At 45.1% G+C, this 115,872-nt stretch overlaps 4 protein-coding genes across 12 annotated transcripts; all 4 read left to right on the top strand.

The window, feature by feature from the left end:
* The first annotated feature begins 16,377 nt into the window (after positions 1-16,377).
* Positions 16,378-31,535, top strand: LOC110500747 (uncharacterized protein KIAA0232). Of its 2 annotated transcripts, none has more exons than XM_021578275.2 (8): positions 16,378-16,543; positions 19,830-20,400; positions 20,663-20,803; positions 23,783-23,852; positions 23,939-24,020; positions 24,196-27,553; positions 27,674-27,782; positions 28,504-31,535. In XM_021578275.2, the coding sequence occupies exons 2-8, from the start codon at positions 20,164-20,166 to the stop codon at positions 28,518-28,520; spliced, it is 4,014 nt and encodes a 1,337-aa protein (XP_021433950.2). In that variant the 5' UTR covers positions 16,378-16,543; positions 19,830-20,163; the 3' UTR covers positions 28,521-31,535. The 2 variants fall into 2 exon arrangements, with proteins under 2 accessions (XP_021433950.2, XP_021433951.2); XM_021578276.2 differs by lacking the exon at positions 16,378-16,543 and adding an exon at positions 16,802-16,952.
* A 680-nt stretch (positions 31,536-32,215) lies between these two features.
* LOC110500746 (TBC1 domain family member 14) lies at positions 32,216-92,006 on the top strand. Of its 8 annotated transcripts, XM_036958247.1 has the most exons (14): positions 32,216-32,373; positions 32,733-32,888; positions 36,767-37,502; positions 51,792-51,909; positions 69,016-69,143; positions 74,519-74,601; positions 75,378-75,602; positions 76,599-76,670; positions 76,911-77,005; positions 84,204-84,275; positions 87,217-87,345; positions 90,012-90,121; positions 90,878-91,136; positions 91,399-92,005. In XM_036958247.1, the coding sequence occupies exons 2-14, from the start codon at positions 32,840-32,842 to the stop codon at positions 91,453-91,455; spliced, it is 2,133 nt and encodes a 710-aa protein (XP_036814142.1). In that variant the 5' UTR covers positions 32,216-32,373; positions 32,733-32,839; the 3' UTR covers positions 91,456-92,005. The 8 variants fall into 8 exon arrangements, with proteins under 8 accessions (XP_036814142.1, XP_036814140.1, XP_036814143.1 ...); XM_036958245.1 differs by lacking the exon at positions 32,216-32,373 and having other exon boundaries at positions 32,393-32,888; XM_036958248.1 differs by lacking the exons at positions 32,216-32,373; positions 32,733-32,888 and adding an exon at positions 36,446-36,593 and having other exon boundaries at positions 91,399-92,006.
* Positions 92,007-95,163: 3,157 nt separating this feature from the next.
* ccl36.1 (chemokine (C-C motif) ligand 36, duplicate 1) lies at positions 95,164-98,745 on the top strand. Its single transcript, XM_036958243.1, has 3 exons — positions 95,164-95,311; positions 96,271-96,382; positions 96,462-98,745. The coding sequence occupies exons 1-3, from the start codon at positions 95,242-95,244 to the stop codon at positions 96,553-96,555; spliced, it is 276 nt and encodes a 91-aa protein (XP_036814138.1). The 5' UTR covers positions 95,164-95,241; the 3' UTR covers positions 96,556-98,745.
* Positions 98,746-101,876: 3,131 nt separating this feature from the next.
* On the top strand, positions 101,877-104,110 carry LOC110500745 (chemokine (C-C motif) ligand 36, duplicate 1). The gene is made up of 3 exons (XM_021578272.2): positions 101,877-102,025; positions 102,979-103,090; positions 103,194-104,110. The coding sequence occupies exons 1-3, from the start codon at positions 101,956-101,958 to the stop codon at positions 103,285-103,287; spliced, it is 276 nt and encodes a 91-aa protein (XP_021433947.2). The 5' UTR covers positions 101,877-101,955; the 3' UTR covers positions 103,288-104,110.
* The last annotated feature ends 11,762 nt before the right edge of the window (positions 104,111-115,872 follow it).

Here is a 115,872-nt window from a genome sequence, read left to right as displayed (position 1 = left end):
CTCTCTCTCTCTCAGACACACAAACACACAGACACACACTCAATCTCTCTCTCTCTCTCTCTCTCTGTCTAAATTAAATTAAATTGAAGGTCTTTATTGGCATGGGAAACACATGTGAACATTGCCAAAGCAAGTGAAATAGATAATAAACAAAAGTGAAATAAACAACAAAAATGAACAGTTAACATTACACTCACAGAAGTTTCAAACGAATAAAGACCTTTAAAATGTCATATTATGTCTATATACAGTGTTGTAACGATGTGCAAATAGTTTAAGTACAAAAAGGAAAATAAATATGGGTTGTATTTACAATGGTGTGTGTTCTTCACTGGTTGCCCTTTTCTTGTTGCAACAAGTCACAAATCTTGCTGCTGTGATGGCACACTGTGGAATTTCACCCAGTAGATATGGGAGTTTATCAAAATTGGATTTGTTTTCAAATTCTTTGTGGATCTGTGTAATCTGAGGGAAAAATGTGTTTCTAATATGGTCATACATTTGGCAGTAGGTTAGGTAGTTTGTGGGCAGTGTGCCAAGTCGGCATTTGGCAGCCTTTCTCAATAGCAAGGCTATGCTCACTGAGTCTGTACATAGTCAAAGCTTTCCTTTACTTTGGGTCAGTCACAGTGGTCAGGTATGCTGCCACTGTGTAGTCTCTGTTTAGGGCCAAATAGCATTCTAGTTTGCTCTGTTCTTTTGTTAATTCTTTCCAATGTGTCAAGTAATTATCTTTTTGTTTTCTCGTGATTTGGTTGGGTCTAATTATGTTGCTGTCCTGGGGCTCTGTGGGGTCTGTTTGTGAACAGAGCCCCGGGACCAGCTTGCTTAGGGGACTCTTCTCCTGGTTCATCTCTCTGTAGGTGATGGCTTTGTTATGGAAGGTTTGGGAATCACTTCCTTTTAGGTGGTTGTAGTCTCTTTCTCTTTCTCTCTCTCTCTCTCTCTCTCTCTCTCTCTCTCTCTCACACACACACACACACACACACACTCTCTCTCTCTCTCTCTCTCTCTTTCTCTCTCTCTGTCTCACTCTCTCTCCAGCAGGCATTAGGAGCTTATCTCTGGATTAGGGACCAGAGGGGAGGTGGTTTGGGAGTCAGGAGATACAGGTGATGGGGGAGGGAGCAGGGGTAGAGGCAAGGAGAGTAGAGGGGAGGAGGGGTAGAGGGAGGGAGAGACCAGACCAGAGGAGAGAAGGAGGAGACCAGATGAGAGGAGAGAGAGGGAGAGACCAGACCAGAGAGGGAGAGACCAGACCAGAGGAGAGAGGGAGAGACCAGACCAGAGAGGGAGAGACCAGACCAGAGAGGGAGAGACCAGACCAGAGGTGAGAGAGAGAGAGACCAGACCAGAGGAGAGAGGGAGAGACCAGACCAGAGGAGAGAGAGGGAGGGAGAGACCAGACCAGAGGAGAGAGGGAGAGACCAGACCAGAGGAGAGAGAGAGAGGGAGAGACCAGACCAGAGAGGGAGATACCAGACCAGAGAGGGAGAGACCAGACCAGAGGAGAGAGGGAGAGACCAGACCAGAGGATAGAGGGAGGGAGAGACCAGACCAGAGGAGAGAGGGAGAGACCAGACCAGAGGAGAGAGGGAGGAGACCAGACCAGAGGAGAGAGGGAGAGGCCAGACCAGAGGAGAGAGAGGGAGAGACCAGACCAGAGGAGAGAGGGAGAGACCAGACCAGAGGAGAGAGAGGGAGAGACCAGACCAGAGAGGGAGAGACCAGACCAGAGGTGAGAGAGAGAGACCAGACCAGAGGAGAGAGGGAGAGACCAGACCAGAGGAGAGAGAGGGAGAGACCAGACCAGAGAGGGAGAGACCAGACCAGAGGTGAGAGAGACAGACCAGACCAGAGGAGAGAGGGAGAGACCAGACCAGAGGACAGAGGGAGAGACCAGACCAGAGGATAGAGCGAGAGACCAGACCAGAGGATAGAGCGAGAGACCAGACCAGAGGATAGAGCGAGAGACCAGACCAGAGGAGAGAGGGAGAGACCAGACCAGACCAGAGGACAGAGGGAGAGACCAGACCAGAGGATAGAGCGAGAGACCAGACCAGAGGATAGAGGGAGGAGACCAGAGACACACTTCTCGCTCCCCTCAGCTGTCTGCCAGTGTGCACACACGTACCACACCCACACACACACACACACACACACACACACACACACCCACACACACACACACACACACACACACACACACACACACACACACACACACACACACACACACACACAACCCTCTTCTGTCTGTGTTCCCTTGTGTCTGCCTCAAAGTAGTCTTTATTTCAGGGTGACTGTCACGAGACGTCCTAATGCGTCTGCATAGTGAAACCTCTACGCACTACCCAGGCTAACGACGGTTTAAACATTCCAATGCTGCATGTCATAGCCTCATGCCATGTACGGTATCTCGTGGTTTATCATAAACCAGTTTGAGTGGACATAAAGCCTGCTGAGATGTGTCATTAAGTCAGATGTCACTTAGTCATCATTGCTAATGAAAAGCAGTGAGAGCAACCATTGATTTATAGCAGAATACATATACATGACTGTTAAAACAATAGGGGTGGTGAGTGATTGTATTATTTTCATATCTTATTAAAAGCTTAACCAGTGTTATTTCTATGTCTGCATTAGTCTGACATGCAAGCTCTGAACCTAATTTTTTATTTAGTTTTTAAATTTTTATTATGATGTTTTTAAATATTTTTTTTCCCACCTGGAATTATAGCAGCGAACGACCCCTGAACGCACAGCCGCTAATCTGCGGCCTGCTAGCTATCTAAAGGACATTGGACTGCTGGCTTATTTCTTCTGCCACTATACATATTTTGCCAATTGTCCTGGTTTACCACACAGAGCCCTGCTGATCCGTCCGCTGATGTAACTGCACGAGGGGGCCACAGCAGACTTCCCTCCGTCGCGTCATCCCTCTAAGGCCTATTTGTTAGCCTGCTAGCCCCGTGCCGCTAGCTACCTGAAGCCACGCACTGGACTTGTATGATCACCCGGCTACGCATGCCTTTCCCTAACGTCACCACGCCGTGTCGATTGCTGTTCTGGTTTGTAACTATTGTTTTATTTCACTGTAGAGCCTCTAGCACTGCTCAACACGCCTCGGCTAACAATTTAGTTCCACCCCCCACACACGCAGTGACATCACCTGGTTTAAATGCTATTTCTAGAGACAATATATCTTTCATTATCACTATATGCACAGGTTTACCCCCACTGTATTCACATCCTACTATACCTTTGTCTGTACATTATGCCTTGAATATATTCTACCGTGCCCAGAAATCTGCTCCTTTTACTCTCTGTTCTGAACGTACTAGGCGTCCAGTTCTGTTAGCCTTTAGCCGTACCCTTATCCTACTCCTCCTCTGTTCCTCTGGTGATGTAGAGGTTAATCCAGGCCCTGTAGAGTCTACCTCCACTCCCATCCCCCAGGCTCTCTCATTTGTTGACTTCTGCAACCGTAAAAGCCTTGGTTTCATGCATGTTAACATTAGAAGCCTCCTCCCTAAGTTTGTTTTATTCACTGCCCTAGCACACTCTGCCAACCCGGATGTCCTAGCCGTGTCTGAATCCTGGCTTAGGAAGACCACCAAAAATATTGACATTTCCATTCCTAACTATAACATTTTCCAACAAGATAGAACTGCCAAAGGGGGCGGTGTTGCAATTTCCTGCAAAGATAGCCTGCAAAGTTCTGTCTTACTATCCAATTTGAGCTTCTACTTCTAAAAATTAACCTTTCCAGAAACAAGTCTCTCACCCTCAACACCATATGTGATTTGATTGCCCCCCATCTATCTTCTGAGCTCGTGCTGCTAGGTGACCTAAACTGGGACATGCTTGACACCCCGGCCATCCTACAATCTAAGCTTGATGCCCTCAATCGCACACAACTTATCAATGAACCTACCAGATATAACCCCAAATCCGTAAACACGGGCACCCTCATAGATATCATCCTAACTAACTCACCCTCCAAATACACCTCTGCTGTTTTCAACCAAGATCTCAGCGATCACTACCTCATTGCCTGCATCCGTAATGGGTCAGCGAGCAAACGACTACCCCTCATCACTGTCAAACGCTCCCTAAAACACTTCTGCGAGCAGGCCTTACTAATCGACCTGGCCGGGGTATCCTGGAACGACATTGACCTCATCCTGACAGTTGAGGATGCCTGGTTATTCTTTAAAAGTGCCTTCCTCACCATCTTAAATAGGCATGCCCTATTCAGAAAATGTAGAACCAGGAATAGATATAGCCCTTGGTTCACTCCAGACCTGTCTGCCCTTGACTAGCACAAAAACATCCTGTGGCGTTCTGCATTAGCATTGAATAGCCCCCGTGATATGCAACTTTTCAGGGAAGTTAGGAACCAATATACACAGGCAGTTAGGAAAGCTAAGGCTAGCTTTTTTAAACAGAAATTTGCATCCTGCAATACAAACTCAAAAATGTTCTGGGACACTGTAAAGTCCATGGAGAATAAGAGCACCTCACCCCAGCTACCCACTGCTCTGAGGCTAGGAAACTGTTACAACTGACAAATCCACCATAATTGAGAATTTCAATAAGCATTTCTCTACGGCTGGCCATGCTTTCCACCTGGCTACCCCTACCCCGGTCAACAGCCCTACACTCCCCACAGCAACTCGCCCAAGCCTCCCCCAATTCTCCTTCACCCAAATCCAGATAGCTGACGTTCTGAAAGAGCTGCAAAATCTGGACCCCTACAAATCAGCCGGGCTAGACAATCTGGACCCTCTCTTTCTAAAATGATCTGCCAAAATTGTTGCAACCCCTATTACTAGCCTGTTCAACCTCTCCTTAGTATCGTCTGAGATTCCCAAAGATTGGAAAGCTGCCGCGGTCATCCCCCTCTTCAAAGGGGGTGACACTCTAGACCCAAACTGCTACAGACCTATATCTATCCTACCCTGCCTTTCTATGGTCTTCGAAAGCCAAGTCAACAAACAGATTACCGACCTTTTCGAATCACATCGTACCTTCTCCGCTATGCAATCTGGTTTCCGAGCTGGTCATGGGTGCACCTCAGCCACGCTCAAGGTTCTAAACGACATCATAACCGCCATCGATAAGACACATTACTGTACAGCCGCATTCATCGACCTGGCCAAGGCTTTCGACTCTGTCAATCACCACATTCTTATTGGCAGCCTCAACAGCCTTGGTTTCTCAAATGATTGCCTCGCCTGGTTCACCACCTACTTCTCTGATAGAGCTCAGTGTGTCAAATCGGAGGGCCTGTTGTCCGGACCTCTGACAGTCTCTATGGGGGTGCCACCTGCCCGCCCATCCAGCATCACTACTCTGGACGGCTCTGACTTAGAATACGTGGATAACTACAAATACCTAGGTGTCTGGCTAGACTATAAACTCTCCTTCCAGACTCACATTAAGCATCTCCAATCAAAAATTAAATCTAGAATCGGCTTCCTATTTCTCAACAAAGCTTCCTTCACTCATGCTGCTAAACTTACCCTCGTAAAACTGACCATCCTACCGATCCTTGACTTCGGCGATGTCATCTATAAAATAGCCTCCAACACTCTACTCAGCAAACTGGATGTAGTCTATCACAGTGCCATCCGTTTTGTCACCAAAACCCCATACACTATCCACCACTGCGACTTGTACTCTCTCGTTGGCTGGCCCTCGCTTCATACTCATCGCCAAACCCACTGGCTACAAGTTATCTACAAGACTCTGCTAGGTAAAGCCCCGCCCTATCTCAGCTCGCTGGTCACCATAGCAGCACCCACTCGTAGCACACGCTCCAGCAGGTATATCTCACTGGTCACCCCCAAAGCCAATTCCTCCTTTGGTCGCCTTTCCTTCCAGTTCTCTGCTGCCACTGACTGGAACAAACTGCAAAAATCACTGAAGCTGGAGACTCGTATCTCCCTCACTAGCTTTAAGCACCAGCTGTCAGAGCAGCTCACAGATCACTGCACCTGTCCATAGCCCATCTGTATACAGCCCATCTGTCTACCTCATTCCCATACTGTATTTATTTATTTTGCTCCTTTTGCACCCCAGTATCTCTATTTGCACATCCATCTTTTGCACATCTACCATTCCAGTGTTTAATTGCTATATTGTAATTACTTCGCCACCATGGCCTGTTTATTGCCTTAACTCCCTTATTTGACCTAATTTTCACTCACTGTATATAGACGTTGTTTTCTTTTGTTCTACTGTATTATTGACTGTATGTTTTGTTCATTCCATGTGTAACTCTGTGTCGTTGTATGTGTCTAACTGCTATGCTTTATCTTGGCCAGTTCGCAGTTGTAAATGAGAACTTGTTCTCAACTAGCTTACCTGGTTAAATAAAGGTGAAATAAAAATATAAAATAAAAAATATAAAAAAATAGGCTAGCCATTATTAGCTGACTATGTTAACAATCTTCTGCCCGTATACACAAGTGAAAGGGGCAGCATAAATCTACCTGTAAGGAGAGTTTTAGTATTACTGGCACTACACTCATAGAAAAAAAAAAGGTGCTATCTGGAACTTAAAACGGTTATTCGGCTGTCCATATAGGAGACCCCTTTGAAGAACCCCTTTAGATTCCAGGTAGAACCCTAATGGGTTCCATGTAGAACTCTTTCCCCATATAGAGTTCTGCACGGAACCCAAAAGCAGTGGTGTAAAGCAATTAAGTAAAAATAATTGAAAGTACTACTTGAGTAGTTTTTTTAGGGTATATGTAATTTACTTTACTATTTATATTTTTTTACAACTTTTACTTTTACTTCACTACATTCCTAAAGAAAATGATGTATTTTTTACTCCATACATTTCCCTGGCACAAAAAGTACTCGTTATATTTTGAATGCTTAGCAGAACATGAAAATGGACTTATGGTCCCACACTTATCAAGAGAACATCCCTGGTCATCCCTACTGCCTCTGATCTGGTGGACTCACTAAACAGAGAACATCCCTGGTCATCCCTACTGCCTCTGATCTGGTGGACTCACTAAACAGAGAACATACCTGGTCATCCCTACTGCCTCTGATCTGACGGACTCACTAAACAGAGAACATCCCTGGTCATCCCTACTGCCTCTGATCTGGTGGACTCACTAAACAGAGAACATCCTTGGTCATCCCTACTGCCTCTGATCTGGTGGACTCACTAAACAGAGAACATACCTGGTCATCCCTACTGCCTCTGATCTGGTGGACTCACTAAACAGAGAACATACCTGGTCATCCCTACTGCCTCTGATCTGGCGGACTCACTAAACAGAGAACATCCCTGGTCATCCCTACTGCCTCTGATCTGGTGGACTCACTAACAGAGAACCTACCTGATCATCCATACTGCTTCTGATCTGGTGGACTCACTAAACAGAGAACATACCTGGTCATCCCTACTGCCTCTGATCTGGTGGACTCACTAAACACATGCTTCATTTGTAAATGATGTCTGAGTGTTGGCTACCTGGCTATCTGTAAACAAAACAAAAAACAAGAAAATGATGAGTGCCGGTTTGCTTAATATAAGGAATTTGAAATAATTTATACTTGTACTGTTGATACTTAAGTATATTTTAGCAATTACATTTACTTTTGATACTTAAGTATATTTAGGACCAAATACTTTTAGACTTTTACTCAAGTATGACAATTGGGTACTTCTTCCACCACTGTCAAAAGGGTTCTACCTGGAACCAAAAGGGTTCTACCTGGAACCAAAAGGGTTCTACCTGGAACCAAAAGGTTATCCTATGGGGACAGATGAATAGCCATTTTGGAACCCTTTTTTCCTAAGAGTAGTAGTCTACTATTATTATTATTATTACAGCACTTAATACCAAACAGGGAGAGCGGGGGATAAATACATGTCATCTATGCACTTAAATAACGAATGGAGGACGCGTTTCCCAGTGGTTCGTTTTCATGCCAGCCAGGTAGGCTATACTCCTGTTGTAAATATAAGCAATGCGCTTAATATTGGTGTAGCTGAGATAAATATAGTAGACCTAGCCTATAGAAAGCTGATGGGATCGTCCTCTTTTTGATAGAAGCCATCACTCTGTTTTCTCGTGTGATTGCATAGCCTATAGGAATGTTACGCAACATGGGCTCTCATGAAGTGTTTGTTGACTTTAGCATTGATGTCAGAGTGATTAGCGGGACAATAGAGTGCTGAGTACCAGGCAGTTAGCAAGTTTGGTAGGCTACGAATTACCATCAGCAGCATCTGAGCTTGGAGAAGCCTAGTTAACGTGACTAAACGGTCATGTGGAATTTAACTGCCGTCATGACTCGTGACCGCCGGTGTGGCGTTAATACAGTCACGGTAACAGCCCTAACTGCAACGCGGATTTCATTGAATTGAGTCTGACGGTAAATTGTGTAGTCTGAAGTGTGGTGGGAGAGAGCTGCAGACACCATAACAGGCCAGAGCCACACCCACCCCAACCATGACATACATTCAATTTTATACTGTCTCACCCTGTACCGAACATTCTTGTCAAACAGGATCCTAGTCTGCCTTGGACTGTCATCAGACCCAAGTCCTCAACCAATAATGCAGAGCGAGTAAAGCTAACTTGGCTATACACAGGGTCCCAGTTAGTCCCAACCTCCAGCCGCTCACCAGGATCTATTTTGAACTTTGACCTTTACAATGTAAACATACTGCCTGAACCATGCTCGCCAAGAACCCTGGTTTGCATGCATGAGGTGTGGGGACACAAATAAGATGGAAACGTTCTGTGTCTTTCTGAAACAAACAGAAGAAGAGCACAGTTCAACACTAACAGGTCAGTTCCTGAGTGGGTGGGAACAATCTATTACGTTGACCTTCTAGCAGACACCAAACAACACAGTAGTTGTCACACAGACCAGTAGGGTAGCTATTCCTTCCTCAGTCGTGTTGACCACAAGTCAGTCTGGAGATACAGTGAAGGGGCTGTGAGCAACTCACTGTTGTGATGTAATCGAGACAGAAACAAAGAGAAACAACATGTGACAATAGTAGAGACTTTGGCCTCCTTTATCACACCTTTACAAACAGACTACATTTCCATGTCCAAGATAACACAGCCATCATGACATCAGTATTTCAATTTAGCCACAGCGTTGTACAGGGCAAAGTCCATATCTCTATGTCTGATTGCCTTTGAGTTTTAAAAAAATGAATGCGTTGTAGGTTGAAACTACATGCGAAAAGCCCTCCATTCTAACCCTGGGGTATAATCATAATTAGGGGCGGCAGGTAGCCTAGTGGTTACAGGGTAGAGGAGGCAGGTAGCCTAGTGGTTAGAGTGGAGGGGCGGCAGGTAGCCTAGTGGTTACAGTATAGAGGAGGCAGGTAGCCTAGTGGTTAGAGTGGAGGGGCGCCAGGTAGCCTAGTGGTTACAGGGTAGAGGAGGCAGGTAGCCTAGTGGTTAGAGTGGAGGGGCGGCAGGTAGCCTAGTGGTTACAGTGTAGAGGAGGCAGGTAGCCTAGTGGTTAGAGTGGAGGGGCGGCAGGTAGCCTAGTGGTTAGAGTGTAGAGGAGGCAGGTAGCCTAGTGGTTAGAGTGGAGGGGAGACAGGTAGCCTAGTGGTTAGCGCGTTGGGCCAGTAACCAAAAGGTGACCATGTAGGTAACTTTTCACGTGTAGTTGTGAGCAGCTTGTCAAAACCATTTGGCTTCATAATGACTGCGATAGTTCACAGCTGTGACAGGCCAAAGAGGTTGTGTGTAATGTCTGAGTGAGATGTTTCGTTATTTGGGACATGGCTACGGTATGCTAGAGTCTCAAGGGTGAGGAGGTGCAGGTTCACACAGATGGCATCAGATGGCAATCCTCGAAAGGACAAAACTGTTGCGCGTATTTATGTATAATTTGTGCTTAGTTTAGGTTTAGGGTTAGGTTAAGGGTGAGTGTGGTTAAAATTGCATTTGTGTTGAGAAAGCGCCACATTGACAGTGGGTACTGTGTGAGGAGAGGGCATGCTATGACAATCTCAGTTGAAACCTTAGATGATTAGGCTAGGCTGGGCGATATATCATGAACCGGTATGGATTTTTACAATATAACAATATTTTGAGACAGATCTAAATTAAAAGTTCAATAAAATGGACTACTTCACTGTCAGTTTTGACCTAGTTTGGTTGAGTGTATAACCATCAGAAGGGAGAAAACCCATTACAAGCACTTAGAATTCATTTGTTGCCATTTCACTAGTCACAAAACATATTTAAAACTTGTATTATTCAGAAACATAAAATACTGTCAACTACCATCATACCACCATTAATATTGTGATATGATACAGTATCCTAGCCATGTTGCTCAGCCCTGGGTACAGGATGTCAATGACAAACATCTCACTGCTCTCTATGTCATACGAATGAAATCAAAACATTTGGAACTCAAGATTATTTAATGTCCCTAGGTATTGTCGTTGTTCTCAATGCACTTGATGACCTCAAGTGACCTATAGGCGACAGTTCCCGATTGGCCTAGAATGGATTAACACAGATCTGGCATCTGGTGGAGACTCGCGGTGATGGACGAATCCCTGTGGAGCATCCTTATAAGAGGGTCACATGATGAGGAACGGGACGGAGCACAGCGGCACCCCTTCCAGCTCACACAGTGGGATTGCTTGCTTTTCTATGGGTGTCAGTGAGCCCCTCTGAAGACAAACAGAGCAGAATGAAACATCATTCATATCAAAGGGGCCAGAGGAAACACAACTACTGAGGGGCTTGAGATTGTTGTGAATGTATACATTAAACCAGCGCATGTATGTACATATTTAGGGAATGTATACATTAAACCAGCGCATGTATGTACATATTTAGGGAATGTATACATTAAACCAGCGCATGTATGTACATATTTAGGGAATGTATACATTAAACCAGCGCATGTATGTACATATTTAGGGAATGTATACATTAAACCAGCGCATGTATGTACATATTTAGGGAATGTATACATTAAACCAGCGCATGTATGTACATATTTAGGGAATGTACACATTAAACCAGCGCATGTATGTACATATTTAGGGAATGTATACATTAAACCAGCGCATGTATGTACATATTTAGGGAATGTATACATTAAACCAGCGCATGCATGTACATATTTAGGGAATGTATACATTAAACCAGCGCATGCATGTACATATTTAGGGAATGTATACATTAAACCAGCGCATGCATGTACATATTTAGGGAATGTATACATTAAACCAGCGCATGTATGTACATATTTAGGGAATGTATACATTAAACCAGCGCATGTATGTACATATTTAGGGAATGTATACATTAAACCAGCGCATGTATGTACATATTTAGGGAATGTATACATTAAACCAGCGCATGCATGTACATATTTAGGGAATGTATACATTAAACCAGCGCATGTATGTACATATTTAGGGAATGTATACATTAAACCAGCGCATGTATGTACATATTTAGGGAATGTATACATTAAACCAGCGCATGTATGTACATATTTAGGGAATGTATACATTAAACCAGTGCATGTATGTACATATTTAGGGAATGTATACATTAAACCAGCGCATGTATGTACATATTTAGGGAATGTATACATTAAACCAGCGCATGCATGTACATATTTAGGGAATGTATACATTAAACCAGCGCATGCATGTACATATTTAGGGAATGTATACATTAAACCAGCGCATGCATGTACATATTTAGGGAATGTATACATTAAACCAGCGCATGTATGTACATATTTAGGGAATGTATACATTAAACCAGCGCATGTATGTACATATTTAGGGAATGTATACATTAAACCAGCGCATGTATGTACATATTTAGGGAATGTATACATTAAACCAGCGCATGTATGTACATATTTAGGGAATGTATACATTAAACCAGCGCATGCATGTACATATTTAGGGAATGTATACATTAAACCAGCGCATGTATGTACATATTTAGGGAATGTATACATTAAACCAGCGCATGTATGTACATATTTAGGGAATGTATACATTAAACCAGCGCATGCATGTACATATTTAGGGAATGTATACATTAAACCAGCGCATGTATGTACATATTTAGGGAATGTATACATTAAACCAGCGCATGCATGTACATATTTAGGGAATGTATATGGATTGGGCCTTGTCAATTGGCATTAAATTGTACATTTATATAATAGTAAATTCTATTGCACTGAAATCAGGAGTCGACTGTCTTATCGCAGACCACAGGGTTTTCTGCCTTCCTGTGTATTTGAGAGTGTGTGTTTATGCATCAGGAACCAGGTACACCTCAGCAAGCCATAGCTTGAATACAAAAAAAAGAATGTGGAAGGGTGAGTTAGCATGTGCATTTTTTTCTTAATGCCCTGAGGTACGGTTTTAAAATACACCCTGTCTGCTGGGTAGGAGACGTGCTAACAAGTCCATGTGCAACAGCAACAACTGGAACATTTCCGACTATACATATACCATCATTTGGTTATGTTGAAATGCTCTCGTGCCATTAGGTAAGGTACTAACGAGGTAATTCATCACCTAGTCTAATTTTACTCTTACATAATAGTTCATTAAATATGAATACCTACATGTCATTGATTGTTTATAAAGGCTGGGGGTGCTAAAAGAGAGAGGGAAGAACGAGGTGGAGAGAAGAGATAATACAACACGCCAAATGAAAGAGAGAAACTTCAAACCATTAAAACCACTTCACCAACAGCAGTTAGGACAGCAGCACAACATATGGATCTGTGGGGAGGAGGGATCTTTCTCCAGAGACCTTTCAAGGGGACGTCGGGATTGGTTGACTGTAAGTCATATTGACGAGAAGCTCGGGTCTCCCATTGGTCATTTGAGAGTGGCAGTCATTTTAAATGCTGTGGATGGATTAGTGTCACTTAAACGTGTCACATAAACAAGTGCATGGATACAAGACACCTGCAGCTTTTTCCTGCCGGAACCAACACTTACTGTCAATAGAGTTTGACCTATGATGTCATAATATAAACACACCAATGACGTAATGGCAAGGATTGCTCTTTATTTAGGGTGATACATGTGATTAATGGCCTGGACAAAAAAAAACTTCATTAAAATCCAACAACAAATGATGCGAACGGGTTGGCTCACACGTCAAGCAATTCAGCTGACGATAACGACGTTTGCCCGGGGAAACCCGACAAATATGCATGACATGAGAGAGAGAGCAAGAAGAACAAGAACATGCAGTGACGTGAGGGCGTTGATTTAGACATCATGGGTTTGGGTCAGGGACATGTTGTCTGTTGCCGTTACGGTACTGAGTCTTCAGAGGAGATACTATCGGACCTCCAGGATTATAAGGGATCTTTAAACTATGCCATCTATATAACAAAATTGTCTCCCAATTACTATTGAATTACTGTAGTGACAAGAGGGGAAAACATTTCAATGTATGTTTTATTTTTAAATACATAGGAAAAATTATTCTATTCTCCCTCTACAGGAATATTCTAAAATGTGTGTGTACATATTATTTCATTTTTGTAGGGGGTGGATCAGCTTTAATATTGCAAATAGACTGTGTCTTTTATCAATGTCATTATGGTGGCTCAATAATGTGTCATTTGATTGGTACAAGTTTGCTCTTGTAACGAACGGCAGATTGTGATTCAAGCGATCAGGACAGTACATACATACAACACTTCTCTTTCACTGCAGGGCAGGGGGAGAGAAAAATCTGTTCATCGATGCAGAAAAGCCACAACTTCCTCATCGATTAGCCTCATTGACCCCTTGTGCAGTCAATATCTAATGATGTTGCCACGAGCAACACCGCAGATATTACGATGAGTGAGATGCAAGACTTCGCTCTCACACAGTCACACACAGTATTTGTGCATGTGCCCGGGTTCGCTTTACACTGTTACATTGTGTTAGGTACGGCCCAAAACAGCAGAGAAGTTGAACCATGCGCATCAATGCTCTTTGTTGTTGCGGAAATTGACCCACTATGCTGTTTACTTTGTGCACCTACGTCATATCGCTGAATCTACCTTTAAGACCTTGGTCATCAATAAGATAATTACCCCTCTAACACAGCAGGTTGGCAGTGTGAGTTAACCCTCTAACACAGCAGGTTGACAGTGTGAGTTAACCTCTAACACAGCAGGTTGGCAGTGTGAGTTAACCCTCTAACACAGCAGGTTGACAGTGTGAGTTACCCTCTAACACAGCAGGTTGGCATTATGAGTTAACCTCTAACACAGCAGGTTGGCAGTGTGAGTTAACATCTAACACAGCAGATTGGCAGTGTGAGTTAACCCTCTAAACACAGCAGGTGTAGCAGTATGAGGCAGTGACCTGTGGGATAACAGGCCTGTCATCACCTCATTCCCAAAGATCACGACCCTGGGGGTCAGAGAGCAGATGAAGTGTGCGACAGAATGGATCCAGCTACCCAAGCATGAAACAGTGGATAGTGTGTGTGTGTGTTGGGGAGGGGTATGCCATGTCTTACACCTGTCAGCTGCCTAATCCTCCATCCCCCAGCAGAACAGTAACAGATGTCAAGAATCTCTTGTATAAAGGCAGTTTATGTCCATTTGACATTAAGCTTAGCTTTATTACTGGGTTTGAGAAAGTACTCTAGTCACAGTTGGAGCAATAAATTAGTCATAATGTTGAATATGATTCAGAATGAGAATCTCATTTTATACTAAAAAATGAGCTGAACCCAATCATTTATGGGTGGAGACAGCAGGATATGGATGAACATTTCGGCCAAGTTTTAATATGAAATGCCAAAAATGAATAATAAAAAAACGAATATGAGAATGAAATTTGCAACATAATGACTTTGTTTTCAGCATGTCTGGTTTACAGAGAAATAGGCTACTACAAACTACTAAGCACGCCTACTTTAAATGTTAAAGCAATTAAGTTGGACCCATAACTGGTTTTAAACTGGTTAGAATACCATCTTAAACAAAACAAGCTTTTACAAATACAAACAAAAGCAGTGGATTGGATTTGTCCTGTCGGATATTGGCTTATTTCTGGTTTACAAGAATTTAACCTCACATTTTGAGAGACTATTTGTCCATCTGATGCAATCGTGAGCGGATGAATAAATCCTAATAGTAATAGGACGGTAGATATTCGCCTTGTTGCCTGGAGAAGAGTGACAGAGCTCGCCCACAGCTAGAACAACGAGACAGATACTTCACCGGATGTAAAAATGTGAAGCATCCGGTTGGCGTTTCTATTCAATACCAAATATGGTGATGAGAGGAAGCCAAGTGGCCGGCAGTGGGAGAAGATGGAGCGAAATGAACGTTGACCGATATTCTTCAAATTTGATTAAATATTTATTATCCTTACAGTTTTCTGTAAACAAAATTAGAATCTGAAGAGAGAAAAAAACAGAAAGGACTACGTTTAGTAGACTTTGCCCTTTGCCAAAGTTTCTAAAAATGGCTTTGTTTAGAAGGAGTGCAAGGGCGAATTTAGTTAATGCACACTCGTAGGCATCCCCTGACGGAAATGTGCAAATAAATGCTAAAACGCGCCAATAGGATCTCACCAACTCGTGCTTGGCTCTGCCCACCTTGCTTGTTCTGCCCTCTGATTAATTTGCTCGCATTGGAAATGTTTATTTATTTTGTATTTTATTTTAAATTTAACCAGGTAGGCCAGTTGAGAACAAGTTCTCATTTACAACTGCGACCTGGCCAAGATAAAGCAAAGCAGTGCGACACAAACAACAACACAGTTACACATGGAATAAACAAACGTACAGTCAATGTGCTAGAGGCTTCACTACAGACCCTGGTTCGATTCCAATCTGTATCACAACTGGCTGTGATTGGGAGTCCCATAGGGCAGCACACAATTGGCACAGCGCCGTTAGGGTTTGGCCGGGGTAGGCCATTATTGTAAATAATAATTTGTTCTTAACTGGCTTTCCTAGTTAATACAAATACATTTTAAAAAACGACACGCTCTGGTCTATCTTGGTTCTATTAGTTACCTCTGGTTTGTTCAGCTATTCCTATGGTGAAATAATTGAGTTTTGGGATACACGCCAAAAATAAGGTCTGAGGTTAACACAGGTTTAGGATATTTTTTATATATGTTGTTCTATGAGTTAATATCAGTCAGTTAACATGACCTTTATAAACTATGAAGCCATTATGTGCTTACATACATTTCTCAGAATTCACAAAAAAGTGACTAGCTGACGAAGATAATCGCCTAAGCCACACCTTATTTTCGACATTTATCCACCCCCCTTGCAAAAACTAAATACATTTCCCGATAGGCTTTGTACAACGATCCATGGTGGAGTTAGTGCCTACAAAAAGACGCCATTATTACTATAGCTCTCTTTTGAAAACAGCGCAGTCGTGCGTCGCGTTTGCCGCTCGGCGTCCATGATTATGTGACGCTTCTGCAGAGGATTCCGGAGCGGCAGCGGGAGAGAAGTAAATGCTCCCCCTTCTACACTTCAAGTAACGGCAGGTAAATAAAACAATATTTTGCAGTGTACTTTAATAATATTGTTTACCAAAAAAAAGAAGGGGGGGGGGGAGCGTAATTGCATCGGTTTTTCAACTTGTATTCCTCTAAGTGAGAATTCGTGGCGCATGTTTTTATTTTTGATTCGAATCGTCTCCGCTCCCGGTTAGGGCAGCCTCTTTCTCTATCGTTTCACAACAACTTTTTGTCGGAATGTTATTGTACTTTGAGCTGATTTGATGGGACTTCTCCAGTTTAATTTGTTTCCCGAAATTGTATGGATTACCAATGTTTCGTTTTTTAACTTTTATAGGGAAAAGACGGCGTTTTATCGGGAAAACCGGGTTTTGTAATTCCACCGTATTAGTAGCAGTCAGTCGACGGTCACCTGCCCACACGTCTACTGCTAACGGTACAACTGCGTCAGGCTGATGCTCAATGTCATTCAATAATGTTTCATATTATAGTTATCCCCATGTTTATATATCATAGGCAGCAGATCAATTATTTTATATATATGTTTTATTACCGGATGTGGACGACTAAGCTAATAGTAGTTATCCTCCTAGCTAACGTTAGCTTCTGTTAGCTTTCGCTATCCCACTGAAAGGTCGGCACTTGCTGTTAAACAGGCTATGATTACATTTGCTCGTTCATTTAATTTAGTAAGCTAATAACTTACAAACGCAACGTTAACCAAACACTAGTTGACTGTTTGCCATAAACCTGTCTAGTCGAGTGCTTGTGTGTGATACTGCTAGCTAGTGTTAGCTATCTAACGTTAGCTAGTGTCGAAATGGTTAGCTCGCAAAGAGAAGTCATGCACCGCTAGCTAGCGCTAGTTGTGCTTATTGACTATCTCACATTGGTGAACGCTGGTTAGTTAACGTTATCGATCTTGCAGAATAATCCATGACTATCGTAGGTTGGCTAGCCTGCCGGGCAGCTGCCAGTGTCAAGGAAGTCTGCTGAAGCCGTCTCCTGACATTTGTTAGCTAGCTAGATTGTAATCTACAGGGACGTATATTATAAGGTGCAAACTCGATGTTCGACCACATTTCATTTGATCAGGTGTTGGCCATAGCAATATGTTGCAAACGTTAGCGTGATATTTTTTTTGTACTGAGTTTACCAATTGTGTTGCTGTATGAAATATTTACATGGGAATGCCTACTATGGCCACCTACTGTAAAGCTCTATCTCTTGCCCGTTTGATGCCTATAACGGGTAACCCATAACATGCCGCCGTTATTGAGTGACAAGAAGGCCAACCTATCAAATCGGTTCAGCTTCCATTTGCTCTTCGTCATTCCCCGGGTTAATCCACTATCAGGCCACAAAAACGAGTGGTGAGTGCCGGTGTGTATACTGCCATATGAAACAGATGCATTTGGCAGCGGCTGGGCTTCCTCTTTTGAGCGCCTGACTGCATAACAAGGCTACTGAAATGTTTGGATCTTAATTTATTTTTATTAAACCTTTTACTTAACTAGGCAAGTAAGTTACGAACAAATTATTATTTACAGGCCTAGCGAAAGGCCTCCTGCAGGAATGGAGGATTAAAAACACAAATACATTTAAATAAAAAATATAGGACAAAACACACATGACGAGACAACACTACATAAAGAGAAACATAATACAACATCAAATTATACTCTGCCATGCTATCGATTAATATGCTTGACTAGTTTGCATACCTGCGATACAAATTAAATCTGTTTTCCTGGTATACTGTTGGTATAGGATTTATGATTTCAAAGGGCGTTAGGTCATTCTTTATAACGTGGTGATTTTGTGGCCTTACATGCTTAACAGTTGTGGGGGTGATCACTGTCATGTGAGAGACTTTCTATGGGCCAGAACTCTGGCTGATGTTGAATACAGATGAATTGCCTTGATCATAGGGTTAGTCAGCCTGACCTGAGTCACTCCACAGTGGGACCTGTTCCACAACATCGCACCTTAACCACCCTGTTTGACATCAATGTTCCTAGCAGACGCCCTTGCATAGGATGACTCGCATAGCGTGCATGTTTTGTATATTACTCAGACACCAGTCTTGGAATTTGCTTGCACATTGACTAGCCTAAAATCAAGATTCATTAGGACTTTTGACCCTTGGGTCAGGAGTATAGCCTAGGTGTAAATTCCTTGCTTTAAGTTTACTCAGCAGATTATTCAGTAGACCTGACTGCCCTTAAGTGTGGTGGTTGGAGGCAATACGGGAGCTTAAAAAGCGCACACCCATTACAGGATCTCCATAATGTAACTCCTTTAGGTTCTTGTCATTCCCTGGGTTGCTGTCTGCATGGGTTAAGAGTGCAGGCTCTCTTAGGAGCCTATTAACAAGCTGGTGTCTGAGACCAGGACTATAAACAGCCATTAAAAACCATCCGTGGGGACCGACAGGCTGTAGATCTGCTGGTGTGGGTTGAGGCAGCCCGTAGTAACCAATAAATAATTTGCTTTGGTTCATTACAAAGTGTTCACTTCAGCACACCCTCATGTCGATTTATAATCCTCATTATTCCTATACGTTTGCACAGTGAGCTAATCTATTCTGTTACATTTGAAATATGAATAATATTTTCTGTTTGGCTTAATATTCTTTTAAATTAATGGGGTCTCAAAGCAACTGAAGTCACCTGGGTCAGATCTTTGAAATCAGATTGAACCAGGTCAACGAAATTAGCATAAATGGCTTATCAGCTGTGTTGCAAGGAATTGCTGTGTATTCTGTCATTCTTCTAAGCCTAGGGCTTACAGAGTGCAAAACATTAGGAACCTCTGCTTTTTACATGACAGACTGACCAGGTGAAAACTGTTATCCCTAATTGATGCCACTTGTTAAATCCACTTCAATCAGTGTAGATGAAGAGGAGTAGACAGACTGGTTTAAAGGTGGATTTTAAGCCTTGAGACAATTGTGCATATGTGCCCTTCAGAGGGTGACTGGGCAAGACAAAAGATTTAGGTGGCTTTGAACAGGGTTCTTCACGCTCAACTGTTTCCCGCGTGTATCAAAAAAATTGTCCACCACCCAAAGGACATCCAGCCAATTTGACACAACTGGGAAGCATGGGCCAGCATCCTTGTGGTTTTGCAGCGTCCCATTCCCCAACGATTTGAGGCTGTTCTGGAGGCAAAAGGGGATGCGACTCAATATTACGTTCCTAATGTTTTGTACACTCCGTATATCATGGTGTAAAAGAATAGGCCTACCTTGTAACATTTAAATGCAACAGAGATGTGACCCAAGTCTTTTTTTCCCCCCCCTATCTTTCAGGTTGTGCCGGTGAAGTAAGCCGTAGCCCAACATGAGCCCCTCTGACTGAGACGCAAGCACGTCTAGTGTTTTGCCGAACAGCTGATAGCTTTCATCAGTTAAAGCCATGCCTGACGAGTGAAGTTACCTATTTGCTCACAGAAAGAAAAAAAACAGCACCCTACATGTCTCTCCATGTAGATTCCTCCCTGTGCATCCTGCTGGAGTAACCCCCCCCCCTCCACGCCTTCCAGATAGGCTCTACTGCCCTGTCCCCTCTCCACACCACCGCCCCTCCATATCCGCCTGTCACAATGCCGCTCCACCTCAGAATGGCCGACACCTGAAGATTCCCATGCGTCCAGTGAGCGACGAGTCGGACGGTCCTGCTCCTCTTGAAAGCTTCTCGTGCCCCCTAACCCCAGTGGGCCCCCTGCCTGCCGCAGAGATGTCCCTGCTTCACTCGCTGGGCCCAGTGCAGAGCTGGCTGGGCCAGGAGCTGGAGAAGTGCGGGATCGATGCCATGATCTACACCCGCTACGTCCTCAGCCTGCTCCTGCACGATAATTACGACTACGACCTGCAGGATCAGGTAGGTGTTCAGCAGCGGCAATGTCTTGTTACGAACATGATGGTATCTAGTGACCCCCACTTAGTTAAACATGCACCTAGTCAATGAAGAACAGGCTCTGTTTAGTATTGATTTGAGTCAGTTTGTTTTGTGGTTTTAGCGAACCTAACGATTAAACCCACCCATTTTATTTCTTGTGCTGTCAATATTTTAAAACATGCATTTCCCTTTCCTGTTTATACCAGCTGTCTGGTTAAATAACTGATGTGGATGTTGTGTGCAGGAGAACGACATCTTGTTGGGCTGGGAGAAGGGAACTGGGAAGAAATGGGCCAAGTGTAAGAAGAAAGGCGGGACGGATCTGAGTCTGGAAGAGATAAAAAAACAAGCCGCCGTGCAATGCCTGCGTTCAGCATCTGATGAAGTAAGTGCCTGTTCCGCCCCGGTGTAGCAGCAAATTGGTTCTCTTCACCCTGTTTTTTTTTTTGTTGTGAGCGCATGTGGTCTTCTCCCAGCATTGCTCATGCACTGTTTTGAAGCTTGAGTGTTCAGGGGGCAGAACATAGACTGATAGTTGGTACAGCAGTTGAGTATTTCATTTTAAATACAGCAGCCGGTAAGCTACAAAGCTGAACGTGTTGAATCAATGAAGAAAGCAGGAACCGTCTATGTGTGTAAATTGTTTAATGATTCGTGTCTGTCAGGAATTTATTACTGTAATTCTGCCGCCTTTGCCTGTTGAACTTCAGTCAGGCATATATTAATTGCATAAATCATGGTGAACGGTCATTGCATAAAGCAAATTCTCTGTGAGAGGGGTACACCGTTAAATAACTGCCACTATCATCATGTGATACTTGGCATTGGCCAGGCTCATTTTGTGATCACTCTCGGAATTTTTTTTCACAGTCCGTCGTGTGATATAATGAGAGTTTACTGGCAAAAGGGTTGAATTGATTTCAGTAGAGGAAAGCATTGTGTCACGGTGAAAGACTCCATTTGCTCGCACACTTTAAAACACATTATTGAGATTATATTATGGGTTGACCTTGCAGCGGTGTCATTACGTCTACGTTCACAGTTTAATACGCCTGCTTTATATTCTTTCTGCGCTGTTATATTATTATTATTATTATATATTTTTTTAAAGCAAAATCTGAATGCATTTGCTGCTGCTTTTCTTTACTGGTCGGTTGTGTTGGCAGTAGTATAGTACCAGAGGTAGTGGAGAGGGAGCGTGACGGCCTGGGGTAGAGCTGGAGGTTGTGTTGGCAGTAGTATAGTACCAGAGGTAGTGGAGAGGGAGCGTGACTGCCTGGGGTAGAGCTGGAGGTTGTGTTGGCAGTAGTATAGTACCAGAGGTAGTGGAGAGGGAGCGTGACGGCCTGGGGTAGAGCTGGAGGTTGTGTTGGCAGTAGTATAGTACCAGAGGTAGTGGAGAGGGAGCGTGACGGCCTGGGGTAGAGCTGGAGGTTGTGTTGGCAGTAGTATAGTACCAGAGGTAGTGGAGAGGGAGCGTGACGGCCTGGGGTAGAGCTGGAGGTTGGTTTGGCAGTAGTATAGTACCAGAGGTAGTGGAGAGGGAGCGTGACGGCCTGGGGTAGAGCTGGAGGTTGTGTTGGCAGTAGTATAGTACCAGAGGTAGTGGAGAGGGAGCGTGACGGCCTGGGGTAGAGCTGGAGGTTGTGTTGGCAGTAGTATAGTACCAGAGGTAGTGGAGAGGGAGTGTGACGGCCTGGGGTAGAGCTGGAGGTTGTGTTGGCAGTAGAATAGTACCAGAGGTAGTGGAGAGGGAGCGTGACTGCCTGGGGTAGAGCTGGAGGTTGTGTTGGCAGTAGTATAGTACCAGAGGTAGTGGAGAGGGAGCGTGACGGCCTGGGGTAGAGCTGGAGGTTGGTTTGGCAGTAGTATAGTACCAGAGGTAGTGGAGAGGGAGCGTGACGGCCTGGGGTAGAGCTGGAGGTTGTGTTGGCAGTAGTATAGTACCAGAGGTAGTGGAGAGGGAGCGTGACAGCCTGGGGTAGAGCTGGAGGTTGTGTTGGCAGTAGTATAGTACCAGAGGTAGTGGAGAGGGAGCGTGACGGCCTGGGGTAGAGCTGGAGGTTGTGTTGGGGGAAGGGTCTGCAAGGCTGAGTGAGCTGCTCTCTAGGTACTGGACTCTGCAGTCCTTTTATTTTTTAAATATTTTTTTAACCAGCACACACTGCACGGGTTTGCAGCATAGAAAGCAGAGTGCGTTGCCTGTCAGCTGACCAGCGTTAGCACAATGATGCAAGAAGACACACACGGCCAGGGTAGAAACTTGGGCCGGCATGGTAAGGAATGTTACTTTCTGTTAGAGAGTGTGAGTGAAAAAGATTTGAACTAGTTCCACCCTGTTTATTGTGGTGGCTATTTCTGTCCTCACTAAATGCTGTTGCTTTTCTGTCGGTGCCTATTGCCTACTGGTCTGTCGACATGGCTGTCTGTTTAAATAGACCGGCTCGTTGCAGGCCTTGTTTACAGAAAACGGATTACTTCATCTTTGTTGACAGAGTAGGATATCAGTGGGTATAAGGAAGAAGTGGGCGACAGATCTTATGTTGGCTGATGCCTGATGTTTTGTAAGTGTTTTGATTGAAAGACAGGAGGTGGTTGTTTTGGCTATGCTTAGTCATTTCTCCCTCATAGCTAAATTGAACAGTCATGGTACAGGAGGTCTGGCCTCTGACAGTCAGCTGGTTTGTCTTTTGTCTGGCCTATGTTAATACCCTCTAGTCAGTGTTATAAAAAATAGTTCCAATCCTCAAGTGTTATTTAGGCAATAAGGCACAATTTAACATGATCAATGTACCAGGTTAAGGGCTACTATCTGCAACGCAGAGTGCCTGGACACAATCCTTGGCTGTGGTATATTGGCCATATACCACAAACCCCCGAGGTGCCTTATTGCTATTATAAACTAGTTACCGGGGCGGCAGGGTAGCCTAGTGGTTAGAGCATTGGACTTGTAACCGAAAGGTTGCAAGTTCAAATCCCAGAGCTGACAAGGTACAAAATCTGTCGTTCTGCCCCTGAACAGGCAGTTAACCCACTGTTCCTAGGCCGTCATTGAAAATAAGAATTTGTTCTTAACTGACTTGCCTAGTAAAATAAAGGTAAAATAAAAAAAAAATTAGAACAGTAAAAATACATGTTTTGTCATACCTGTGGTATACCATGGCTGTCAGCCAATCAGCATTCACGGCTCAAACTATTCGTTTTTATAATGTTGGATACATCCAATCACTTCATGACTGGTCTGAAGGAAGCAAATTGTTTTATTGGGGCTCATTTGATTATTCTGTTTAGATTCTCTTCAATGGATTCTTTGCTAGATTAATTATTAGATGTGACCGTTCTCCTTTCTTTTACCCCCCCAAAGAACTCTGGAATTGAGAGCCTGGTTGAGGAGCTTTGCTCCAAACTCAAGGACATCCAGAACAAACAGAAAGGTTTGCATCTTGTGTTTATACATTCTCTGCCATTTTTATAACAAACTAGTAAATATGACACACCTTATCATATTTTCTCTTCACAGAAGATAAACAGCTCAAGAAATCGGATGGATCTCAGTCTCCTGAAGGAGTTGAGTCCCCTTCCTCAAAGGACCAGGTTGAAATGTGAGTTTTACCCAAAACCGCAATAATACTGCATTCATAATAATGTCCTGACCAGCCGGCACAACTATTCAGATTTGATTTTGTTGTATGCTCATTAAAATGTGGTAATTAATTTATTCTTTGTTGTATTTTATGTATTGAACTTAATTGACAACGTTTTCTCTCGTTGTTGCAGGTATTATGAAGCCTTTCCTCCTTTGTCAGAGAAATCTGTTTGTCTCCAAGAGATCATGACGGTGTGGAACAAGGCTAGAGCCATTGCTTACTCCGGTTCCTCGTCTTCCGCGGCCCCGCAGACCAGCACCGACACCTCCTCCCCAAAAGATTGCAACAGTGATGGTGAAGCTGCTAAGGGGAGAACCCCTGAGGCATGCAGCACTAACCCAACCAGCCAGAGAATCCAGCAGAGACGCAGCAAGAAGGAGAAAGAGAAACGATTCCATGGGGGCGCAACAGCAGAGGACCGAGCCACCGTCCATGGCAAGAAGCAGGTGAGGCACAGGTCAGAGGGCAAGTATCGCCCTCGTTCCTGGTCCTCTGGTTCTAGTGAGGCTGGCTCGAGCTCCAGCGGGAACCAGGGCGACTCCAAGACTTCCAGCAGCAAGGCGGGCAGGATCAGGCACAGGTCCAAGGAGGTGTTCAGCAGGACGAAGAGGGGTTGCCACAGTGGACAAGTGAAGCTGGCTCTGAAGGCCGTCGACAAAGAGGAGCGGCGGAATGCTGGAGGCAGCAGCAGCAGCAGCGTCACTGGAGGCCCTGTGAGGCAAACGCAGTTCTACAAAAAGGGGAGAAGACAGCTGAAGGAAATTGGAAAAGATCCTGGCTGGTGGGAAGAAAAGGAGTCTGGAGCTGAGGCCAGCAACAAAAAGGAGTACATGGAGGAGCCCCTGTGGTACACGGAGCCCATCACAGAGTATTTAGTACCTTTCAGTAGCAGGAGGAGCAAACTGGAAACAAAGTACCGGAGCAAGGTGGACTCTCCAGACGACTCGACTACGTCCACCGACTTCGGAAGGCTGTCTGAGAGAATGCAAGGCATCTGCATTGCCAACACAAGCTTCCAGAGGGCGTATCTGTCAGCGGGCACCTTTGTCGACGGGCACTTTGTTGAGGTGCCAGGTGACGCAGATGAGGATGCTACCGAACTCAATGGGACCTCAAGCTGCCCTCCGCCTGAGGATAGTAGAGGGTTAGATGATGAGTATCTTCCCGAATTCACTCACTTCTATGAAGTCGATATTTATCAATCCATATTGGATCCTAGTGCCTCAGACTTGGTACAAGAGAGTCGAATCTTGAACATGATTCGACAGAAGAGTGAAGGGCAAAGAGACTTTGAGGCAGAATGTTGTTTAGTGTTAGATGGCCTTGAGCTGCAAGGGGAAAGTGCAATAAGGATGGGCTGTCTGGATGCTTTGGGAGATGATGGGTTCTTCATGCAGGATTTGGAAAACATGGCTCAGTTCTGGGCATGTTATTCATCCTCTAGCTCTGAAGATATAGATGGCGAAAGCTTTGCAGGGGACTCTCCCGTTCAGCTCTCCCCCGCTTTGGACGGCGTTCCATTCACCATCGGCACGCTGTCTGGAAACCTGGAGGAGCCTCATCTCCCAGAAGCCACCAGTGAAGCTCCTGGTCTGAACTCCTCCTGCTTGTCTCTTTTTGAGCTGCAGTACGATAGCCCAACTCTTCCTTTTCTCACCGTTGGTCACGAAAACAACACAGATTCAAGTAGCTGTCGAGATCCACATTGTAACAAGCAGTCTCGTTTGTTAATATGGACCAAAAATAGTGCCTTCGATGAAACTGAACACTGTTCGAACCTTTCAACGCGAACCTGCAGTCCGTGGTCTCATTCGGAAGAGACGCGTTCAGACAATGAGCACATAAACGTTCAAGCAGAGGACTCCGCTCTTATTGGCAATGAAGAGATTAATTGTATAATCCCTCCCATCTCTGGTACATACCTAGAGGAAGAAATCCTGGACTTTTTACAAGAAAACAATGGCCACCGGTGCGAGGAAGCCATTGTAGGCCCTGTGTCCAATCCGACCATCGCAAAGAAATCTAAATTGGAGTCCATTTGTGGAATAGCGTTAGAACGGGATGAGAGCAAGCAGTACGACGCGACGTTTTCAGACGACTCAAACCAACCGAGTGACAACTACAGCTCAGGGATAATAAAGGACATTTGGACGGCTGTCGGAGATGGGGATCTACTATCACTAGGAGAAGAGAATCCAGGCGAGGGCTTGTTTTCCCAGGAGTCGAGCAGCTACCGCTGCGGCTGTCTCGACTTGCAGACAACGGAAGATGATCCCGTCCAAGGGCCTCCGAAGAAGGCAGTGCAGCGCTCCGAGTACCACCTGTGGGAAGAAGGCAAGAATGAAGAGCAGGCCCTCCTGGATAAAAAACGGCTCTCGAAGATGAATGCTTCCGGGGATTACATGACGCCGTCCAATCCCTGGGACGTGAACCCTGAGAAGGACAACACGTCGTTCATCCTGGGAGGAGTGTATGGAGAGCTGAAGACGTTCAGCAGTGACCAGGACTGGGCCGTGGTGCCACCAGGCGCCGCGAGAGGCAGCCTTCTACAGTGTGCCACTGCTGCTGCCTCGTCCTCTGGCTCAGACGTGGTAACCATTGCTGGTACAGACCGTGTGTTCATGAACACAGGCAGCTGCTTTGCCTCCAGCCACAAGCCCCTCTGGAGGCCCCTGGTCTCCTTCGGGCAGAGTGACCAGGCTACTAAAGGAGGTGAGGATGGATTGAATAAGGGATTTTCTTTTATCTTCCATGAAGATTTACTCGGATCCTGTGCAGGCTTCCGTGGTGAGGAGCCGGGGATCGACTACCCGTTTGCGTCCTTTGATCTGAACAATCCGTTCTCTCAAGTCCTCCAGGTCGAGTGCTCCTTTAAGCCGGAGGACATGGCTTCGTTCAGCCCGGGGTTCAAGCCCAAATCTATATTGTGCTCGGACTCGGAGAATGAAGCTTTTCACCCACGGCTATACGGCATCAACCGGACCACCCAGTACAGGGCCATCCGCATCTCCCCCAGGACTCACTTCCGACCAATATCAGCCTCGGAGCTGTCGCCCGGCGGAGGGAGTGAGTCGGAGGTTGAGTCCGAGAAAGAAGAGATGAGTGTTCCCGTCTTGGCCCCGCCGGATGTCTCCGACGACCCTCAGGCCGACCTCAAACCACTTGAGGAGGATGCAGAAAACGATGGCCCGTGCTACGGGAAGTCAGAACTGGAATCTGGAAAATTCCTGCCCAGATTAAAGAAGTCGGGCATGGAGAAGAGTGCCCAGACCTCACTGGATTCTCAGGAGGGCTCTAGCACCCTCCTGCCAATCGCTGAGCAGGAAACTTGCTTGGACTGCGAAACAGCGAGCGGACAGGTGGCTGTCCCAGTCGACAAGATTCAGGAGGAAGAATCTTGCAGAGAAAAGGAAGCCTGTAAATGTGCCGCAGCTGGTCAGAGTCCCACATATGGGAAAACCTATGACTTCATTGAAGATTTGCATGAGGTAAGAATCTTATAGGAATGTCGAGCTGTGTCGGATCAGAAGTTACTCTACATTTTGACTATGCAACAGTTTTCTCTCCATTAGACTAATACATTCCATTTTTTTTATTTTTTTTTATAGTTCCCTCTATTAAATATTAGTGGACAGGGACTAACTGGCATCCAGCAAGATGAGTGCTGGTGGCAGAACACAATCTGTTCCCCACTTTTCCCTGGACCTCAGTGTACAGGTAAGATCAAACGTATATTAAATCTATTTATCTTTGGCCTACGGCTAAAATTACTTCTGAGGTATTGGTTTGATATACGGCTGGAAACTTTCTGATGTTTGTTTGATCGTCCCTGACAAACAGATGGGTGTTGAATTGGTCATATATTGTTTATATACAACCTAGGCTACTTTAGTTTTAAACTAAAATACAAAATATTTAATCGTCTTAGTCACAACTCTACAGCATTCAGTCAGCGTAGTCATTCCAATAAGTGTCAGCTGTTCAGATGGCTTTAGAACAGGGTTAACCCCTCCGGTGCAAGTAGAAGATGTTGCCCCAGCGCTACACAACTGAATCAAACCAACTCATTGAGATTTGTATATTTGATTTGGCTGTGTTGGGCTAGGGTAAAAACCAGAAGGTTCACCCAGGGGACCCCAGGACCGAGGTAGGATAACAATGCATTAGAATAAATACTAACACCATAGAGCATGGGGGTGGGGGCTGTCTCTCACCTTCTCATACATACTCTGACCCAGCCTGTGGGGGGATATTCCCTTTCCTTTGGAAAATGCTGGTCTGTATACTGCCCTACGTGCCAGTGACACGATCTTGAAACAGGTTCCAGTTAACGCACATTTAATCAAATGCAAACCGTTTCAGTTTTGAACTCAGGATAAATGAACACATGCCCTGTTTACCAACTCATGTTTCTCAGCCACTGTCTTTATTCTCGCAGGGAGCAGCAACATCTGAGCAGTCCAGCTCTGTGGCGAGGAAGCCCATCGTCAGGAAGATATGGCCTCTTCTCCTTTGACTGCACCTCTACTTGCAAAGATATGGGGGGGGGGGGGGGCCTCGCGACTTAGAAACAATAGGCTTCTGGACAGAGGAACCCCTCCACATACCACCCTTAACCCTGCTGATTTTCATTTTACTAGAGTCTTGTGTAATCAACAACAACAAAACAGGCCGCAAGTAGGAAACACTCGAATATGTTCTACATGTCTTCATGTGACGCCATATCTGAAGATGTGTGCATTTTAGATTTGGGTTTTAGTTGATTCTTCCAGACACAATTCCGTCTTAATTAAAGAGTCAGTTAGATATTAGGGACAGTCTTGTTTTTTTCCCTCCATTGGTTTTTCACAATTTTATTTTTATTTTTTTAGCCTTTGACCTAGGATACTGGTAGTTATGGTTTCCGAATGGTTGAGCATGTTCCTGTCCTAATAGTCTCACTCCTTATTTTCTAGTGTAACTGCTGCAATTTCCTTCATCTGACTGGGATGCCTCTCTTCATAACGTATGACAGCCCTGCGTTTGGGTCTCTTTTGTTTCTCTTCATGCCTATCATTTAGAAAGAATGTGGAGTTTTTTGAGTTAGCGTGTGTGCCTTTTCTGACTGAAGGAAAGAATGTGTGCATCTTACCTCTCAAATCTGTATCAAAGACACCCCCCCCCCCCCCCCCCCCCCCCCCCCACACACACACAAACACACATGCAAAGTTGCTCTAAATGAGTATGATTTTGGGTGATTGTCAGATTTTCAGAACCTTAGTAGTAGACACAGTAGAAATGGTTTGTAAGATAAAGTAAAATCAACCCCCCCCCCCAAAAAAAAAAAAAAAAGATATGTTAAAAGTACAAAACTGCTGTTCAATGCAAAAAGCAAAAAAAAATAAAAAGCATGGTTCAGCTCAATTTGGGGTGTAATGGCCCTTTACAAAAATACTTAATTATAGCCATTTCTACAGAGGCACCGATTTGCAGCAATTTAAAGTTTTTTTTTTTTGTGAACTCCATAGTCCAAACAATTGGTGCTATGAATATGTTGACAGTTCTGTAGCAGTTTTGATATTGTGGCTGTGTAATGTAGATCCTGTAGTTTGTTTGTCGTTGCAGAGTGGAGAAATCGGTTGATCTTTTGGAGAAAATAATTGCGATTTGATGGTCCTCGCTTTGACTTGGTTTTCATTTTTTAAAGAAGAGTTACGTTTTTAAGAACTTTTAACTAGTAAGTTAACTGGCCTGTAATAATGGGAATAAATAGTTATTTGATTTAAATCTGATCAGATTGAGTCTATTACAGATAATAGTGTCAGTGTGTTCATCCTATTGTAAGGTCTACAGTAGAAGCAGGATTTTAAAGGCAATGTATTTCTATCCAGACACTACTTAACTTAAAAGAGCGTAATATTAAACATTCAAGGAAAAGGGGATCAACCCCAAATAACAATTCAATGCATAAACTAAGTTTAATCAGAGGCCCGACAACGTTTTAGTGATTGTTTCTGTCGCCTGTGCATTGACTATTAAATCCTGAGTTAACGCACACCTTTAGACGAAATGCATTTGGTTTTCCATGTGCGTTGTTTGTTTGTCTTTATCACTGCAGTGGTTTATTTTTCGGTTTTTGGTTCCCTCCTTCCACTTAAAAATATGTTGTTTTCGTCCTCAGAAAACCGAGGAATTGAAGCACAGTTACCATCCCTCCGTGTTCTCTTGTGACGCATCCGTTATGCAGTCCAAAATATGTCCGCCAACAATGTGTGCACACTGGTTCTAATGCACTGTCACAGGGCACAGGGTCTCCATTGTGAGCGCAGTCATTGATCCTACGTTTTTTTTATTATTTTTTTTTATTGTTATTATTCATCGACCCCTTAATGGACAGCCGTATCTTGAGTTGGTTTGGAAAATGGCAAAGTCGATAACAATCAATTTCAATATGCCAGGGCCTCAGTCTGCCCCATAATTGTGGTGTTTGTTCTTCACTTGTGTTAAACCGATCGAAACTTGAATGAAAGACTGCTCTGAAAAACGTCAGGCTACTTTCAATTGTAATTTATTTAGACAGTTGTCAGTCACTCAGGAATACTTAAATACTATACTGTTTTTGTCAAAGTAGGTGGAAAACACTTAATTCTGTGGCAGTGCATCAGTACTTTCATTCAAGCATTAATTTATTACTGAAACTTTATTTGAGGAAAAAATAAACAGGCTTTTATTAATCCCATGCTTCCTACAGAGTTAATTGTACAGCACATAGTTTTAGAGCTAAGCCCGACCGAGCTGTTTTGAGATTGCCTAAGCAATGTGAGGGGGACCTTTCATGGTCCTCGGTCATATGCAATCTTGGCGCGCATGCAAACTTTTAAACATTCAAGTGTAACGTGGAGGAAAGTCACTCCGTTTATTTTGCATGACTTATTTTTCAGTACAGGAGAGCTGAGACAAAGATTTGAACTGTTATGGAGTGTCTTTACAAATAAGAGCAGCATGTCAACACCACACTCCATCTAAGTTGAATTAAACCGGTTTTGTATATGACAATAAGTACAGGCCAGGATAAAGCAGTGACTTATTTTTTTTTTTAATTTAATTTTTACTTTGTGTGTAGATGTGTGCGAGACCGAGTCACAGCACCTACATGGGAGTTTGAAGGAAATGCATTCATTTGTTTTTCTGTTTATATATTGAGGGGAAGTTTTGAGAATGCATCGAGAGCGTATATGCATTTTGAAACTACATTGACGAAGTTTAACATTGAGTTTTGCTTGGTCTGAAGGACATAGCATATCCGGCACTGAGAACCAGAGTTTTCCTAGTCTCTTCATTCCTACTAGATGACATCCCATTGTCCCTCATCCTCAACTCCCATCTGTCTCAAGTGGTTGTATTGTTCTAATTTCATGTACACCCTGAGTAAATTATTTTGTTTCATTGTGGAGTTTCTTAACATCTAATAAAGGAATAAACCAAATCACCCCAGGTTCTGTTCTGGTTTCTTATTTATGTATTTGCACCATGTTCACTGTGTCAGAGGGCTCTGCCAGGAGTTCAGTGTTTTCAATGGGCATAATACTAAAGTAAGTTGTTGTGACTAAATATCTAGGCCATCAAACAACTCTGGACCTCAAAGCCAGTTCCCCTCTAATCAGAGACTGATTTAGACTGTGTGCAATTATCAGCTATAACAGAAAAAAGCAGGCTCTGTACCTCGTAGGGTAAGAGATGATTAACCCTGCTCTAGGGGATTTGATATTGGTGTAAAGACAGACACTTTCTCAAGGAGGCAGTATTCTGCAGAAATTAAAGTCCTTCCTGGTTTCACATTTACAATAGAGGGCTAACAGATACAGTAGTCCCAATGTTACAGCCTTGCTTACAGTATAGGCAAATATATTTAGAAAGTGTATATGTTCTTGAATTTCTAAACTGAAGTAGATGAATGATTTGGTCATGAAGTGATGCTGACTCTTAAGTTCTGGATATTTGTAAGATTAAGTGAATGGAAAATGTATGGTATTTTCGATTACAGAATAGCGAATACTCATGCAGAGACATCTTAACAAACCTGTTTCATTGTCACCTGGCTTCCTAGTTTAATTTAAACAAATAATCATGCAATAAGGTTCCTCGGGCTAGGCTACTTTGAAACTCTTGTATTGTTTCATGGATCGATGGGGATATTGGATGGAGACGATTATTTACGCCTTGACGACTGACAGGTGAATCCATCGATGCTGTAGTCTTTCTTGGCTCGATTACATTGCACTCTAGTCGGTAAGTTTATTTTAAAATGGCGGCTGAAGCACCAAGACAGGTATGTTATTACAAAGACTGGATAAACTTGCCTAGTGTATTTATTACATTTTTTACTTATACAAATTGTGTAGTTCTTTAGTGCTCTGTTTTAACAATTGAGCAAAACTATCAACTGTTCCATTTCGCTTGAATATAGGAAAAGGGAAGCATATAAAACCGAAGTATCAAAGACACTTTGGCAAGTGCGCTAGCGAGTCGTTAGCCAAGTTGACATTTGTGACACTTTTAAGCCACAAAAATGCCACACGTACCGCTCGTATCTTGACCTGTTGCTGTCGAATGAGATGTTTTGTGTGTGTGCCATTGAGTCCTCTAAAAGCGCACTTAACGGAGACTATTTCCTCTGTGAACGCCAAGCTACGCTGAGAGCGGAGGTGAGGGTGGGTTGCAGCAGCGCATCATCATGGACCACCCGAGGAGCCAACAGCAACCAGCCGCGTCGACAGCCCATCTGTAGCATCAACATGGCACATTCCACGGAGGGGACCAAAGACCGGAGAGGAAGCGAAAGTGGTACGTAGTCTGTTGTTGGGATTTTATTTCGGCTAGAAGTGGAGCTTGAGCAACAGGTGGCTGATGTAGCGGGTTACGCAAATGAGTAGCATATTTAATAAATAGGCATTATTATTCCCTATGACACACAATTGCTGAACTAGGCAATGACAGTGCAGTTGCAAATGATCTGAAATTCATAATGATTGCCACTCCTTGACACACTAGCGATGCATGCATTCAAATGAATAAAATGTGTTTGGACCAGCCTAATTTAGCATAGCCTGCTGCCTACAGTCACTGTGTTACTGAACAGGATTGTCTAGTCTCTACTCATTACATCTCCCATTGATAATGAGATGAAAGAACAATGCAATTTTGCACTAGGTGTGTTCGGGGTGTGTTGAGGATTCACACTTGTCAAAATGAACAGGCCTAGACTCATTCACTATCACTGAGATATGTTAGTCTTCAGATTGTCACCTTCAGTGCAGTCACACTGTCAGTGTTGTTTGTACCAGAGAGCCCATTTTTCGTGGGTATGTATTATAATTACAGTATTTTGTTCTCTAGTAGATTTTGCATAATTTTGCATGGTGATGAGGAAGTGTAGCATCTAGCCTGTATTCTAGCTCAAGCATTGTTATTTGTGTAGCCTGGTCATTGATAGTGTTCACATATATGCCATTTAGCAGAAGCTTTTTTTAAAATCTAAAGTGACTTAGTCATGCGTGCATCCATTTTACGTATGGGTGGTCCCGGGAATCGAACCCACTACCCTGGCATTACAAGTGCCATGCTCTACCAACTGAGTGACAGAGGATTTTCCTATTCATAAGCATGCAATGTCAATGTCTTACTGTGAAGCTATAACCAACACAGGAAACACACTCATACTACTTTCAGGAACTGTCGTAATCATTCACATGCAGGCCACCAGTAGTAGAAATGACCGAAGACATCTTTTATTTTTTGTTACTTTTACCCCATTTTCTCCCCAATTTCGTGGTATCCAATTGGTAGTTAGTCTTGTCTCATTGCTGCAACTACCGTACGGACTCGGGAGAGGCGACGGTCAAGAGCCGTGCATCCCCCGAAACAACCCAAGCAAGCCGCACTGCTTCTTGACACAATGCCCACATAACCTTGAAGCCAGCCGTACCAGTGTGTTGGAGGAAACACCGTACACCTGACGACCATGTCAGCGTGCACTGCGCCCGGCCCGCCACAGGAGTCGCTAGTGCGCGATGGGACAAGGACGTTCTGGCTGGCCAAACCCTCCCCTAACCCGGACGCTGGGCCAATTGTGCGCCGCCCCATAGGTCGGCCACCGACAAAGCCTGGACTTGAACCAAGAATCTCTAGTGGCCCAGCCTTAGACCACTGCGCTACTCTGGAGGCCTCACCAAACACATCTTTAAAAAAATATATAAAAATAATACTACCGTGATGAAATGAGAAAGAAGTGCAATGTCATTTCAGTTTCTTACCAGAGAATAAGAATGATATGGTGTAATTTTCATACATGTGAAAATTAATTACCGCTCGGTGAACTTCCGGCGGGCTAAACCAAATCCTTATCGTGATTAATGATGATCAACGTTGTCATGGCAACGGCTGTTGATTTTATCTATTTAAAAAAATATATATATTTTTCTTTTTTCCGGTGGCTGAGAGGTTTAGATATTAAAATAAGCAGATGCTTCAGTAGCACAGCAACAACCTGTGTGTGTGACTCCCATGACAACCTCTTGATCAGGTTACAGCTGCACGGGACTGTTACTGGGGCTTTAGGTGGGTTTAGTCTGTGGGAAATCACTGTTAAATTCGGTTTTATACATTTACTGAACTAAAATAAACGCATGCAATAATTTCTACGATTTTACTGAGTTACAGTTCATATAAGGAAATCAGTCAATTTAAACAATTTCATTATATCCTAATCAATGGATTTCACATGACTGAGAAAACAGATATGCATTTGTTGGTCACAAATACCTTAATATAAATAGGGGAGTGGATCAGAAAACCAGTCAGTATCTGGTGTGACCACCATTTGCCTCAAGCAGTGCGACAGATCAGGCTGTCGATTGTGGAATGTTGGCCCACTCCTCTTCAACGGCTGTACGAAGTTACTGGATATTGGCGGGAACTGGAACATGCTGTCATGCCCGCTGATTCAGAGCATCCCAAACATGAGTGACATGTCTGGTGAGTATGCAGGCCATGGAAGAACTGGGACAGTTTCAGCTTCCAGGAATTGTGTACAGATCATTGCGACAATTCTCTGGCACCAACCCTGGTGGACATTCCTGCAGTCAGCATGCCAATTTCATGCTCCCTTAAAACTTGAGACATCTGGCATTGTGTTGTGTGAGAGAACTGCACATTTTAGAGTGTCTTTTTATTGTCCCCAGCACAAGGTGCACCTGTGTAATGATCATGCGGTTTAATCAGCTTCTTGATATTATACACTAGGTGTATAATCAGGTGGATGGATATTCTTGGCAAAGGAGAAATGCTCACTAACAGGGATGTAAACACGTGTGTTAAAAAATTTGAGAGAAATAAGCTTTTTGTGCGTATGGAAAATTTCTGGGATCTTTTACTTCAGCTCATGATTCAAGGGACCAACACTTTACATGTTGAATATATTTTTTTCCAGTATTCTCCCATGTTTTTCCTCTTCTTTGGTAGAACTTGGTGACTATTGCTTTGTGCCAGGGGCAGTGTATCTATCTACACATGCTCTCTCCACACACACACACAGCAGCATAGTATCTCTTCCACTTCTGCTCAGAGACCGTGAGCTCTCTTCCGAACTGAGGTATTTTATCACAGACAGTTTCCATCACGTCCGTCTCCAAGCAGCATGTGGTGCAGCCGGTCGGGAAGCTCCACACACTGACTCGGCAGCACGGGAACTTTGCATGTCTTTTTCAAATCAAATCATTTTTTGTGTCACATGCGCCAAATACAACCGGTGTAGACCTTGGAGTGAAATGCTTACTTGCATGCCCTTTCCAATGTAATTGTAGTTTGACTGACTGTGGTCAGTCAAAGGGTTTCTAGAAGTGTGTGTCAATGCAATACAAGCAAAGCACTGTCAGAACAAATTCACTCACTTTTTGGGGGCAAATGCAATTTTTGATTATTTCTATGACTCCCATTAAATGTGACGATGCAATGGTTTTCTGACAGTCTCCCTCCCCAGGGGTCTTCATTTCACCCTTTTATTTCCCTCTCCTGGACCTCAACAGTAAGGTCCCTTAGACCGTTGACTCCCATACGGCCTTAGCCTAATTGCAGGGACCCAGGCAGGCACACAATACAGGAGGCTTGTTCACATTTTAGGCTACGTTTGTGGATCCAGTTTCAGCCTTGTTACTGGCCGGATCCTCTCTCACCTCCCTGTGTGTTTCTGCTTCATTGTTCCTGTTATCTGATGTCCCTGATGAGGTGGTGAGGAAGGAGGGGCATGGGAGGTGTCTTTCATGGGTAATAAACTGTTCTGGGTCAGTGATTGGTCTGTGGAGAACCTAATCCCTGTCTTAGACTTGAGCTTGACTTTTTAGCTTTACTGACCTGTCAAACCAAAGCTAGTTCCACTGCATTTTTTTTTCATTGTTCCCCTCTAATCAGGGACTGATTTAGACCTGGGGCACCAGGTGTGTGCAATTAATTATCATGTAGAACAGAGAACCAGCATGCTCTGGACTTCGTAGGGTAAGAGTTGACTATCCATGGCAAATGTTATTCGACAATGTTGTACTGAAAGAGAATATGTGAATATTAATGGTATTTTTGAAATGTAAAAATATTTATCACTGTACCATATCACATAATATTATTATCACTACTAGTAGTGACTCTCGTCTATAATTCCTTGTTGGTTTCAGGTGCGGCTGGAGGTACCTTAATGGAGAACGGCACGGTCAGCTCCGACAACCATAACCACCACCATGAACACAGCAAGCCCCCCCTCATCCAGCACTCCCTGCACTATGGCAACCCCCAGCAGGGATCCGATGAGCAGGACCTGGACCAACACAGCCTAGCCTCCCAGGACTCTGGCATCCCTACCCTGGAGATCAACCACCCTGAGCACATCCACTCCCAACCAGGAGACTGTGGCCTTGCCCTGGGTTCCAACCACAACGACCAGGGCCCTGCTACCCTCTCTCTAGACCAGTCTGGAGACAGCGCTGGTCTCCGTAAGTCCTCCACCTTCCCCCGCAGTGGCTACGACTCGGTGCGCCTCTTCAGCCCAGCCCCAAGGTCCGGAGCTGGCGGCGTGGGAGTTGTCACCACGGGGATGGGCGGCATAGGAGGGGGAAACCTTAACCGCAGTGACGACATTTCGGTGTGCAGCGTGTCGAGCTTGAGCACGGAGCTCTCGGCCACACTGTCGGCGTCCAACGAGGACATCCCGGACTTCATGGTCACCTCCGACTCCAGCGCCATCGTCACCCTGGAGACGGACGAGGGCGACGCCGCCCAATTCTCCGACGTCACTTTGTCGTCGTCGCCGGGCGGGGACATCGGAGGGGATCTGTGGAGCCCACGACAGAGACCGCTGGGGTCAGAGGAGGGCAGGCCCAAGAGGCTGGGGCCACTGGCTAGCTTCTTCAACAGGTACGATGGAAGTTATCACTCTGTTATGATCTTTGACAGTCTATTTAGGTCTGTGTCCATAACTCAATTTTAAGCTCAGGTCTCCCATTGACATAAGGCTCGATTTAGGAGAGATTTTAGTTGCAAGTGTACATAGGATTCAGTGCACACTATACCACACTATACCACACTATGACAAAAGAAGGCATTGCTCAAGATTACTGTGAAAAACTCACAAAACGTGTACACACCTCTCCACACTCCGAGTCCAGTACAGTCAACTTGTCCTGTGTAAAGTGTATATGACCCATGTAACATTTGATGGTTGAATGCATTCAGGCTTGAAGCCTCCAATGTGAAACTGAGCTGGTTCAGCTTTATTATGAATAACTTATGCCCCGTGAAATTGTGCTTGACAGGTGATGGCATTGGAGTCATGGGGAACCTGTTTACCTACACCTAAACACACCCCGTAATTGTTCAGTCACGTTTTTAAAAAGAAAATATCGTAGCTAGGCACTCCAAGCATAGAAGCGAACACACACACACACCCAATATCTACATAGTCCTCTGTTGATGTTTGAAGGACCTTTGGTTTATCTGTACAAACCGTTCATTGTACCAGGTGTGTTGGTAGGGTTGGATTAAAAGCCTGCACACTGTGATGAACCTTGTCACTATGGTTACCAGTAAACTACCTGTAAGTCGCTCTGGATAAGAGCTTCTGATAAAATGTTTCTTGAAAGTTACCAAAATGTACATTTTGACATTTTTAGTCATTTAGCAGAAGACATCTAGTGGCCTTTTGGGGTACTTCAGATTATCACAGGTGTTCTAATGAACTCTGTTCCTCTGTGTGGCCATATCGCATGTCAAATTAATAATAAAACAAATGACATACGATTTAAAAATAAATAAATAGAATGGCAAAGCTGTAAAACATTATCCTAAATATAAACGTCAACGTAGTGAACATCATTGGCGTTTCATGAGAGTCAGCAGGAAATCTCCTTTATACACTTAGTAAAATATAATGTATCAAAATGGCTTTGTCAATGTTTTGGGGTCAGACTGGTAGCAGTTGTGAAAAAAAGAGTCCATAGTTGGATGAGTTGCAGATGTCATTGAAAAATAATGGCATTGTTGATTTAGATGCTTTTTTTCATTAATTTCATTATTTTCTCTTGAACCATATGTTTTATCTACTACAAACTCATGGACAATATGAACACAGATATAAAAAAAATATTATATATATATATTTTTTTTTATTAAAAAAAGTTATTCCAAGTATAAATTACCAAAGCTACCATGGATTGCCATAGATTACTGAAGATTTCGGTAACTTTGGTAAATTACCGGTAGCTTTGCAAACCTACTTGTTACAGTGTGGGAATTTCTCTGAGAAATAAAATACTCATTTTAAATCACACAGTAGGATTTGATTAATCAATCTGGTTAAACTACACAGGTCCCACATTTAGCTCCCTCCACTATACCCCAGTCACCTCACTGATTCCTTTCCACATCGCAGTCATCAAACACTCAGCAGGTGCTTTAGGCTCAGAGGAACGAAGTGTGTGGGGTTTTGGCTTCATCTATTTCGGGAGCTCAGAGGGGAAAAGGTAGTTCCCTCTACTCACTCTCTCCCATTCATCACATCTCACACTTCATCCTGTGATTCTCTCAATAGAAGGTGAGTGAGAGAGAGAGAGAAATACACTATGGAAAAATAAGGGACAGCACGTCAGAAATCAGCTCAATGTAAAATGAAGAATCCATATAATCAACTGACTCTGGGTAAATTGGAGAACTCTAAACAAACAACAGGGTTATCTATCCAAAATGTAGATGTATGGATAAACCACTTCTCCAATCTTTTTGGCCCTATAACAAACAGCGAAAATATATACAGGGTCAAATACTAATCTTAGAATCAACTATTAAAGACTACCAGAATTCACTGGATTCTCCAAATTGGGTCTGCATGCATAATTCTGCAAAATATATCCTTCATATAAAATGCCAAATAATGCATACAGAACAGAATTAGGCCGACACCCGCTAATTATGAAAATCCAGAAAAGAGACTTTAAATTCTACCACCTAAAAGGAAGCGACTCCCAAACCTTCCATAAAGCCATCACCTACAGCAAGATGAACCTGGAGAAGAGCCCCCTAATCAAGCTGGTCCTGGGGCTCTGTTCACTAACAGACCCCACAGAGCCCCAGGACAGCAACACAATTTGACCCAACCAAATCATGAGAAAACAAAAAGATAATTACTTGACACATTGGAAAGAATCAACAAAAAAACAGAGCAAACTACAATGCTATTTGGCCCTAAACAGAGACTACACAGTGGTACCTGACCACAGTGACTGACCCAAAATTAAGGAAAGCTTTGACTATTTATTGAGAGGGGCCGCCGTAGACAGACCTGGCTCTCGAGAAGACAGGCTGAACACACTGCCCCTAAAATGAGGTGGAAACTGAGCTGCACTTCCTAACCTCCTGGGAAATGTATGACCATATTAGAGAAACATATTTCCCTCAGATTACACACAGACAACAAATCCAATTTTGATCAACTCGTATCTATTGGGTGAAATACCATTGTGTGCCATCACAGCAGCAAGATATATGACCTGTTGCCACAAGGGCAACCAGTGAAGAACAAACACCATTGTAAATATGAAATCAAATTTTATTTGGCACGTGCCAACAATGCAGTTTTAAGAAAAATAAGTGTTAAGTAAAAAATAAGTTAAGTAAATAAAAATAATAAATTATTAAAAAGCAGCAGTAAAATAACAGTTGCGAGGCTCTATACAGGGGGTACCGGTACAGAGTCAATGTGGAGGCTATATACAGGGGGTACCGGTACAGAGTCAATGTGGAGGCTCTATACAGGGGGTACCAGTACAGAGTCAATGTGGAGGCTATATACAGGGGGTACCGGTACAGAGTCAATGTGGAGGCTCTATACAGGGGGTACCGGTACAGAGTCAATGTGGAGGTTATATACAGGGGGTACCGGTACAGAGTCAATGTGGAGGCTCTATACAGGGGGTACCAGTACAGAGTCAATGTGGAGGCTCTATACAGGGGGTACCAGTACAGAGTCAATGTGGAGGTTATATACAGGGGGTACCAGTACAGAGTCAATGTGGAGGCTATATACAGGGGGTACCGGTACAGAGTCAATGTGGAGGCTATATACAGGGGGTACCGGTACAGAGTCAATGTGCGGGGACACCGTTTTTTTCGAGGTAATATGTAGGTAGATGTAAACCCAGGAGGTAAGGAGTCTTATAGCTTTGAATAGCTGTTCAGGAGTCTTATAGCTTTGAATAGCTGTTCAGGAGTCTTATAGCTTTGAATAGCTGTTCAGGAGTCTTATAGCTTTGAATAGCTGTTCAGGAGTCTTATAGCTTTGAATAGCTGTTCAGGAGTCTTATAGCTTTGAATAGCTGTTCAGGAGTCTTATAGCTTTGAATAGCTGTTCAGGAGTCTTATAGCTTTGAATAGCTGTTCAGGAGTCTTATAGCTTGGGGGGGTAGAAGCTGTTAAGCCTTTTGGACCTAGACTATACTATTTAATTTTCCCTTTTTTACTTAAACTATTTGCACAACACTGTGTATATAGCCATAATTCCTTTTGAGTAATTTGTATTATCTATTTCACTTGCTTTGGCAATGTAAACATGTTTCCCCAGCCAATTGAGAGAGAGACACACACACACACACACAGCTGTATCCCAGCCTATCCCATTCTAATCCATTCAGCAAATTTAAATGAGATCTCCCCATGTGCCAACAATTCACTGCCTGCCAAGTGTGAACAGATGAATTTACATTCAGTTTGTTTTGTAAACAGAGGGAGGCAGTGTAATGATGGGTTTTTAGACCTAGTTAAAATGACTCCGTGTATGGTCCTATGGCCGTTGATTGCATTATCATAAAAACCTAGTCTGAAGTGTATTAGTGTTTAAGTGGTTAAACGGCTGGTTTCACACCCCTCTCAATCACAACAGGTCTGTTTAGTGCAGTCAGTTTGGCATTTTCACTTCCTCTCACTCTGTTGCCGGTTCCCCTTCTCTCCACAGACTTGTTTTCCTCAGCTCTCTGAGTAGCCCTCTTCTCTACTGGGGAGATTTCCTTTGCTCTGCCGCTCCCTCGGATCATTTACTCTGTTTTTGCTCTCTCTCTCAATTCAAAGGGCTTTGTTGGCATGAGAAACATATGTTCACATTGCCAAAACAAGTGAAATACATAATAAACTCTCTGTTTAGGCTGGCACATTCTTTCTTATCCCTCCCCTTTGCTCAGTCAAACTCCTTTACTCTGAAGGCAGCGTGGTGGCAGAGTGGGCTGTGGTTTAAGGATCTCTGACACGGAACACTCTCAACACGGGTTACGTCTCAGATGTGGCTGTCTCTATCCCTCTGTCTCTCTTTATTCTGCTGGATACGACTATGAACGTCAGGCTTGACTGAATGAGAGGAACTGCTCCATGTCAAAGAGTTCTCTTTCTCTCTGGGTTTCTGAAAGAGAACTGTCCTGCCCTTACTGGGGATCTGAAGAGCTTCTCACTGGACAGTGGACAGGTTGTTCTGCTTTGGCATTGAGGATTGTGTTTGTTGTGGATGAACTCACGGACACAGGATGTCTTCCCCTTCACTGCTTCTTTTCATTGACAGGTCTGTATGTATGAGAGGGTTTTTTCTGACCTTCCCTGCTTGTTTATAGTGTATACATATTGGCTTTAAAGTGGTCTATCCTAGACTTCTGTTTTCTACGCATTTGTTTGCCACTCGATTTGGAAAGAACACTTAACCAGGGGTTTAGTTTAGGCAAAGTGTGATTCTGTGTACCTGGTGTCATTGTTGAACATGGCCCGCAGAGAAAGTCCTGAATATTCTCTTACTACTCTGTGATATGTTAATGACTGTCATCTCTTTGGTTGTTTAGTGCAGTTATGAGAGAGCCATATTAAAAAACGAGTTTTGATCAGTGATGTTGTAAGTGCTGTTGTTGGCTCACCATTTAAAGACGATTGTGGCCAAGCTATAGGAGGAGAAATACTGAAGTTTTGGCACAGGCACAGCCGACTATCACTAGCTAACGTTAACTACCTAGCAAAAATAACATATATTTTTGAGAATCGATACTTGGAGTCATATAATCGATATAATGTCAGAAGTAATATTCTGATACTCTAGTACAGGGGCAGGCAACCTTGGTCCTGGACGGGCAGGCAACCTTGGTCCTGGACGGGCAGGCAACCTTGGTCCTGGACGGGCAGGCAACCTTGGTCCTGGACGGGCAGGCAACCTTGGTCCTGGACGGGCAGGCAACCTTGGTCCTGGACGGGCACAGCCACGTCATGTTTTGGATTGAACTGACCAGGAGGGTTGAATTTCGGAAATCACTAAACTGATCAATTAGCCCAGTTGGTCAGGTGTGGTGCCTAGTTGGAACAAAACCCTGCAGGACTTGCGAGGCACTCCAGGAACATGTTGCCTCTCCCTGCCCCCCCCCCATTGGAGCGTTGGACTAGTAACCGCAAGGTTGCAAGTTTAAATCCCCGAGCTGACAAGGTACAAATCTGTCGTTCTGCCCCTGAACAAGGCAGTTAACCCACTGTTCCCAGGCCGTCATTGAAAATAAGAATTTGTTCTTAACTCACTCGCCTAGTTAAATAAAGGTTAAAAAAAAAAAATCCCTAATAGAACAGCGTCAAGGTTGCTCTGTGAAGGTGTTTCCGTCAGCACCCAGCTCTGCACTCCAGCCTCTCACCTGTCAAGCTCTTTCATCACAGCAGTAGTATGATGGGGTTACTGCAGTTCAAGACTTGGTGTAGTGCTTAGCTCCCTTCTTTACTAATTCATTTATTTTCCCCTCAGGAAGGTAGGCAGGTGATTGAGAACAAATTATATTTAAAATATAATATATATATTTTTAATTTAACCTTTTTATTTACCTAGGCAAGTCAATTAAGAACAAATTATTATTTATAATGACGGCCTACCCCGGCCAAACCCCGGACGACGCTGGGCCAATTGTGCGCTGCCCGATGGGACTCCCGATCACGGCTGGATGTGATGCAGCCTGGATTCTAATCTAATCTAGCCTTAGATGCAGCATGCCGGGGCAATGTTTATTTTTTATTACCTTTATTCAAATGATAGTGTGTGTGTGTGTGTGTGTGTGTGTGTTTGCCGGTCGCAGTGTTTGGGTTGATTTTGAGAGTTCCTGCATCACGTTGTCATACATACGGGTTCCCTAACAGCTGAGGAAATGGGGTCTAGAGCTATACTCATCTAAAAATGAGTGACAAAGCAAAACATGTTTTACATTTTTGCTAAAAAACAAAAAACTGATATTACATTTACATGAGTATTCAGACCCTTTACTCAGTACTTTGTTGAAGAACCTTTGGCAGTGATTACAGCCTCGAGTCTTCTTGTGTATGATGCTATAAGCTTGGTACACCTGTATTTAGGGAGTTTCTCCCATTCTTCTCTGCTCAGGTCTCTCCAGAGATGTTCAAGTCCAGGCTCTGGCTGGGCCATTCAAGGACATTCCGAGACTTGTCCAGAAGACACTCCTGCGTTGTCTTGGCTGTGTGCATAGTGTTGATGTCCTGTTGGAAGGTGAACCTTCACCCCAGTCAGAGGTCCTGTGCTCTCTGATGCAGGTTTTCATCAAGGATCTTTCTGTACTTTGCTCAGTTCATCTTTGCCTCAATACTGACTAGATTCCCAGTCCCTGCTGCTGAAAACCATCCCCACAGCATGATGCTTCCATCACCATGCTTCACCGTAGGGATGGTGCCAGGTTTCCTCCAGACGTGATGCTTGGCATTCAGGCCAAATAGTTCAATCTTGGTCTCATCAGACCAGAGAATCTTGTTTCTCATGGCCTGAGAGTCTTTGGGGGCCATTTGGCAAACTCCAAGCAGGCTGTCATGTGGCTTACGTCTGGACACTTGACATTAAAGGCCTGATTGATGGAGTGCTGCAGAGATGGTTGTCCTTCTGGAAGGTTCTCCCATCTCCACAGAGGAACTCAAGAGCTCTGTCAGAGTGACCATTGGGTTCTTGGTCACCTCCCTGATCAATGCCCTTCTCCCACGATTGCTCAGTTTGGCTGGGTGGCCAGCTCTAGGAAGAGTCTTGGTGGTTCCAAACTTCTTCCATTTTTAAGAATGATGGTGGCCACTGTGTTCTTGGGGACCTTGAATGCTGCAGACATTTTTTGGTACCCGTAGCCCAGATCTATGCCTTGACCCAATCCTGTTCCGGAGCTCTACAGACAATTCCTTTGACCTCATGGTTTGGTTGTTGCTCTGACATGCACGGTCACACTGTGTGTGCCTTTCCAAAATCATGTCCAATCAATTGAATTTACCACAGGTGGACTCCAATCAAGTTGTAGAAACATCTCATGGATGATTAATGGAAACCGGATGCACCTGAGCTCCATTTCGAGTCTCATTGCAAAGGGTCTGAATACTAAATAAGTTATTTCTCTTTTTGTAGTTTTAATACAATTCTAAAAACCTGTTGTTGCTTGTGTGTAGATTGCTGAGGATTTAAAAAAAAAAATATATATTAGATTAAGGCTGTAACAATGTGTTCTGTCCACACAGCCCCTAGTGCACGTTGCTGTTCTGTCCACACAGCCCCTAGTGCACGTTGCTGTTCTGTCCACACAGCCCCTAGTGCACGTTGCTGTTCTGTACACACAGCCCCTAGTGCACGTTGCTGTTCTGTCCACACAGCCCCTAGTGCACGTTGCTGTTCTGTCCACACAGCCCCTAGTGCACGTTGCTGTTCTGTCCACACAGCCCCTAGTGCACGTTGCTGTTCTGTACACACAGCCCCTAGTGCACGTTGCTGTTCTGTCCACACAGCCCCTAGTGCACGTTGCTGTTCTGTCCACACAGCCCCTAGTGCACGTTGCTGTTCTGTCCACACAGCCCCTAGTGCACGTTGCTGTTCTGTCCACACAGCCCCTAGTGCACGTTGCTGTTCGGCAACGCCTCTTTCTGACATTTAACCAAGGATGAGGTCCAGCAAGGAAAAGAAGAGGGTTGTGTAATGATATTCTTCAAGATGAGAAACTAAAAGAAAAGTTAGACAGATCCAATATACACATCCACTAGGCTTTCTTGATTCTAGTGATTTTATTATTTTAAATTTGAAATGTAAAAATGTTTTTATGGACACATTTTTGTCATCACATCGACCACCTTGTCAAAGTTCTTCTATTGCTTCAGTTGCATTGCTTCAGTTGCATTGCTCCTGGTGAAGGTGACTCGTGGCCTCCTGGTGAAGGTGACTCGTGGCCTCATGGTGAAGGTGACTCGTGGCCTCCTGGTGAAGGTGACTCGTGGCCTCCTGGTGAAGGTGACTCGTGGCCTCATGGTGAAGGTGACATGTGGCCTCCTGGTGAAGGTGACTCGTGGCCTCATGGTGAAGGTGACATGTGGCCTCCTGGTGAAGGTGACATGTGGCCTCATGGTGAAGGTGACTCGTGGCCTCCTGGTGAAGGTGACTCGTGGCCTCCTGGTGAAGGTGACATGTGGCCTCCTGGTGAAGGTGACTCGTGGCCTCCTGGTGAAGGTGACTCGTGGCCTCCTGGTGAAGGTGACTCGTGGCCTCCTGGTGAAGGTGACTCGTGGCCTCCTGGTGAAGGTGACTCGTGGCCTCCTGGTGAAGGTGACTCGTGGCCTCCTGGTGAAGGTGACTCGTGGCCTCCTGGTGAAGGTGACTCGTGCCCTCCTGGTGAAGGTGACTCGTGGCCTCATGGTGAAGGTGACTCGTGGCCTCCTGGTGAAGTTGACTCGTGGCCTCCTGGTGAAGTTGACTCGTGGCCTCCTGGTGAAGGTGACTCGTGGCCTCCTGGTGAAGGTGACACGTGGCCTCCTGGTGAAGGTGACACGTGGCCTCCTGGTGAAGGTGACACGTGGCCTCCTGGTGAAGGTGACTCGTGGCCTCCTGGTGAAGGTGACTCGTGGCCTCCTGGTGAAGGTGACTCGTGGCCTCCTGGTGAAGGTGACTCGTGGCCTCCTGGTGAAGGTGACTCGTGGCCTCCTGGTGAAGGTGCGTTTGTGCGTCACAAAACATGTTTCTTGATGAGGCATGATCAGTTTGAAGGAACATTTTGTGCATACTGGCGATACATAAACACCTCACCTGTCTTTTCATCTACACTGAAAAAATATTAACATAATATCTAAGGTGTTGGTTTCATGACCTGAAATGTAAGATACCAGAAAGTTTCCAAAAAGCATATTTCTTTCAAATATTTTGCACATTTTGTTTACATCCCTGTTAGTGAGCATTTCTCCTTTGCCAAGATAATCCATCCATCTGACTGGTGTGGCATATCAAGAAGCTGATTAAATTCAACGGCATGATCATTACACAGGTGCACCTTGTGCTGGGGGACAATAAAAGGCTCTAAAATGTGCAATTTTGTCGCACAATACCACAGATGTCTCAAGTTTTGAGGGAGCGTGCAATTGGCATGCTGACTAGGAATGTCCACCAGAGCTGTTGCCAGATAAAATGATCTGTATTTTTCTACCATAAATCACCTCCAACGTCATTTTAGAGAATTTGGCATTACGTCCAACCGGCCTCACAACTGTAGACTATGCCAGCTCAGGACCTTTACATCTGTTTTGTGGGGAACAACTCATTATTTTTTTAATTATTGTGCACTGCGCCCGCCCCCCACAGGAGTCGCTGGTGCGCGATGAGACAAGGATATCCCTACCGACAACAACTCATTCTGATTAGCTGGTGGGTTGGCTTATGCCCTCCTAGGCCCACCCACGGCTCCTGTCCAGTCATGTGAAGTCCATAGATTAGGGCCTAATTGAGTGATTTCCTTATATGAACTTTAACTCAGTAAAATCTTTGAATTTGTTGGAATTTGAGTTGATGTTGCTCCCTGGGCGCAGAATAATCGACAGGTCAGGCAGATCACCGATAATGATCATGAACCTTTACTTGGGCAACTGGAGTTACCTATTTCACAAAGGTGCAGAATGTTCAGGTTCAAACCATGCCTGGCAGCAGGAAGTCTTGGGGTTAAGGGCGTTGGCCAGTAACCAAAAGGTTGCTGGTTCGAATCCCCAAGCTGGCAAGGTGATAAACAAATGCCGTTTTGCCCTGGAGCAAGGCAGTTAACCCCCTGAGCGCCGACGACATGGAGGCAGCCCTCCCCACCTCCCTGATTCAGAGAGGTTTCTTTCCATTTTTCTTCTCTATATAGCCTGGTTAACTAACCAGATTGGGAAGTCAAACAATGGTGACCACTGGTAGGTCTAGTTAAGCTAGCCAAGCTAGCTTTTAGAGACCGTTTCAGATATAGACTACAGTTTTGAGTTAGTTGGGAAAGCCAGAATGACCGGTGCCAATGATAATCCACGTCTTTGCCTCTCATTCACTTCATTGCTTTTTCTCTCCTGCCTTTTTCAGAAGCAGCAGGTCCCTCTTCTTTTATGTAACGACGAAGGACATCTGAATGTAATTGTAGGTTACTTTAAACTGGCTGTAAGTTCTGTTTGTCTAGTGCAGTTATTTTTTTTTTACCTGTGTGCTTTGAAGTAGACTGAGATTGTTTGAAGCAAGACCAACTACTCATTGGCTAGTTCCTGGCCGCGGTCTTGTTGATCTTGGCAACCATTAGGCAGGTTCAAGGGTACACATCTAGACACTTCGATAGGTTGGAAAACTAGGGAGACATTTCACAACGGGAAGAAACAAGCCCCTGTCCTGCATCTCTACGTTTGAAGCCATTAGGGTGGGTCAGGGGTCAAACCGGTCATATCAAACAGACGTCATTCTCTCACCGGTATCCTCCAGAGTCTCTTGGTTGATATACTGACCAACAGGTTAAGGTGTACCTCACTCTGCGGTTTTGATTCAATCATCGACACTGTGTTGCTGTCTGTGTGAGTGTCAGGGAGCAGGTATTGATTATTGGATATGTGATCAATGACGTGCCACAAAGTAATATGCTTTGTTACAGTGAATTTGAGTGTGGCCTAACGTTCCCTTTCCAGAGTTACGGTGCTGTATGGGAAGTGGATTCATTATTAATTAAACATTTTATTTAACTAGGCAAGTCATTTAAGAACAAATTCTTATTTACAATGACGGCCTAGGAACAGTGGGCTAACTGCCTTGTTCATGAACAGAACGACATATTTTTACCTTGTCAGCTCAGGGATTTGATCTAGCAACCTTTCGGTTACTGGCCCAACGATCTAACCACTAGGCTACCTGCTGCCCTAATATTCCTTATTCATAGTATACTTTCTGGGTTGGTCATTTGTGCTCATAGTAACTAAGGCATCCATTTCACTTAAAAGGACTTATGTCACCAACTTAACAAATTACTTATTTTTTATCCAGTGTTTTATCCGGAATTGCTTTTCACTCTGACTCCAGTGATGATTGTAGAGGTTCTGCTTTCTAACCATTGGTAGTAACCTTACCGGTCTGATAGCACGTTGGCTAGCCGAAAAGAGAAGCTCACTCCCCCGGAAAACAGGAAATGAACTGGATGGCATCATGCCATTTTATAGTCTGTTATCTAACCTCTATTAACGACAAGGAAATTGGCTCTTTTCACTCTCGGTTCTTTTATTTTTTTTAATTGAAGCCAGCCATGGTCTCTTTGTGTATCCTGAAGCGCTGTGTTGATGGTGAAATGAAAAAGCTAAAAAAAAACTGTTGTTAAAGGATATATGAAGACCACTTGAAAGTGAAGTGTTTATTATAGAGATTTGCGTTTTGGTTCTAAACGTCATCTAGCCCAGCTAAACATACTGTTCTGACTGTCCTTCTCTTAGCCTATTAGAAGGTCTTATCCAGTACTTGGTACTACAAACTGTTGTGTCCAATGGAACGCGTGAGAACACTTCCTTTTTATTGAATAAGACCTTAATTGCCAGACTTAATTTCTAGTAAATGATGAGCCAGACTTATACACACAAGTGTAAAGGGATAAAGAATATGTACATAAAGATATATGAATGAGTGATGGTACAGAACAGCATAGGCAAGATGCAGTAGATGGTATCGAGTACAGTATATACATATGAGATGAGTAATGTAGGGTATGTAAACATAAAAGTGGCATTGTTTAAAGTGGCTAGTGATACATTTATTACATAAAGATGGCAAGATGCAGTAGATTATATTTATTATATTATTTAACTAGGCAAGTCAGTTAAGAACAAATTCTTATTTTCAGTGACTGCCTAGGAACAGTGGGTTACCTGCCTGTTCAGGGGCAGAACGACATATTGTCAGCTCGGGGATTTGAACTTGCAACCTTTCGGTTACTAGTCCAACACTCAAACCACTAGGCTACCCTACCTCCCCTAAAGAGTACAGTATATACATATGAGATGAGTAATGTAGGGTATGTAAACATTATATTAAGTGGCATTGTTTAAAGTGGCTAGTGATACATTTTTCCATCAATTTCCATTATTGAAGTGAGCTGGATTTGAGTCAGTATGTTGGCAGCAGCCACTCAATGTTAGTGGTGGCTGTTTAACAGTCTGATGGCCTTGAGATAGAAGCTGTTTTTCAGTCTCTCGGTCCCAGCTTTGATGCACCTGTACTGACCTCGCCTTCTGGATGATAGCGGGGTGAACAGGCAGTGGCTCAGGTGGTTGTTGTCCTTGATGATCTTTATGGCCTTCCTGTGACATCGGGTGGTGTAGGTGTCATTGAGGGCAGGTAGTTTGCCCCCGGTGATGCGTTGTGCCTCAACATGGTTAATACGATAATGTTGATATCATGGATAGTGGTCATTGCATCTATAGCCCTGTCTAAGAATTTGAGTGGTTACATTTCTCCAGCCTTATCCCTCAGCTTTTTACCTTGTCGTGATCTGTCGCTGACCCTGTCGTGATCTGTCGCTGACCCTGTCGTGATCTGTCGCTGACCCTGTCGTGATCTGTCGCTGACCCTGTCGTGATCTGTCGCTGACCCTGTCGTGATCTGTCGCTGACCCTGTCGTGATCTGCCGCTGACCCTGTCCTGTCGTGATCTGTCACTGACCCTGTCGTGATCTGCCGCTGACCCTGTCCTGTCGTGGTCTGTCGCTGACCCTGTCGTGATCTGTCGCTGACCCTGTCGTGATCTGTCGCTGACCCTGTCGTGATCTGTCGCTGACCCTGTCGTGATCTGCCGCTGACCCTGTCCTGTCGTGATCTGCCGCTGACCCTGTCGTGATCTGCCGCTGACCCTGTCGTAATCTGTCGCTGACCCTGTCCTGTCGTGATCTGTCGCTGACCCTGTCGTGATCTGCCGCTGACCCTGTCCTGTCGTGATCTGTCGCTGACCCTGTCGTGATCTGTCGCTGACCCTGTCGTGATCTGTCGCTGACCCTGTCGTGATCTGCCGCTGACCCTGTCCTGATCTGTCGCTGACCCTGTCGTGATCTGTCGCTGACCCTGTCGTGATCTGTCGCTGACCCTGTCGTGATCTGTCGCTGACCCTGTCGTGATCTGTCGCTGACCCTGTCGTGATCTGCCGCTGACCCTGTCCTGTCGTGATCTGTCGCTGACCCTGTCGTGATCTGTCGCTGACCCTGTCCTGTCGTGATCTGCCGCTGACCCTGTCCTGTCGTGATCTGCCGCTGACCCTGTCGTGATCTGTCGCTGACCCTGTCCTGTCGTGACCTGTCGCTGACCCTGTCGTGATCTGCCGCTGACCCTGTCCTGTCGTGATCTGCCGCTGACCCTGTCCTGTCGTGATCTGCCGCTGACCCTGTCCTGTCGTGATCTGTCGCTTGTCCTGTCGGGGTCTGTCGCTGACCCTGTCGTGGTCTGTCTCTGACCCTGTCGTGATCTGCCGCTGACCCTGTCCTGTCGTGATCTGCCGCTGACCCTGTCCTGTTGTGATCTGCCGCTGACCCTGTCCTGTCGTGATCTGCCGCTGACCCTGTCCTGTCCTGCTCCAGTCCTCATATGGTTTAGCTGGGTCTTTTAACAGTCCACTGGTTCGTTGTGTGGCTTTGTTTAAATCCATGAATTCTGCTAGTGTGCTTGTCTCACTCATGCACCACACACACACACACACACACACACACACACACACACACACACACACACACATCAGCCATTGTGTTATCGTTGTTCTTAGCCTCAGGGTTGACCTAGTAGTGGAGGGAGTGTGTGTGTGTGTGTGTGTGTGTGTGTGTGTGTGCAGCTTTGGCTCTGGGTTTTATGTCCTAATTTCTATGTTCTGTCTCTCTCTTTCTCTCTCAGGAGTCTGTTTGCTAAGAAAGTGAAGGACACTGTGCCAGTGGAGCAGAAGGACACAGGCTGGAAGCTGTTTGGTAGGGTCCCCCCTAGAGATGGGAGGGACCCCCAGAAAATACACAAGGTACACACACACCATGAAATGAACCTTCACACTCTTCACTGTGGCCTACTTCACAACATTACCTCATTTGTTAATCCATGTTATCTGTAAGTTGCCATTGATTCCTAATACAAGCCACTACCCTCAGTAATATGGATCACACTGACACTGTGGCTCAGCTGAGACAGCTGGGGGCAAAAGGTCAGCGTTGATTAGATTTGATTAGGATCTCAAATCTTCCAAGAGCTTTGGTTAATGTAACCTAATGGGGGGGGGGGGGCCTTGTGACCTGAGGGTCAAAATCAAATCATGACCTGCTCGCATTCACAGATTTGCAGATGTTATCGCTGAGAAATTAATTCTTGTGTTTCTAGGTCCAACATTGCAGTAATACCTAACAATAACAAATGAAATATAAATAAATATCAGAACGAGCAATGTCAGAGACCCGAAATATATATATATATATATACACACACACACAAGCAACACTGATTGACAATACATTCCACATGCTGTTGTGCAAATGGAATAGACAACAGGTGGAAATGATAGGCAATTAGCAAGACACCCCCAATAAAGGAGTGGTTCTGCTGGTGGGGACCACAGACCACTTCTCTGTTCCTATGCTTCCTGGCTGATGTTTTGGTCACTTTTGAATGCTGGCGGTGCTTTCACTCTAGTGGTGGCATGAGACGGAGTCTACAACCCACACAAGTGGCTCAGGTAGTGCAGCTCATCCAGGATGGCACATCAATACGAGCTGTGGCAAGAAGGTTTTCTGTGTCTGTGAGCGTAGTGTCCAGAGCATGGAGGCGCTACCAGGAGACAGGCCAGTACACCAGGAGACGTGGAGGAGGCAACAACCCAGCAGCAGGACCACTACCTCCGCCTTTGTGCAAGGAGGAGCAGGAGGAGCACTGCCAGAGCCCTGCAAAATGACCTCCAGCAGGCCACAAATGTGCATGTGTCTGCTCAAACGGTCAGAAACAGACTCCACGAGGGTGGTATGAGGGCCCGACGTCCACAGGTTGGGGTTGTGCTTACAGCCCAACACCGTGCAGGACGTTTGGCATTTGCCTGAGAACACCAAGATTGGCAAATTCGCCACTGGCACCCTGTGCTCTTCACAGATGAAAGCAGGTTCACACTGAGCACATGTGACAGTCTGGAGATGCCGTGGAGAACGTTCTGCTGCCTGCAACATCCTCCAGCATGACCGGTTTGGCGGTGGGTCAGTCATGGTGTGGGGTGGCATTTCTTTGGGGGGCCGCACAGCCCTCCATGTGCTCGCCAGAGGTAGCCTGACTGCCATTAGGTACCGAGATGAGATCCTCAGACCCCTTGTGAGACCAAATGCTAGTGTGATTGGCCCTGGGTTCCTCCTAATGCAAGACAATGCTAGACCTCATGTGGCTGGAGTGTGTCAGCAGTTCCTGCAAGAGGAAGGCATTGATGCTATGGACTGGCCCGCCCGTTCCCCAGACCTGAATCCAATTGAGCACATCTGGGACATCATGTCTCGCTCCATCCACCAACGCCACGTTGCACCACAGACTGTCCAGGAGTTGGCGGATGCTTTAGTCCAGGTCTGGGAGGAGATCCCTCAGGAGACCATCCGCCACCTCATCAGGAGCATGCCCAGGCGTTGTAGGGAGGTCATACAGGCACGTGGAGGCCACACACACTACTGAGTTGTACTGACTTGTTTTAAGGACATTACATCAAAGTTGGATCAGCCTGTAGTGTGGTTTTCCACTTTAATTTTGAGTGGGACTCCAAATCCAGACCTCCATGGGTTGATAAATTTGATTTCCATTGATAATTTTTGTGTGGTTTTGTTGTCAGCACATTCAACTATGTAAAGAAAAAAGTATTTAATAAGAATATTTCATTCATTCAGATCTAGGATGTGTTATTTTAGTGTTCCCTTTATTTTTTGGAGCAGTATGTATGTATGTATATTTATATATCGTTGTTATTTAATCAACACTGTTAACATATTAATGTTATAATATTGTCGAGTACAATCTAATGATTAGTTGAATGTGATTCATAATGGCATAGGCAAAACAAAAATAGGTCTAGACATTAATTTATTATCACCCTCTTGAATTGACCAGTATTTCACTACATTCTAGAGCAGTGAGTGAACACCCTACACATAAAGTGGGTGAAACAGTATGTAAACATGATTCAACATGTTCAATGACTCATAGGGCAGCAGCCTCTAAGTTTCTGGGCAGGGTACTGGGTGGAGACCGGCCAGTGATGGCTGTTTAACAGTCTGATGGCCTGGAGATGGAAGCTCTTTCTCAGTCTCTCTCGGTCCCAGCTTTTATGCACCTGTACTATTTCCGCCTTCCAGATGGTAGCGGCGTGAGCAGATGGTGGCCCGGGTGGCCGAGGTCGAGCTTCTTGGCTTTCTTGTGACACCGGGTGCTGTCGATGTCCTGGAGGGCAGTGTGCCACCCCCCGGTGATGCTTTGGACTGGTCAGGGGGGAAGTTGGTCTCTGTTTACAGCTGGACTCGCATCCTGTTCCCCTGTGTCTCACACTCACACACAAACTCACACACAGTGTTAGTGTACTAAAGTGATGTCACATCTTCACAGCTGTGGTTCAAAGGTCAAGTGGTAAAGTTATATCGAGCTAAATGCATTCAAGCGTTTTAGACCCATAAATATCATGAAGTCAATCAAGCGTCGGATTGCTTAGATCAAACACTGAAATATTTACTTTACTTAGAACGGCAGTATGCGGGTCTGTTACCTGCTCTGTGTCTAAGGACATCCCCCTCACGGTGTTGACATACCTGTGGTAGGCCTTTACTTAGAACAACAGTATGCGGGTCTGTTCTCAGGCTACTATGAATGGTGTCTGGTGTATGGAAGAACAAATATCTGTACAATTCAGTGGAGGCTGCTGAGAGGAGGACGGCTCATAATAATGTCTGGAACGGAACGAATGGAACGGCATCAAACACATTGAAACCATGTGTTTGATGTATTTGATACCATTCCACTGATTCCGCTCCAGTCATTACCACGAGCCCGTTCTCCCCAATTAAGGTGCCACCGACTTCCTGTTGTACAATTACATGGGTACTCTCACTGAACCCATAAAAAGGAAAGAACACCAAGGAGGCCGAGATGTAAAATTTATAGCAAATTTAATCCATGCTAACAAGCCTAACAAAAAGGCCTGTACTTCCTCCGAGCCCTGACATTATGTCTGACTACAACTGGACGAGCAATAGCTTCACTCTATATCGCTAGAAGGATTGAAATGGTGTCTTTTCTGGGCCTCTTCATCCTCTCGCTTAACTTTACCTGCTGCTGCTAGGGTTGATTGTTAGCTTGGATTTAGAAGCCCTTCGGGAACACCGCTTGACTATAGGCAGAGGGGCCTGAGATGACCCATGTCTGCCCTTGTACCCACTTACCTCTGTAGCTCAGTTGGTAGGGCATGGCGCTTGCAACACCACGATAATGGGTTCAATTCCCAGGACCACCAATTTTAAAATGTACGACTGACTGTAAGTCGCTTTGGATAAAAGCATCTGCTTAAGGGCCTATATTTGTTTATTTATTTATGTATGTATTTATATACAGTACCTTGCAAGAGTTTTAGGCAGGTGTGAAAAAATGCTATAAAGTAAAAATGCTTTCAAAAAATCAACATGTTAATATTCAAGTTTTATCAATTAACAAAAATACAAAGTGAGTGAACAGAAGAAGCATCTAAATCAAATCCATATTTGTTGTGACCACCCTTTGCCTTCAAAACAGCATTCATTCTTGTAGGTACACTCACACAAAGTCAGGGATGTGGAAGGCATATAGTCCAGTGTATGATTAAACCATTATACCAAACAGGTGCTAATGATCATCAATTCAATATGTAGGTTGAAACACAATCATTAACTGAAACAGCTGTGTAGGAGGAATAACACTGTGAGGAACAGCCAAACTCGGCTAACAAGGTGAGGTTGCTGAAGACCAGTTTACTGTCAAAAGTCCTACACCATGGCAAGACTAAGCCCATCAATAAGACACAAGGGAGTTATACTGCATCAGTAAGGTCTCTCCCAGGCATACAGGGGTTTCCAGATGTCCAAGCTCTTTTTTTGAAGAAGCACAGAGAAACGGGCAACGTTGAGGACCGTTGACGCCGTGGCTAAGGAAACTTCCTGCAGCAGATGAAAGACACATCATGTTTACTTCCCTTCGCAATCGGAACATGTCCAGCAGTGCCATCAGCTCAGAATTGTCAGAAAACAGTGGGACCCTGAAACACCCATCTACTGGTCAGAAGTGGCCTTCATGGAAGACTTGCGGTCTAAAGGCCATACCTCCGATGTGGAAACAAGGCCAAGCGACTCAACTGTGCACAAAAATGTCAGCAGGTGCTCTGGACTGAGGAGTCAGATATTTGACTGCAGTAAAACGAGTCTTATATCGACATAACCTGAAAGGCCCCTGAGCAAGGAAGAGGCCACTGCTCCAAAACCACCATAAAAAAGCCAGACTACGGTTTGCAACTGCACATGGGGACAAAGATAGTACTTTCTGGAGAAATGTCCTCTGGTCTGAGGAAACAAAAATAGAACCGTTTGGCCATAATGACCATCGTTATGTTTGGAGGAAAAAGGGGGAGGTTTGCAAGCCGAAGAACACCATCCCAACCGTGAAGCACGGGGGTGGCAGCATCATGTTGTGGAGGTGCTTTGCTGCATGGGGGACTGGTGCACTTCACAAAATAAATGGCATCATGAGGAAGTAAAATTATGTGGATATATTGAAGGAACATCTCAAGACATCAGTCAGGAAGTTAAAGCTTGGTCACAAATGGGTCTTCCAAATGGACAATGACCCCAAGCATACTTCCACAGTTGTGGCAAAATGGCTTAAGGACAACAAAGTCAAGGTATTGGAGTGGCCATCACAAAGCCCTGACCTCAATCCCATAGAACATTTGTGGGCAGACTGAAAAAGCATGTGCTAGCAAGGAGGCCTACAAACCGGACTCCGTTACACCAGCTCTGTCAGGAGGAATTGGTCAAATTTCGCCCAACTTATTTTGGGAAGCTTGTGGAAGGCTACCCGAAACGTTTGACCCATGTTAAACAATTTAAAGGCAATGCTACCAAATACTAATTGTGTGTATGTAAAATTCTGACCCACTGGAAATGTGATGAAAGAAATACAAGCTGAAATAAGTCATTCTATTTACTATTATTCTGATATTTCACATTCTTAAAATAAAGTGGTGATCCTAACTGACCTAAGACAGGGATGTTTTACTAGGATTAAAGCTCAGGAATTAAAAATCAAATCAAATTTATTTGTCACATACACATGGTTAGCAGACGTTAATGCGAGTGTAGCGAAATGCTTGTGCTTCTAGTTCCGACAATGCAGTAATAACTAACGAGTAACCTAACCTAACAATTCCAAAACTACTACCTTATACACACAAGTGTAAAGGGATAAAGAATATGTACATAAAGATATATGAATGAGTGATGGTACAGAACGGCATAGGCAAGATGCAGTAGATGGTATCGAGTACAGTATATACATATGAGATGAGTAATGTAGGGTATGTAAACAAAAAAGTATTTGGCTAAGGTGTATGAAACATCCGACTTCAACTGTACATACACACAGTACCAGTCAAAAGTTTGGACACCTACTCATTCAAGGATTTCTATTTTACTATTTTCTCCATTGTGGAATAATAGTGAAGACATCAAAACTTTCAATCATGTAGTTATCAAAAACTATTAAACAAATTAAAAATATATTTGAGATTTGAGATTCGTCAAAGTATTCACCCTTTGCCTTGACAGCATTGCACACTCTTGGCATTCTCTCAACCAGCTTCATGAGGGAGTCACCTGGAGTGCATTTTAATTAACAAATGCAGTCGCAAACACCATCAAGCACTATGATGAAACTGGTTCTCATGAGGACTGCCACAGGAAAGGATGACACAGAGTTACCTCTGCTGCGGAGGATAAGTTCATTAGTTACCAGCCTCAGATTGCAGGCCAAATAAATGCTTCACAGAGTTCAAGTAACAGACGCATCTCAACATCAACTGTTCAGGTGAGACTGTGTGAAATCAGGCCTTTATGGTCAAATTGCTGCAAAGAAACCACTACTAAAGGACACCAATAATGAGAAGAGACTTGCTAGGGCCAAGAAGCACAAGCAATGGATAATTAGACGGGTTGAAATCTGTCCTTTGGTCGGATGAGTCCAAATTTGAGATTTTTGGTTCCAACAGCCGTGTCTTTGTGAGACACAGGTTTGGTAAACGGATGATCTCCGCATGTGTAGTTCCCGCTGTGAAGCATGGAGGAGGTGGTGTGGGGGTGCTTTGCTAGTGACACTTTCGGTAAATCTATTTATAATTCAAGTCACACTTAACCAGCATTCTGCAGTGATATGCCATCCCACCTGGTTTGCGCTTTATCCCACTCATTTGTTTTTCATCAGGACAATCACCCAACACAACTCCAGTCTCTGTAAGGGCTATTTGACCAAGGAGAGTGATGGAGTACTGCATCAGATGACCTCAACCCAATTGAGGTGGTTTGGGATGGGTTGTACCACAGAGTGAAGGAAAAGTAGCCAACAAGTGTTTAGCACATCAAAAAGCATTCCAGGTGAAGCTGGTTGAGAGAATGCCAAGAGTGTGCAAAGCTGTCATCAAGGTGTCTACTTAATTTACAGATGAATCTCAAATATAAAATATATTTAGAATTATTTAACTTTTTTTTGGTTACTACATGATATGTGTTATTTCATAGTATTGATGTATTCAGGATTATTCTACAATGTAGAAAATAGTAAAAATAAAGAAAAACCCTTTGTGTCCAATTTTGACTGGGTGTGTGTGTGTGTATGTATGTATGTGTGTATATATATATATATGTGTGTGTGTGTGTGTATATATATATATATATGTATGTGTATATATATGTATGTATATGTGTATATATATATATAACCTGCCTATAACCATCATACATGTTCCATTGTTGTATCCGACTACAGTGAAAGTGTGAACCTTGACGTGAAAGCATTACCCAGGGTCCTCCGATTTAAAGAGGCCATTTTATCCTTCCAGTGTGGACAGTGTCGTTTTTCTAACCTGGACGGGCTACAACACCTATCCCCTCCACTGTTAACCTGGTCTAGCGTAAAGCATTTTCACCTCCGGTGGTAACCCTATCCCTGGTGCCTGGGCTCGGATGGCAAGGCTAGATTTTCAGCACCTGTCTGGACACTATTGTCTCGCCATGGCAACCGCTGGCTGATGGCAGGGGGTGTGGCCAATGTCCTGTGGGCAATGAGTCTGTGTTTTCTTAGTTTGCTGCTGTATTTCTCCTGCTTTTATTTCACCATAACACTATAAGCCATTTTTCTTTCATCAATAACTTTTAGCCCTTTGAGAGTGCTCGGACGGAATTCAATTATCGAGCCCCCCCCCCCCCCCGTTGCCTGCAGGAAATGTAGTTGTTTCGTAGCCCCCCTTGTCCCACCGGTACTTACCCGTCAATCACCTGGAAGTCAACCAATCCCTGTTCCCCGTTAGCTTAGGCCCTCCCCCTCTGAGGCTAAACAGAGTTGCTGGACACGGAAGAACAAAGACTCGCTGACGTCACCGTCTTCAAGGCGAAGCAGGCTATAATTCAGCGAGACGGGGAGGGAAATGTAGGGAGAGAATAAAAAGCTGACCCCAAGGCATCGCTGTCAGAGTGCCGAGTGGATGAGACATGGATGCTGTATTCATCACTCTGGGGTTGATTAAAGTGGCTGGCTCCTTTTTCAGCGCAGCGACTAATAGAGCGAGACGCTGCAGACACTCTCTCTCTCACACACACACACACACTGATCCTCTAGGTTCCTCACTGATTCAGTGCCTCAGTGTTGCGTCTGCACGCTGAGAGGGGGGAGAGCGAGCAAGAGAGAGAGAGAGGGACTGAGTGACAGAGGGAGAGGAGGCGGTATCATGCATCACCTCCAGCAGGGGGTGTGTCCTATCGACAGGCCCGCTGTCACCCTGACCACTTCGTCCTCTGTGTGGGCTGTAGCTGGGCCAACGGGAGCAGCCATGACGGTTTGTGGAGTTTAAACCCTCTTGGTTGTTCTGGGTGTCTGTACGGAAACTGTAGCGTTCATGGTGAGTGAGAGTGAGCGTGTGTGTGTGTGTGTGTGTGTGTGTGTGTGTGTGTGTGTGTGTGTGTGTGTGTGTGTGTGTGTGTGTGTTTTGTCTGTGTGTTTGTCAGCTCGACGCGATGAGGGGGCGAGCACAGCAGTCTACAGTCTCTCCTCTCTCTTTCTCTCTCCCCCTGTCTCCCCCTGTCTGACAGAAGGAAAAATGAGTAGAAAGAGATGGAATGATGGCGAGACAGCGGGAGGTAGAGGACAGCAAGGGCTTAGCTTTTACACATCATCCTCTTTCAGCTCATCTCTCTGAGGTGAAGTGTGTGTGTGAATTTTTTTTATTTTTAAAGGTATTTTGCCAGCTTATGATGACCGATGTACTTGTATTAGATTGGTCCGTTAGTGTATAGTGTATCTGTTGTTATACGAGCTGTCTATGAAACACAACAGGCTGCTGTTTTCCCAGTAATGGTGTTGTTTTGCGTAGACTCATGCTTTCTACTAATGATGGGGGGGTGAGTACAGTTAAATATCAGGATATTATTTTTGACAATATATCATATCGTTTTGACAATATATTAATATTTTTGCCCTAGTTGGCTGCACCTGAACAAACTCCAGTGTTCTTCCTTCATAGTTTGTTCTCCTCTTCTTTTTAAATAGGAAGACAATTTTGTTTTCAGCACTTTTATTTCCATGACTGACGCAGACATATGGTGAGCAATATGTTTGTAACATTTGAATCGCAAAAAAAATCACAGTATCGAATTGCAATACATATAGAATCGCAATACGTATCGTATCGGCACCTAAGTATCATGATAATATCGTATCGTGAGGTCCCTGGCAGTTCCGAGCCCTAATGTTTTCCCTGTGGAAGTGTCTGGTGTTTGTTCTCACTCACTCACTCACTCACTCATTCACTCATTCACTCATATATGTATATTGCGGGAGAGAAGGAACGAGATGTGGAGTGCTCGGTCCTGACCCAGTGCTGGAAATGGACTTTCCAAACATTTCCTGGCTGTGCACTAGACGAGCGTATGTTCAACTCCATTAAAAGTAGTGGATTGGAAGGAGCTATGCTCTGCAGTGGTATTGGCCCCCTTGCTAGTGGTCTTCACATGGTTCATAGAAAAAAAAACAAATTTCTTCCATTTTGTTGTCAGTCTGCCCCGTCTAGCAGTAGACTATTACAATACAACTTTATCAGCCTCTTTTAGTGGCCATTTTAATGTCAGTAAGGCATTGCTTCTACAGGTAACCCCTCGACTATACCCTATACTGTCGCTGTGCTTATTGCTAAGCCTGTTTGTCCTCTCCAACACCATCAGAACGCTGTGCCAACGGCGGCAGACAGACAGACAGGCCCAAAGAGAACCTCTTACATCACCAGGAAATGAGAGTAAGTTAATGAAACACTGGCCTTGTCGTAACTATGCATGTTCCCCTCGAGACAGGTAACCCTGGGATACCGTTGCCACTGGAGTCGCTAAAAGCACTAAAGCCCATCTCACTATTTGATTACGTGACCAGCCTCGACGCCGAACAAACACCAAGTCAATGTTATGACATCCTAGCAGTAGCGGTGAAAGGCTAATTCACACAGAGGCTGTTAGTTCCATGTGTTTGTGGTCGCTGAAATAGGATTCGCTGTCGGGGGGGTGAGGGGATGGGTGTGACGCCAACCGTCTGTTTGGTAGATGTGTTTACTACGGTACTAATCCGAGGCCATGCAGTAAACTGCTCTCTCAGCCTGTGACTAGTGAGGAAGCAGAAGCACTTGGCTATCATGACTGTACTGCCCTACAAGGCTATCATGACTGTACTGCCCTACAAGGCTATCATGACTGTACTGCCCTACAAGGCTATCATGACTGTACTGCCCTACAAGGCTATCATGACTGTACTGCCCTACAAGGCTATCATGACTGTACTGCCCTACAAGGCTATCATGACTGTACTGCCCTACAAGGCTATCATGACTGTACTGCCCTACAAGGCTATCATGACTGTACTGCCCTACAAGGCTATCATGACTGTACTGCCCTACAAGGCTATCATGACTGTACTGCCCTACAAGGCTATCATGACTGTACTGCCCTACAAGGCTATCATGACTGTACTGCCCTACAAGGCTATAATGACTGTACTGCCCTACAAGGCTATCATAACTGTACTGCCCTACAAGGCTATCATGACTGTACTGCCCTACAAGGCTATCATGACTGTACTGCCCTACAAGGCTATCATGACTGTACTGCCCTACAAGGCTATCATGACTGTACTGCCCTACAAGGCTATCATGACTGTACTGCCCTACAAGGCTATCATGACTGTACTGCCCTACAAGGCTATCATGACTGTACTGCCCTACAAGGCTATCATGACTGTACTGCCCTACAAGGCTATCATGACTGTACTGCCCTACAAGGCTATCATGACTGTACTGCCCTACAAGGCTATCATGACTGTACTGCCCTACAAGGCTATCATGACTGTACTGCCCTACAAGGCTATCATGACTGTACTGCTAATTTGGTAGAAAATTAGTTGTAATTTTTGCGACCATTAAATACATGTTTAATCATGTGGACAAGTATCCTGCCATCAGAACGCTGTGCCAACGGCGGCAGACAGACAGACAGACAGACAGGCCCAAAGAGAACCTCTTACGTCACCAGGAAATGAGAGTAAGTTAATGAAACCCTGGCCTTGTCGTAACTATGCATGTTTCCCTCGAGACAGGTAACCCTCTATGTTTTAGAGAGCATGGGGGGTGATGTTAGCAGTAACTGCATAAAGTTACTGTGAAACCAAAGTAAATAAAAGGCAGAATCCTTTTTGTGTGGTAGGGCAGAATGGGATAACCCTTTTTGTGTGGTAGGGCAGAATGGGATAACCCTTTTTGTGTGGTAGGGCAGAATAGGAGAACCCTTTTTGCGTGGTAGGGCAGAATGGGATAACCCTTTTTGTGTGGTAGGGCAGAATAGGGGAGAACCTTTTTTGCTTGGTAGGGTAGAATAGGGGAGAACCTTTTTTGCGTGGTAGGGCAGAATAGGGGAGAACCTTTTTTGCGTGGTAGGGCAGAATAGGGGAGAACCTTTTTTGCGTGGTAGGGCAGAATAGGGGAGAACCTTTTTTGCTTGGTAGCGCAGAATAGGGGAGAACCTTTTTTGTGTGGTAGGGCAGAATAGGGGAGAACCTTTTTGCTTGGTAGGGCAGAATAGGGGAGAACCTTTTTTGCGTGGTAGGGCAGAATAGGGGAGAACCTTTTTTGTGTGGTAGGGCAAAATAGGGGAGAACCTTTTTTGCGTGGTAGCGCAGAATAGGGGAGAACCTTTTTTGCTTGGTAGCGCAGAATAGGGGAGAACCTTTTTTGCTTGGTAGCGCAGAATAGGGGAGAACCTTTTTTGCTTGGTAGCGCAGAATAGGGGAGAACCTTTTTTGCGTGGTAGGGCAGAATAGGGGAGAACCTTTTTTGCGTGGTAGGGCAGAATAGGGGAGAACCTTTTTTGCGTGGTAGCGCAGAATAGGGGAGAACCTTTTTTGCGTGGTAGCGCAGAATAGGGGAGAACATTTTTTGCTTGGTAGCGCAGAATAGGGGAGAACCTTTTTTGCGTGGTAGGGCAGAATAGGGGAGAACCTTTTTTGTGTGGTAGGGCAGAATAGGGGAGAACCTTTTTTGCTTGGTAGGGCAGAATAGGGGATAACCTTTTTTGTGTGGTAGCGCAGAATAGGGAGAACCTTTTTTGCGTGGTAGCGCAGAATAGGGGAGAACCTTTTTTGCGTGGTAGCGCAGAATAGGGGAGAACCTTTTTTGCTTGGTAGCGCAGAATAGGGGAGAACCTTTTTTGCGTGGTAGGGCAGAATAGGGGAGAACCTTTTTTGTGTGGTAGCGCAGAATAGGGGAGAACCTTTTTTGTGTGGTAGCGCAGAATAGGGGAGAACCTTTTTTGTGTGGTAGGGCAGAATAGGGGAGAACCTTTTTTTGTGTGGTAGGGCAGAATGGGGGAGAACCTTTTTTGTGTGGTAGCGCAGAATAGGGGAGAACCTTTTTTGTGTTGTAGGGCAGAATAGGGGAGAACCTTTTTTGCTTGGTAGCGCAGAATAGGGGAGAACCTTTTTGTGTGGTAGGGCAGAATAGGGGAGAACCTTTTTTGTGTGGTAGCGCAGAATAGGGGATAACCTTTTTTGCGTGGTAGGGCAGAATAGGGGAGAACCTTTTTTGCGTGGTAGGGCAGAATAGGGGAGAACCTTTTTTGTGTGGTAGGGCAGAATAGGGGAGAACCTTTTTTGCGTGGTAGGGCAGAATAGGGGAGAACCTTTTTTGTGTGGTAGGGCAGAATAGGGGAGAACCTTTTTTGTGTGGTAGCGCAGAATAGGGGAGAACCTTTTTTGCGTGGTAGGGCAGAATAGGGGAGAACCTTTTTTTTGTGGTAGCGCAGAATAGGGGAGAACCTTTTTTGTGTGGTAGGGCAGAATAGGGGAGAACCTTTTTTGCGTGGTAGGGCAGAATAGGGGAGAACCTTTTTTGTGTGGTAGCGCAGAATAGGGGAGAACCTTTTTTGTGTGGTAGCGCAGAATATTCCTTACCATTTATGTAACACACACACTTATTTTCCTCTTCCCTCTCTCGTTTTCTCTCTCACGCTCAGACAGCCTGTGTTTCCTTTCACCTTGCTTGAGGCACCTGCAATGTCGTTGCAGAGGTGCCAGATTTCTGCTCCCCTCCTCCCCTTCGGTCAGTAGTGCTTACCCCCCCCCCATCCCCTGGCTAGCTGGGAAGGCTTCCTCCCCGGTTGCTCACCCCCATTCACTACAGTCTTTAGAACATTGTACTGTCTGTCAACAGTCCCCTTTAGTTCACTTTACCTATATGCTGACAGGACTCAAGCATGGACTCAGCCAGAGCAGTGTGATATATGGTTATATACGGCTCTGGACTCTGTTTGGTTTAAGTTAAACTGTTGTTCCATAGTTGTAATGCAGTATCTGTAAAAGCATCATTTCAGCACGGGAAAGTACTGCGTGTGTGGCAAGGAAACAGGCCCTGGAAGAATCTGAATGGTATGCCAACTCTGGCTTAGTAAGCTCTAAGTACTGTCTGCTGAATCTGGGTCTCTGCAGTGGGGTGATAATGCTTTACATAAGGCTACATAAAGTACTGAGCGGCTGGGGGGGTTTGAGAGTAGTGGCTGTGATCCTGCAGTTTGGGGGCTCCCGAGTGGCGCAGAGGTCTGAGGCCTCACAGTGGTTGTTTCACAACCGGCTGTGATTGGGAGTGCGTCGTCCGGGTTTGGCCGGTGTAGGTCATCCTTGTAAATAAGAATTTGTTCTTAACTGACTTTTTTTTTTTTTGTGTAATTTTTTTATTCTCTCTCTCGCTTCAATCAGTGACTCACCACTGTGTAGTAACAGCTCTGTCTCTTTCAGCCCTGTGCTCTGAGCAGCAGCCCTGCCTAGCCCAGCCTGTCTGCAGCCACAGGATTGTCTCTCTGAATCACCAGCTCACATATCTCCATCATACATCACATGGAGTCAGGGTTTCCATCACTCAATAGTGTCTCTGACCTCTTCCTCCTCCACCAATCCATCTCACTTTTGTTATCCATCGCTCTGTCTCCCTCTCTCTCTCTCGCTCTCTGTCTCCCTCTCTCTCGCTCTCTGTCTCCCTCTCTCTCGCTCTCTGTCTCTCTCTCTCTCTATCTCTCTCTCGCTCTCTGTCTCCCTCTCTCGCTCTCTGTCTCCCTCTCTCGCTCTCTGTCTCCCTCTCTCGCTCTCTGTCTCCCTCTCTCGCTCTCTGTCTCCCTCTCTCGCTCTCTGTCTCCCTCTCTCGCTCTCTGTCTCCCTCTCTCGCTCTCTGTCTCCCTCTCTCGCTCTCGCTCTCTCTATCGCTCTCTGTCTCTCTCTCTCTCTCTATCGCTCTCTGTCTCTCTCTCTATCGCTCTCTGTCTCTCTCTCTCTATCTCTCTATCGCTCTCTGTCTCTCTCTCCCTCTCTCGCTCTCTGTCTCCCTCTCTCGCTCTCTGTCTCCCTCTCTCGCTCTCGCTCTGTCTCCCTCTCTCTCTCTCGCTCTCTCTATCGCTCTCTGTCTCTCTCTCTCTATCTCTCTATCGCTCTCTGTCTCTCTCTCTATCGCTCTCTGTCTCTCTCTCTATCGCTCTCTGTCTCTCTCTCTCTCTCTCTATCGCTCTCTGTCTCTCTCGCTCTCTGTCTCCCTCTCTCGCTCTCTGTCTCCCTCTCTCGCTCTCTGTCTCCCTCTCTCGCTCTCTGTCTCCCTCTCTCGCTCTCGCTCTCTCTCGCTCTCTGTCTCCCTCTCTCTCTCTCGCTCTCTGTCTCCCTCTCTCTCTCTCGCTCTCTGTCTCCCTCTCTCTCTCTCGCTCTCTGTCTCCCTCTCTCTCTCGCTCTCTCTCTCGCTCTGTCTCCCTCTCTCTCTCTCGCTCTCTCTCGCTCTCTGTCTCCCTCGCTCTCTCTCGCTCTCTCTATCGCTCTCTGTCTCTCTCTCTCTATCTCTCTATCGCTCTCTGTCTCTCTCTCTATCGCTCTCTGTCTCTCTCTCTATCGCTCTCTGTCTCCCTCTCTCGCTCTCTGTCTCCCTCTCTCGCTCTCTGTCTCCCTCTCTCGCTCTCTGTCTCCCTCTCTCGCTCTCTGTCTCCCTCTCTCGCTCTCTGTCTCCCTCTCTCGCTCTCGCTCTCTGTCTCCCTCTCTCGCTCTCGCTCTCTGTCTCCCTCTCTCTCTCTCGCTCTCTGTCTCCCTCTCTGTCTCTCTCGCTCTCTGTCTCCCTCTCTGTCTCTCTCGCTCTCTGTCTCCCTCTCTGTCTCTCTCGCTCTCTGTCTCCCTCTCTGTCTCTCTCGCTCTCTGTCTCCCTCTCTGTCTCTCTCGCTCTCTGTCTCCCTCTCTGTCTCTCTCGCTCTCTGTCTCCCTCTCTGTCTCTCTCGCTCTCTGTCTCCCTCTGTCTCTCTCTCTCTATCGCTCTCTGTCTCTATCGCTCTCTGTCTCCCTCTCTATCGCTCTCTGTCTCCCTCTCTATCGCTCTCCCTCTCTATCGCTCTCCCTCTCTATCGCTCTCCCTCTCTGTGTATCGCTCTCCCTCTCTGTGTCTCGCTCTCTGTGTCTCGCTCTCTGTGTCTCGCTCTCTGTGTCTCGCTCTCTGTGTCTCGCTCTCTGTGTCTCGCTCTCTGTGTCTCGCTCTCTGTGTCTCGCTCTCTGTGTCTCGCTCTCTGTGTCTCCCTCTCTGTGTCTCCCTCTCTGTGTCTCGCTCTCTGTGTCTCGCTCTCTGTGTCTCTCTCTGTCTCGCGCTCTCTCTGTCTCGCGCTCTCTCTCTGGCGCTCTCTCCTCTACAACATAGGAGACAGCACTCAGAGAATCTCACCTCCTGATTTACCCAGTGCAGTGGCCCTCCTTTGTTGGCAGTGACAGGGGGAACCATCGCAGTAGGTTGTGCCTCACGCCTGGCTTCCTCCTTTAAGATGACCCCAATGTGCACATTGCCCAGTAGGGCCCTTTACAACGACACTACGCCGACCTTGGGAACTGTTCCTACAAACACATATTTATACTACAATCAGTTGCTTCTTATTCATTAAGCATTCATAGAATAGTAGCTGGCCTGAGCGTGACCTTTTCAGACAACATAAATAGACATGATCAATAACTGTCAGTTTTGTCCTAGTTTGTTTGAGTGTAAAACCGTCGGAGTGGAGAAAACCCATGTAAAACTACTTAGAATGAATGATCCCATCAGGACCATGCACTGCTCATAATAACAATATGGTGATATCACATGTTATGGCCATGTGGCCCAGCCCCATCTCTCAACCAGCCACTGTACTGATCCTTCATCACACACGGATCACTCTGCCTCTACATCTTACAGTACAGGCCCATCTCTCTGTTGACTCAGGCTGTGGCCTCTTTGTGCCGCACACACACCCCCCTGTGAGTGAGTCAACTCTCTGTCATTGTTTAACTGCTCCTGTGGCCGGAGGTCTAATGGCCAGGGCGTCACGCGCCCCGCTCTGTGACACACAGAGGGACGCACTCATTAGATAGGGGACACTAAGGTCCAGGGGGGTGTGTGGTGTTGTGTGTGTGTGTGTGTGTGTGTGTGTGTGTGTGTGTGTGTGTGTGTGTGTGTGTGTGTGTGTGTGTGTGTGTGTGTGTGTGTGTGTGTGTGTGTGTGTGTGTGTGTGTGTGTGTGTGTGTGAGAAAGTGGACCAACCGATAAAATAAGTCTTCAGTGGAAATGTTTTTTTAGTTTTATAAAATAGTTTTACCAGACCATGGATCTGTCAACACATCCCTGTTTTTAGTTTTATAAAATAGTTTTACCAGACCATGGATCTGTCAACACATCCCTGTTTTTAGTTTTATAAAATAGTTTTACCAGACCATGGATCTGTCAACACATCCCTGTTTTTAGTTTTATAAAATAGTTTTACCAGACCATGGATCTGTCAACACATCCCTGTTTTTAGTTTTATAAAATAGTTTTACCAGACCATGGATCTGTCAACACATCCCTGTTTTTAGTTTTATAAAATAGTTTTACCAGACCATGGATCTGTCAACACATCCCTGTTTTTAGTTTTATAAAATAGTTTTACCAGACCATGGATCTGTCAACACATCCCGTTGAGAATTCAGCTCATCACGTCTAACTACGGAGACGTTAGATTTAAATGAGGATTTCCTGGTTGTTCAGTCGGGTGAATAAAGCCACTTGTCTGTCTTGATATTTCATTGCATCTTTTGACTATATCCTTTGGGTGTCTGTGCAGTTTTCCTAAAGGAATATGAGACTCAAATTGACAGGTAGGACCTTGGCAAATAAAACCTGTTTCTCTCCTGAAATCTGATATTTGCATTGTACGTGTGAGGTAAGTGTGTGTGTGTGTGTGTTTGTACACTATGTGTTGAGTGTGTGTTTTTGTGTCTGTTCTAGGAATGTGAAAGTAACACTAGCAGAGCTGGACCTGGACACAGTCCCTCGTCTCCTAGACAGAGTGTCAGGAAGAACCTGGACTTTGAACCCAACTCCACCACAGCACTTATACTGGAGGCTCGCCCTGCGTACGTAACACACACACACACACACACACTTATACTGGAGGCTCGCCCTGCGTACGTCACACACACACACACACACACACACAAACACTTATACTGGAGGCTCGCCCTGCGTACGTCACACACACACACACACACACACACACACACACACACACACACACAAACACTTATACTGGAGGCTCACCCTGCGTACGACACACACACACACACACACACACACACACACTTATACTGGAGGCTCGCCCTGCGTACGTCTCACACACACACACACACACACACACACACACACACACACACACACAAACACTTATACTGGAGGCTCGCCCTGCGTACGTAACACACACACACACACACACTTATACTGGAGGCTCGCCCTGTGTACGTCACACACATACACACACACACACAAACACTTCTACTGGAGGCTCGCCCTGCGTACGTCACACACACACACACACACAAACACACACACACACACACACACAAACACTTATACTGGAGGCTCACCCTGCGTACGACACACACACACACACACACTTATACTGGAGGCTCGCCCTGCGTACGTCTCACACACACACACACACACACACACACACACACACACACACACACACACACACACACAAACACTTATACTGGAGGCTCACCCTGCGTACGACACACACACACACACACACACACACACACACACTTATACTGGAGGCTCGCCCTGTGTACGTCACACACACACACACACACTTATACTGGAGGCTCGCCCTGCGTACGTAACACACACACACTTATACTAGACAGGGTTCACGCGCACACACACACACTTATATTAGACAGGGTTCACGCACACACACACACACACACACACTTATACTGGAGGCTCGCCCTGTGTACGTCACACACACACACACACACACACTTATACTGGAGGCTCGCCCTGCGTACGTAACACACACACACTTATACTAGACAGGGTTCACGCGCACACACACACACTTATACTAGACAGGGTTCACGCACACTCACACACTTATACTAGACAGGGTTCACGCACACACACACACTTATATTAGACAGGGTTCACGCGCACACACACACACACATACACTTATACTGGAGGCTCGCCCTGCGTACGTAACACACACACACACACACACTTATCCTAGACAGGGTACACACACACACTTATCCTAGACAGGGTACACACACTTATCCTAGACAGGTATACACACACTTATCCTAGACAGGTATACACACACTTATACTAGACAGGGTACACACACACACTTATACTAGACAGGGTACACACACACACACTTATCCTAGACAGGGTACACACACACACTTATCCTAGACAGGGTACACACACACACTTATCCTAGACAGGGTACACACACACACTTATCCTAGACAGGGTACACACACACACTTATCCTAGACAGGGTACACACACACACACTTATCCTAGACAGGGTACACACACACACTTATCCTAGACAGGGTACACACACACACTTATCCTAGACAGGGTACACACACACACTTATCCTAGACAGGGTACACACACACACTTATCCTAGACAGGGTACACACACACACTTATCCTAGACAGGGTACACACACACACACACTTATACTAGACAGGGTACACACACACACACACTTATACTAGACAGGGTACACACACACACACACTTATACTAGACAGGGTACACACACACACACACTTATACTAGACAGGGTACACACACACACACTTATACTAGACAGGGTACACACACACACACTTATACTAGACAGGGTACACACACACACACTTATACTAGACAGGGTACACACACACAGGACCCTCTTATACAGTCTCGTGTCCTTGTCTGGTATTACCTGGCTCTGGGCATTATTTGAAGGAAAGATGGGGGGCTTTCAACAAACTGTTTATTGATTCTGTACAGTCATACAACCACAGCAGGAGTATATTCACTGAGTATTCCATGACCAGGTGAAAGCTATGATACCTTATTGTCGTCACTTGTTAAATCCACGTTCAATCAGTGTAGATGAAGGGGAGGAGACGAGTTTAAGAAGGATTTTTAAGGCCGGAGACGATTGAGACATGGAGTGTGCCATTCAGAGGGTGATGGAGCAGCTTGGCAGGAGACTGTAGAGTTTCTACTGTTGAGTCATGGATCAGACTTCATTCCCCTTTTGGAGGATTGCCTGTCTAACCATGATAAACATGATGCCAGCCCAGCTCTTCCCTGTTCTCTACAGGGCTGCCCAGCTCTTATCCCTGCTCTCTACAGGGCTGCCCAGCTCTTATCCCTGCTCTCTACAGGGCTGCCCAGCTCTTATCCCTGCTCTCTACAGGGCTGCCCAGCTCTTATCCCTGCTCTCTACAGGGCTGCCCAGCTCTTATCCCTGCTCTCTACAGGGCTGCCCAGCTCTTATCCCTGCTCTCTACAGGGCTGCCCAGCTCTTATCCCTGCTCTCTACAGGGCTGCCCAGCTCTTATCCCTGCTCTCTACAGGGCTGCCCAGCTCTTATCCCTGCTCTCTACAGGGCTGCCCATCTCTTATCCCTGCTCTCTACAGGGCTGCCCAGCTCTTATCCCTGCTCTCTATAGGGCTGCCCAGCTCTTATCCCTGCTCTCTACAGGGCTGCCCAGCTCTTATCCCTGCTCTCTACAGGGCTGCCCAGCTCTTATCCCTGCTCTCTACAGGGCTGCCCAGCTCTTATCCCTGCTCTCTACAGGGCTGCCCAGCTCTTATCCCTGCTCTCTACAGGGCTGCCCAGCTCTTATCCCTGTTCTCTACAGGGCTGCCCAGCTCTTATCCCTGTTCTCTATACAGGGATGCCCAGCTCTTATCCCTGCTCTCTACAGGGCTGCCCAGTTCTTATCCCTGTTCTCTATACAGGGCTGCCCAGCTCTTATCCCTGTTCTCTATACAGGGCTGCCCAGTTCTTATCCCTGTTCTCTATACAGGGCTGCCCAGCTCTTATCCCTGTTCTCTATACAGGGCTGCCCAGCTCTTATCCCTGCTCTCTATAGGGCTGCCCAGCTCTTATCCCTGCTCTCTATAGGGCTGCCCAGTTCTTATCCCTGTTCTCTATACAGGGCTGCCCAGCTCTTATCCCTGTTCTCTATACAGGGCTGCCCAGCTCTTATCCCTGCTCTCTATAGGGCTGCCCAGCTCTTTTCCCTGCTCTCTATAGGGCTGCCCAGTTCTTATCCCTGTTCTCTATACAGGGCTGCCCAGCTCTTATCCCTGTTCTCTATACAGGGCTGCCCAGCTCTTATCCCTGCTCTCTATAGGGCTGCCCAGTTCTTATCCCTGTTCTCTATACAGGGCTGCCCAGCTCTTATCCCTGTTCTCTATACAGGGATGCCCAGCTCTTATCCCTGCTCTCTACAGGGCTGCCCAGTTCTTATCCCTGCTGGATGACTTCGCTGGGGCTCTTTCTTTTTCTCTTTCACACATAGATCAAATATACAATGAGTATATTTAAGTAATAAGGCCTGAGGAGATGTGGTATATGGCCAATATACCACGGCTAAGGGCTGTTCTTAAGCACAACACAACGCGGAGTGCCTGGACTCAGCCCTTAGCTGTGGTATATTGGCCATATACCACAAACCCCCGAGGTGCCTTGTTGCTATTATAAACTGGTTACCAACGTAGAGCAGTAAAAATAAATGTTTTGTCATACCCATGGTATACGGTCTGATTTAGTCACAAGTGGCGCAGCGGTTTAAGGCATCACTACAGACCCTGGTTCGATTCCAGGCTGTATCACAACCGGCCGGCATATGGAGTCCCATAGGGCGGCGCACATTTGGCCCAGCGTCGTCCAGGTTTGGCCAGTGTTGGCCCTCATTATAAATAAGAATTTGTTTTTAACTGACTTGCCTAGTTAAATAAAAGGTTTAATTAAAAAATAAAATACCACAGCTTTCAGCCAATCAGCATTCAGGGCTCGAACCACCAAGTTTATAAAAAGTATTCCATGAGATAGAACTGACCAGGTGAAAGCTATGATCCCTTATTGTCGTCACTTGTTAAATCCACTTCAAATCAGTGTAGATGAAGGGGAGGAGACGGGTTAGAGAAGGATTTTTAAGCTGTGAGACAATTGAGACATGGATTTTGTGTGTGTTCCACTTTGAATAAGGGTTTCACATTTGGGGAAATTACACTCTCTAATTGTTTTATATTTTTTTTATATTTTGTCAGGAAATGCAGCTCCGTCTCAGGTTCTGCTGTTGTGCAGTGGTTGCACAGCCTTTCCTCTACAGGGAGCCAGGTTTTCCTGTGTCTACCCTTCTCAGTGGCAATGCTGTGCTCACTGTGCCTGTACTTTGTCTCTGTCTCTCCTCATCTCTCTTCCCTGCTTCATTATGTCTCCTTCATGCCAGACTAACCCATGTGGTTTCCTAACTCTTACGAGAGCTAGTTTAGTTAGAGGCTGCTGACAGTTTAGTGTGTCTCTCTCGTTCTCGCTTCTCTCTCTCTGTCTCTCCTCTGTCTCTCTATTCTCTCTCCTCTGTCTCTCTATTGTCTCTCCTCTGTCACTCCTCTGTCTCTCTATTGTCTCTCCTCTGTCTCTCTATTGTCTCTCCTCTGTCTCTCTATTCTCTCTCCTCTGTCTCTCTATTCTCTCTCCTCTGTCTCTCTATTCTCTCTCCTCTGTCTCTCTATTTTCTCTCTCCTCTGTCTCTCTATTTTCTCTCCTCTGTCTCTCTATTGTCTCTCTATTGTCTCTCCTCTGTCTCTCTATTGTCTTTCCTCTGTCTCTCTATTCTCTCTCCTCTGTCTCTCTATTTTCTCTCTCCTCTGTCTCTCTATTTTCTCTCTCCTCTGTCTCTATTGTCTCTCCTCTGTCTCTCTATTGTCTCTCCTCTCTGTGTCTCGCGCTCTCTCTGTGTCTCGCGCTCTCTCTGTGTCTCGCGCTCTCTCTGTGTCTCGCGCTCTCTCTGTGTCTCGCACTCTCTCTGTGTCTCGCGCTCTCTCTGTGTCTCGCACTGTCTCACAGCTTCGAGTGGGCCTCCCTGCTGTGTGAACACACATTTTTCCGAGTGAAAGCATGTTATGCAAACAAATGGTAAACATATGGAATATTTAGAAGTGTACGGTGTGGGTTAGGGTGGGTGTGTCACATCAACAGGAGGGTTGGCTTAGTAAAGCAATCATCTGAGACCAGGCCAAGGTCACTCACGGTCTCTCTCCACCCCCCCTCCCCCTCTCCATCCCTCCCTCACTCATTCTTTCCATTGCCTGCCTTCTCCACCAAATACACCAGCAGCTCAACCACCATGAATAATGTAAGGCACCAAGTTCAAACCACGCACGCACACAGTCACTCACTACAATGTGTGTGTGTTGCAGTAATCTGCCAGCCAAGCCTGCGGAGGAGGCCCAGAAACACAGACAACAGTATGAGGAGATGGTGGCCCAGGCCAAGAAGAGAGGTGACTGTTCATGATTTATTCATTCATCTGGATCATACCTCTTTCATAGGGACATTTCCTCTCCCAAGGCTCGAGAAGTTCTCCTATCTGTCATGACCACTTGTAGTCAAAATGAACGCCTTTCCACTTCTCCAGCTCTTTAGGCTACGTTTACACAGGCAGCCCAATTCTGATCTTTTGCCAAAAGAGCTGATGTGATTGGAAAAAAATTTGAGAAATTATCCAAATTGGGCTGCCTGTGTAAAAGCAGCCTTGGATACTTTTATAATGGCTGCCATTTCTTGTCCTCGTTATGTCATTAAAACTGACTGTATTGGTTCCGACTACTGTTTCACAGCCATGACATCCCTGCAGATCAGTGGTCCTAGAAGGGCACTATATCATTGTAATGTAATAGATATTGTCATCGAACGGTCTCTTCTCTCTGCCTCGCTCCCCTCCCTGCCTCGCTCCCCTCCCTGCCTCGCTCCCCTCCCTGCCTCGCTCCCCTCCCTGCCTCGCTCCCCTCCCTGCCTCGCTCCCCTCCCTGCCTCGCTCCCCTCCCTGCCTCGCTCCCCTCCCTGCCTCGCTCCCCTCTCTGCCTCGCTCCCCTCTCTGCCTCGCTCCCCTCTCTGCCTCGCTCCCCTCTCTGCCTCGCTCCCCTCTCTGCCTCGCTCCCCTCTCTGCCTCGCTCCCCTCTCTGCCTCGCTCCCCTCTCTGCCTCGCTCCCCTCTCTGCCTCGCTCCCCTCTCTGCCTCGCTCCCCTCTCTGCCTCGCTCCCCTCCCTGCCTCCGTAGAGCTCAAGGAGGCCCAGAAGAGGAGGAAGCAGCTGGAGCTCAGGTGTAAGGTGGAAGAGAGCATTGGCAACGCCGCCCAGACCTGGAACCAGGAGATTCTGCCCAACTGGAGCACCATGTGTAACTCTCGGCGGGTCAGGGACCTCTGGTGGCAGGGCGTGCCCCCTAGCGTCAGGGGCAAGGTCTGGAGCCTGGCGGTGGGCAACGAGCTCAACATCACTCACGGTAGGACACACACCTCACTGTAGGTCTGAGGCTACTGAATTATACACACCCCATATTGCCTGTGTGTGTGTGTGTGTGTGTGTGTGTGTGTGTGTGTGTGTGGAAAAAGAGGACTGTAGATACCAGAGGTCTCAATTTCAGCATGACTCAGCGAAAAAACACCCCCCCCTGGTGGCCCATTTTGCCAGTTACATCCAAACCAAATGGGATAATGTATCTCACACACACCTCCGCCTCTCCTCAGTTATTCTCACTAGAGAGCAGCAGGGTCTAGGACAAGGCTGGTAGATAAGCACAGCACCACTGAGACACTGAATAGCTCGTTGGTACTGGAGAGAAGACCTTGAGGGCTGTCCAGGCCTGATGTGCTGCAGTGGAAGGCTTTTAGATAGAGGGACTATGACAGTAATAGTCCCTTTTAGATAGAGGGACTATGACAGTAATAGTCCCTTTTAGATAGAGGGACTATGACAGTAATAGTCCCTTTTAGATAGAGGGACTATGACAGTAATAGTCCCTTTTAAATAGAGGGACTATGACAGTAATAGTCCCTTTTAGATAGAGGGACTATGACAGTAATAGTCCCTTTTAGATAGAGGGACTATGACAGTAATAGTCCCTTTTAGATAGAGGGACTATGACAGTAATAGTCCCTTTTAGATAGAGGGACTATGACAGTAATAGTCCCTTTTAGATAGAGGGACTATGACAGTAATAGTCCCTTTTAGATAGAGGGACTATGACAGTAATAGTCCCTTTTAGATAGAGGGACTATGACAGTAATAGTCCCTTTTAGATAGAGGGACTATGACAGTAATAGTCCCTTTTAGATAGAGGGACTATGACAATAATGCTGTGGTTCACTTCCATGTTAATTGTAGCAACGGAGTGTTCAATGGCAGGTGTGTGTGTGTGTGTGTGTGTGTGTGTGTGTGTGTGTGTGTTTGTGTGTGTGTGTGCACATGGTGATCAGTGTTGTGATGTATTCTTCCACAGAGCTGTACAACATCTGTCTGGCCAGGGCCAGGGACAAGTGGAAGTCTATGCCTACAGAACCAGTGACTGAAGGTAGAGGACAGACTCTCTTCTCTTTCGTCTCCCTTCGTCTCTCCATCTTTATCCCCTTCTTTCTCTGAAGTGCTATTGAAAACGTTTGACCTCACTCACAAAGGGCTGAGAATTTAAATCTAAATCGCATTGAATGTAAAAAAAATGTTTTAAAAATCCTACAGAAGGTTAGGAAACATGAGAGTTGGCTAAAGGAAGTGTTTGATGTTGAATGTTTCTAATGTGTGTGTGTGTGTGTAGATGCAGGTTCATCTCTGGCGGACAGAGAGGCCAGTCTGGAGCTGATCAAGCTGGACATCTCCAGAACCTTTCCTCATCTCTGTATCTTCCAACAGGTCAGTGGCAGGACAACAACTATTTATGACATCATCAAGGATCTCGGTGTCCACTCTGAATTCAGTTGTGGTCTTCTGTAAGCTCTGTTGGTGAGCATGGCACTTGCAACACCAGGATAGTGAGTTCAATTCCCGGGACCACCTGTACATAAACTGTATGCACGCATAACTATAAAAGCATTTGCTAAATGGTTTTCATTATTAATTTACTCGACTAAATGAATCTCTCTCTATACTGAACAAAAAATATATAAACGCAACATGTAAAGTGTTGGTCCCATGTTTCATGAGCTCAAATCAAAGATCCCAGGAATATTTCTTTCAAATTTTGTGCACAAATTTGTTTACATCCCTGTTAGTGAGCATTTCTCCATCCACATGACAGGTGTGGCATATCAAGAAGCTGATTAAGCAGCATGATCATTACACAGGTGCACCTTGTGCCGGGGACAATAAAAGGCAACTCTAAAATGTGCAGTTTTGTCACAACACAATGCCACAGATGTCTCAAATTTTGAGGGGGCATTCCATTGGCATGTTGACTGCAGGGATGTCCACCAGAGCTGTTGCCAGAACATTTTATGTTCATTTCTCTACCATAAGCCGCCTCCAATGTCGTTTTAGAGAATTTGGCAGTACGTCTAACGGCCTCACAACCGCAGACCACGTGTAACCATGCTAGCCAAGGACACCACATCCGGATTCTTCACCTGCGGGATCGTCTGAGCCCAGCCATCCGGACAGCTGACGAAACTGAGGAGTATTTCTGTCTGTAATAAAAAGTCCTTTTGTAGGGGAAAAACTCGTTCTGATTGGCTGGGCCTGGCTCCCAAGTTGGTGGGCCTATGCCCTCCCAGGCCCACCCATGGCTGCACCAATCATGTGAAATCCAAAGATTTTTTTAAACATATTTTTTATTTCACCTTTATTTAACCAGGTAGGCCAGTTGAGAACACCTTTATTTAACCAGGTAGGCCAGTTGAGAACACCTTTATTTAACCAGGTAGGCCAGTTGAGAACACCTTTATTTAACCAGGTAGGCTAGTTGAGAACACCTTTATTTAACCAGGTAGGCCAGTTGAGAACACCTTTATTTAACCAGGTAGGCCAGTTGAGAACACCTTTATTTAACCAGGTAGGCTAGTTGAGAACACCTTTATTTAACCAGGTAGGTCAGTTGAGAACACCTTTATTTAACCAGGTAGGCAAGTTGAGAACACCTTTATGTAACCAGGTAGGCTAGTTGAGAACACCTTTATGTAACCAGGTAGGCTAGTTGAGAACACCTTTATGTAACCAGGTAGGCTAGTTGAGAACACCTTTATTTAACCAGGTAGGCTAGTTGAGAACACCTGTATTTAACCAGGTAGGCTAGTTGAGAACACCTGTATTTAACCAGGTAGGCTAGTTGAGAACACCTTTATTTAACCAGGTAGGTCAGTTGAGAACAAGATCTCATTTACAACTGCGACCTGGCCAAGATAAAGCAAAGCAGTGCGACAAAAAACAACACTGAGTTACACATGGAATAAACAAACATACAGTCGATAACAATAGAACAATCTATATGCAGTGTATTAAGATAAGGGCCAAATGAATTTATTTCAATTGACTGATTTCTTTTTAGGAACTGTAATTCAGTAAAATTGTTGAAATTGTTGCGTTTTATATTTTTGGTCAGTATACCTTCCTCTCGTAAGTGGTTATGTGAACTTCACCTATTTTTTTATTTATTTATTTTATTTTACCTTTATTTAACCAGGCAAGTCAGTTAAAGAACAAATTCTTATTTTCAATGACGGCCTAGGAACAGTCCAACGCTCTAACCACTAGGCTACCTGCCGCTCCCTTTCTCGGTGTGTGGGTGAGATTGTTGTTGTGTTGCAACAGTCAATGTAGGGGAACTTCCCCTCCTCACCTTCAGGCTCAAACCCTACATCCCAACCAGAGTACTTCGTTCTGCCACCTCCGGTATCTCAAAAAAAGTACCAGTCAAAAGTTTGAACACACCTACCCATTCAAAGGTTTTTCTTTATTTTTTACTATTTTCTACTTTGTATAGTGTAGTGAAGACATCAAAACTATGAAATAACACATATGGAATAATGTAGTAACCAAAAAAGTATTACAAAAATCTAAACATTTTATATTTGACATTCTCTCAACCAGCTTCATGAGGTAGTCACCTGGAATGAATTTCAATTAACAGCTGTGCCTTGTTAAGTTAATTTATGGAATTTATTTCCTTCTTAATCTGTTTGAGCCGATCAATTGTGTTGTGACAAGGTAGGTGTGTTATACAGAAGATAGCCTTATTTGGTAAAAGACCAAGTTCACATTATGGCAAGAACAGCTCAAATTAGCAAAGAGAAATGACAGTCCATCATTACTTTTAAGGTCAATCAATCCAGAACATTAAGAACTTAAAAAGTTTCTTCAAATGCAGTCACAAAAAAACATCAAGTGATGATGAAACTGGCTCTCATGAGGACCGCCACAGGAAAGGAAGACCCAGAGTTACCTCTGCTGCAGAGGATGAGTTCATTAGAGTTACCAGCCTCAGAAATTACAGACCAAATAAATTCTTCAGAGTTCAAGTAACAGACACATCTCAACATCAACTGTTCAGAGGAGACTGAGTAAATCAGGCCTCCATGGTCGAATTGCTGCAAAGAAACCACTACTAAAAGACACCAATAATAAGAAGTGACTTGCTTGGGCCAAGAAACACGAGCAATGGACATTAGACCAGTATAAATATGCCCGTTGGTCGGATGGGTTCAAATTGGATATTTTTTGGTTCCAACTGCCATGTCTTTGTTCGACACAGAGTAGTTGAATGGATGATCTCTGCATGTGTGGTTTCCACCGTGAAGCATGGAGGAGATGGTGTTATGGTGTGGGGGTGCTTTTCTGGGGACACTGTCTGATTTTATTTAGAATTCAAGCGGAAGGCCAGCATCCCGGAGTCGCCTCTTCACTGTTAACATTGAGACTGGTGTTTTGCGGGTATTTATTTAATGAAGCTGCCAGTTGAGGACTTTTTATTTTTTTATTTTACCTTTATTTAACTAGGCAAGTACAAATTCTTAAAATCAATGACGGCCTAGGAACAGTGGGTTAGCTGCCATGTTCAGGGGCAGAACGACAGATTTGTACCTTGACAGCTCGGGGGTTTGAACTTGCAACCTTCCGGTTACTAGACCAACGCTCTAACCACTAGACTTGAGGCATCTGATTCTCAAACTATACACTAATGTACTTGTCCTCTTGCTCAGTTGTGCACCAGGGCCTCCCACTCCTCTTTCTAATCTGGTTAAAGCCAGTTTGCGCTGTTCTGTGAAGTTCTCTCTCAGAACAAGAGTAGACTGATGAGTTTCAGAAGAAAATTATTTGTTTCTGGCCATTTTGCAAAGGGGTTTTCTAATGATCAATTAGCCCTTTAAAATTATAAACTTGGATTAGCTAACACAACGTGCCATTGGAACACAGGAGTGGTGTTTGCTGATAATGGGCCTCTGTAAACTCAGCAAAAAAAGAAACGTCCTCTCACTGTCAACTGCATTTATTTTCAGCAAACTTAATGTGTAAATATTTGTATGAACAAAACCAGATTCAACAACAGACAGAGAACTGAACAAGTTCCACAGACATGTGACTAACAAATGGAATAAGGTCCCTGAACAAAAGGGGGGGCGTCAAAATCAAAAGTAACAGTCCGTACGGGAGTTGCAGCAATGGGAGAAGACTGTAACTACCAATTGGAAATTGGGGAGGATTTATTATTTTTATCTGGTGTGGCACTGCAGTACTTAATGCAGCTGGTGGCATCTCCTCTTCATGGACTGCACCAGATTTGCCAGTTCTTGCTGTGAGATGTTACCCCACTCTTCCACCAAGGCACCTGCAAGTTCCCGGACATTTCAGGGGGGAATGGTTCTAGCCCTCACCCTCCGATCCAACAGATATCAGACGTGCTCAATGGGATTGTGATCCGGGCTCTTTGCTGGCCATGGCAGAACACTGACATTCTTATCTTTTAGGAAATCACACACAGAACGAGCAGTATGGCTGGTGGCATTGTCATGCTGGAGGGTCATGTCAGGATGAGCCTGCAAGAAGGGTACCACATGAGGGAGGAGGATGTCTTCCTTGTAACGCACAGCGTTGAGATTGCCTGCAAGCTCTGTCCGATGATGCTGTGACACATCGCCCCAGATCATGACGGACCCTCCACTTCCAAATCGATCGGCTCCAGAGTACATGCCTCAGTGTAACGCTCATTTCTTCGACGATAAACGCAATTCCGACTATCACCCCTGGTGAGACAAACTCTCGACTCGTCAGTGAAGAGCACTTTTTGCCAGTCCTGTCTGGTCCTGCGACGTTGTTGCCGGTGATGTCTGGTGAGGACCTGCCTTACAACAGACCTACAAGCCCTCAGTCCAGCCTCTCTCAGCCTATTGCGGACAGTCTGAGCACTGATGGAGGGATTGTGTGTTCCTGGTGTAACTTGGGCAGTTGTTATTGACATCCTGTACCTGTCCCGCAGGTGTGATGTTCGGATGTACCGATCCCGTGCAGGTGTTGTTACACGTGGTCTGCCACTGCGAGGATGATCAGCTGTTCAGGTTATGTCCATATAAGACGCATTTTACTGTGGATATAGATACTTTTGTACCTGTTTCCTCCAGCATCTTCACAAGTTCCTTTGCTGTTGTTCTTGGATTGATTTGCACTTTTCGCACCAAAGTACGTTCATCTCTAGAAGACAGAACGTGTCCCCTTCCTGAGCGGTATGACGGCTGCATGGTCCCATGGTGTTTATACTTGCTTACTATTGTTTGTACAGATGAACGTGGTACCTTCAGGCGTTTGGAAATTGCTCCCAAGGATGAACCAGGCTTGTGGGGGTCTACAATTTTTTTTCTGAGGTCTTGGCTGACTTCTTTTGATTTTCCCATGATGTCAAGGAAAGAGGCACTGAGTTTGAAGGGAGTCCTTGAAATACATCCACAGGTACACCTCCAATTGACTCAAATTATGTCAATTATCCTATCAGAAGCTTCTAAAGCCATTACATCATTTTCTGGAATTTTCCAAGCTGTTTAAAGGCACAGTCAACCTAGTGTATGTATATTTCTGACCCTCTGGAATTGTGATACAGTGAAATAATCTGTTTGTAAACAATTGTTGGGAAAATTACTTGTATCATGCACAAAGTAGATGTTCTAACCAACTGGCCAAATCTATAGTTTGTTAACAAGACATTTGTGGAGTGGTTGAAAAACAAATTTTAATGACTCCAACATAAGTGTATGTAAACTTCTGACTTCAACTGCATCTTTGAAAGACAGGGTCCTGAAAAAGGGATGTTTCTTTTGTGTGTGTGTGTGTGTGTGTGTGTGTGTATATACACTGCTCAAAAAAAATAAAGGGAACACTTAAACAACACAATCTAACTCCAAGTCAATTACACTTCTGTGAAATCAAACTGTCCACTTAGGAAGCAACACTGATTGACAATTTCACATGCTGTTGTGCAAATGGAATAGACAACAGGTGGAAATTATAGGCAATTAGCAAGACACCCCCAATAAAGGAGTGGTTCTACAGGTGGTGACCACAGACCACTTCTCAGTTCCTATGCTTCCTGGCTGATGTTTTGGTCACTTTTGAATGCTGACGGTGCTTTCACTCTAGTGGTAGCATGAGACGGAGTCTACAACCCACACAAGTGGCTCAGGTAGTGCAGCTCATCCAGGATGGCACATCAATGCGAGCTGTGGCAAGAAGGTTTTCTGTCTGTCAGCGTAGTGTCCAGAGCATTGAGGCGCTACCAGGAGACAGGCCAGTACACCAGGAGACGTGGAGGAGGCCGTAGGAGGGAAACAACCCAGCAGCAGGACCGCTACCTGCGCCTTTGTGCAAGGAGGAGCACTGCCAGAGCCCTGCAAAATGACCTCTAGCAGGCCACAAATGTGCATGTGTCTGCTCAAACGGTCAGAAACAGACTCCATGAGGGTGGTATGAGGGCCCGACGTCCACAGGTGGGGGTTGTGCTTACAGCCCAACACCGTGCAGGACGTTTGGCATTTGCCAGAGAACACCAAGATTGGCAAATTCGCCACTGGCACCCTGTGCTCTTCACAGATGAAAGCAGGTTCACACTGAGCATGTGACAGACGTGACTGGAGTCTGGAGACGCCGTGGAGAATGTTCTGCTGCCTGCAACATCCTCCAGCATGACCGGTTTTGGCGGTGGGTCAGTCATGGTGTGGGGTGGCATTTCTTTGGGGGGCTGCACAGCCCTCCATGTGCTCGCCAGAGGTAGCCTGACTGCCATTAGGTACTGAGATGAGATCCTCAAACCCCTTGTGAGACCATATGCTGGTGCGGTTGGCCCTGGGTTCCTCCTAATGCAAGACAATGCTAGACCTCATGTGGCTGGAGTGTGTCAGCAGTTCCTGCAAGAGGAAGGCATTGATGCTATGGACTGGCCCGCCCGTTCCCCAGACCTGAATCCAATTGAGCACCTCTGGGACATCATGTCTCGCTCCATCCACCAACGCCACGTTGCACCACAGACTGTCCAGGAGTTGGCGGATGCTTTAGTCCAGGTCTGGGAGGAGATCCCTCAGGAGACCATCCGCCACCTCATCAGGAGCATGCCCAGGCATTGTAGGGAGGTCATACAGGCACGTGGAGGCCACACACACTACTGAGCCTCATTTTGACTTGTTTTAAGGACATCGCATCAAAGTTGGATCAGCCTGTAGGGTGGTTTTCCACTTTAATTTTGAGTGCTACTCCAAATCCAGACCTCCATGGGTTGATACATTTGATTTCCATTGATACTTTTTGTGTGATTTTGTTGTCAACACATTCAACTATGTAAAGAAAAAAGTATTTAATAAGAATATTTCATTCATTCAGATCTAGGATGTGTTATTTTAGTGTTCCCTTTATTTTTTTGAGCAGTGTGTGTATGTATATATATGCACGTGTCTTTTCCTACTTGCACTGACTTTGCTGATAGCTATTTAGAGGGAACATGTACTTTTTATGACTTATATGTGGTTGTCTCACCTAGCTGTCTTAAGATGCACCAACTGTAAGTGGCTCTGGATAAGAACGTCTGCTAAATGACTCAAATGTATGTGTTGTAATAGTTAAAATATGACCTGTGTTTCGACAGGGAGGTCCGTACTACGACGTGCTGCACAGCATTCTAGGAGCATACACCTGCTATAGGCCAGATGTGGGCTACGTAAGTAGTAGCACACACACACACACAGACACGTATGTTCCTACTTCATAACATAAGCTCACACACTTGATGATGCATTCCTCGTCGGCCTTCGTGTGTATCTGTATAGTGTATCAGTGGTAATGGCCCTGAATAGTGATGTATATTGGAGCTTTTCTTTGGAAGCACAAGGGTCCTGAAGGCCGAATGATGACCGTTTTATCAGAAACCATTGCTTCTCTCTGTCCTATGGTGGAAGGTGATAGAAACACATTGGACCTTAAGCTATAAACGGACTGGCTCGGAGTCCTACGTTAGCCTACGGGTAAGTTCCAAATGGTGCCCTATTCCCTAGACGGTGCACTACTTTCAGCTAGAGCCATATGGGTACTGGTCAAAGTAGTGCACTATCTAGGGAATAGCATGCCATTTGGGACACTACTCTATGTAAACAGCCAGTATGTGTAGTGTGAGAGAGACGAGCAGCAGGCCTCCATAGAGAGGGAGACACGAGCGGCAGGCCTCCATAGAGAGACGGGGAGAGGCAGGCCTCCATAGAGAGACGGGGAGAGGCAGGCCTCCATAGAGAGACGGGGAGAGGCAGGCCTCCATAGAGAGACGGGGAGAGGCAGGCCTCCATAGAGAGACGGGGAGCGGCAGGCCTCCATAGAGAGAGAGACGGGCGGCAGGCCACCGGGGAGGGGGGGAGAGACGGGCGGCAGGCCTCCGTAGAAAGGGAGAGTTGGGCGGCAGGCCACCGGGGAGGGGGGGAGAGACAAGCGGCAGGCCTCCATAGAGAGAGAGACGGGCGGCAGGCCACCGGGGAGGGGGGGAGAGACGGGCGGCAGGCCTCCGTAGAGAGGGAAAGTTGGGCGGCAGGCCACCGGGGAGGGGGGGAGAGACAAGCGGCAGGCCTCCATAGAGACACGGGAGGCAAGCCTCCATTACTCCATCAGGATGACTCATACATTTGACCACCCCACCTGGCACTTTCGCTGGTGTGTGTGTGGGTGTTTGTGGGTGTTTGTGTGTGGGTGTTTGTGGGTGTTTGTGTGCTTACTTCTGTGTATTCCAATGCAGCACTGACGTAACCAGTTTTCTCTTTTGATTCCATTCGTCATCATTCTCTCTGAACCTTGAACACAGTAGAACTACTGCATTACTAAGATCCACTTTGGCTGGTTTGATTATTATCTTTGAGTCTGATGAAATGAGTTTCCAGGATGTGGTGTCAGTGTGCTCTGCTGGAGATATACTGTGGCTTTTACACCTCCACCTCACCACAGCCATGCTGAGAAACAGCCCACAGTGTGTTTATGGAGAAATGTCTCCACTTCCTGGACTAACCTTATGTCAATATGACTGTCTCCAAGGAATACTGAAAGATGGAGAATTTAAGTTAAAGGTAGACTGAGAAATGATGTTGCAGCAGGAAGCACCACAGATATTGAGCGCGATGCATGACTTTGCACTCTAAAAGTCACAGAGTATTCTAATGTGTACACAGGTGTGCTTCACCCTGCTACAACGTGGTAGCTACCGACCAAAACAGTTTAGCCTCGTGCTTCACACTGCTACAACGTGGTAGCTACCGACCAAAACAGTTTAGCCTCGTGCTTCACCCTCCTAAAACGTGGTAGCTACCGACCAAAACAGTTTAGCCTCGTGCTTCACCCTGCTACAACGTGGTAGCTACCGACCAAAACAGTTTAGCCTCGTGCTTCACCCTGCTACAACGTGGTAGCTACCGACCAAAACAGTTTAGCCTCGTGCTTCACCCTGCTACAACGTGGTAGCTACCCGACCAAAACAGTTTAGCCTCGTGCTTCAACGCTCTTAGTAGTTATGGGAATTGACCCAAAGCTGCTGTTTACGTTGCATCTACATCATCTCGCGGAGTCTACCTTTTTAAGTGTTCTGATAGAAAACAAAATTCCCTTTGCATTAGTACTCGTCCTTGTAGCACCAGCCAGTAACCAGTAAATGCCCTCCAACACCACCCCACTACTAATAATAAACCTCACTCACTCTCTCTCCTCCCTCTGTGTTCACAGTACTGACATGCAGTTGATCAACATGGCTAGGGTACTGTAGTAGGAGTCAACGCGGCCAGGGTACCGTAGCTGGAGTCAACGCGGCCAGGGTACCGTAGCAGGAGTCAACGCGGCTAGGGTACCGCAGCAGGAGTCAACGCGGCTAGGGTACCGCAGCAGGAGTCAACGCGGCTAGGGTACCGCAGCAGGAGTCAACGCGGCTAGGGTACCGCAGCAGGAGTCAACGCGGCTAGGGTACCGCAGCAGGAGTCAACGCGGCTAGGGTACCGCAGCAGGAGTCAACGCGGCTAGGGTACCGCAGCAGGAGTCAACGCGGCTAGGGTACCGCAGCAGGAGTCAACGCGGCTAGGGTACCGCAGCAGGAGTCAACGCGGCTAGGGTACCGCAGCAGGAGTCAACGCGGCTAGGGTACCGCAGCAGGAGTCAACGCGGCTAGGGTACCGCAGCAGGAGTCAACGCGGCTAGGGTACCGCAGCAGGAGTCAACGCGGCTAGGGTACCGCAGCAGGAGTCAACGCGGCTAGGGTACCGCAGCAGGAGTCAACGCGGCTAGGGTACCGCAGCAGGAGTCAACGCGGCTAGGGTACCGCAGCAGGAGTCAACGCGGCTAGGGTACCGCAGCAGGAGTCAACGCGGCTAGGGTACCGCAGCAGGAGTCAACGCGGCTAGGGTACCGCAGCAGGAGTCAACGCGGCTAGGGTACCGCAGCAGGAGTCAACGCGGCTAGGGTACCGCAGCAGGAGTCAACGCGGCTAGGGTACCGCAGCAGGAGTCAACGCGGCTAGGGTACCGCAGCAGGAGTCAACGCGGCTAGGGTACCGCAGCAGGAGTCAACGCGGCCAGGGTACCGCAGCAGGAAACAGTTAACATCACTACTTTCATAGTTAACATCAGTCCCGGTGTGTTCAGGTTCAGGGTATGTCATTCATCGCGGCGGTGCTGATCCTCAACCTGGACACTGCAGACGCCTTCATAGCTTTCTCCAACCTCCTGAACAAGCCCTGTCAGATGGCCTTCTTCAGAGTGGACCACAGCCTTGTGAGTACAGTGCAGACAGACACACACACACACACACACGCACAGACACAGACAGACAAATAGTTATTTGTGTTTGTGCTGGAATAAAAGCCTGCACAACCTGTTAGCAGAGATTTGCACAATACACCACTGCACTCATAGCACTTAGCACCCTGTTCACAACTGTAACCATGTGTTATGTTGCTACAACATCTGACTGGTGGTGTCATAGTGATGTGGTCTATATATCTGGCTGATAGTGGTGTCAGGGCGATGTGGTCTATATATCTGGCTGATAGTGGTGTCAGGGCGGTGTGGTCTATATATCAGGCTGATAGTGGTGTCAGGTCGGTGTGGTCTATATATCTGGCTGATAGTGGTGTCAGGGCGGTGTGGTCTATATATCTGGATGATAGTGGTGTCAGGGCGGTGTGGTCTATATATCTGGCTGACAGTGGTCTATATATCTGGCTGACAGTGGTCTATATATCTGGCTGATAGTGGTCTATATATCTGGCTGATAGTGGTGTCAGGGCGATGTGGTCTATATATCTGACTGATAGTGGTGTCAGGGCGATGTGGTCTATATATCTGGCTGATAGTGGTGTCAGGGCGATGTGGTCTATATATCTGGCTGATAGTGGTGTCAGGGCAATGTGGTCTATATATCTGGCTGATAGTGGTATCAGGGCGATGTGGTCTATATATCTGGCTGATAGTGGTGTCAGGGCGGTGTGGTCTATATATCTGGCTGATAGTGGTGTATATATCTGGCTGATAGTGGTGTCAGGGCGATGTGGTCTATATCTGGCTGATAGTGGTCTATATATCTGGCTGATAGTGGTGTCAGGGTGATGTGGTCTATATCTGGCTGATAGTGGTCTATATATCTGGCTGATAGTGGTGTCAGGGTGATGTGGTCTATATATCTGGCTGATAGTGGTGTCAGGGCGATGTGGTCTATATATCTGGCTGATAGTGGTCTATATATCTGGCTGATAGTGGTGTCAGGGCGATGTGGTCTATATATCTGGCTGATAGTGGTGTCAGGGCGATGTGGTCTATATATCTGGCTGATAGTGGTGTCAGGGCGATGTGGTCTATATATCTGGCTGATAGTGGTCTATATATCTGGCTGATAGTGGTGTCAGGGCGATGTGGTCTATATATCTGGCTGATAGTGGTGTCAGGGCGATGTGGTCTATATATCTGGCTGATAGTGGTCTATATATCTGGCTGATAGTGGTGTCAGGGTGATGTGGTCTATATATCTGGCTGATAGTGGTGTCAGGGTGATAGTGGTCTATATATCTGGCTGATAGTGGTGTCAGGGCGATGTGGTCTATATATCTGGCTGATAGTGGTCGATATATCTGGCTGATAGTGGTGTCAGGGCGATGTGGTCTATATGTCTGGCTGATAGTGGTCGATATATCTGGCTGATAGTGGTGTCAGGGCGATGTGGTCTATATATCTGGCTGATAGTGGTGTCAGGGCGATGTGGTCTATATATCTGGCTGATAGTGGTCTATATCTGGCTGATAGTGGTGTCAGGGCGATGTGGTCTATATATCTGGCTGATAGTGGTGTCAGGGCGATGTGGTCTATATATCTGGCTGATAGTGGTCGATATATCTGGCTGATAGTGGTGTCAGGGCGATGTGGTCTATATATCTGGCTGATAGTGGTCGATATATCTGGCTGATAGTGGTGTCAGGGCGATGTGGTCTATATATCTGGCTGATAGTTGTGTCAGGGTGATAGTGGTCTATATATCTGGCTGATAGTGGTGTCAGGGTGATGTGGTCTATATATCTGGCTGATAGTGGTCGATATATCTGGCTGATAGTGGTGTCAGGGCGATGTGGTCTATATATCTGGCTGATAGTGGTGTCAGGGCGATGTGGTCTATATATCTGGCTGATAGTGGTCGATATATCTGGCTGATAGTGGTGTCAGGGCGATGTGGTCTATATATCTGGCTGATAGTGGTCGATATATCTGGCTGATAGTGGTGTCAGGGCGATGTGGTCTATATATCTGGCTGATAGTGGTGTCAGGGCGATGTGGTCTATATATCTGGCTGATAGTGGTCGATATATCTGGCTGATAGTGGTGTCAGGGCGATGTGGTCTATATATCTGGCTGATAGTGGTCGATATATCTGGCTGATAGTGGTGTCAGGGCGATGTGGTCTGTATATCTGGCTGATAGTGGTGTCAGGGCGATGTGGTCTGTATCTGACTGATAGTGGTGTCAGGGCGATGTGGTCTATATCTGGCTGATAGTGGTGTCAGGGCGATGTGGTCTATATATCTGGCTGATAGTGGTCGATATATCTGGCTGATAGTGGTGTCAGGGCGATGTGGTCTATATATCTGACTGATAGTGGTGTCAGGGCGATGTGGTCTATATATCTGGCTGATAGTGGTCTATATATCTGACTGATAGTGGTGTCAGGGCGGTGTGGTCTATATATCTGACTGATAGTGGTGTCAGGGCGGTGTGGTCTATATATCTGGCTGATAGTGGTGTCAGGGCGGTGTGGTCTATATATCTGGCTGATAGTGGCGTCAGGGCGATGTGGTCTATATATCTGGCTGATAGTGGTCTATATATCTGACTGATAGTGGTGTCAGGGCGGTGTGGTCTGTATCTGACTCCGTTGTTTCTTCTTCTCTCCTCAGATGTTGACCTACTTTGCTGCTTTTGAAGTGTTCTTTGATGAAAACCTCCCGAAGCTGTTTGCACATTTCAAGGAAAACAAATTGACCCCCGATATTTATTTAATCGACTGGTGAGCCTCCCTCTCTTTCTCCCTCTTTCTCTCCCTCTCTCAATTGTTTTTCTCAGGTAACTAATGGGTATAGACTGAATGAAATCAAAGATCTGGTACCAATTACGAACGTGAAAAACAATATGATTACAATATTGACACTTTGTAGGTGCTTTTCTTCCTGTTGTATTTGTGCTCTTTAGATTGTTGCCGCTTTTACTGAGAAGACAGGATGTGTAAGTGGGTTGTATAGATGGTCACCTCGACCCCCCCCCCCTACTCTCACCACAGCGCAGTGAAGAGCGCCCTGTTTTCACACATCAGTTATTTATACACGGATGGAGAGATGAGGGGAGGTGGAAGTCAAGATAGCAGCCCTGCACATCAGAAATATCATAATCTAGTGACCTCATATACAAACTAAAGTTTCCCAGGAGACAGTTTCAGTTACTTTGGAAATGTGCTGATTCCTTTAGTCTGTTTCTCAGACCAGACTCTATGGCTCGTTGTTAAGTGTTTTGCATATAACTCTGTGCTTATCTGTGTATGCTCTGTGTGTTTGTCTCCGTGGACTACGCACGTCCATGAATGTGTGAAAATAACACCAGGCGTCTGTCATCTCCCAAACATTTGGATCCTTTGTACCTCAATGTTTCAGTATGGAAAGTTGTATCCAAATGAAGATTTTTTTTTTTGTGTGTCTCCTCACACTCACTCACTCACTCACTCACTCACTCACTCACTCTCTCACTCTCTCACTCACTCATATTCCTGTAGGATCTTCACCCTGTACAGTAAGTCACTGCCATTGGACCTGGCATGTCGGGTGTGGGATGTGTTCTGTCGTGACGGAGATGAGTTCCTGTTCCGGGTGGCCCTGGGAATCCTGCGCCTGTACGAGGACGTGTTGACCCGCATGGACTTCATCCACAACGCCCAGTTCCTCACCCGCTTACCCGACCACATCCCCCCCGACCAGCTGTTCTCGCACATCCACGCTGTCCACATGACCAGCAAGAACAGGAAATGGGCACAGGTGAGATGACAGACTGTTTAGATGTAACTGCCCCCCCCCCCCCCCCCTCCCCCAAAGTCAACTGACATCACTTTTTGGAAAACAGACATTTCTTCAGTTCGAGGGAAAGAGAGTTGGCATCAGTGGTTTTTCAACTTAAGTCTCAAGGCTCAAGTGATGGAACTACTAGAATCTTGGCCTGGTCCTTTGTGTACAGTATAACTATATAACTCCAATGATGATCATGCTGTGTTTCATACCATGGCCCCTTGTTTCTCCTCAGGTTCTTCAGGCCTTACAGAAGGAGCAGGAGTGGATCAGTCCAGTTCTAAAGCGCTGAGTACAATGGTCCTCCAGGAGCAAAACAACAGACTGTAGCTCATTCTCTAACACAGTACTCTACCTGACCCCGTGAAACACTGGACCCTAGCCCAGGTCAGGCTGTGTGAAGGAGCTGCCCTCCCTGGGATGGAGCCTACCCCAGGCTCAGAGCACTCTGGGCTGGGGACAACCAGCCACTGTGGTCCCCCTAGATGTGAATCATGGAGCAGAGACCCTGGAGGTCTGGAACAGACTGGGGTGAGGGGTGACTAGGCCTTATTATACATGCTGTGCCCCCTGTCCCAGAATTAAACCAGGCAGAAAGATGCTCTCAAATGTACTGTATTCTGCCACATGTCTATAGCAGGGATACTAGTTACCCAACTAGACCTCCTCTCTTTCTCACTCCTCTTTTTCTCTTCATAACTTTCCCACAATTTTCTCTCTCTCTCTCTTCTACCTCTCTCTCTGTCTCTTCTACCTCTCTCTCTGTCTCTTCTACCTCTCTCTCTCTCTTCTACACCTCTCTCTCTATCTCTCTTCTACACCTCTCTCTCTCTCTCTCTTCTACCTCTCTCTCTGTCTCTTCTACCTCTCTCTCTCTCTCTCTCTCTTCTACACCTCTCTCTCTCTCTCTTCTACCTCTCTCTCTCTCTTCTACCTCTCTCTCTCTCTCTCTCTTCTACCTCTCTCTCTCTCTCTCTTCTACCTCTCTCTCTCTCTCTCTCTTCTCTCTCTCTCTCTCTCTCTCTCTTCTATCTCTCTCTCTCTCTCTCTTCTACCTCTACTCCAAGGCTCTGTTGTTGTTGGTCATTCCTGCAAGTCAGCTGCGATTTTTATCATGAGCCTGTTTTGTTTTGTTTGGACTGATGTGGTTTCCGTGTGCTTCTAATTAGTTTGCCGTATAGTTGGTTCCCTTTGTTTGTCATTTGTTTCTGTACCATCCAATGAAGGAAAGGCTCCCAGGGAGAAGACGTGGGCGTTTGTTGATTTGGGGAGAATGGTTCATTGACTTAAAAGGAGGGGGGTAGTCAATAAATGTGTATTCTTATGAAGATTCAACTGAAATACAACAGATGTATTTTTTGCGTGTTGTGCCGTTAAAGGTTCACTTTTTAAAATAAATGTTTTACAAACCCTCTTCAAGGAGGAAATAAGCTGCCTGAAAAAAAGGAATGAAGTGATATTTAATGTCTTATACATCCCCAAAGGTGGTTAAAGTGGAACAGCAAAGGTAGATTAGGAGGATCAATATACTACAGTATATCACCTGCCTCCTTTTTTCCTGTTTTCTGCACATTTCATTTTTCATGGTAACGAATTTCTGTTGTCTTTGTTTCTCATTTAAGTGTCATCTCTTAACATGGAGACAATCTCTTGATTTGTTGTTTTGTTATAATGAAGAAAAAAAGTTAGGCTAACACAACAAACCTCACTGGTATCGTCTCATTTGATATTATCCACTTCAGTCACCCCCACCCCCCCCAAACCATTTGTACCCGTTTGATTGAGAAGCTGCTTAGAAGACTCCAGAAAGGAAAACAGATTGTTGATGATTTCATTGTCCCTTCTATCAATAATGAGGCATTGCTGGTATCCCTGTTGTCCTCAGAATGCCCTTTCCCTATTGGATATGCTCACTCAGTAAGTGCTGTAACCCAATCAGAGGCTGTCATACTTCATGGTGATGAGCAGAGTGTAGCTCAGAGGTGTTACTCTTTTCTCCCATAATGCTTTTATTAATGTAGATAAAGGACCTGAGTCATGTTTGCTCTGGTTTTCATGTTTCTGAACACACCAGCCTTGGTTTAGATGTGTGAGCTCAATGGGAGAGTGTCGTTCAGAAAGAGGCTTTGGTTTGGTGTTCAGTTCACAGATTCTACTACTTCTTTCATGTCTGCCGGCCACCACCACCTGCCAAAAAGAGACCTCCTCAGTAGATGGTTCTGAATGTGATGCTCGTTTCAAATGCAGATACCGTACTAAACCCTTCATACTCCAGAGCCCCCAAGCATTTAGTAACCCCTCTGGCTGTTTGGCACACATCAAAGTTCACGCTGAGAAGTGTGCAGTATTCAGGAAGCCGTAGCAACAGGATGTCAGACAATACCCCTTGTCTTTTCACCTCCTCACCCCCCTGTGCACGTAGTCATTCTGATCACGCTATGAAGACCGATGCACTCCTTCCCCTTGCTCTGCCTATGTGGTGAATACCACAGTACTGCATTCTGCACAATCATCTTCTTTTTGTTTATCACCATCTGCAGTTTCACACCGGTGGTTTTTTTGGCTTGTTGAGTACATTCTCTCACTATATTGGTGTCCCTCACATCTGATTGAGGACCGTGCGTGTGTGTGACGTCCCCTGTTAGTGACTGTGTGAATGTTACAGGGTTGAGGAATGTGTGTCCGACATGGCCTTACCCAGCCACAATAATCAATCAGTAAGAACTACAGGAAGTAGACTCACCCCTTTAATCACAGAAGTGCGCCCTGGGAAGTATAAATTACTGTATGTCATTGGTCTCCTGTTGTAGATCCATTTTAAATACAGAAATGAAAGACCTCACCGTTAAATGTAATAATGAAGACCATATGATATGTACTCTTTCCACGTTACCTGATTTTCTTTTAGGCTTTGCTTTGTATTGTCAGCTTGATTTGTCTCTCTGTGTGACATTTCCAAGTAACCCTTTTTGGTTGTAGAGAACTGGAGTGGGACATGGGTGGGAGGGCATCAGGGTCGAAACTGGAAATGGGTCTCACTTGAAGTGTACACTGAGTATACCAAACATTAGGAACACCTTCCTAAAAAATTGAATTGCACCCCTTTTGACCTCAGAACAGCCACAATTTTGTTATGGGTGTCGAAAGCGTGATGCTGGCTCATGTTGACTACAATGCTTCCCACAGTATTTTCAAGTTGTCTGGATGTCCTTTGGGTGGTGGACCATTCTTGATACACACTGTTGAGCGTGATAAACCCAGCAGTTTTGCAGTTCTTGACACAAAGTGGTGTGCCTGGCACTTACTACCATACCCCTTCAAGGGCACTTACTACCATACCCCTTCAAGGGCACTTAAATATTTTGTCTTGCCCATTCACCCTCTGAATGGCACACAGACACAATCCATGTCTCGATTGTCTCAAGGCTTTAAAATCCTTTTTTAACCCGTCTCCTCCCCTTCATCTACACTGATTTGAAGTGGATTTAACAAGCGACATCAATAAGGGATCATAGCTTTGACCTGGTCAGTCTCATGGAAGGAGCAGGTGTTCTTAATGTTTTGTGTACTCGGTGTGTAGCTACTGTTTTATTAAATAAAGATGTGTACAACCCGATGAACAGTGTGAGCGCATCTTTATCTGTTCGACTTCTCAATTGTTTTTCCATAGTTGCAGAACAAATAATTTTCCAGGAAATAAATTCCAAGAAGAGGGAGTAGGGGGTCAATAACGTCAGACATTTATGTTTCACACTGATGCTTAGTTTTTAGTTACTGCGTGCTACAAAGACCTGTGCAAGCTGTGGTGGGCTAACCCCACGTGCATTTCCTGTGAACACCCCGCTATTGCTCAGGTTTTTTTATTCTTCTCTACTTTTGAGATGAAGTGGAAACTTTTGTCACCTACACACTCTGCTCTCCCCCCCCCCCCCCCCCCCCCCTCTCCCCACCGAAACCACACACCTCCCTCCCCTCCTCTGATCATAAAGGACTATACACTCTGTCCTGAGTTTAGAACCCTTTACAGTTGCAGAGGTGTTAACACTGTTGGTCATCCTCTGCTCATCGTCAACCAATCATGCGGTCTGCTCTGATCCTTCTGCTGTGCGTCCTGGGAGCAGCCCTGTGGTCCGGCGCGTTGGCCAACAGTAAGTTATCCCTGCTTCGGAATCGATTCATAACTACTATCGATCCTTCTCTTCAGAAAATTGTCTTAATATTGAGTGTTACGTATTTACGTTTGAGTCATTAAGGCAGACGCTCTTATCCAGAGGGACTTACAGGAGTAATTAGGGTTAAGGATGTATGGAAGAGATACGGGGCTGTACTTAAGTGTGCTGATCTAGGATCAGTTCCCCCCATTGTTTATGCAATCTTATTCATTGTGATCTAAAAAGCAAAACTGCTCCTAGATCAGCACTCCTACTCTGAATTGTTGCATTGTGACCTCAAATGAAAGGTTCCATGTTTCATTTCTGACTTATAGACAGGTTGGTTGTTTAGCAACACAACCGACATGTGCACAACAATGGGGTAAAACAGCTGGGGTTCGCTTAGGTTGTTGACATGTAAATTATATTTAGTCTCCAATGTTTATTAAATCAAGTGAAACAATGTATTTTTTTTTTAAATGCATTGGTACACTTATTGGTTAGCTAGCTAGCTAGATGGTTTTTGCCATATTAGCAAAGACGTGACATCAGTCAAGAACAATATATTAAGATTGACTGAAACAAGCCACTTACGAAACCCCACATGGCTGCTTGTTGCCATCTGACCACCAGAATCCTAACGCACAGCCTTTGGCCCCTTTGGAGAGCGGGCATTGTTCTCCTGACGACGTCAGCTAACCCGTCTGTAGCACAGGAGGCTGCTGAGGGAAGGACGGCTCATAACAAAGACTGGAACGGAGCAGATGGAATGGCATCAAACACCTGGAAACCATGGAAACCATGTGTTTGATGTACTGTATTAGATGCCATTCCCCCGATTCCGCTCCAGCCATTACCACGAGTCCGTCCTCCCTAGTTAAGGTGCCACCAACCTCCTGTGGTCTATAGTGTGTCAGAAAAATGATAGAACAATTACAGATTGTCTCTTTATACAGATGCAAATCTTCCTGAAGAATGCTGTTTCAAGTATTACAACAGAAAAATCCCCAGACAACTCATCAGGGAATATGAAATGACAAGATCTGACTGCTCTAAGAGGGGAGTCATGTAAGTACAGTATTACACTCACTCACTCACTCACTCACTCACAGGGATGTTTACTCGGATATTGTCTGCTCTCTTCCAGCTTGTTCACAAAAAAGAACTTCCGCTTCTGTGCCAATCCAGAAGACCCTACGGTTGAGAAGATCATGAAGTCCATCGACGAGAGTAAATTCTAGGAACCACTTCCCAGGAAGAAGGCTAAAGTCTAAACAGTCAACTCCTGCTCCTAGTTCCTTTTCAGCTCTGCGTAAAATAATTGTTTTGTTTTTTACATGTAGTGACAAAGTGTCAATTGATATGCTAGCAATCATGGTGATAATTTAGTAAATGTGTAACACGTGTATCAGATATAATGATCATGTTATGAACATGAAATGCATTTTATCACTCAACCAAAGGGTTTACTGATAAAAAGGACTCATTTCAGTCAGAAAGGAGTTGGAGCACTTCACAAAAAAAGGCCGAGAGGAATTTCTTACTTGGATGAGTACAGGTGACTGACGTTTTCCTCAGAGTTACCTGACAATTTCACTTAACTCCTATTTATAGCATACCATGAAAATACAAATCAGGTCAATGGAAAATAGTGGCACTAAGTAATAACAGTAATAATAAAACAAATATGGTGTCTTGTTGTTGACCAATGTGTCATATAAAAATCAATGATCTACCTTGGGGGTATTTGAGTGTCGGTGGAAAGAGTGGCACAAGAGACCCCAAAAATCAAGGCAACTACATTCAGAAAAACCCATTTTTTTTTTACACTGTTGTCTCTCAATAGGTAACTAGGCTATAAATAGGTAATAGTTAAGTGCAATGGTCAGGTCACTCTGAGTAAGAGGTCAGCTTGACGTCAGTCACCTTTACTCATCCTGAACAACAGATTAAAGTGAGCAAATAATAAATTAATCTCTGCCTCTTTTTTTTTTTTTGAGTTTTCCAAATGTTTTCTGCCTCAAATGAGTCCTTTTGGAACTTTTTCTTGGTAAGCCTTTTAAAAAAAATGTTATTCATCATTGTCAATCTTCCCTTCTCCCTTTGTGTTTGCTATAGCGCAGAAGCCTTCCTGATCTCTTATCTATACTTCTCCCTTTGTGTTGTGCTGTAGCGCAGAAGCCTTCCTGATCTCTTATCAATACTTCTCCCTTTGTGTTGTGCTGTAGCGCTGAAGCCTTCCTGATCTCTCATCTATACTTCTCCCTTTGTGTTGTGCTGTAGCGCAGAAGCCTTCCTGATCTCTCATCTATACTTCTCCCTTTGTGTTGTGCTGTAGCGCTGAAGCCTTCCTGATCTCTCATCTATACTTCTCCCTTTGTGTTGTGCTGTAGCGCTGAAGCCTTCCTGATCTCTTATCAATACTTCTCCCTTTGTGTTTGCTGTAGCGCAGAAGCCTTCCTGATCTCTTATCTTCCCTTCTCCCTTTGTGTTTGCTGTAGCGCAGAAGCCTTCCTTATCTCTTATCAATACTTCTCCCTTTGTGTTGTGCTGTAGCGCAGAAGCCTTCCTGATCTCTTATCTATACTTCTCCCTTTGTGTTGTGCTGTAGCGCAGAAGCCTTCCTGATCTCTTATCAATACTTCTCCCTTTGTGTTGTGCTGTAGCGCAGAAGCCTTCCTGATCTCTTATCTATACTTCTCCCTTTGTGTTGTGCTGTAGCGCAGAAGCCTTCCTGATCTCTTATCAATACTTCTCCCTTTGTGTTGTGCTGTAGCGCAGAAGCCTTCCTGATCTCTTATCTTCCCTTCTCCCTTTGTGTTTGCTGTAGCGCAGAAGCCTTCCTTATCTCTTATCAATACTTCTCCCTTTGTGTTGTGCTGTAGCGCAGAAGCCTTCCTGATCTCTTATCAATACTTCTCCCTTTGTGTTGTGCTGTAGCGCAGAAGCCTTCCTGATCTCTTATCAATACTTCTCCCTTTGTGTTGTGCTGTAGCGCAGAAGCCTTCCTGATCTCTTTTCTTCCCTTCTCCCTTTGTGTTTGCTGTAGCGCAGAAGCCTTCCTGATCTCTTATCAATACTTCTCCCTTTGTGTTGTGCTGTAGCGCTGAAGCCTTCCTGATCTCTTATCTTCCCTTCTCCCTTTGTGTTTGCTGTAGCGCAGAAGCCTTCCTGATCTCTTATCAATACTTCTCCCTTTGTGTTGTGCTGTAGCGCTGAAGCCTTCCTGATCTCTTATCAATACTTCTCCCTTTGTGTTTGCTGTAGCGCAGAAGCCTTCCTGATCTCTTATCAATACTTCTCCCTTTGTGTTGTGCTGTAGCGCTGAAGCCTTCCTGATCTCTTATCAATACTTCATCCCTTGTTTAGAAGCTGTAATACGGCATGTACTGGCTGTTTTTGTCTGGAACAATAAAATAATAGCACTTTTACAGGCGTGTTTTTTTATACAGTCTGCTATGTTCAATTTGGACGGACACAGGCGGCTAAGTTATGTTAGTTCTCTTTCTCTTGTTTATATCCACCATTAGTATGTCATCTGAAGTATCTGCGAAGTCCCGCCGTGTTTAGTTAGGTCCTACCACACATATAAAGACAATAAACCCACAGTAGGCTTTTTAGCTGGACCCTTCGATCATTAAGTGTGAGGAGCGTGACTACAGCAGTGTGTATACGAAGGATGTCATGAGACACTTTGCAATACACACCAAGGATAAGTATGTACACACACACAAACAGGATGTCATCAGACACTTTGCAATACACACCAAGGACAAGTATTTAGACAGAGAGAATGTGAACCGATACTCTGCAGTCCACAAGCAGGACCAGTGTGTTCTCTCCTTCCACCATGTGGGTCATTCCCCTGTGATCTCCATATAAAACACAGTACCAGACCTACAGTCATTTGTCGGGGTGTGTGTATTTTACTTGACTATTTTATATTTCTGACAACTTTTATTCCGCTACATTCCTAAAGAAAATTAATGTACTTTTTTACTCCGTGCATTTTCAGTGACCCAAAAGTACTCGTTACATTTTGAATGCTTAGCAGGACAGGAAAATGGTCCAGTCACGCACCTATCAAGAGAACACACCTGGTCATCCCTACTGCCTCTGATCTGGTGGACTCACTAAACAGAGAACATACCTGGTCATCCCTACTGCCTCTGATCTGGTGGACTCACTAAACAGAGAACATACCTGGTCATCCCTACTGCCTCTGATCTGGTGGACTCACTAAACAGAGAACATACCTGGTCATCCCTACTGCCTCTGATCTGGTGGACTCACTAAACAGAGAACATACCTGGTCATCCATACTGCCTCTGATCTGGTGGACTCACTAAACAGAGAACATACCTGGTCATCCATACTGCTTCTGATCTGGAGGACTCACTAAACAGAGAACATCCCTGGTCATCCCTACTGCCTCTGATCTGGAGGACTCACTAAACAGAGAACATCCCTGGTCATCCCTACTGCCTCTGATCTGGTGGACTCACTAAACAGAGAACATACCTGGTCATCCCTACTGCCTCTGATCTGGTGGACTCACTAAACAGAGAACATACCTGGTCATCCCTGCTGCCTCTGATCTGGTGGACTCACTAAACAGAGAACATACCTGGTCATCCCTACTGCCTCTGATCTGGTGGACTCACTAAACAGAGAACATCCCTGGTCATCCCTACTGCCTCTGATCTGGTGGACTCACTAAACAGAGAACATCCCTGGTCATCCCTACTGCCTCTGATCTGGTGGACTCACTAAACAGAGAACATACCTGGTCATCCCTGCTGCCTCTGATCTGGTGGACTCACTAAACAGAGAACATACCTGGTCATCCCTACTGCCTCTGATCTGGTGGAATCACTAAACAGAGAACATCCTTGGTCATCCCTACTGCCTCTGATCTGGTGGACTCACTAAACAGAGAACCATACCTGGTCATCCCTACTGCCTCTGATCTGGTGGACTCACTAAACAGAGAACCATACCTGGTCATCCCTACTGCCTCTGATCTGGTGGACTCACTAAACAGAGAACATACCTGGTCATCCCTACTGCCTCTGATCTGGTGGACTCACTAAACAGAGAACATACCTGGTCATCCCTACTGCCTCTGATCTGGTGGACTCACTAAACAGAGAACATACCTGGTCATCCCTACTGCCTCTGATCTGGTGGACTCACTAAACAGAGAACATACCTGGTCATCCCTACTGCCTCTGATCTGGTGGACTCACTAAACAGAGAACATACCTGGTCATCCCTACTGCCTCTGATCTGGTGGACTCACTAAACAGAGAACATACCTGGTCATCCCTATTGCCTCTGATCTGGTGGACTCACTAAACAGAGAACATACCTGGTCATCCCTACTGCCTCTGATCTGGTGGACTCACTAAACAGAGAACATACCTGGTCATCCCTACTGCCTCTGATCTGGTGGACTCACTAAACAGAGAACATACCTGGTCATCCCTGCTGCCTCTGATCTGGTGGACTCACTAAACAGAGAACATACCTGGTCATCCCTACTGCCTCTGATCTGGTGGACTCACTAAACAGAGAACATCCTTGGTCATCCCTACTGCCTCTGATCTGGTGGACTCACTAAACAGAGAACATACCTGGTCATCTCTACTGCCTCTGATCTGGTGGACTCACTAAACAGAGAACATCCTTGGTCATCCCTACTGCCTCTGATCTGGTGGACTCACTAAACAGAGAACATACCTGGTCATCCCTATTGCCTCTGATCTGGTGGACTCACTAAACAGAGAACACACCTGGTCATCCCTACTGCCTCTGATCTGGTGGACTCACTAAACAGAGAACATACCTGGTCATCCCTACTGCCTCTGATCTGGTGGACTCACTAAACAGAGAACATACCTGGTCATCCCTACTGCCTCTGATCTGGTGGACTCACTTAAATATTTTGTCTTGCCCATTCACCCTCTGAATGGCACACATACACAATACATGTCTCAAGGCTTTAAAATCCTTCTCTAACCCGTCTCCTCCCCTTCATCTACACTGATTTGAAGTGGATTTAACAAGTGACATCAACAAGGGATCATAGCTTTGACCTGGTCAGTCTCATGGAAGGAGCAGGTGTTCTTAATGTTTTGTTTACTCTGTGTGTAGCTACTGTTTTATTAAATAAAGATGTGTACATGTACAACCTGATGAACAGTGTGAGCGCATCTTTATCTGTTCGACTTCTCAATTGTTTTTCCATAGTTGCAGAACAAATAATTTTCCAGGAAATAAATTCCAAGAAGAGGGAGTAGGGGTTCAATAACGTCAGACATTTATGTTTCACACTGATGCTTAGTTTTTAGTTACTGCGTGCAAGCTGTGGTGGGCTAACCCCACGTGCATTTCCTGTGAACACCCCGCTATTGCTCAGGTTTTTTTATTCTTCTCTACTTTTGAGATGAAGTGGAAACTTTTGTCACCTACACACTCTGCTCTCCCCCCCCCCCCCCCCCCTCTCCCCACCGAAACCACACACCTCCCTCCCCTCCTCTGATCATAAAGGACTATACACTCTGTCCTGAGTTTAGAACCCTTTACAGTTGCAGAGGTGTTAACACTGTTGGTCATCCTCTGCTCATCGTCAACCAATCATGCGGTCTGCTCTGATCCTTCTGCTGTGCGTCCTGGGAGCAGCCCTGTGGTCCGGCGCGTTGGCCAACAGTAAGTTATCCCTGCTTCGGAATCGATTCATAACTACTATCGATCCTTCTCTTCAGAAAATTGTCTTAATATTGAGTGTTACGTATTTACGTTTGAGTCATTAAGGCAGACGCTCTTATCCAGAGGGACTTACAGGAGTAATTAGGGTTAAGGATGTATGGAAGAGATATGGGGCTGTACTTAAGTGTGCTGATCTAGGATCAGTTCCCCCCCCCTTGTTTATGCAATCTTATTCATTGTGATCTAAAAAGCAAAACTGCTCCTAGATCAGCACTCCTACTCTGAATTGTTGCATTGTGACCTCAAATGAAAGGTTCCATGTTTAATTTCTGACTTATAGACAGGTTGGTTGTTTAGCAACACAACCGACATGTGCACAACAATGGGGTAAAACAGCTGGGGTTCGCTTAGGTTGTTGACATGTAAATTATATTTAGTCTCCAATGTTTATTAAATCAAGTGAAACAATGTATTTGTTTTTAAAATGCATTGGTACACTTATTGGTTAGCTAGCTAGCTAGATGGTTTTTGCCATTTGTGGCAAAGACGTGAAATCAGTCAAGAACAATATATTAAGATTGACTGAAACAAGCCACTTACGAAACCCCACATGGCTGCTTGTTGCCATCTGACCACCAGAATCCTAACGCACAGCCTTTGGCCCCTTTGGAGAGCGGGCATTGTTCTCCTGACGACGTCAGCTAACCCGTCTGTAGCACAGGAGGCTGCTGAGGGAAGGACGGCTCATAACAAAGACTGGAACGGAGCAGATGGAATGGCATCAAACACCTGGAAACCATGTGTTTGATGTACTGTATTAGATGCCATTCCCCCGATTCCGCTCCAGCCATTACCACGAGTCCGTCCTCCCTAGTTAAGGTGCCACCAACCTCCTGTGGTCTATAGTGTGTCAGAAAAATGATAGAACAATTACAGATTGTCTCTTTATACAGATGCAAATCTTCCTGAAGAATGCTGTTTCAAGTATTACAACAGAAAAATCCCCAGACAACTCATCAGGGAATATGAAATGACAAGATCTGACTGCTCTAAGAGGGGAGTCATGTAAGTATAGTATTACACTCACTCACTCACTCACTCACTCACTCACTCACTCACTCACACACACACAGGGATGTTTACTCGGATATTGTCTGCTCTCTTCCAGCTTGTTCACAAAAAATAACTTCCGCTTCTGTGCCAATCCAGAAGACCCTACGGTTGAGAAGATCATGAAGTCCATCGACGAGAGTAAATTCTAGGAACCACTTCCCAGGAAGAAGGCTAAAGTCTAAACAGTCAACTCCTGCTCCTAGTTCCTTTTCAGCTCTGCGTAAAATAACTGTTTTGTTTTTTTACATGTAGTGACAAAGTGTCAATTGATATGCTAGCAATCATGGTGATAATTTAGTAAATGTGTAACACGTGTATCAGATATAATGATCATGTTATGAACATGAAATGCATTTTATCACTCAACCAAAGGGTTTACTGATAAAAAGGACTCATTTGAGTCAGAAAGGAGTTGGAGCACTTCACAAAAAAAGGCCGAGAGGAATTTCTTACTTGGATGAGTACAGGTGACTGACGTTTTCCTCAGAGTTACCTGACAATTTCACTTAACTCCTATTTATAGCATACCATGAAAATAAAAATCAGGTCAATGGAAAATAGTGGCACTAAGTAATAACAGTAATAATAAAACAAATATGGTGTCTTGTTGTTGACCAATGTGTCATATAAAAATCAATGATCTACCTTGGGGGTATTTGAGTGTCGGTGGAAAGAGTGGCACAAGAGACCCCAAAAATCAAGGCAACTACATTTAGAAATACCCATTTTTTTTTTACACTGTTGTCTCTCAATAGGTGACTAGGCTATAAATAGGTAATAGTTAAGTGCAATGGTCAGGTCACTCTGAGTAAGAGGTCAGCTTGACGTCAGTCACCTGTACTCATCCTGAACAACAGATTAAAGTGAGCAAATAATAAATTAATCTCTGCCTCTTTTTTTTTTTTTTTGAGTTTTCCAAATGTTTTCTGCCTCAAATGAGTCCTTTTGGAACTTTTTCTTGGTAAGCCTTTTTTTAAAAATTTTATTCATCATTGTCAATCTTCCCTTCTCCCTTTGTGTTTGCTGTAGCGCAGAAGCCTTCCTGATCTCTTATCTATACTTCTCCCTTTGTGTTGTGCTGTAGCGCAGAAGCCTTCCTGATCTCTTATCAATACTTCTCCCTTTGTGTTGTGCTGTAGCGCAGAAGCCTTCCTGATCTCTTATCTATACTTCTCCCTTTGTGTTGTGCTGTAGCGCTGAAGCCTTCCTGATCTCTTATCTTCCCTTCTCCCTTTGTGTTTGCTGTAGCGCAGAAGCCTTCCTGATCTCTTATCTATACTTCTCCCTTTGTGTTGTGCTGTAGCGCTGAAGCCTTCCTGATCTCTCATCTATACTTCTCCCTTTGTGTTGTGCTGTAGCGCTGAAGCCTTCCTGATCTCTTATCAATACTTCTCCCTTTGTGTTTGCTGTAGCGCAGAAGCCTTCCTGATCTCTTATCAATACTTCTCCCTTTGTGTTGTGCTGTAGCGCAGAAGCCTTCCTGATCTCTTATCTATACTTCTCCCTTTGTGTTTGCTGTAGCGCAGAAGCCTTCCTGATCTCTTATCTATACTTCTCCCTTTGTGTTGTGCTGTAGCGCAGAAGCCTTCCTGATCTCTTATCTATACTTCTCCCTTTGTGTTTGCTGTAGTGCAGAAGCCTTCCTGATCTCTCATCTATACTTCTCCCTTTGTGTTGTGCTTTAGCGCAGAAGCCTTCCTGATCTCTCATCTATACTTCTCCCTTTGTGTTGTGCTTTAGCGCAGAAGCCTTCCTGATCTCTCATCTATACTTCTCCCTTTGTGTTTGCTGTAGCGCAGAAGCCTTCCTGATCTCTTATCTATACTTCTCCCTTTGTGTTGTGCTGTAGCGCTGAAGCCTTCCTGATCTCTTATCAATACTTCATCCCTTGGTTAGAAGCTGTCATTTTCTTCTATCACAAACATTTATCATGCATAAATAATACGGTATGTACTGGCTGTCTTTTGTCTGGAACAATAAAATAATAGCACTTTTACAGGCGTGTTTTTTATACAGTCTGCTATGTTCAATTTGGACGGACACAGGCGGCTAAGTTATGTTAGTTCTCTTTCTCTTGTTTATATCCACCATTAGTATGTCATCTGAAGTATCTGCGAAGTCCCGCCGTGTTTGGTTAGGTCCTACCACACATATAAAGACAAACCCACAGTAGGCTTTTTAGCTGGACCCTTCGATCATTAAGTGTGAGGAGCGTGACTACAGCAGTGTGTATACGAAGGATGTCATGAGACACTTTGCAATACACACCAAGGATAAGTATGTACACACACACAAACAGGATGTCATCAGACACTTTGCAATACACACCAAGGACAAGTATTTAGACAGAGAGAATGTGAACCGATACTCTGCAGTCCACAAGCAGGACCAGTGTGTTCTCTCCTTCCACCATGTGGGTCATTCCCCTGTGATCTCCATATAAAACACAGTACCAGACCTACAGTCATTTGTCGGGGTGTGTGTATTTTACTTGACTATTTTATATTTCTGACAACTCTTATTTCGCTACATTCCTAAAGAAAATTAATGTACTTTTTTACTCCGTGCATTTTCAGTGACCCAAAAGTACTCGTTACATTTTGAATGCTTAGCAGGACAGGAAAATGGTCCAGTCACGCACCTATCAAGAGAACACACCTGGTCATCCCTACTGCCTCTGATCTGGTGGACTCACTAAACAGAGAACATACCTGGTCATCCCTACTGCCTCTGATCTGGTGGACTCACTAAACAGAGAACACACCTGGTCATCCCTACTGCCTCTGATCTGGTGGACTCACTAAACAGAGAACATACCTGGTCATCCCTACTGCCTCTGATCTGGTGGACTCACTAAACAGAGAACATACCTGATCATCTCTACTGCCTCTGATCTGGTGGACTCACTAAACAGAGAACCATACCTGGTCATCCCTACTGCCTCTGATCTGGTGGACTCACTAAACAGAGAACCATACCTGGTCATCCCTACTGCCTCTGATCTGGTGGACTCACTAAACAGAGAACATACCTGGTCATCCCTGCTGCCTCTGATCTGGTGGACTCACTAAACAGAGAACATACCTGGTCATCCCTACTGCCTCTGATCTGGTGGACTCACTAAACAGAGAACATCCTTGGTCATCCCTACTGCCTCTGATCTGGTGGACTCACTAAACAGAGAACATACCTGGTCATCTCTACTGCCTCTGATCTGGTGGACTCACTAAACAGAGAACATCCTTGGTCATCCCTACTGCCTCTGATCTGGTGGACTCACTAAACAGAGAACATACCTGGTCATCCCTACTGCCTCTGATCTGGTGGACTCACTAAACAGAGAACACACCTGGTCATCCCTACTGCCTCTGATCTGGTGGACTCACTAAACAGAGAACACACCTGGTCATCCCTACTGCCTCTGATCTGGTGGACTCACTAAACAGAGAACACACCTGGTCATCCCTACTGCCTCTGATCTGGTGGACTCACTAAACAGAGAACATACCTGGTCATCCCTACTGCCTCTGATCTGGTGGACTCACTAAACAGAGAACATACCTGGTCATCCCTACTGCCTCTGATCTGGTGGACTCACTAAACAGAGAACATACCTGGTCATCCCTACTGCCTCTGATCTGGTGGACTCACTAAACAGAGAACATACCTGGTCATCCCTACTGCTTCTGATCTGGTGGACTCACTAAACAGAGAACATACCTGGTCATAGTGTTGTGGTGTCTCTCTTTATGTAGTGTTGTAGTATCTCTCTTTATGTAGTGTTGTGTTGTCTCTATGTTGTGTGGTCTCTCTTTATGTAGTGTTGTGTTGTCTCTATATTGTGGTGTCTCTCTTTATGTAGTGTTGTGTTGTCTCTATGTTGTGGTGTCTCTCTTTATGTAGTGTTGTAGTGTCTCTCTATGTAGTGTTGTGGTGTCTCTCTTTATGTAGTGTTGTGGTCTCTCTTTATGTAGTGGTGTCTCTCTTTATGTAGTGTTGTGGTGTCTCTCTTTATGTAGTGTTGTGGTGTCTCTCTTTATGTAGTGTTGTCTCTCTTTATGTAGTGTTGTCTCTCTTTATGTAGTGTTGTGTTGTCTCTATGTTGTGTGGTCTCTTTATGTAGTGTTGTGTTGTCTCTCTTTATGTAGTGTTGTGTTGTCTCTCTTTATGTAGTGTTGTCTCTATGCAGTGTTGTGGTGTCTCTCTTTATGTAGTGTTGTGGTGTCTCTCTTTATGTAGTGTTGTCTCTCTTTATGTAGTGTTGTCTCTCTTTATGTAGTGTTGTGTTGTCTCTATGTTGTGTGGTCTCTTTATGTAGTGTTGTGTTGTCTCTCTTTATGTAGTGTTGTGGTGTCTCTATGTTGTGGTGTCTCTCTTTATGTAGTGTTGTGTTGTCTCTATGTTGTGTGGTCTCTCTTTATGTAGTGTTGTAGTGTCTCTCTTTATGTAGTGTTGTGGTGTCTCTATGTTGTGTTGTCTCTCTTTATGTAGTGTTGTGGTGTCTCTATGTTGTGTTGTCTCTCTTTATGTAGTGTTGTGGTGTCTCTATGTTGTGGTGTCTCTCTTTATGTAGTGTTGTGTTGTCTCTATGTTGTGTGGTCTCTCTTTATGTAGTGTTGTGGTGTCTCTATGTTGTGGTGTCTCTCTTTATGTAGTGTTGTGTTGTCTCTATGTTGTGGTGTCTCTCTTTATGTAGTGTTGTGGTGTCTCTATGTTGTGGTGTCTCTCTTTATGTAGTGTTGTGTTGTCTCTATGTTGTGGTGTCTCTCTTTATGTAGTGTTGTGTTGTCTCTATGTTGTGTGGTCTCTTTATGTAGTGTTGTAGTGTCTCTCTTTATGTAGTGTTGTGGTGTCTCTCTTTATGTAGTGTTGTAGTGTCTCTCTTTATGTAGTGTTGTGGTGTCTCTCTTTATGTAGTGTTGTGGTGTCTCTCTTTATGTAGTGTTGTGGTCTCTCTTTATGTAGTGTTGTGTGGTCTCTCTTTATGTAGTGGTGTCTCTCTTTATGTAGTGGTGTCTCTCTTTATGTAGTGTTGTAGTATCTCTCTTTATGTAGTGTTGTGGTCTCTCTTTATGTAGTGGTGTCTCTTATGTTGTGTGGTGTCTATGTTGTGTGGTCTCTCTTTATGTAGTGTTGTGTTGTCTCTCTTTATGTAGTGTTATTGTGCCTCTCTTTGTTGTGTGGTCTCTTATGTAGTGTTGTGTGGTCTCTCTTTATGTAGTGTTGTGTGGTCTCTCTTTATGTAGTGTTGTGTGGTCTCTCTTTATGTAGTGTTGTGTGGTCTCTCTTTATGTAGTGTTGTGTGGTCTCTCTTTATGTAGTGTTGTGTGGTCTCTCTTTATGTAGTGTTGTGTGGTCTCTCTTTATGTAGTGTTATGGTGCCTCTCTTTATGTTGTGTTATCTCTCTTTATGTAGTGTTGTGTTGTCTCTCTATTTATGTGGTTTTGTGTTGTCTATTATGTTGTGTGGTCTCTCTTTATGTAGTGTTGTGTTGTCTCTATGTAGTGTTATAGTGCCTCTCTTTATGTTGTGTTTGGGTGTCTCTGTGTGTAGTTTTGTGGTGTCTCTCTTTATGTAGTGTTGTAGTATCTCTATGTAGTGTTGGGGTGTTTCTCTTTATGTAGTGTTGCGTGTTTTTTCATATATATATATATATATATATATATATATATATATATATATATATATATATATATATATATATATATATAATAATAATAATAATAATAATAATAATAATAATAATAATAATAATAATTATTATTATTATTATTATTATTATTATTATTATTATTTTTTTAATATATTTATTTATTTATTTTAATCCCAGCCGTCGTCCCCGCAGGAGGCCTTTTGCCTTTTGGTAGGCCGTCTTTGTAAATAAGAATTCATTCTTCACTGACTAGTTAAATAAAATATAAATAAATAAGTGATCCATGCGACCGGATGGGTCCTCGCATGCGAGCTTGAAAACCAAATGCTCCATAATCTATCTTCATTCCTCCTACTGGCCTATCATAAACATTTTTTATACAACATAATGTTATCCACAAAAGCTAATTTCCAAAATATTCTAGCCTACAAAGGTGTCGTCCTAAAGTTGTTCTTGTTCTTCTTCTTGTTTTTTTTGAACGCCACAAGAAGGAGAACAAGAAGGCGTAAAATATTCTCAATCACAGTTTAATGACAGATAGAGCAAACAAGATTATTTATTTTTCTATTATTTTACGAGGCAAATAAAGCTATTATTAACCAGTTGTGAAGACGGTAGACTGCTTCTATCCAGCCCATGATGTAGGCCTGTAACCTAGCTCACTACAGTGAGACACAGTGTTCCTCATCATGATGTAGTCCTATAACCTAGCTCACTATGGTGAGACACACTGTTCCTCATCATGATGTAGTCCTATAACCTAGCTCACTACGGTGAGACACACTGTTCCTCATCATGATGTAGTCCTATAACCTAGCTCACTACAGTGAGAGACACTGTTCCTCATCATGATGTAGTCCTATAACCTAGCTCACTATGGTGAGACACACTGTTCCTCATCATGATGTAGTCCTATAACCTAGCTCACTACGGTGAGACACACTGTTCCTCATCATGATGTAGTCCTATAACCTAGCTCACTACGGTGAGGCAGCCTGTTCCTCATCATGATGTAGGCCTGTAACCTAGCTCACTACGGTGAAGGCAGCCTGTTCCTCATCATGATGTAGGCCTGTAACCTAGCTCACTACGGTGAGGCAGCCTGTTCCCCATCATGATGTAGGCCTGTAACCTAGCTCACTACGGTGAGACAGACTGTTCCTCATCATGATGTAGTCCTATAACCTAGCTCACTACTTTGAGACACACTGTTCCTCATCATGATGTAGTCCTATAACCTAGCTCACTACGGTGAGGCAGCCTGTTCCTCATCATGATGTAGGCCTGTAACCTAGCTCACTACGGTGAAGGCAGCCTGTTCCTCATCATGATGTAGGCCTGTAACCTAGCTCACTACGGTGAGGCAGCCTGTTCCCCATCATGATGTAGGCCTGTAACCTAGCTCACTATGGTGAGACAGACTGGTCCTCATCATGCTGTTGTCCTATAACCTAGCTCACTACGATGAGACACACTGCTCCTCATCATGATGTAGTCCTATAACCTAGCTCACTACGGTGAGAAAGACTGGTACATCATGCTGTAGTCCTATAACCTAGCTCACTACGGTGAGACAGCCTGTTCCTCATCATGATGTAGTCCTATAACCTAGCTCACTACGGTGAGACAGACTGTTACTCTTCATGATGTAGTCCTATAACCTAGCTCACTACGGTGAGACAGACTGGTCCATCATGATGTAGTCCTGTAACCTAGCTCACTACGGTGAGACAGACTGTTACTCATCATGATGTAGGCCTATAACCTAGCTCACTATGGTGAGACAGACTGTTACTCATCATGATGTAGGCCTATAACCTAGCTCACTACGGTGCGATACACTGTTCCTCATCATGATGTAGTCCTATAACCTAGCTCACTACGATGAGACAGACTGGTACATCATGATGTTGTCCTATAACCTAGCTCACTACAGTGAGACAGACTGTTCCATCATCAATGTAGTCCTATAACCTAGCTCACTACGGTGCGACAGACTGGTCCATCATGATGTAGTCCTATAACCTAGCTCACTACGGTGCGACAGACTGGTCCATCATGATGTAGGCCTATAACCTAGCTCACTACGGTGAGACAGACTGTTACTCATCATGATGTAGGCCTATAACCTAGCTCACTACGGTGAGACAGACTGTTACTCATCATGATGTAGGCCTATAACCTAGCTCACTACGGTGCGATACCCTGTTCCTCATCATGATGTAGTCCTATAACCTAGCTCACTATGGTGAGACACACTGTTCCTCATCATGATGTAGTCCTATAACCTAGCTCACTACGGTGCGACAGACTGGTCCATCATGATGTAGTCCTATAACCTAGCTCACTAAGGTGAGACAGACTGTTCCTCATCAGACAGTCATACGTGTGCCACACAGACACCGACACACACATACATACCTGTTCTGCTCCTCTACCAGAAATTATTATTTGAAAATATTTGCCATTGCTTTCCCTTGCCAGGCTTTAAAAAATATATTTGGTCATGATGCGTCCAGCTGCATTTGATTTGCGCTACAGCCCAACTGTCCTTTTAGATGAGTTTGTGGGGATGATCAATAAGGGCGATAGAATCGTATGTCACAATATGTGTTGGGTACATAATCACAATAGGACAAAGGCTGACACTGACCAACCCTACTAAAGTGTTGTTCCAGTGTGGTCTGTCTGACTCTCAGCAGGTATCTAAGGTGTTGTTCCTGTGTCCAGTGTGGTCTGTCTGACTCTCAGCAGGTTTCTAAGGTGTTGTTCCCGTGTCCAGTGTGATCTGTCTGACTCTCAGCAGGTATCTAAGGTGTTGTTCCCATGTCCAGTGTGGTCTGTCTGACTCTCAGAAAGTATCTAAGGTGTTGTTCCCGTGTCCAGTGTGATCTGTCTGACTCTCAGCAGGTATCTAAGGTGTTGTTCCCATGTCCAGTGTGGTCTGTCTGACTCTCAGAAGGTATCTAAGGTGTTGTTCCCGTGTCCAGTGTGATCTGTCTGACTCTCAGCAGGTATCTAAGGTGTTGTTCCCATGTCCAGTGTGGTCTGTCTGACTCTCAGAAGGTATCTAAGGTGTTGTTCCCATGTCCAGTGTAGTCTGTCTGACTCTCAGCAGGTATCTAAGGTGTTGTGGTTCCCATGTCCAGTGTGGTCTGTCTGACTCTCAGCAGGTATCTAAGGTGTTGTGGTTCCCATGTCCAGTGTGGTCTGTCTGACTCTCAGAAGGTATCTAAGGTGTTGTTCCCGTGTCCAGTGTGGTCTGTCTGACTCTCAGAAAGTATCTAAGGTGTTGTGGTTCCCATGTCCAGTGTGGTCTGTCTGACTCTCAGCAGGTATCTAAGGTGTTGTTCCCGTGTCCAGTGTGGTCTGTCTGACTCTCAGAAGGTATCTAAGGTGTTGTTCCCATGTCCAGTGTGGTCTGTCTGACTCTCAGCAGGTATCTACGGTATTGTTTTTATTTATTTATTTTATTGTACCTTTATTTAACTAGGCGAGTCAGTTAAGAACAAATTCGTATTATCAATGACGGCCTAGGAACAGTGGGTTAACTGCCTGTTCAGGGGCAGAATGACAGATTTGTACCTTGTCAGCTCGGGGATTTGAACTTGCAACCTTCCGGTTACTAGTCCAACGCTCTAACCACTAGGCTACCCTGCCTAGTGGTTCCCGTGTCCAGTGTGGTCTGTCTGACTCTCAGCAGGTATCTAAGGTATTGTTCCCATGTCCAGTGTGTCTGTCTGACTCTCAGCGGGTATCTAAGGTGTTGTTCCCGTGTCCAGTGTGGTCTGTCTGACTCTCAGAAGGTATCTAAGGTGTTGTTCCATGTCCAGTGTGGTCTGTCTGACTCTCAGCAGCTATCTAAGGTGTTGTGGTTCCCATTCACAGAACAGCGCAAACTGGCCCTAACTAGAATAGAAAGAGGAGTTGGAGGCCCCGGTGCACAACTGAGCAAGAGGACAAGTACATTAGATTGTCTAGTTTGAGAAAACGACACACTCTAATGTACTTGTCCTCTTGCTCAGTTGTGCACCGGGGCCTCCCACTTCTTTTTCTATTCTGGTTAGAGCCAGTTTGCGCTGTTCTTTGAAGGGAGTAGTACACAGCGTTGTACGAGATCTTCAGGTACATGGCAATTTCTCTCATGGAATAGCCTTTGTTTCTCAGAACAAGAATAGACTGACGAGTTTCATAAGAAAGGTCTTTGTTTGTGTCCATTTTGAGCCTGTAATTGAACCCACAAATACTGATGCTCCAGATACTCAACTAGTCTAAAGAATGACCGTTTTATTGCTTCTTTAATCAGAACCCGCTAAAACAGTTTTTAGCTGTGCTAACATAATTGCAGAAGGGTTTTCTAATGATCAATTAACCTTTTAAAATGATCAACTTGGATTAGCTAACACAACGTGCCATTGGAACACAGGAGTGATGGTTGCTGATAATGGGCCTCTGTACTCCTATGTAGATATTCCATAACAAATCAGCCGTTTACAGCTACAATAGTAATTTACAACATTAGCAATGTCTACACTGTATTTCTGATCAATTTGATGTTATTTTAATGGACAAAAAATATGCTATTCTTTCAAAAACAAGGACATTTCTAAGTGACCCAAAACTACTGACCAGTAGTGTATATACACACATGTACAAGAAAGTAAATTCAATTAATTATTATTAATTATCATTTGCAAATCAACTACAGGATGCAGTGCCGTTTTCATCATACATAGCATCTTAGCAGAACATAAACATCAGTCTTGTGAGGCCAAGGGGGTGTCACGCCCTGATCTGTTTCACCTGTCCTTGTGCTTGTCTCCACCCCCCATCCAGGTGTCGCCCATATTCGCCATTATCCCCTGTGTATTTATACCTATGTTCTCTGTTTGTCCAGTTCGTCTTGTCTTTCAAGTCAACCAGTGTTTTTGTTCTCAGCTCCTGCTTTTCCCAGTTTCTCTTTTTATCGCCCTCCTGGTTTTGACCCTTGCCTGTCCTGACTCTGAGCCAGCCTGCCTGACCACTCTGCCTGCCTACCCGACCCTGTGTCTGCCTGCCGTCCTGTACCTTTGCCCCACAACTCTGGATTATCGTCCCCTACCTGCCTTGACCTGTCGTTTGTCTGCCCCGGTTGTTGTAATAAACGTTGTTACTTCAACACAGTCTGCACTTGGGTCTTACCTGAAACGTGATAGGTGGTGTTCAGTTCACACTGTAGAAAAATACATTTGCACCGTGAAAGAAAAAAACTCTAGTACCTCGAATTCACCCTGTTTCAAAACCTTTTATTCCTACCGTACACGACCCAGCCAACATTTTTAGATTCAAGACTGTATTCTAATGCATGTTTTTGTTCCAGGTTCAAGTGTGAGTTCTATGACTGTGACAACAAGTCATTATTAATTACAATATTAAATGAATTACACTTTATTTTCAGTTAACTGGAGAGGTTCAATCCAAGCTGGATGAAAACTCTGCAAAGGGCTTTCCCTTTCAGTCCTTATATACTGCTACACAAACAAGTCATATAAGCATGATTCATTATTCATTCTTAACATTGGTTACTGCATGTGACTGACTGATACCTCACGAGGCTTCTTCTGTCAAAGCTAGGACCTTGAAACTGAGATACTCCTTTAGGTTCCCAGAGTAATGTTCTGGGCACACTGCCAAATGACTTGTCAGTGATATTAGCATTATTCTAAACATACGATCTAATACACACAGAGAAGATCTACATCAAAATAATTTTGACAGTTACCACGTAGGCAGCGTTGACCTAGTAGTGACCCACAATTGCTTCCAAAGCATGTCGTCACATGGTTGTCCCATTCCTTTCTCAGACCCACATGGTCATACATGCCTTCCTGAGACCTCACAAGAACAGGAAGCGTCAGCTTTGCCTCCAAGAACAAGAAGGACCTGAGGAGGCACATGATGACACTTAAGTCCCATAATAAGTTGCATGGACTCACTCTGTGTGTAATAATAGTGTTTAAGATGATTTTTGAATGACTACCTCATCTCTGTACACCACACATACAATTAGCTCTAAGGTCCCTCAATCGAGCAGTTCATTTCAAACACAGATTCAACCACAAAGACCAGGGAGGTTTTACAGTGGCTCGCAAAGAAGGGCACCTATTGGTAAAATAGCAGACATTGAATATCCCTTTGAGTATGGTGAAGTTATTAATTGCACTTTGGATAGTTTATCAATACACCCAGTTACTAAAAAGATACAGGCATTCTTCCTAACTCAGTTGCGGGAGTGGAAGGAAGGCCACTGGTGACTTTAAAACAGTTACTGAGTTTAATGGCTGTGACAGGAGAGAACTGAGGATGGATCAACAACACTGCAGCACTCCACCAATCAATAATTTATGGTAGAGTGGCCAGACGGAAGACACTCCTCAGTAAAAGGCACATGACAGCCCTCTTTGAGTTTGCCAAAAGGCATCTAAAGGACTCTCAGACCATGAGAAACAATATTCTCTGGTCTGATGAAACCAAGAATGAACTCTTTGGCCTGAATGCCAAGCCTGTCTGGAGGAAGCGTGGCTCCATCCACACGGTGAAGCATGGTGGTGGCAGCATCATGCTGTGGGGATGTTTTTTAGCGGCAGGAACTGGGAAACTAGTCAGTATCCTATAAGAGATGGCTATCTATTACTCTGGGCCACCCCTCATAGCCTGGTTCCTCTCTAAGTTTCTTCCTAGGTTTTGGACTTTCTAGGGAGTTTTTCCTAGACACCGTGCTTCTACACCTGCATTGCTTGCTGTTTGGGGTTTTAGGCTGGGTTTCTGTACAACACTTTGAGATATCAGTTGATCTAAGAAGGGCTGTATAAATACATTTGATTTGATTTGATGTTGGCCTGTCTGCCCCCACCATGTTCAGGTCTATGACTCTGGGCCTACCTGCCTCCACCATGATATGACTCTGGGCCTACCTGCCTCCAGCATGTTCAGGTCTATGACTCTGGGCCTACCTGCCTACCTGCCTCCAGCATGGTCTATGACTCTATGACTATGTCTATGACTCTAGGCCTACCTGCCTGCACCATGTTCAGGTCTATG

Source organism: Oncorhynchus mykiss, chromosome 21 (genome assembly GCF_013265735.2).
Source record: "Oncorhynchus mykiss isolate Arlee chromosome 21, USDA_OmykA_1.1, whole genome shotgun sequence".
Classification (NCBI taxonomy): domain Eukaryota; kingdom Metazoa; phylum Chordata; class Actinopteri; order Salmoniformes; family Salmonidae; genus Oncorhynchus; species Oncorhynchus mykiss.
Note: the sequence above shows the minus strand (reverse complement) of the source record. Positions and strands in the feature narration are given on the sequence as shown.

What these genes read in the sequence shown, in the direction of transcription:
- LOC110500747 (XM_021578275.2), top strand. Translation starts at nt 20,164, where the DNA reads ATGCGTCCAGTGAGCGACGAGTCGGACGGTCCTGCTCCTCTTGAAAGC. An exon ending in TGCGTTCAGCATCTGATGAA is followed by an intron (nt 20,804 to 23,782) that starts GTAAGTGCCTGT and finishes ACCCCCCCAAAG; the next exon opens with AACTCTGGAATTGAGAGCCT. An exon ending in TCAAAGGACCAGGTTGAAAT is followed by an intron (nt 24,021 to 24,195) that starts GTGAGTTTTACC and finishes TCGTTGTTGCAG; the next exon opens with GTATTATGAAGCCTTTCCTC.
- LOC110500746 (XM_036958245.1), top strand. Translation starts at nt 32,660, where the DNA reads ATGTTTTGTGTGTGTGCCATTGAGTCCTCTAAAAGCGCACTTAACGGA. An exon ending in ATACTGGAGGCTCGCCCTGC is followed by an intron (nt 69,144 to 74,518) that starts GTACGTAACACA and finishes TGTGTGTTGCAG; the next exon opens with TAATCTGCCAGCCAAGCCTG. An exon ending in TACAGAACCAGTGACTGAAG is followed by an intron (nt 76,671 to 76,910) that starts GTAGAGGACAGA and finishes GTGTGTGTGTAG; the next exon opens with ATGCAGGTTCATCTCTGGCG.
- ccl36.1 (XM_036958243.1), top strand. Translation starts at nt 95,242, where the DNA reads ATGCGGTCTGCTCTGATCCTTCTGCTGTGCGTCCTGGGAGCAGCCCTG. An exon ending in GTCCGGCGCGTTGGCCAACA is followed by an intron (nt 95,312 to 96,270) that starts GTAAGTTATCCC and finishes CTCTTTATACAG; the next exon opens with ATGCAAATCTTCCTGAAGAA. An exon ending in TGCTCTAAGAGGGGAGTCAT is followed by an intron (nt 96,383 to 96,461) that starts GTAAGTACAGTA and finishes GCTCTCTTCCAG; the next exon opens with CTTGTTCACAAAAAAGAACT.
- LOC110500745 (XM_021578272.2), top strand. Translation starts at nt 101,956, where the DNA reads ATGCGGTCTGCTCTGATCCTTCTGCTGTGCGTCCTGGGAGCAGCCCTG. An exon ending in GTCCGGCGCGTTGGCCAACA is followed by an intron (nt 102,026 to 102,978) that starts GTAAGTTATCCC and finishes CTCTTTATACAG; the next exon opens with ATGCAAATCTTCCTGAAGAA. An exon ending in TGCTCTAAGAGGGGAGTCAT is followed by an intron (nt 103,091 to 103,193) that starts GTAAGTATAGTA and finishes GCTCTCTTCCAG; the next exon opens with CTTGTTCACAAAAAATAACT.